General features: G+C 37.4%; 14 protein-coding genes, 4 long non-coding RNA genes, 1 other non-coding gene and 1 pseudogene across 26 annotated transcripts; 12 read left to right on the top strand and 8 right to left on the bottom strand.

Moving 5' to 3' along the window:
- Positions 1-15,542: 15,542 nt before the first annotated feature.
- On the top strand, positions 15,543-19,107 carry LOC126589690 (beta-glucuronosyltransferase GlcAT14B-like). 2 transcript variants are annotated; one of them, XM_050255069.1, is made up of 5 exons: positions 15,543-15,977; positions 16,645-17,354; positions 17,442-17,517; positions 17,601-17,716; positions 18,312-19,107. In XM_050255069.1, exons 2-5 carry the CDS (start codon positions 16,784-16,786, stop codon positions 18,809-18,811), a joined length of 1,263 nt encoding a protein of 420 aa, XP_050111026.1. In that variant the 5' UTR covers positions 15,543-15,977; positions 16,645-16,783; the 3' UTR covers positions 18,812-19,107. The 2 variants fall into 2 exon arrangements, with proteins under 2 accessions (XP_050111026.1, XP_050111028.1); XM_050255071.1 differs by having other exon boundaries at positions 15,543-16,101.
- A 363-nt stretch (positions 19,108-19,470) lies between these two features.
- On the top strand, positions 19,471-20,451 carry LOC126589697 (uncharacterized). The gene is made up of 3 exons (XR_007611899.1): positions 19,471-19,598; positions 19,704-19,794; positions 19,868-20,451. It is a non-coding gene; the product is annotated as an uncharacterized LOC126589697 (long non-coding RNA).
- Positions 20,452-22,367: 1,916 nt separating this feature from the next.
- Positions 22,368-28,509, bottom strand: LOC126589684 (protein SPA1-RELATED 3-like). 2 transcript variants are annotated; one of them, XM_050255059.1, is made up of 8 exons: positions 28,006-28,501; positions 26,614-27,666; positions 26,300-26,457; positions 24,673-25,612; positions 24,452-24,598; positions 24,009-24,320; positions 23,413-23,472; positions 22,368-22,879 (listed from the first exon to the last, which is right to left on the bottom strand). In XM_050255059.1, the coding sequence occupies exons 2-8, from the start codon at positions 27,505-27,507 to the stop codon at positions 22,691-22,693; spliced, it is 2,700 nt and encodes an 899-aa protein (XP_050111016.1). In that variant the 5' UTR covers positions 27,508-27,666; positions 28,006-28,501; the 3' UTR covers positions 22,368-22,690. The 2 variants fall into 2 exon arrangements, with proteins under 2 accessions (XP_050111016.1, XP_050111017.1); XM_050255060.1 differs by lacking the exons at positions 22,368-22,879; positions 23,413-23,472 and having other exon boundaries at positions 24,154-24,320; positions 24,406-24,598; positions 28,006-28,509.
- Positions 28,510-33,841: 5,332 nt separating this feature from the next.
- Positions 33,842-35,405, bottom strand: LOC126589694 (L-type lectin-domain containing receptor kinase VII.1-like). Its single transcript, XM_050255075.1, has one exon. It carries the CDS (start codon positions 34,965-34,967, stop codon positions 34,179-34,181), a length of 789 nt encoding a protein of 262 aa, XP_050111032.1. The 5' UTR covers positions 34,968-35,405; the 3' UTR covers positions 33,842-34,178.
- A 319-nt stretch (positions 35,406-35,724) lies between these two features.
- LOC126589687 (probable serine/threonine-protein kinase At1g54610) lies at positions 35,725-43,308 on the bottom strand. The gene is made up of 8 exons (XM_050255066.1): positions 42,207-43,308; positions 40,918-41,202; positions 40,312-40,629; positions 39,397-39,624; positions 38,779-38,879; positions 37,848-37,959; positions 36,471-36,923; positions 35,725-36,264 (listed from the first exon to the last, which is right to left on the bottom strand). The coding sequence occupies exons 1-8, from the start codon at positions 42,612-42,614 to the stop codon at positions 36,058-36,060; spliced, it is 2,112 nt and encodes a 703-aa protein (XP_050111023.1). The 5' UTR covers positions 42,615-43,308; the 3' UTR covers positions 35,725-36,057.
- LOC126589696 (uncharacterized) lies at positions 37,126-41,855 on the top strand. The gene is made up of 2 exons (XR_007611898.1): positions 37,126-37,372; positions 41,822-41,855. It is a non-coding gene; the product is annotated as an uncharacterized LOC126589696 (long non-coding RNA).
- Positions 37,500-37,618, bottom strand: LOC126591641 (5S ribosomal RNA). The gene has a single exon (XR_007612457.1). It is a non-coding gene; the product is annotated as a 5S ribosomal RNA (ribosomal RNA).
- Positions 43,309-53,573: 10,265 nt separating the features above from the next.
- Positions 53,574-55,885, top strand: LOC126590426 (uncharacterized). The gene is made up of 3 exons (XM_050255890.1): positions 53,574-53,648; positions 54,492-54,776; positions 55,784-55,885. The coding sequence occupies exons 1-3, from the start codon at positions 53,574-53,576 to the stop codon at positions 55,883-55,885; spliced, it is 462 nt and encodes a 153-aa protein (XP_050111847.1).
- A 3,741-nt stretch (positions 55,886-59,626) lies between these two features.
- LOC126590725 (uncharacterized) lies at positions 59,627-61,100 on the top strand. The gene has a single exon (XM_050256222.1). It carries the CDS (start codon positions 60,334-60,336, stop codon positions 60,766-60,768), a length of 435 nt encoding a protein of 144 aa, XP_050112179.1. The 5' UTR covers positions 59,627-60,333; the 3' UTR covers positions 60,769-61,100.
- Positions 61,101-61,604: 504 nt separating this feature from the next.
- LOC126589784 (cytochrome c oxidase copper chaperone 2-like) lies at positions 61,605-63,037 on the top strand. Of its 2 annotated transcripts, none has more exons than XM_050255181.1 (2): positions 61,605-61,755; positions 62,640-63,037. In XM_050255181.1, the coding sequence occupies exon 2, from the start codon at positions 62,660-62,662 to the stop codon at positions 62,900-62,902; it is 243 nt and encodes an 80-aa protein (XP_050111138.1). In that variant the 5' UTR covers positions 61,605-61,755; positions 62,640-62,659; the 3' UTR covers positions 62,903-63,037. The 2 variants fall into 2 exon arrangements, with proteins under 2 accessions (XP_050111138.1, XP_050111139.1); XM_050255182.1 differs by having other exon boundaries at positions 61,629-61,755; positions 62,626-63,037.
- A 681-nt stretch (positions 63,038-63,718) lies between these two features.
- Positions 63,719-64,991, bottom strand: LOC126589785 (uncharacterized; annotated as a pseudogene).
- Positions 64,992-74,072: 9,081 nt separating this feature from the next.
- Positions 74,073-75,375, bottom strand: LOC126588749 (uncharacterized). Its single transcript, XR_007611594.1, has 2 exons — positions 75,173-75,375; positions 74,073-74,611 (listed from the first exon to the last, which is right to left on the bottom strand). It is a non-coding gene; the product is annotated as an uncharacterized LOC126588749 (long non-coding RNA).
- Positions 75,376-80,228: 4,853 nt separating this feature from the next.
- On the top strand, positions 80,229-81,123 carry LOC126588629 (uncharacterized). The gene has a single exon (XM_050253735.1). The coding sequence runs from the start codon at positions 80,468-80,470 to the stop codon at positions 80,996-80,998; it is 531 nt and encodes a 176-aa protein (XP_050109692.1). The 5' UTR covers positions 80,229-80,467; the 3' UTR covers positions 80,999-81,123.
- Positions 81,124-85,871: 4,748 nt separating this feature from the next.
- Positions 85,872-91,724, top strand: LOC126589460 (probable ubiquitin-conjugating enzyme E2 26). 3 transcript variants are annotated; one of them, XM_050254749.1, is made up of 8 exons: positions 85,872-86,112; positions 86,199-86,322; positions 87,294-87,434; positions 87,554-88,561; positions 88,652-88,715; positions 88,973-89,112; positions 89,191-89,502; positions 91,079-91,724. In XM_050254749.1, the coding sequence occupies exons 1-8, from the start codon at positions 86,069-86,071 to the stop codon at positions 91,385-91,387; spliced, it is 2,142 nt and encodes a 713-aa protein (XP_050110706.1). In that variant the 5' UTR covers positions 85,872-86,068; the 3' UTR covers positions 91,388-91,724. The 3 variants fall into 3 exon arrangements, with proteins under 3 accessions (XP_050110706.1, XP_050110705.1, XP_050110707.1); XM_050254748.1 differs by having other exon boundaries at positions 85,874-86,112; positions 87,545-88,561; XM_050254750.1 differs by lacking the exon at positions 85,872-86,112 and having other exon boundaries at positions 86,125-86,322; positions 87,545-88,561.
- Positions 91,725-98,983: 7,259 nt separating this feature from the next.
- Positions 98,984-101,649, bottom strand: LOC126589476 (uncharacterized). Of its 3 annotated transcripts, none has more exons than XR_007611840.1 (4): positions 101,465-101,649; positions 101,078-101,381; positions 100,174-100,232; positions 98,984-99,350 (listed from the first exon to the last, which is right to left on the bottom strand). It is a non-coding gene; the product is annotated as an uncharacterized LOC126589476 (long non-coding RNA). The 3 variants fall into 3 exon arrangements; XR_007611839.1 differs by lacking the exon at positions 100,174-100,232 and having other exon boundaries at positions 98,991-99,350; positions 101,078-101,229; positions 101,309-101,381; XR_007611838.1 differs by lacking the exon at positions 100,174-100,232 and having other exon boundaries at positions 98,989-99,350.
- A 2,612-nt stretch (positions 101,650-104,261) lies between these two features.
- Positions 104,262-107,332, top strand: LOC126589459 (uncharacterized). Its single transcript, XM_050254747.1, has one exon. The coding sequence runs from the start codon at positions 104,382-104,384 to the stop codon at positions 107,133-107,135; it is 2,754 nt and encodes a 917-aa protein (XP_050110704.1). The 5' UTR covers positions 104,262-104,381; the 3' UTR covers positions 107,136-107,332.
- Positions 107,333-119,475: 12,143 nt separating this feature from the next.
- On the top strand, positions 119,476-121,098 carry LOC126590425 (uncharacterized). The gene has a single exon (XM_050255889.1). It carries the CDS (start codon positions 119,476-119,478, stop codon positions 121,096-121,098), a length of 1,623 nt encoding a protein of 540 aa, XP_050111846.1.
- A 2,701-nt stretch (positions 121,099-123,799) lies between these two features.
- LOC126590424 (uncharacterized) lies at positions 123,800-126,631 on the top strand. The gene has a single exon (XM_050255888.1). The coding sequence runs from the start codon at positions 123,800-123,802 to the stop codon at positions 126,629-126,631; it is 2,832 nt and encodes a 943-aa protein (XP_050111845.1).
- A 1,679-nt stretch (positions 126,632-128,310) lies between these two features.
- Positions 128,311-131,085, top strand: LOC126590423 (uncharacterized). Its single transcript, XM_050255886.1, has one exon. It carries the CDS (start codon positions 128,311-128,313, stop codon positions 131,083-131,085), a length of 2,775 nt encoding a protein of 924 aa, XP_050111843.1.
- Positions 131,086-134,520: 3,435 nt separating this feature from the next.
- Positions 134,521-141,187, bottom strand: LOC126589461 (choline transporter protein 1-like). The gene is made up of 10 exons (XM_050254751.1): positions 140,817-141,187; positions 139,625-139,983; positions 139,264-139,409; positions 138,771-138,954; positions 138,154-138,227; positions 137,954-138,067; positions 136,727-137,083; positions 136,037-136,297; positions 135,188-135,415; positions 134,521-134,965 (listed from the first exon to the last, which is right to left on the bottom strand). Exons 1-10 carry the CDS (start codon positions 140,999-141,001, stop codon positions 134,753-134,755), a joined length of 2,121 nt encoding a protein of 706 aa, XP_050110708.1. The 5' UTR covers positions 141,002-141,187; the 3' UTR covers positions 134,521-134,752.
- Between the last annotated feature and the right edge of the window lie 884 nt (positions 141,188-142,071).

The raw sequence follows: 142,071 nt of genomic DNA, 5'->3' as shown, positions 1-142,071 counted from the left end.
GTTACACTTATTCAAAGCGTATGTAACCTAAGTGCAGTCCAGTAGGTCAAGTACTAATTATACAATACCAGAGATATGATCCTACATTGATTACAATCTGTCAGAACTGCCGTCAACTCCTTGTAAGCCACCAATAAGCAAGCCTACCTAGAACCTGGAGGGGCGCAAAACAAAGAGTGTGAGTGGGCAAAAATAAAGCTTTTCAAACTCATTTCTCTTTTCCAAAAATAATAATAACCCCTCGTCATAAAATCCGTATAATTTCCCAAAAAAATAAAATAAATACATATATCGAAACCATACTCAAAATACCAAAATCCACATGTATGCCATGTCAAATATCTCAGCATAATGAATATATAAATCAGGTGAAGTAAATCAATGAAAAGTGATATGTCAGCCGGATCCACCTATTGTGGCCTGTACGGCTGAACCTATAGCTCATCAAGTATGCCTGTACACGAGTCGGAACCACCTAATGTGGTATGTACGACAAGGCTAGGTGTAATAAGTACGCTCAAGTGCTACGATCACGTGAAGGCTGTACGATAAATTGTATGTCACCTACGAGTCGGAACCACCTATTGTGGTCTGTACAATAGGGATGTGCACCAAACTTGGATCTAAGGTGAGCATGCGGTGCGGGAGGTGAATATCACGTGAAGGATTGTGCCCTGACCACGGGCGGGAGCACTAACACCAGGGTGTAGGTTTATGAGCTCTAAATGCATCTATATATAACCATCATAATACAACTCACAATCAATAACACATATACTCATCTGGAACTTACTTGAGTGTATGTAGCGTCAAATACTAACATACATAACTACTAATGCATATTCTAAAATATAAAGCATTTGACATGGCATAAAAATGCAAAATCATTTAAATACATTTTTTTGGGAAAAACGCAATGCATATATACATATATTAAAAACCAAAAGCCCACTCACTGGTATGTGGCAGGGTCGTAACCTTCGAGTCTAGCCTGACTGCGTTCGTCCTCCAAAAATGTCACATCCCGACCCGGGGAGGACCACTTCCCGGGTCCGTTCCATCACCGTAGCACGATATTGTCCGCTTTGCGCTTACCATTCCCTCACGGTTTTGTTTTTGGGAACTCACGAGCAACTTCCTAGTGGGTCACCCATCCTGGGAGTGCTCTGGCCTCCTTCTCACTTAACTTCGGACTTCCTACGGAATCCGAAACTAGTGAGCTCCCAAAAGACCTCGTGATAGGTAAGGATGGGAATATACATTTAAGGATCACTCCCCTAGGCGATGTGGGATGTTACAATCCACCCCCCTTAGGGGCCCGACGTCCTCGTCGGCACACTTCCGGCCAGGGATTTTGTTCTCTTGAAAATTAGTCCTTGCAAGGGAGTTTCAAGATTTGGAAAGAGTGGAAAATTAGCTCCGAGATATATTGGTCCTTTCGAAATAGTAAAACGAGTTGGTGAAGTTGCCTACCAACTTGCCTTGCCTCCTTCTCTAGCACATGTGCACGATGTATTCCACATGTCAATGCTACGGAAGAGCCAACCTAATGCAACTCAAGTGATAGAATGGGATGAGGTACCACTTCAAGATGATGTTACATACGAAGAACAACCTATTCAAATATTGGATCGAAAAGAAAAGACCTTGAGAAATCGGGTAATTCCTTTAGTCAAAGTTCTTTGGAAGCATCATGGGACTGAAGAGGCCACTTGGGAAGTTGAGTCCGAGATGCTTGAGAAGCATCCACATCTATTCCAAAATTAAGGTACTTACTCTATGCAAATTTCAAGGACGAAATTTATTTTAAGGAGGGTGGATTGTAATATCCCGAAAATTTTAAGTGGGGATTAAGAGTGAATCACTTGAGGTCTTTGTTAGCAAAAATTGATTTGCCTTATTTGAGGTTAGATCAATTGGCCTTTGGCCATTAAAAAAAAAGGGGTAAAGTTGACGTTTGGGATATAAAAAAAGGGATGGGTTCTAGGAATCCCCATTTAGCTATTTTCCATTCCTGCCTTCCCTCCAGCCGAAAGTAATGAAAGGGGTTTACCCCTTTTAGCTCTTCACTTGTCAAAAAGGAAATCTAAGGAAGAGGAGTTTAGTTTTCTTTGCTTGTGAAGATTAGAACAAGTGAGGATCTTTCCTTTGTCTCCATTTAAGGTATCTATTTCTTACCTTTGGGATCTATTTGATTTTTATGGTTTGTTAACCCATGAATTAGTTTGGGTAGGAGTAAAAGAACATGAAGGTATCATAGTTCATGTTATAGTTTTAGAGTTGAGCACCAAGTGTCTGATTTAAGTCCCCAATTAACCTTGAATTAGGGTATGTTGTTAGATATTTGTATAAGTGGTGTGTAATGATTTTTCTTGTTTATAGATAAGGAAGAGAAGGACAAGGGGACGACACAAGTCGACGAACACCCTGAAAGTTGAATATCAAGAAATTGTGTTGAGGTAGGGGAGTTTTAATCAAAAATAAAATATTTTGGTTTTTCATTTTTACTTGATCAAGGATTGATGGCATTTGAACATTTTTTTTAAGCTTACTTAAAATGTTTTATTTTTCGATTATGTGAAAGAAGTGGAGAAAATATTTCACTATGGCTTGATCTTAATGATTCAAATTCCGTTACTACAACTTTGGTGAGTTTAAAGTGATTGAAATGATTTTTCAAGATTTTGTTTGGATGTGCAGGCCTCTTATTTTACTCAATACCACATACTGAAGCATCTCAATATGAATGTTCAAATTGTGAAAGTAGATGGAAAGTAGTGTAATACCTGTGCAGTTGAGAATGTTGAGAAATGTATGAATGGGCACAATGACCCGTGAAGTTGTTTGATTATGGGCACAATGACCCAAGGTTTCCCGGGGAAAGCTCCATGTGTGGGGGGCTGTGAGAATGAGTTACGAAAGTGATAAATACATGTGATATGTATATTGGCCAGGTATATTACGGTTCTTTCCAATCTGCTTGTCACTTGTTTGGGATAAAAGAAGATCTTTGTGATTTGGGTGTGCTAGTGATTCTTTCAATGATAATGGCTTTGTTATCCTTATGACAAAAGAAGTGATTTTTGAACTTGTGTGTTGTACGGTTGTTATCATGCTGCTAATGCTCCGAAACCTTTGGTTTTTCTATCATATGTTACTTTCCATAAATTTTTTAGCATATTTCAAATTGTTGGACTATGTGGTGGTGAGAATAAACGGTTTTGAATCACTTTTATAACTTTCGGCATGCACTAGAGATTTTAAATGACTACGGACTTACAGCTACTGGGCATTTTATGCTTACCCCATTTTTCTAAACATGTAAAATTGTAACATCCCACATCGCCCAGGGGAGTGATCCTTAAATGTATATTTTCATCATTACCTAGCATGAGGCTTTTTGGGAGCTCACTGGCTTCGGATTCCGTAGGAACTCCGAAGTTAAGCGAGAAGGGGGCCAGAGCACTCCCAGGATGGGTGACCCACTGGGAAGTTGCTCGTGAGTTCCCAAAAACAAAACTGTGAGGGAATGGTAAGCCCAAAGCGGACAATATCGTGCTACGGTGGTGGAACGGGCCCGGGCTGGGATGTGACAGAAAACATCTCACCTGACTTCGTTAGCATATTCCATCAAAATTGATGGAATATTCTCCTTCTCCCTCGTTGGTTCGCCGGAGTTTGGCACCGGCCACCGCTGCATTCGCCGGTTTCACTTTTACGTCCCAAAACCAATGGAAATTGGTCGAAAAAAGTCTCGATAGTTCTGTAAACACGAAATTTTCCTAAAACAAACGAGACAAGAACATGTGTACAAAATAATATTTTGTATTAATGATTTAGGGGTTACAATCTCTCTCAAATTTGATCCTTTGATTCGATCTCCGTAAGGTGTTGATTTGTGGATTGTGATGCTGATCCAAAGGCCATCGAGGCTTGATCTCGGACGAACAGTTGGAAGTTTCTTCAAGGGGCCTTTTGGGCTTGATCTTGAAGGTTGATGGATGAACGGATCTTCAAGGGCTTTTGGGCTTGATCTTGAAGAACTGTTGATGAACGAATCTTCAAGGGCCTTTGGGGCTTGATCTTGATGAACAGTTGATGGATGGATCTTCAAGGGCTTTTGGGCTTGATCTTGAAGAACGGTTGGATGTGTGGATTTGTTGATGTTGTTGATCCAAAAGGTCATTGGGGCTTGATCTTAGGATAAACAGATGATGAACGATGAACACTTTCTTCAAGGGCCGTCGGGGCTTGATCTTGAATTGGTGGAAGTTCATTCAAAGGGCCGTTGGGGCTTGATCTTGAAGGTTGAGTTGACGAAGAACGAATAGAGCTTTCTTGATCCTTCGGGATTTGCTTGGGAGCTTTGGAGTTTCAAAGCTTTAAGGTTTTGGTGTGAGGTGAATTGGTTATGAATTGGTTCCCAAATGAATGCATTGGCTTCCTATTTATAGAATTTTCCAAGGCCTAATTTTGAATATAATATGCAGATGAAATAAATCGTTTCTGTCAGGTGTTGACATGTGTCCTATTTGATGACTTTTCCGATTTATTTTGATTTTTCGTTTAGTCACACGCTACGTGTAAAATTTATGTGACATGTGAGCGTTGAAATTGTAACTATTGGTCAACATTTATTTCACCAAAATTTCGATGTCTACAAGTTCGGCCACACCTACAACTCGACGAACTCGAGTGTCCTAATGTCCAAAACCTTCCAAAATTCCTCTACAAGTTTCGTGAAGTAGTTTTAAGACCTCCTAGAACTTTAAAACTCCACGAAACACTCGTGATCACCACGGAGCAATTTGCACCCCCTGCCGGAGCTCGGGTATCTCGAGTTTCCGAAGTCCCCATGTCAAACTAAAGGTATGGCTCGACTCCTGAGCTTGCAAGGAGTCCAAAAACAACCTAGTCTAACTCGATCTACGACGTTTTGAGGGTGGTGGGGTGAATGACCGTACAAATTGTACAGATGATGAAGAATAGCGAGAGAGAGAGAGAGAGAGAGAGAGAGAGAGAGAGAGAGAGAGAGAGAGAGAGAGAGAGAGAGAGAGAGAGAGAGAGAGAGAGAGTGAAGTCAACGTGTGCACGTGTAAGTATGTGTGTGATGGTCCGAATTGGGCATACATATAAACCAACTTAAATTCCAATTGGGCTACCAAATTTAGTCCTAACAACCCTACAAATTTTTCATTGGGTCCAAAGAAATAGGGCATAAGATAATTGGTCCGTTTCTTAGCCCATTTATACATTCATAACCCAACTCTCAAGGGTAAACTCATCTTTTCCACTCTTTCGGGGATAAAATAAATATATATTCGAGACGGGTCGTCACAATTCCCTTGTTTGGATTCATAAACATAGAAATTTAAAATTTTCGTGTGAAAAAAAAACTTGGAATTTGGGACCTCCAATTCCCAAGTTTAAATTCTATGTAAATATGTGTCATTTCTCAATTTCTATGTTTGAGAGTTTAAAAATAACAAATTCTGTATTTAATTCCATTGTTCTTTTAGGTTAACCAAACAAGAAAATTCACAAATTCTAGAAAATAAAATCTCGTCATTTCAATTTCTATCATTTTAAAATTCCTTTAAACTTAAATTTCTTCATCCAAACATAGTGTTAGATTTTAATTCTAACCTTTTAAACACACCCTGGTTTCTTCCAGACTAGAGGGTTTTTTTTTTTTGTCAACTAACAAATGTTTTCTGAAGAATTGCTTGAATTTGTAGTTAAATGTTTGTCATGTGTATAGCAAAAATACTTATAATAAAATGGAAATACTTTCTACAAACGTAGCATAAACAGGTTTATTGATGCACAAAATCAGTGAGGACTTTGGTACAACAGAAAGTGTTAAGTTTGTGACCTTCGCTAGATTGCTCCGGTCACTAGTGTGGATAAGTATGTAAATGGATAAAGACAGGGAAGCAAACATAAGATGTACATGGTTTACCCAGATTGGCTACGTCCACGGAGTAGAGGAGTTCTCATTAATTGTGAAGGGTTTACACAATTACATAGGTTCAAGCTCTCATTTAGTGAGTACAAGTGAATGATTTAGTACAAATGACATTAGGAAATATTGTAAGAGAATGATCTCTATTTATAGAAGAGAGTTTCTAGTTTCATTCTGACATTGACACGTGTCGTGTTGTGATTGGCTTCTGATGTTGACACGTGTCGCGCTATGATTGGCTTCTAATGTCGACACGTATCGCGCTGTGATTGGCCTCCTGGTTAAAAGGAAACTCTTCTGGGTCCTTGACGGTATAACGTTGATCGGTGCTCAGTAGTTTCGGGATTGGCCAAGTATGGTACAAACAGTGCTTCCTTAAGTTCCCGAGTGAGGGAAACTCCTCGGTTGGAGACTTGCGAGATCCAAGCCATTGAGTAATCACGAAACTTCTAAGTACCGAAGTGTGGTATCATTTTCACTTGCCTTATCTGTCTCATATGTAGATGTGGCATCTTCTCTGGAAGTATTTTTCCTCCATCCAGGGGTGGTATTTTTAACCGATGAAGATGTACAAGGTAATGTATCAATTTCACTTGAAGCTTACTTGTAGTTTCGGGCTTGGTTAAGTGCGATACAAACCCTATAGTAGGAGTCCCCCAAGTCGTCGAGTTAGGAGATTTGCTGAATGAGGTAACATACAAGGTAAGCAATCAGACTTCCAAGCAAGCAACCTAGATCGGAAGTTCGACTTCGGCTTCCAGTTGATTGTTCTCCTTCTCCTTGTGTCGTAAACAGCAGCAAGGATAAGGAGAAGCAAATGGAGAAGAGATGATATGACATACTTTTGCTTTTGAAGAAGTAACTTTTTACAGGCTTTTCTTGAACTGGGCTGGAGGGTTTTCTGGTTTCCTCCAGAGTATAAGGCCGACTCAAGAATTTAAGGGTTAAAACAAGTCCATCAAATCTAGAGTACGTTCGACCCTGATGATATGGGATACTTTTGCTGTTGACAAAGTAGCAGATGTATCGGCACATGTTCTGTTATGCTTGTCTCCATATGCTTCCTTGTATCATTCTCACTTGCCCTAGCTGTTCCTCAGGCAGATGTGGTATCTTCTCTGGAAGCATAAAATGTTAAAGATGAGTACTCGAGAGCAATGCCAAGTAAGTAATCAGGCAAGGGGTTCCAGGCAGTCAGTTCCTGACTGGGTTTGATTCCAATTGCTGATTGATTGCGCTCTTTCTCTTTGTCTTGCAGGTAAGAACAAGGCCAAAGGAAAAGACAGGGAAAAAGCATGATATGGGATATTCTTGCTTTTAACCCTGATGATATGAGATACTTTTGCTCTGGTGTGGCTTGTTTGCAGAGGTATTATCGGGGGGAAAAGAAGCTGAGTATTTCGAGAGACTCTACTAAGAGTGCCCTCTCGGATGTGAAGAAAAGTTAAGCATTTTTATTTGTAGGTCTGCCTGGCTATGGAGGATGGAGGTCGACATATATAGGAGTTTCCCTAACAACAAGTAGTAGTGTTATTCATTTACCCTTCTTGGTCATAGCAATGTAATGGGAGCTGCAAGCTTCACGTGTTTTAACTTTGTCAGAGCATTTTGAAAAAGTGGTATGTGGTATCTAGAAAGCTGATGTTGTGTGTGAAGATTGCAGACAAGCTTTATCCAAGGAAATCTGGCTCTCGAAGTTCGGAGAGTGGTGCCTCTTCGATTTTCGAACAAGCAATCATGTCAGGGATCTGGCTCTCGAGATTCAGAGAACGGTGCCTCTTCGATTTTTGAGAAAGCAATCCTATTGGAATTCTGACCCTTGAGATTCGGATAGCAGTGTCTCTTTTATTTTTTAGAAAGTAATCATGTTGGGAGTCTGACTCTTGAGATTCGGAGAGCAGTGTCTCTTCGATTTTTGAGAAAGTAATCTTATTAGGAGTCTGGCTCTCGAGATTCGGAGGGCGGTGCCTTTTCGATTTTTGAGTACGTAATCCTGTTGGGAGTCTAGCTCTCGAGATTCGTGGTACCTCTTCGATTTTTGAGCAAGCAATCTTGTTGGGAGTGTTTTCTCGAATATGAGTAAAGGTTGAGCATTTTTGCTAGTCTGCCTTGCCACGGAGCACGGAGGTTGACACACATTGAGACTTTTTAGTTATCAAGCAGTGATGATGTTCCTTTACCCTTGTGGGTAATAGTAAGGTAACTGGACCTTCAAAATTTATGTGTCTAAACTTTGTCAGAGATTTTTGGCAAAGTTATCTGTGGTACCCGAGGAGCTGATGTTGCGTGTGGAAAGTGGTGCCTCTTCGAAATCCGGAGAGTGGTGCCTCTTCGATTTTTGAACCAACGGCCCTATTGCCCTTTCTTTTATAAAGGCACCAATTGTGTGCAAGAAGTACATTCAGAGAGTTAATGATTGTAGGAATTTTCCCCTTACTTCAGAGATTTATTGCACCTCATTTCTCCTTCATTATTTTTTAGAATGTCTGGTGCATCCGACCGTCGTTTTGACTTGAACTTTGGTGACGAGGCAGCCACAAGATAACATATGACGCCTATCCTTCTTATCCCCTACTGGTCCTTTTACCATTGGGGACTCTGTGATGAAGAATGATATGACCGCTGCGGTAGTGGCCAAGAACCTTCTCACTCCTAAAGATAACAGACTACTTTCCAAACGGTCTGATGAATTGGCTGTTAAGGATTCTCTGGCTCTCAGTGTTCAGTGTGCAGGTTTTGTGTCTAATATGGCCCAACGCCTATTTGCTCGAGCCCGCCAAGTTGAATCAATGGCGGCTGAAGTGATAAGTCTCAAACAGGAGATCAGAGAGCTCAAGCATGAGAATAAACAGTTACACAGGCTCGCACATGACTATGCTACAAACATGAAGAGGAAGCTCGACCAGCTGTAGGAATCTGATGGTTAGATTTTACTTGATCATCAGAAGTTTGTGGGTTTGTTCCAAAAGCATTTATTGCATTCATCTTCTGGGGCTGTACCGCATAATGAAACCCCAAATGATCAACCTTCGGTGCCTCTTCCTTCTGGGGTTCTACCTAGTATTGAGGCTCCCAATAATCACCCTCTGGTGCCTCATCTTTTTGGGGCTCTGCCGACTGCTGAGACTTCTCCTGAGCAACCTTTGTGAAGGCTCCTTCTTGTTTGTTTATTTTGATTCATGTATATGTACATATTTGTAACTTATCGAAGATATCAATAAACAAGTTTTGCTTCATTTCAACGTATTATGTTAATACACCAAGGCCTTCTTCACTAAGTCTTTTGAATTTTTCCTTTTGTTGAAGCTTGTATGTTAAAGCTTTGTGAGTGAAGCATGTAGGTTGAGGTAGTGCTCCCTTAATTTCCCGAGTGAGGAAAACTTCTCGGTTGGAGACTTGAAAAAATCCAAGTCACTGAGTGGTCGTGAGACTTCCGAGTATCAAGGTGCAGTAGCATATGGTAGGAGTCCCCTAAGTCTCCGATCGAGGGAGTTGACGAAGGAGGTGTCTTGCTAGTAGCCAAGTTTCCAAAGTAACAAATTCACCATTTTCCTTTCTAAGTGGTAGCCCAAAAATCCTCCTTCATATATATTTATTATGAAAGTTGTTAGGCCTAAAGAAAAGGAGGCCTAGGAAATTTATTTAATTTTTTTTTTTTTGAATTTTTGAATTTTTGAATAAAAAAAATTAATATATATATATATATATATATATATATATATATATTAAGCTTTATAAGTGAAGTTTTGTTGGGTACCATGAATTGATTTTGCTTCACACTATCTTGATCAAGATAGTGTGAAACTTTTGTAGGTGAAGCTTTTATGTTGAAACTTTGTAGGTTAAACTTTTGTAGGTGAAGCTTTTGTGGTGGGTGAAGCTTTTGTTGGTGAAGCTTTTATGGGTGAAGCTTTTGTGGTGGGGGAAGTTTTTGTGGTAGGGGAAGCTTTTGTGGGTGAAGCTTTTGTGGGTGAAGCTTTTGTTGGTGAAGCTTTTATGGGTGAAGCTTTTGTAGGTGAAGCTTTTATGGTGGGTGAAGCTTTTGTGGTGGATGAAACTTTTGTTGGTGAAGCTTTTGTGGTGGGGGAAGCTTTTGTGGGTGAAGCTTTTATGGTGGGGGAAGCTTTTGTGGGTGAAGCTTTTGTGGGTGAAGCTTTTGTTGATGAAGTTTTTGTAGGTGAAACTTTTGTGGTGGGTGAAACTTTTGTGGGTGGGTGAAACTTTTATGGGTGAAGCTTTTGTTGGTGAAGCTTTTATGGGTGAAGCTTTTGTAGGTGAAGTTATTGTGGGTGAAGCTTTTGTAGGTGAAGCTTTGGAGTTGAAGCTTTGTAGGTGAAGCTTTTGAGTTGAAGCTTTTGTTGGGTACCATGAATTGATTTTGATTCACACTATCTTGATCAAGATAGTGTGAAGCTTTTGAGAATTTGTAGTTATCCTCCATTGATAAAGCTTTTGTTGGTGAAGCTTTGTTGGGTACCACGAATTGATTTTGCTTCACACTATCTTGATCAAGATAGTATGAAACTTTTGAGAATTTGTAGTTGTCCTCCATTGATGAATTTGTGGTGAAGCTTTGTTGGGTACCACGAATTGATTTTGCTTCACACTATCTTGATCAAGATAGTGTGAAGCTTTTGAGAATTTGTATTTGTCCTCCATTGATGAAACTTTGTTGAATTTCCTTTTTTTTTTTTTTTTTAGGAAACTAGAAATTTGAAAATGTGGGAGAGACAACATATACAAATTTTGCTTCCATACTGTTGGGCAAGAGATTGTGATGCAAGTCGCACCTTGTAGTAATCGAAGGTTTGGATGAACCATATAAATTGAATTTGCTTCGAACAATCTTGAATTTGCTTCGAAGGTTTGAGAGTTGTGGTTGAACTCCTTTGATGAAGCTCTTATTGGCACCATAAATTGGTTTTGCTTCACACTGTCTTGATCAAGAGTGTGTGAATTTGAGAATTGTGGTTGCCCTCCATTGATGAAGCTCTTGTTGGCATCATAAATTGGTTTTGCTTCACACTGTCTTGATCAAAAGTGTGTGAAGCTTTCTACGAGTTGTAGTGTTTGCATTGTTACAAAGGAGAAATGTTTGAAGCAAACGTAAGAGGGCTGAATAGCTTGATCTTCGTATGCCATGCACTGAAGTTATTGTTGGCTTGCAATAAGACTTTGTTGGTGACTATAACTCTTGTTGGGCATAAGTGTTCCCCTAGTTAAGTTGTAAAACTTGAGGGTTTTTTATTATTTGTGAATGCTAGGAGTTCACATGTACAAGTTGTACCACTCGTTTTCTGGTTGGTAGAATAAATGGTGAGTTGCTTTCATCACTTGGTTGATGGTACGAAGGTGAGTTCATTCATCACATTTCATCACCTGGTTGGTGGCACGAAGATGAGTTCCTTCTTCACCTAGTTTGTGGCATGAGTGGTAAGTTGCCAAATGATATTAGAGTTGTACATTTCATCATCTGGTTGGTGGCATGAAGGAGAGTACGGATTGTACATTTCATCACCTGGTTTGTGGCATGAAGATGAGTTCCTTCTTCACCTAGTCAGTGGCATGAGTGGCAAGTTGCCAAATGATATTAGAGTACGGGTTGTACATTTCATCACCTGGTTGGTGGCATGAAGAAGAGTACGGGTTGTACATTTCATCACCTAGTTGGTGGCATGAAGATAAGTTCCTTCTTCACCTGATTGGTGGCATGAGTGGCAAGTTGCCAAATGATATTAGAGTACGGGTTGTACATTTCATCACCCGGTTGGTGGCATGAAGGAGAGTACAGGTTGTACATTTCATCACCTGGTTGATAGCACGAAGATGAGTTCATTCTTCACCTAGTTTGTGGCATGAGTGGCAAGTTGCCAAATGATATTAGAGTACGGGTTGTACATTTCATCACCTAGTTGGTGGCATGAAGATGAGTTCATTCTTCACCTGGTTGGTGGCATGAGTGGCAAGTTGCCGAATGATATTAGAGTATGGGTTGTACATTTCATCACCTGGTTTGTGGCATGAAGATGAGTTCCTTCTTCACATTTCATCACCAGGTTGGTGAGAATAATGGCAAGGTGTCGAGGCACATTGTAGCAAGTGTCGAAGATACAAAGTATGTTGAACCCTTTCGAAGCACAGTTGGCTTATGTATGGATGTGTTGGAATGTATGATGTTTATGTATGAATGTGTTGGAATGTATGATGTTTATGTTGATTGATATGAGTGATACTTATGAATGTTTTGTTATGCATGAAGGGATCCATGCTTTTGATATGTGAACCTTGTTGGTTGTAACACTTAGTATCACATACTTTGTGTCAAAGTGCGCATGTTGAAGCTCTGAGTTGAAGTATAAGGGTAGGTCAGTGTAAACCCAATGTTCCAATGCTAGGAACGCAAAAAACTCACAAGAAGTTGTCTGAATTCCCTATTCTTTAAATATTTACTGAATGGCTTGTGTGACAAAAAATCTCAAGCGGTTGAGAGTCAAAACGTTTGTAATGTGTATGCCTTCTTATAATAGCATTTCCTTCAGTACTTAGTCCTCCACTTTGAAAGAGTGAGGCTTGGCCACATAGTCATAATAGTCGACGGTACGTTCACCCATGGTTGTCTTGATACGAACTTTTATCCCTCTTGTTGTAATGGGCTTGCTGAGAGTAAAAATCTTTCCTCTTACCAAAAGACAGATACGTTTGGTGACTTAGCGTGTAGCTAAATGAGGTAGGAGATAATGCAATGGGTGTCTGAAGTGCTAATATCTCCTCACTTGGTAGAACTTGATTTCCACTTCCCACTTGTTGATAGGGGTTAGGGTTCCCTTGGTATGTCTTTGCTTCGGTGGAGAAATGGTTGTAAGCATGTGTCATCACCTTAGAGAAAGTCTTTCAAGTGTTGGCATTGATCATGTACTTGAAGAAAAAATCACGTAGGACTGCCGTGAAGGCCTTGAGGGCGGTCTTGTCATCTACCTCAGCGCAGCGAGAATACTCATGGCTAAAGCGACCAGCATACTCTCATAGTGACTCGTCCAGCTTCTAGCGAATAGTGTACAAGTCATCTGCAGAATGCAAGCGATCGGTCTAGAAGATGTGTTGAGAGACGAACAGTTTCCTCAGTTCCTCAAATGAGTCTATTGTCTCAGGTGAAAGACAGCAATATCAGTTTAAAGCTCCGCCAGAGAGGGTGGAGGGGAAAAAAAGACATCGCTCTTCGTCAGTGTGCATCTGATAAGCCATGGTGGACTTAAAGAGGTTAAAGTGTTCAATTGGATCATCCCTTCCAGTATAGTGTTGTAACCAAGCTTTTGTTTTGTCTTCACTTGAAGGGCGATGTCGATGATCCTTCTTATGAAAGGGCCAGGCCTGGGTTGGTTCCAGTCAGGTATCTTAGCCTGACGTTCGACCTTCAACTTGTTTACTTTCTCAATGAGCTGTAGGACAAAGAGGTCCTGAGTGGAGTCATGTACCACTGAAATTTTCTTTCGTAAGTCTCCATCGCCTATTGGAAGTAGGAAAGTTTGAGCAAGGGCATGTGGTTTTTTCTTGGACTCGCCGTACTGACTTCTAGGGCGAGTCTGTCGAAATACCTCAGAGTCCCATGTACCTTCATGTTCCTCTAGGACCTGTAGTTCCTTCCCTAGATTGGCAGCTGGCATCGGTCGTTGGAGGGGACCGAGTCTTTTAGAAACCCTTGGGTCATTGATCTTCTAGCATATGTGGAGGGGATTCTCTCGACGTTGCTTTAGGAAGTCTCGGCAGTCACAATAAACGGTTTTTGATCATTCCAACCCTTCTGCAATGAGGTGTCTTCCTCCACTTCTTCTGCTTCGGGTCAAAGCATCTGGGTTGAGAAAAGTCTCATATTGATCAATGTTTTGATGATTAGTTCGCTCCTCATCAGGGATACCCATCTCGAAAGGAGGTGACCCTCCTTGTTGGGGGGCACCCAGATGATGGTTGATGTCCACAAGGGCAATGAGCTCGCGTGTTTGAGTACGCCTAGTTTCGTGGAGCGTCTCAAAGAGTTTCTCATACTGCTCCTGGAGGACCTCATTCTTCATTGCTATCTTGTTGTTCTGAGCTTCTAGCTCATCGACTTTAGCTTGAAGAACAACCATTTTTCCTTCATTCTTTCGTTGTTTCGCACTAGGTGCAAGAGGGGTGTCATTCTGTGTGTTGTGGCTTCCTTTGCTCCCCATGTTGTCAAAAGAGAGTGTACGAAAGGTGGAAACCAACTTGGCAAAGCTGAAGAGAGTGGGAATAAGTGTCGTTCCCATAGACGGCGCCAAATATTGATGCACAAAATCAGTGAGGACTTTGGTACAACAAAAAGTGTTAAGTCTGTGACCTTCGCTAGATTGCTCCGGTCACTAGTGTGGATAAGTATGTAAATGGATAGAGACAGGGAAGCAAACACAAGATGTATGTGGTTCACCCAGATTAGCTATGTCCACAAAGTAAAGGAGTTCTCATTAATTGTGAATGGTTTACACAATTACATAGGTTCAAGCTCTCCTTTAATGAGTACAAGTGAATGATTTAGTACAAATGACATTAGGAAATATTGTGAGAGAATGATCTCTATTTATAGAAGAGAGTTTTTAGTTTCATTCTGACATTGACACGTGTCGTGTTGTGATTGGTTTCTGATGTTGACACGTGTCGCGCTATGATTGGCTTCTGATGTCGACACGTGTCGCGCTGTGATTGGCCTCCTGGTTGGAATGAAACTCTTCTGGGTCCTTGACGGTATAACATTAACCGGTGCTCAATAGTTTCGGGATTGGTCAAGTATGGTACAAATAAGGTTAATACGAGATTAAAGAATTTAATTTGACCAAACAACTTACCTTTTATTTTAGAAATTGTTATTAGCACTCCAAAAATCGCATTCTACACTCTTCATTAGTGTATTTTTCTTTCTAATTATAAAAAGTTTGGAGTGTCAATAACAATTTCCTTTATTTTATTTTTTTTTTAATTTATGAAACCTTTTTTTTTAGAACAAACGATATTAAATTCGCCTTTAACGAAAATTGAACATAAGATTTCTCACTCATAAGTGAAAATGAATATCATTAAATTGTAGTATTAAGTGGTTATTTATAAAACCTTTTATTCCCCTTAAACGGGTCATTATTTGTAAGTTTGTAAATGCTTTCTTTCACAATTAAATTTTTTTTTTGGTCAAAGTCACAATTAAATATTTTGGTTTGACCAGAAAACAATCACTTATTCTCCTTAATTTTACGATACGAAAGAGAGATGAAACTAATGCCAAAGATAACAATTCAATGAAATCCTACACTCAATAGGTGACAAACGACAGCCGTTGATCTGCATTACCTTGCCCCACATGGAATCCACCACATTAATTTGTAAGAATAGGATTTTTCTCGGTTCCAAATCTTCTTTTTCTATATTTAATCGTGATCGTGATCGTTTAAATAAAAAATAATTAAAGAAAAAGGGAATTTAGAGGAAAAAAAATCCTAATTCAATTAGTAATTACAGCTGAAAACTACATCGAGGAAAAATATAAAACAAAAACCGAATTTTGTTGATTTGAGGAAGCTCCAGATACTACCCGTCACGTTGCCAAGATTGAAATCGTTATCAGCAATCTAATAAAAACTTTACCGTTTCTCCTCCGAAAACAGAAAAAGTAGAGGAAAGTGAAACGCAGAGAGAATGTAACAGCAGATGAACAAAGATACGGAAAGCAGTTGAAATCAGTTGCCGTGTTGTGTTGGTGAATCCCAGATAGAAGAGACCCAACAAAACCAAAACGCCTGGGTCTCCGAGTCCAGGTGTGAGGCAAACAAACATTCACGTTCGTTCCCTTTTAAATACCATCAAGCTCCCCACTTCCCCCGCCCTGTCCCTCTCCTCTCTCTCTCTCCTCTCGCATGATTCTGTCTCTCTCCAAATCTCCTTTTTGTTTATTCCTCAACGTGCACAGAGGCTCTTGCTCTTCATCTTGTCCACCAGAAAAAGATATCAACAGGTTCTACTTCCTCTCACATCTCTCGCTCTCCCTCAATAAAGTTTACATCTTTGTATCGGAACGCTTCCAACTTTTCTGGGTTTTATTTATTTTGTATTTTCGAGCTCACGATTCAGCTGCCTTGGTATGTGACATCTGATTTCTGGTTTGTTCTTTTCTTGTTGGGTTTCACAAAACTGCGATTTTCTGATCTGGGTTTCCCCTTTGTTTTGCATAACTGAGTCAATATTTGATTTTTTTTATTACTCTCTGCAGATATTCCATATTGTTATTAGGGATACAAAATTTGGAATTTGCTTCTGCTTAGACATATAGTTTTTGCTACTAATTGTGTCACTGTCAGTGCAAATATCTGATATTTTATTTGTATTGACTAATTGGAAACAAGGTTGCAGTCCAGTCTTTTGGTATATATTTTAATTTGTTTTGTTTGAATTCCGTTGTTCCGTTGTCGATTTTCTCGATGCTCCAATTGTGTATCTTGTGCCATTACTTTTTGTTTGGTTGATGATAATTTTATAAAATAGTATTGTTTTGGCAGTTCTTAGCACCAATTTGTCAGCTAAATGTATACGGCAACGCTACAATATTCTTTGTTTTACCATAACTACGTAACAATTTATGAATCTAATGTATGTATTTTAATATTTGGTATTTGATTCAACAGCTGTTGCAAAAGTCTTGACTTTGGAATATTTACGAGAAAGTAGTCTTAATCTACATCTCATTCGGATGCGCTTGATCAGTTGAGGAACACGGTTATGTGGCAATAGATTGATTGGAAGAACCCATCATAAGGTTTGGTAATGGGGTCTGCAGTGGAGAAGAAATGGCTAGTCCCTCTTGTCATAAGCTCTGTCATCTGCATATTCCTTCTAGCTACTTCCTTGAACTCGGGTCTCGTCTCTTCACGAAACGCAATCAATTCGATCTTTTCCCTTTTACCATCTAGGGTAGTAACAAATCAATCTAGTCCAGCTTTTGCTGAGACAATAATTTCACAAAGTCCACCCCCTCCTCCGCTACCAGCGATTCCTCGCTTTGCTTATCTAATTTCCGGATCAAAAGGAGATTTGGAAAAGCTTTGGAGAACTCTCAAAGCGCTTTACCATCCGTTGAATCAATATGTTCTTCATTTAGACCTTGAGTCTCCGGTAGCAGAAAGATTGGAGCTTGCTTCGCGAGTGGACAACGAGACTCTCTTTAATACAGTTGGGAATGTGTTTGTGATCAAGAAAGCTAATATGGTAACTTACAGAGGGCCAACAATGGTTGCTAATACTCTTCATGCCTGCGCAATTCTTCTCAGGAGGAGTAAGGATTGGGATTGGTTTATCAATCTCAGCGCCTCGGATTATCCACTTGTTACTCAAGATGGTGAGTCCATATCAATTACGGTTGTAAACTTATCTTAAAATGTGAGTTTTTGTGCTAAAAGAAACTGTTCAAAATGTTTTCATGCAGATCTTATTCACACGTTTTCAACTTTAAACCGAAATCTGAATTTCATTGAGCACACAAGCCAACTTGGCTGGAAAGAGTGAGTTCTCTCTCTCTGGACATGTATAGAATGCTTACATATTTATTACTATCACTGATGCTATGTTTACTTTCATCTTTTAGGGAAAAACGAGCAATGCCCTTGATTTTAGACCCTGGTCTCTACTCATCTAAAAAACAGGATGTTTTTTGGGTTACACCGAGGCGAACATTGCCCACTGCATTTAAATTGTTTACTGGTGAGTATTTTACTTTTCTCTAGATCTCTGGCCGCTCACAATTTTTAACCTGACAAATCAAAACTTCATGTAGAGAAGACTAACTTATAAATCTTGACATAGAACATTCAGTGAAATATATGTTTTTATTAATGTTCTTGTATATGCTGTTGCCTAGTTTGTTCTTTCTTCTGCTGAGAAGAAATAGCCTGGTTACTGGAATTCTTAGTGAGCCGTATGGGGGATTTACATAAAAACATAACCGGTGTGATAATCTCATTTGTTATCTTGTTTGTAACATGTCTACTGCCTTTCCACAGAAAAGGTTTACTGGAAAGTTGAGGGGGTTATTTACAGGGATGAAATTTGGTTTCGATATTTCACATTGAATCAGTGAATCAATTTGAAAACTAGATTTATTTACTTCGAACAATTTGTGAGCAGACTACATTAACTGAATCAGTAGCTCTTCAATTAGTATAGAGTATGTTTTTTTCTCCCTATAAAACCGATAGTGTTGGCTATACTCTTAGGATATATTATTTTATCCTGCATGCAGCATTGCCAGTTTTGCTCTTTGTTTTGCACAATCAGTTAATATGCACCTCTGTTGCAGGTTCGGCATGGATGGTCTTATCACGCTGGTTCGTCGAGTATTGTGTTTGGGGTTGGGACAATCTTCCGAGGACCCTTCTCATGTATTACACAAACTTTGTTTCTTCACCGGAAGGCTACTTTCACACTGTTATATGCAATGAGCCGGAGTTTGCCAAAACTGCCGTCAACCATGATTTGCACTATATTTCTTGGGACATTCCTCCCAAGCAGCATCCCCACACCCTCAACATTAATGACACAAACAAGATGACTGCAAGCGGTGCTGCCTTTGCTCGGAAGTTCAGACACGATGACCCTGTCCTGGACAGGATCGATAAGGAATTACTTCACCGAAGAAAAGACAGCTTCACTCCCGGCGGCTGGTGTGCTGGCAAACCCAAATGCTCCAGGGTTGGGAACCCGAACAAGATCAAACCAGGTCCGGGCGCCGACAGGCTTCGCCACCTCGTGAGTAGGCTTGCCTTGACAGCTAAGTTTGGTCAAAACCAGTGTAAATAGATTGTGTGGAAATTCTTGAAAATTGAATCGGTGAAAGAAAAAGAAGAGAACTCGTATCAACAGGCTAAGACAACAGTTTGTTGGGAATTTAAGGGATATCATCGAGTTTTGATGCGAAGTTTGATAGAGTTAAGGTTGATGAGGAAGATTAAGATTAGTGTCCCTTTGAGCATATCCTTAAGTTGTCACATTCTGGAAACCAAACAGGTGTTTGGTCGGCATCATTGTTTCTGTAGGTTGATTATATATCTAGAACTTTTACAATCATACATTAATATACTGTTACTGTTCATCCACCTTGCGTTTTTTCTTCTTTTCGGAACTTTGGAACTAGAATTTTGGCCTTTGCTTGTAATCATAACGGGTACAAATGATTGGTAATTTAAAAAACTATACTTGTCGATTTGATAACTATTTTGTTTTCGCTTTTTTTTTTCCCTAGCGTTAGTGATAGTGGATAAATACATGGGATAGATTGAAAAGTGGAGAAGGGTGACGGGAGAGATGTAAATGACAAGGAAACGCACATAAAGTGAAAATTAAAAACCAAAATCTAAAAGTCATAAAGTTGTATGCACTTGTAAGATTTTGTTTTCATTCATTCTTCCTTCTTTTTCCTCCTCTTTTGAGCTGTTTTAGAGTCCTTTTGAGGTATCTCACCACACATCGATAGCGGAATAATTCTTCTCTTCATGCAGTCCCGATATCACGTGAGGCGGCAACATACTGGTTTTCGAGTTAAACAATACAGACCAAAACATAACCGGTGAACCCCATAATTGTTAAGGTTAGAAATTCCAAATCTTTGCTTGTTTTCTATTTAGACCAACCCCTTGAGTAGAGCTATAAAGTCTTTTAACGTAACTGAAATTTACCTAATTTTTGTTGGCAGCCAAAATTAGAAATTGACAAAAGCAATTTAAGCAATTGTACTGAATACTGATAAGGGATACTGACATAATGCTGGCTACACAATAAGCTGGGTGAGGATAATCTTCTATTGTTATACAAATCTTAAAATAATTACTACACCTTTAATTGTGGTGTTTGCAACAGATTGGGTGGCAGAAGATATCAACGATTTGACTCTTCGTGATTAGAGGAAGTCAAGAACAAATCAAAGGGTGGCCGGACTTCCATCACCGAGCCTCCTCCATTTAAAAAAAATGCAAATGCAGTAAGTGAATTAGGTTTGTTAATCGCTTCATGCGTTGAAGTTTGAATCTTCTTATCTCTTGATTTATAATCCTTTAAGAAAGGGAATTATTTTTTTTTTCGCTTTATGCACACTTATGTTTGCTCTTGTTTGTCAGTGATATGTTAAATCTAAAAGCATCTGCAATAGAAGTCCTTACACCAACTTTGAGGACTTATTTAGGGGCTTTAAAGAAATATTTGAATCCTTAAAAAGAATATTGTCTGCAATGCAATGAGAAATGCTTATAGTTTAATCTCTAAATGTAAGGACTAAAATATCAAAATGTATTGTTCATTTGTTGAAGTATTGTGACCACTGATAAAAAAAAAAAAAATTTAAAAATTAAAAAAAAATTAAAAATTAAAAATTAAAAAAAAAAAAACTTATCTCTACCATTGATTTTTCAAGAGTTAAAAAAACAAAACTATATGAGAAAATTAAATGAGAAGCTGTCACACGTGGGTTGTTTCAAAAAACAAGGAGAAAAAAACATAAAAAGCAGCAGCATTCTCACTCAAAATTAATATGGGTCATTTGAGTTCCTATATGTAGTCCTCATAATTGATAATTTCTTTGAGGTATCCAATGAGTCCCTATACATTGAAATACTTTGAAAACTTCAATTCCAACTCATTGGAAGCGTTTTGTCCTTAAATTTAGAGACTATACGGTTGTAGGGACTCTATTAGAGATGCTCTAATGACCAAGAACAAACAAATATTGTGCAAAAAATCATAAAAAATAAAACTTTCATTTGAATTTTTTTTAATCTTTTTTTTTTTTTAAATCAAAATTTTCAAACTCTTTTCATTAGTTTTCCTAAGTTTAAAAGGACAGAACTGGTAATAAGAACATAACATGCATGACCAAAACCTCATTAACCGAAAAGAAAAAAGAATTGGTCCATTTGGGTGAATCTATTAAGATGTGGTATTTGAATTTAATTTTTTAGAGTAAATTGGTTACTTCTTTAAAATGGTTAAGGAAATTTGCATTAATTTACACAATCAGTCAGCTACATCACAAGAATTTTTTTGAACAACGTACCTTAAAGAGTCGGGTATGTGAGTTAAGTCGCACAATATAAAGTAATTCGAATTTTTCCATTATCAAACATTAAACCTATAAAGGTGAAGAGGACTAGCACTAATTCACATTACCAAATAGGAAGAAACATAGGTTCATAAGTATTTGAAATTACATGACATGTGAATTTTATTAGCAATAAAATTAGTCCAATTAATCAATTCCTCTCAAGATAAACAGACAATGCTATACAACCCAACTTCTTAACCCGAACCAACATGACATTAGCACATTGGGTGGCACTATCTACACACTTTTCTAAATTTTCGGCCATTGAATTGAATTAATTGAAGATAATCAGATGATAAAAATTAACAGAAAATGTGCGTAGGGTAAAGAGGAGCATGTGAGTAGCACTACCCTAATCCCTATCACATTAAGTCTACAACATGATTGTGTGTTTTATCACTGTTCTAAAAATCCCCGCCTAGTGCCGCCTAGGCGCTAGGTGGTTGGTCACCATCCTGATTAATGCTTAGGTGTTTGAAAATTAAGAAAATGCGCCTAGACCTATTAAGGCGCCCATCTAGACCATCTAGTCCGCCCAGACCCGCCTAGGTTGCGACTCACTTAGACATAAAATAGATAACTTTCATTTTGCATTTGATTTTTTCAATAAATTGTAATAGACTTGTTGAATACTTAAATGAACACACATTATATGTTTGTTCCCATGTTTTTATTATGTCCAATAGCTCATAATAGATATATCATTCTATTTTATAATTTATGATGAAATCATATATATTTTAAGTATAAACATACACTTATTTACACAAAAAATAATAGATTTAATTAAATTCACCTAAGCTCTAGGCCCCAACCCACCGTCCGACTAGCGCCTAGCGTCTTTTAGAACTTTGTGTTTTATACAATGGTAGTGTGTCCCAGACATGTCGTATCATACCCAAAAAAAAGAGTAAATGAAAAGTTGAAAGCATTTTCCAAATCCATATATGATTTAGTTTGAGGAAGTGATTTCCACTCATCAAGGGACAAATATGGAAAATCAAGTAGTGAAATGGCCTCTCACCTTTAAACCAATTGAAACAATGGTCCTTCAACTTTAACTCAATTATAGCAGTACTCCTTCCAACACGGCTCATTTGACTAAATTCTGACAAAGTTAACAAAAATGACCATAATTGCATGTTTTAATAAGTTAAGGAACCAATGGTCATAAATTTTTAATTAAGAGACCATTGCTTCAATTTTTAAAATAGAGAGTAATACTACAATTTTCTCATTTAGAAGACAAAACATAGAAAGAGATGAATTCGAAAATTATAGATATATAAATTGATTTGAATTGTATTAAAAATTACACAGAAATACCAATTTTTGTACCCTTCTATTTCCTTTAAATTTCTATCTACACATAGCAATTGAACAAGAACATTCTCACTTTTCTCATTAACCACTTATCCCGCTAATCATCTAATACCAAAATTTGCAATGTTGCTTGGAAACATTGAGTTCCTATGACCTAAAGCCCATATGAGCTAACAAGCTTCTCTGGCATAAGATTCTTTTACCTCATTTTCTCCTCAACACCCCATATATCCTGCCAGATTCAAGAATCACCTTGGAGATCATCAAACCATCTCCAAAATTTTTATATTCCCCGTCGAATTTGCAGCAATTAAGGTGGAGGTTTGGCCTCGCCAACAAACGGAAGAGATAAACTGTGCAGCATCATCTGTGTCATGGCCGGAAAGTGAGTCTGTGTTCTGAAACTTGTATGACAATGCCGGCATTGGAAAAGCCTTGTGGTAGATGAAAACCTGATCAATCAAAGAACATAATTATCATTCATTAAATATGACCAAAACGAGATGCATTGTCTGTTCAAAATTCATTTGACAGTTTTCAATGAGACACATTTGATTAGTAAACGGATAGGTAAGATCCTTCTTAGGCTTGCATAAGTAACTTCTGCAATTTACCTTATCTTTTCAAACAGCACGTCACATTCTTTTCAAACGAGTCACTACAAAGTAAAACAGTTACACCGAAGAAAACTACGTAGCTAGCTGATATACTAATCTCAAAGCATGTTTCTTCCTTATTTTTAGAAGAGGTCATTTTTCTCAAACTTTTAGACGAAAGCTTTGGAAACCTTTAACTAAATACATATATCGTATCCCCACACCCACAATGAAAGTTCATCCTATCACATTAGCCCTCCTTTGAACCCTACAGAATTTTCCAGTGAACATAAGAAAATAGAAATTTGGGTTCACTGGTCGTAGCATGATAGAAGCCAGATACGAACAACCCGTGCATGGGGTAAATTGAAGATGTTTGTCTAAATTACCTCATTAGTCTCTGAGCCTGTAGCAATGTAACCATCAGAAACTGACAACCCCACAAAGTTCTGCAACAAGGGAAACACGCATAAGCTATAAATCATAGACCACTACGGCCATATTAAACTTGCATCTAATAGACGAAAATAACTATCAGGGCTCAAAATAACATTGTTTAGATGCAAATGACTAACTTTGAAAAACTGCATAAAAGATTTACTCGTTTACAAACTATGTTCTTTAGCGGTTTTCCTTCATAAATATCGATAACATTGAAGATTGCATTTGAATAAGAAGATTTTGCAGTTAAAGACTCATGGCGGAAAACTTTGGTCATCCGAAAGCGACAAAAAAAATTTAAATTAGTAAATTGGTCAATGAAGAACAATATTTCATTATCCACCACAAGTTTAGGTTATAGAATCAGCCTATATTGGAAGGTTCTGAAATATTTACAGGAAAACATTTGCATCAAATATTAAAAATATTCATCATGTATTTAAGCTTCTGAAATATATTTGCACCTAGTAGAACACAATTATTATATACCAATTTCAGATCAATCTCATAAAGCACCCCTAGAATTGCTTTAATAAAATAATACCTTCACATTCGTGTGGCCGGTGAATGATAGAACTGGAGTGTCAATGACCCGAGATGAGGACATTGACAAATCCCAAAGCTTCACCGTATTGTCAGTGGACGCAGAAACGAGATTTGTCCCATCCACAAATTTGACATAACTCACGGTTTTGTTGTGTCCGATCAATGTGCACAGAGGAACCTTTGAGTTACGAAGATCATAGTAGTAAATTTTATGATCCGCTGAACCAAAGGCAAGGGAACGACTAGAGTCCAATGGAAACTGTACGCAGCAGACATTCGCCTTTGTTTTAATTGTACCAATACTTACTCCCTGCAGAAGCGACCCACAAAGAGAATCAGCTTATCAGACATCCAGAATTAGACATACACGTCATGCATACAGATCAATGCAGTACGTTTAGTTTCAAAGCTGACATCCACCAAATGCAAAAGTAGAATTGCCTGATTGATACTCCATAGCTTTACAGAACCATCATCACTCCCGCTAGCCAACATTGTTGGGTCTGCTGATGAAAAATCAATGGACCATACACGCCTTTCATGTTCTCTCATCTCCGTAAACAATTGACTTCTTGTAACATCCCATACCTGAAAATGTTAAGCAATTTAGTTAAAACAAGCTAATAAGTCATAACTTGAATCACAAATAAGGCTTGACTTACCTGCACCACACCTTCAAAGTTACTTGAAGCAATCTGGCTTTTGATATAACTATTCCAACATATACTGCTTAGCTTTGACCTGCTAGCCATTTCAACCACGGGATAGTGGATATCACGATCCTCATTTGTTATTGTGTCACATTCAAATACTTTGATTTTCTTATTAACACCAGCTGTAGCAAAAAATTCTCCATCACGATCAAAACTAAGTGAGCATACTAGATTTGAAGTATTTAAAAGATCCCCTTGCTTCAAATCTGCCTTCACTTTTAATTTCGAGAAAGACAGATACTTGCACAATCCCTCAAGAAATGGATCTATCCAACCACTTCGTCTACCTCCACTATGTTGTTCTTTTGATTGCAAATTATTGACAGAACTTCTTTCAGTTACAACAGAACTACTTATTGGTGAATGTTTAGCCGGTTTAGCTGACTGCTTTACGGGCCTCCATCTCGTTAAAAAATATGCCGCCTCTAGCTTTTTAAAGTTCTTCATCAATCTAGAACTTCTCGAGAGAACACCTTGATTTTCAGTATCCGTCTTCTGACCATCCAAATTATCATCACTTTCCTCTACGTTGTGAACCCAGATGCCTGTTCTGGACCTTTTTCTGGACCCACTAGCAGAATCATCATCGTCAATAATATTCATAGACGGGAAACTTGAGGTCGAATCATCTTCCTTCACCAGTTGTGGGATTGAACTGCCCTTTTTCTTAGAAGTTATTTGGTGCTTCATAACTTCGTTAATATCACAACACAGAAACGAAAGAGTATTTTGCAACTTATCTGCAGATTCCTGTTTCCCTTGTTGTATGAGCAGCAGGAATTCCAGCAATAATTCCTGCTCCTCTATTTTCTCTCTAAGCTCTATTGCCGCTTCACGTTCTTCTAAATCAACTCTTGGTTCATTCAGGAATTCACTTTGTTGCAACTCACTGAAACAAAAGACAAAGTAGATTTAGATATTGTGACCCCGCTGGAGGTATAGTATGTATCACAAAAGAAACAGGAGAGAGTTATTTTACAAGTCAGTAGAAGAGGAAAAGATGCAGAACAAAGTGAAAGATACAAGGGGATTTATGAACTACAAGACCAAATTATAGAAAATGGCATAAAATGGAGTATTTCATGACGTAATGAATTACAGATATATGTAATGCAGTTTATATATACAGCAATTACTTCCATGAAACTCGGGGACCGAAATCCTATTACACAATACAAGATAAACCTGTATATGTAGGGCAGTTGCTAACCAGATACCCTATGTTACGAAGAAATTTTTTAACATCTAGTCAATCAGCCAACTTTTCAGTGCAATTGAAAAATCTACTTCCACTTATATAGCCATGTTAATCTAGTGGCTTCTTCTCCTAATGCTTCTAATCCTTTATTTGCCAACACCAATCGAATACATGAATTTCACTGGTTGGAAAATCTACGGAAACCTTCCTACTGACCTAACCTAAGTTTGACGTGCACGGACTTCTTTGAGAACGGAATTCCACTTCCAAGATATATTGGCACTTATGCACAGTATTATTTTAGGCTGAATATATAGTAGCTTTTGAAAAGAAAAATCAACGTCTGAGATGGAAGGCCATTTTGTGAGGAGTATTCACCACATTTTTGGCCGGCTATTTGGCTCAGGGTGCAGTAGCCATAAACAAAACGAAGCCTCTTTAGGCCATTTCAGCAGCAATTGAGGAGGAAGAACTCGATGTCTCAGACTAGACATTGTCCTGCTCTTTTCTTCTCTTGAGCTGAGTGGACAGAATAACTGGTCACAAGCACCACCGCGTTAGTCCACGAAAACAAAAACACAAGAACTCTGAACAAAAACAACTTTTACCATTACATAAAATGATAACTGAATGCTGAAGATCTTATTTAACTTATACTACAGATAAACAATTGAAAGCTTTTATTTACGAACCTCAAAAAGAAGAACCCCTAACCGATAAATGTCTGAAGCACATGAACTCGATCCAGCAGAAACCTCTTCTGGACTAGTATACCAACTGGTCTCCATAAGCAATATATGTTTCATTGGAAATGGTTGTCTCTTATCTTCTAGTTCAACATTTCGGTCTCTGATTCCATTTTCACTCTCTTGTACCAACGATTCGCGTGCTGCATAGATTGAACTTGACTGCATGCAACTCGTTTCCGACAAGGCATTTGGAGTTGTCATAGACTGAAATTTTTCTCTTCCTAAGTTCCTTCGTTGCTGACGCAAATTACGATGCAAGAGAGAGTGAAAATCCTTAATTTCTTCAGTTGGGCTGTTTAACTCATCCTCGGGAGAATCAGTGCCAGAATCTGAACAAGATGCAGACTCGATAAAGGAGATGTGGTTGAAAGATGACATGACGAAACATGAAGGTCGCACATTATGAACAACAATCCCTTGCGAATGTGCTACATTAACAATTTCCACTATTTGCCTAAATACATGCAAGCATTCAAATACATCAACAGATCGATCCGGTTTATCCAACCACTGCCTCAAGCTAACATCACCCCATTCAATAGCTCGGACAAAACGGTCAACCGCCACCTCATCCTCACAAACCCCGGACAATCCACCCTGGTTTGTAAGGTCATCAGTGTGTGCCACCACAACACTATCTCTCTCCTTTCTCAAATCCGAATCCTGAAATGCCTCAGCCGACGAGCCAAACCGTCCAGCCCGATGAACCCTTGGATTCCGGTTTGAGACTCTGGAAGTATTCAACCCTCTAGAGCTATCAGAATTCTGCCCAGCAGACTCGGATGAGCCTTCCATTGTTATCCGCCTATAGCAGCATGAATGCCAGAACACACACATCCAATACACGGAGGAGTTCTCCGACTTCTAATGCACTCTCTCACTTCCACCATCTTGAATCAGAAGCTCATTCTGCGGCGCAAATAGATACAGCGAAAATCGAGTCTCTCATCAAGCACAGCAAGTTCTTGACTTCACAAACAAATAACAGATTCCCAGCTGCCCACAATCACAAAACTAATTAATAAGCTTAACTATGCAAACTTTGAACCCAGAAAACAGGAAAAAGCATTCCACCAACACAATAACAATGATCTGACAAAAAGTAAGAACAGATTCACAAAACCCAATTCACAATTCAAATACACAGTCACATACATGAAATTTCCAACACAGTTTCTAAGAACAAACAATCTCAACCACCATCACCAACAAAAACCCACCAAGAAAAAGCTCTCTTGCTCAATACTCAAAACACAAAGACAAGTCTATATATAGCATGAAAGAGAGAGAGAGAGAGAGAGAGAGAGAGAGAGAGAGAGAGAGAGAGAGAACTACCAGTATCACCATGAAAATGGAGTTGTGTGTTCTGTGTTCTGCTAGGCCAACCAGAAGAGAAACAGCACAACTTTTTTGAAGCGGCACTACTCAGACGAAACCTCCACAGCCTTATAAATTCCCCAATATTTTCTCAACAAGAAAACAAACAAAATCTCCCCACAAAAAACACAGACCGTTTGTAAATTAAAAACCCAGAAAAATAAACAAAAAAAGATTATACATTTATTTTTTAATTTTCTCAAGTCCCGTATTATATTACTATTTTTTTGCCTCCCGAGAGCAAAGAGAGACCACTCTTTCTACTTTAGGCATTACCATCTTCTTTATCCTCCCGCTTTATTCCAAACTACCAACGTGGCTCAACAAACACCTCTTCCTCTCAAAAGCCCAGATCCAAAACAGTAGATTAGATAAACCTTGTGGGTCATCGGTGGAAGATACTATTTGATAAAGTGCAATCATGATTCATCTCCCTCCAAACTATGCTGCAAACTCGGTATCTTGTACATATCCTTTCAAGGATAGTACTTGCATCCTTATGTAGGGCTGCTCATGTTTTTTGATCTCGCGAATAGTGTATTTATAATCCGAATTATTTAATTTTTAAATTTATATTGTGATGATTATCTTTACAAAATGACATATAAATCAAATACAAATAAATAATATAAGTGACAAGTAATAAGAAATGAGTATTTAAGTCTAGCATTTTATAAATATTTTGAAAATTAATTTTATCTAGACTTTCGTTTGTTAATGATCTTAATGTGTTTTTGATATTCTAATTTTTATCAATGACCTTTGTGTTTGCATGCGATCCAATATTCTAATAGATATAGTATTAATTTTTCACACATGCGTTTGAAGTTTGAAACTCTCCTCTCACCTAAATTATTTTAATAATTTCAAACCTCCCCTAATAATAATAAATTTACAAGAAAATATATATATATATATATATATATATATATGTGTTTCCGTATTTGATGTGACAACATGATTTCAAATTCACTCAAATTATAAAATTTAAAAAAATCTTAACATGGTTCACAATAATTTTTAATCACTTAGTCATTAGTGGAGTTAATTTTTTGATTAATTTAATAAGAAACGGCGAATCGCTCATCGTTGTCCCAAAATCGGAAGAAGAACCTCTTCCCAAAGTAGAAATTGCTAAACTTCTAATCAGGGTTCAAAAGCAAAGCAATAAACAAATGATTAGTTTAATCTCATTGAACAAACATAAAACTAATCTAATCTAATTGGTGTGGAGAAGATAAGTGCCAGATGTATTAAAAAAGCCACATTATTTATAGGGAGTTGTTGGCCTCTTATGCCATCAGCAATCTGCATACCTAACCCTAATCCTCCACCATAAACCCTAATAATTAAAGATTAAAGTATAAATTAATTATAAAACAATCCCTCACCTCAAATCAAAAGTAACACATATCCCAACACCACCCCCACCAGCCAAAATCCCAGCAAACCCAAACAAGAGATATCACATGGGATGGTACATCATGTGTCATTACATAAATAGTGGGTTATGTATGTCAAAAAGTTAATAACTTAACAAATATAATTTTCCACTACTTACATAAAAATATGTAGTGTATCATCTATATTCACGTCACAATTAAAAGTTTCTTCCCAAACAGCCCTTCCATTTCTCACTTACCCATGCACAAAGTATAAATATAATTTGGATGTTGATGCATGTAAAGTTCATAATGTATCAACGTCGAATGCGATTTCATAGGTGTAGCATCCTTCAACAAATGTTAAGTTTGGTGTTCTAAAAATCGGTCTAGGTGCTAGGCGGTGACAGACCGATGCGATTTAAGCTGAAATGTTGAGAAAAATAAGGTAGGGGCTAGGAGGCTGCCTAGGCTGGTTAGATGGTTCCATTGTTTTAATTATTTTTTTAATTAAGTTAAAGGTTTTTCTAAATAACCTACTTAATTAGTGAATTTTCAAATTTTGTTTTTTATTTTTCTTATTTTTTGCTACATTTTTAAGTGATGATGGCAATATGACTTAAGTTTTAATTTTTAACTTTCTTAAAGTCTCAATACAAGTATATTTTTATTTTTTAAATATAAGTAGGCATTTATTTATATGTTATATAATAAATTTAATTAAATCTGTTTAGTCCGCCTAGTCGTCTAGACGCTAGGCCCCAATCCCCCGTCGACTAGCGCCTAGTGCTTTTTAGAACCTTGATCAAATTACATGTTCGTTCATTTAAATCTTTATGCGTAATCGATACTTTCGTTTGTTCTTCACTCTAGATATTTGTGTTTGCATATGTGGAAGATGAATTTGAATTTATGGGCCTTTTTTTTTTTTTTTTGTAATGAAGATATAAATTGTGTGGTGGTATCAAAGTAGCAAGTTACTTATCATCAGCAAGTTTGCTATGCTTTTTTTTTTCTTTTTTTTTTTCCATCTATGCTTTGTTAATTATCATTATTTGAAGCCCCTTCTCTTTAGATGTGTGAGATATTAATGCATATGCTTTTTTTGGACAGTAATGTTGTGACAAATTGTAAATGCACCTGAAGAAATACTTGTTTCTTGTAAGTAGGCTGAGATCGAGAGTTGTGGCCCTTTTTGCATCAGTAGTAATTGCATATTGTCATCTTCCCGTATTCATGTATTATTTGTTTAAACTACCATATGGCCACCTTTATCAAACATTGTAAACTCGGATCGATATTTTCTCCTCTTCTAGTCTCCTTTTATATAAACGTTCATAATTAAGTCACGTCAACATTTTGTGTTGACTTCCTTATAGAGAGAGAAAGACAAAAAGAAAAGTGAGAGAGGAGGAGAGGGAATTTGGAAGGAAGAAAATCTTATTCCTATAAATTGTCATTCTATTATATTTTCATACTCTTATTCTGAACCATTTATGATAATTATGTACAACACCTGGCTTAGACCATGGCCTAAGCTACTTTTCATTTAACGGCGACGTGACATTATTTTGTTGTACAAACATTATAATCATAACCATTCATTATCCTTATCATCATTTAAAGAACATCTCTAAAAAAATCATTCAATCTAGAGAGTATTTAATCATCTATCTATATGTATTTAATAAATTAACTGTTATACTAGCAAGTAACATTCTTAAAATGAACTGTTGATTATAAAGCACATGGAACCGTTCTTTATCTTTAACAAATCGAAAATTGTGCTAATAAGAAACATCAACCACTTTTACTTCTGTAATAGTATGTGTCAATTATAAAGCATGCATGTGTGTGATATATCTTTAGTAAAAATTATTAGACCTTAATAAAGTACGAGGTCAATCATTTGTCCCACCACATTCTATAGAAGTTATAGAGCGTCTCTTGAAAAGTACCCAACATTTAATGTATTTGGTGCACGTCCATGTTCTCAAATTCGAGTAAAAGAAATCTATAGATTTCAAGATTTTGTTTGGGCATAAGTGTTAGCATCTTTAATAAATAATTTGAGGTCAGTAATCCATCCATTTAAGTCTATGTTGTTTAAGCATCAAATTTCAACTTCTAAAAACATATCATGTTCTAACACAATATTAGAGATTAGTTATAACCGTTCAACTAATGTTGTTAAAATTTCAACATTCAAATGAGAAACATGATTCGTTTATTTATTTAGATAACCGTTAGATGACTAAACAATTCTGGATCTAGTTAAGTTTTGTAGAGATAATGTTTAAAGGATAAGAAAATAAATTCAGATCATTGTGCACCCTTGCAAGTTAGAAAGATAGAATGTGACAGTTACATGTGCATTCCATTATAAAAAAAAATGTTTAATCTTGAGACCTATAGTAACGTTTTGGATATAAGCATATAGTTAGCACAAAAAAAGAATTTGTTAGTGGTCATTTCCAGCATAATAATATTCATTCGCCTGTGTAAGTCCGTTTTGTTTGAGCCTCTTATTTGTTTTCTTTTTTAGTTTGTTATGTTGTTTGGTAGGGACTCTTGTGTGTGTTTTAAATTATTGATCAAATTGATGAATGAAATTTATGTGGGTGGTGGACATACATGTTTGTCCTACCAGACACATTTGAATTATATGTGGTGGACATGGTTGCCCCTATTGGACACATAACATTCAAATGTTTTGTTTAGTGGCCTTTGGGCCATATGCAACTGATAAGATTTTTAGGTACCTGCGCAATGAGGTTAAAATCATACAAAATACTTGCAAGAGAATAAGGTTATTGTAGTATAAACGGTGTTTTCCGCATGGATTATTTAAAACAATTTATGAAAACCATAATCCTAGTTAATTATCTGAAAGTAAAGATTGGAAAAGGTTGATTTTGAATTCAAAAGTAATAAAAAAACGAAATTTAATAAGAGTAATTTAGGGAAAGCAACTAAAAACCAATTAAAAAGGAAACAAATCAAAGAGAAAAGATTTTGAGAAACAAATTTGGAAAAGCACTAGAGTTCTGCCGTCACCTTAACAATCCTACGTAGTTTTTCTAATTTCTTATGAATTACACATGCATATTTTGAAGGTTAGGTTTTCATAAAGTATGTCTTACTTGAAACCCCCAACATAGAACGTATATCTAACATGCAACCCGTCCATGACGTTTAGATTGAATGTGAACATGCAAGACTCATTAAGTTTTGTTAAAACCTTTTGAAAAACCATGTAACTCTTAAGATGTGACGTCCATCCTAAGTAATTACACATGTTAACCACAAGAAGCCTTAGTCAATTTTAGGGATCCACCAAAATTGCCTTAAATTACTTTTCTAAATATCCTGATGGTCGCGAATTACTAAGGCAAATAGATAATTTAAAGCACAATGATTAACAATCCACTTGCATGCATAAATTCATAAGAAAATTAAAAAGAGACTACATACTCTTGCTAAGGATCATGGCCTCACCTAGCAAAGAGAATTAGTTACGCATATTCATAATTAAAATCAACATAATCGTATTGAACTAGAAAAAGAACGAAAACACCTGAAAGTATAAGTCTTGAAAATCTCTAAGCTTTAGCCAAATTCTTTTCTCAATCTTGCGTACGTAGAAGAAAAACCCTTGGTCTGCCAAAAGGCTTACTTATACTACTCTTAAATCAAATCCTCCTAGTAAAATGTCTTAGATTAAGACTAGAAAACTAAATAAATTGAAATAAAATAGGAAACAAAATCATAAATTGACTTGGTAAATTCGTCTAGAAATCTGCACATCCACATTTTGGACACAAATCAGCTCCAAAACTGGCCCAAAATAAATGGATTTAAAGCTTGGACTATTCTGAACACTTCTCCAGAATGCCACAAACCCATATGGGGTCATCTTGGACTCCAAAAATGCAATTTAAGCCCAGAAACGTCACTTTCCAGTAACGCGCACTGCTCTTGTATTAAATCGCCAGAGAATAACCGTTTGGTAGAAAAATCCCAAATTTTGACACGAACAAGCCAAGAGACAGGCAAACGTCCTCCAATTTGAATCACTCCAAAATTCGTCCGTTTTGCTCCAGAGGAAATCAAATGTCTTATATCGGAAATATAAAGCAAAGTATCAAAATTATACCAAAATAATTACCAAATTATACTAAGAATAGGGTAAAATATATAATATAATATTGACTCATCAGCAACAAATGCTACTTTGGAAATGGCAAACACAGCAAATGTGAAATGTTACATTTGGCTTACGTAGTATGCTCACATCTTCTTGCACCGAATTCAAATTTTTTTGTTTTGTAAATTAGAATAGTTTATAATAGAATATCGTTTGAATAAAAAAAATGTCAAATATAAAATCACAAAGATCATGCACGAATAAGGACCGAGAATTATAATCGTTTTACAATACCATCAACTTTTACATAATCAAAATCAAAACAAGAAACAAATATTTTCATGCCTCCATTAAGCCAGGTTAATGAGGCATGTCATGAACCTTACTTGTTTCTGAAGGTACAAATCTTCCAACTCACATATTCAAGATAAATACATTGGATGTAGCACTATATAGGAAATATGACGGCACGGAGGTAATTGGCTTTTTTTTTTTTAATAGTTTGAGTCCCATTTATTCTAAAAAAAACAAAGTGGAAAATTAAAAACGACCTACAAGTTCAGAGAGTACATCGACGAAATACTCTAAATATTATACTAGCTTCAATTATTGAAGCTCCAGTTCAGAATTTTATGATCTTCAATTGGTTGGCCAGTTGATGCAGTGAAACCAACATACATTTCATCAAGAAAAACTTGAGAGAGATCAAGAGGAACCCTAATCAAAGGCCTCTCAGGCTTCTTCACATTTTCAGGAGCCAATGTTATGCTGAGCTGGTAATTCCAGTACTCAATCCAAGCTTGATAGTTGTCTCCGCTACTCAGCTTTATTTCCTTGAAAGAAAAGTCAGTAATGCTACTGCCCTCACCAAGCCAGTATCCAGCGTCGTAAGAAGCCAGAGAAGTTAGAGAATTGACGTTAACGCCGACGTGATTATCGTTGATGTCACCGAATTCTTTGTCTTGGAACACATCAAATTCGACTCCAAAAGCGTGGTTGTTGGGGTTACCGTTATTGGTATTGTTCAAGAAGCCGAGATGTTGGGATGCAGAGGCGGATTGGATGCCTGGAGAGGGAACGAAAACAAGGACGAATCCGTGGCCAGGGAGAGAGTCCTTGTATGGGGCTATGGAAAAGGTGAAAGAGGTGGTGAAAGGCAAAAGGTTTATGGAATCTGGATACCTTGTGGGAACCTTGGCATTGTATAGAGCTCTGCCAATGGAAAATGTGGTGTTGGTTGTGAGAGAAAGAACACCAGAATCTGTGGTTGCATTTCCATAGAGCAAGATATCAGATGAGTTGAAACCAGTGAAGGAGAAATCAACTGCAAAACTTGATTGGAGGAGAAAGAGGGTTGTTAGGAATAGTACAAGTAATCGAAGGGACTCCATTGAATTCTATGGCACCTGCAGTAAGCTATGAGTCTTCTGCATCATCCTGCAGTCAAAATATATAGAACTTGCCTTGCCTTCCAGAAGCAACAAAATTGAATTAAACCCCAACTTTTCCAAGTCAACATTTGTGTGGTAAAAACCCAGACTGAACAAGCACGCCGACTTGGGAACTTATATCCGCATACTTCTTTACACACTTATTTATTTCTAACCTTTAGATTAAGTAAACCAAAGGAGAATCAAGGAATGAAAAAATAGGATGTGCATAAGGAGAAAAGGAGTGTGTAGACGTAGACTTTCGATGCCCACGACAAGAGCAGACTTAGACGTAGCTAAGTTGGCTAGAACAGTTTGAAACCTCCTTTCCGTATGTTGGTTTGATTAGAATAAAGTTCTAATAAAAAAATGCCTATGACAAGAAGTCAAACGCAGCCAGATACATTTTTCAACCTTATAGTGTCAATCTACCCAACAAAAATTTAGGCAAGTACAAGTCTTCATGTAATCATCTGGGTAGTCTCTATTTTCAAGATCATATATGACTCAAAAATCAAAGGATTAGGAAATTCTGCAGCATATGTTATTAGAATTCCAGTCAAGCTGTAAGAAAAAGGGGGCTAATCATGATTACAGTGAGAATTATAAATGTGAACTCAAAAGAGTAGACAGATTCACCCCTTCCCCATTTTTTATCCAAAAACTAAATAAAGTTGACAAAGGGGAAGGTGGTTAGAACAGCACAAGGAAATTACTCTTTTCCATCACAAAACACAATTTTCATATTTCCCACATACTCTACAGCTTATGGCTTATAACAAGCTCTACAAGAATGGGCCATATTTTTCAGTTGCAAAGGAGGGAAAACGATACAGGTGAGAGAGCGAGAGAGCAAGCGAGCGTGTGCTATAAACTTAGTTAAAAATGGGCACCGGCTATTCTTCCACGAGTGCCCCCCCCCCCCTATACAAAAAAATAAAAGCACCCCCCACCAATGAATAACTCACATTTCACAAGAGAAAACCAGCAATTTTATCTGCGGTGATTTTTCTGTTGCTGATGCTCTGCTTTCGGGTCTACTTATGCCAGCTCAACGACCAGAAACAAATAATGAATTGGTGGATATTTGGTTCGCCTCAGCGTGAAATTTTCTGACCTTTGCCTTGTCTAGGCGTGCTCGTCTAACAGCTTCCTGGACCTGGAGATCGTGGTCCTTCAGCATCTGATCCACGTTCCCAGAGGGGACTAGCAACGGACCTGAGTAGTGCATTTTGTGACCCTTTGATCCGTAACCAACCTGAAATAACCAGAAATAAAAAGTGATCTATTGGGCAACAAGAATAAACCAAAAAAAAAACGAAACATAAACCATAAAGAATAGCTTATGAACCACAAATCAAAATTAAAACAAAACGCACACCCTTGAGGTTATTTTACACAAGCGATTATAAATCAACAAGGAAACCCCATCATAGGGGAAAAGGCGTGAGTTCAGGTACTCACAATAATTGGATCTTTGTTGCTTCGAATATCTTTTTGATGAGAACCTTCAATGACCTGCTTTTGATCTTGTTGTAGGGGATCTGATGCCTCCTTGAAGGAACCCGGAAACCTGCCTATTGCTTTTGGAACTTCCATTTGTGAAGAACTAGACCTTTTTCTGCGTTCTTCAGATAACATACTCCTCCTTGCTACCACTAAACCTGACATTGCTGACAAGTCAGCTCCAGTTGAAACCTTTGGAGCATCATCTGGGTTCTTAGTAGACTTGGCCCATGCAGCCCGGTGAGCCAATGGCCCTGAATGGGAAGCTCGCTTATGATTATGTCCATGATGTTCTACACTTGCATCTACGGCTTGTGATGGCCTAGGTGGATCAATTGGAAAGCCAGAAGCTACTTCTTCTGGATGAGGGTTAAACTTCTCACTACGGCTCTTAGAACCATCTTGTCTTTTCTGTAACAAGAAAATCCCTTGTATTGAGATATATATCCCATATGAATGTAATATCATAAACAATACTGAATAATTTACAACAAAGGGTCTCCAAGAGAAATTTGAGTCCAACAATTTCTTGCATTGAATAATAACATGCAATTTGGATTACGCAAGATTATAAGTGAAAGAAATTATTTCACAGCTGAAAAATACATTATTTCGTAGTTTAAGAAAAGCAAGTCGGTAATTAACAAGACCATCAATGTTATGCGGAGTTAATCACATTGGTAGAAATCACAAGTTAAGCACGGGTATATAACTATATATAACTCAAGGGAAAATTTGGGTTGATCATAAAAGCCCCTTTTCATAGTAGAAAACTTGAAAAAAAGACATGATTTTTAAAGAAGAAATAAAAGGTCGTACCCAGTGCACAAGGTTCCCGCTTTACGCAGGGTCTGGGAGAGGTGAATGTCTGCTAACCTTACCCCCATTTATGGAGAGGCTACTCCCAAGTCTCGAACCCGAGACCTACCGCTCATGGGCGAAGGCACTTGCCATCGCACCAAGTGCGACCTCTAAAAGAGGTGGGGAGGGATGCAACACGAGGACTTCCCAGAAGGTCACCCATCCTAGTACTACTCTCGCCCAAACTCGCTTAACTTCGGAGTTCTGATTGGATCCGGTGCATGTGAGTTGGTATGATCGCATCCAACTCACATGCACCGGATAACATTGATGCAATAAGAGAAAATATATAAGATATTTTCTGGCAGATTCTATGCAATAAGAGTGCATTGAATATGTCAATTAAATACTGCAAGTTCATGTAAAAATCAGAAAAGAAAGGCAACACATAAATATCATCATATATAAAAGGTTAGAGCATAAATCAATGATGGAGCCAAGTGAGTGTTTTTAGTTAAAATAACATCAGGTTACCTTCATTGACATGACTAATTCAGCATTGGCATCAGGTGCTGGTATGGCTCGAGACTCTCTTGTTCCTCTCCTTTCGTGGTCAAACCTTTGGCCCTTCCCTGCTGCTCCTTGTCTACCAATGTGTGGAAAAAGATTGTTACTATATACACCACCCACATTAACAATGTTAAAAATAGAAGAGGAAAAAAATATACATATAGGACCAAACTTGATATCAGGTTCACAATACTCAAATTAAATCTTGAGAAATCAGTAGACAGAATTCAACCAAAAACCATCAGTGTGTAAGCATGTACTCAGAAATAATAAATGGTTTTACACTAATGCACTTCATAAATGAGACTAAATCACAACCATACACAGCCCCAACCAACGAAAAATTGTACTAACTAGGGTGCTTTAGGGAAACTCCAGTGTCCAGACTCTTATGAGATCAGTTATTAAATACCAAGGCCTACTCATTCCATTACGTTTAGATAGTTTCCCATTATTTGATGTTAAGAACCCAAGAACCCCTACATGGAAGCTTTGGTAAAATCACAAAAGAACAACTTCACCCATAGGTATCATGCATCAAGTCTGTCCGACTTGCTCAATTACCTCTCAGTGCTTGTATCATAGGCTTTTTCATTTTTTTTTTTTTTTGGGGGGCCAACGGAAGACTTGGAGCAAATCCGAGCACAATGGCATTCTAGGATTCATACAACCGACCCCACTTAGAGGGATAAGGCTTTGTTGTTGTTATTCTTGGGACTGAACCACTCATGCCACGAATGTAAGTACCTTAAAATGTGTGTAGAATCTAGTTATAATATATATAAACACACGCTAGTGGTGCAACTGTGCAAGTGCCTTGCAACTATAAATTGAGAAACGGTAAAATTCTACTTGTAGTTAAGTGTCAGTTACTAATTTATGTAACAACATTCACCTTCTAGCTTCCTCATCCCGTACTTTAGCATCAAACTCTTTGCTTGGAGGATACTTTGGCAAACTTGATGGATCACAAGGAAGAGGTTTTGTTGTAAAGAACTGTGAAAAATAAGGAAACAAAAAGATAACACATGAGAAACACAATCAAAGTTATGGTAAAATAACTCGTAAAGAGAATAGGATGATTCTAATATCTAAATAGTTATTAATGCAGAAGAGAGTTATCAAATGTTCCTGCCAATTAAAATACACATTGTAGCCTTTAAAAGCGCAGTCCAGAATAGGAAAAACCAAAAAAAATTGCTGCAATCTGGTGGTTTGCTTAACATGATCTCCAGAGCTACCATTACATGGCATAAAAGCAGAGAAGACGTTAAATAAGTGAACTCAATGAAAAGTGGACTTGAACATAGTAAAGTTGTACTTTCAAAAATACCACAGGCAAAAGACGGAAAGCACAACATATCTACAGCTCTACCGCAGATGTAAGCATGCACAAGTAGTGAGGCACACATAGAGAATGGTGTCAAAGAAGATATCGAGTTAAAAGAAAGACTGCAGAAAAAATAATGCCTGTTTAGAAAACATTAAATTGGAATTAAATTAAGATCCAAACCTCGCTCTTGAGAGCAGAAGCTGCAGATCCACGATCTGCAGGATCTATAGAAAGAAGGGTCTCCATAAGTGCTAAAGCTGGTGCAGGGAAATCCTTAAAAGTTTCTGCCACACAACGTCTATAAGGTTGTTGGGGTTTAAATATGGTTGCATGAGGCAACTTTGATTTTCTCCAATACTCTTCAGAAGGTGAGCCACAAAGCTTGAAAATCTTATGCAACTGCTCCACCTACAAGGTAAAAATCCACAAAATCCGGTTATTTAGTTGCACAACACTTACATCTGAGAGAAGCATATGAGATTCTGAATGTAAAAAACGGAGAGGGGACATATCCTAATAATTACAAAGTTGGCATGACTACAAGGACACAGAGAAATTGAGCAACTGGAATGCAAACAGAAACAGTACATAAACTATCCCTAACCTACCAGCTAAAACCACAAATCTTTCATGGTGGCATGGCCCAACGAGGTTACTTGCAAAGCCACCTCTAATGAGCAATCTCACATCTAACAAACCATTTCTAAGAAAGGGGAAGAATAATTTGAAATTTTACACTCAAACTACTTCGAAGTGTATAATGAACCTAACAGGAACAACAATTCAGAAAGCCACAAGACAGACATGCAAGATGCCACCACTAGGTTTATGTTGTAAAATCACAACAAACCAGATCAGGAATAAGGATGGAAGCAAGTTTACAGCACACATTTATGAAGATGATTCATTATGGTGGTTTCCACTAGATAAGAAAGGTTCTTAGCTGATTTCTTATTCTTCCACCAACTAGAAAGTATTCAATTTAAATGCAGAAACATGCGTGTGCGCATTTGTACTACCAAATAGTTGGAAGATAAAAATCAGTGAAGAGCATCAACTAAAAAAAAAAAAAAAAAAAAAAAACACTCTAAATACCTCAGTTCTTCCAGGCATAATAGGCTTTCCATAATACAGTTCAGCAACTATGCAACCTGTACTCCACAAATCCACAGCTGTCCCATAGTAAGTAGCACCAAGCAAAAGCTCAGGTGGACGATACCATAGAGTTACAACACGACTTGTCAAAGGTTGATTTTGACAAGGATCAAAAAAACTTGCCAGACCAAAGTCTGCGATTTTCAGCATGCCATTGTTGTCAATTAAAAGGTTGGAACCTTTAATATCACGATGCAGAACACCACGACTGTGACAATGATCAAGTCCACATAACAGTTGCTGCATGTAACATTTAACCTGCCAATAAATCAATTGAACCTCAATCATCCATCCAACTGAACAGTCTTGATACTAGCATAACATAAGTTGTGTAGCCTATATACATAAGTGAAATGAAACTGCAGGATAGCATTCACACAACTACACAAGTGTCAAAGTAAACAAAATACACCAGTAGCATCAATGGATGCTGATGAGAGAAAGTTCATAACACAAACATCATGCAGATACAGGAAGCAAGAACTGACAAAAAACCTACAGTAACTTGTTATTTTAGTATAAGAAGGAAAGAAGACGACCAAGTACCTGTGCTTCTGTAAACTTCAGACCAGGGTGTGAAGCAAGCCCTGCCAAATCATGCTCCATGTACTCAAACACAAGGTACAAGCTGCAAGACATCCTTGAAGTAACTAGACCTTCTAGTTTTATAACATTTGGATGATCAAGCCTTCGTAAAATGTGAATTTCCCTTGCCATAAAGCGAACACTCTCAGGCTCCAGGTTATCAAACCTCACTTTCTTCAAAGCAACAATTTTCTTTTGATCAAGATCACGGGCCCGATAAACATTACTGTAAGTTCCCTGACCAATCTGCAAAATATAAATATTAGGACACAACCAAAGCCAGCTAATATGGAAGTGTAAAGAGATAGCACCAAGGAAAATAACCAAAAATAGAGGTATCATATCACAGTGGAAAGAACCGAATAGAGCGATTTAGTATTTATTATATATCATAAACCTTTTTCTTTTCTCAATGTTATTGTGAAAATCAGATACATATATAAGCATAGCAACCAAATAGCATCCAATAGAGTACCCAAAACATAAAACTGTAAAACCAACCTACCTAAGTAAAATTAACAAAATCCTACAAGTGCAGATAATTCCATTCATAACTTGCAGAACCAACTACTACCTTAAAACTGTTATGCTTGAACAAGTCACCCATGTCAAATGATTTTTAATAAACAATGCTTTACGCTTCTGTGTACACTAGCCCTTAGCTCCAAGTTTTCCATTGCCTTTTACTTTTAAAAGTTTTTACAATTACCAAAGACATAGGAGAACTGAGAGTGAATTTTGCACCATATGAATTCCATGTGCCTATTCATAAGTATACCTTGACGCAACATTCTTAAACTTGTCAATACTAATAAAGGTCGTACCCAGTGCACAAGGCTCCCGCTTTACGCAGGGTCTGGGAGAGGTGAATGTCGGCTAGCCTTACCCCCATTTATGGAGAGGCTGCTCCCAAGTCTCGAACCCGAGACCTACCGCTCATGGGCGAAGGCATTTGCCATCGCACCAAGTGCGACCTCTTAAACTTGTCAATACTAATAAGTAATAATAATACTACTGCCCTCAACCCCAACTTTAAATTGGCTACTTAGTAAACCTTGTTCCTCAATTAGTTATGAACCACAAGGAAACAGATTTCAATGAAATAGAAAATACCAAATTCAATCTCAATAATAGAAAATACCAAATTCAATCTCAATAATGAAATAGAAAATACCAAATTCAAACTCAATAATGCAGATTTTTCTTGCACCATAAAGCTACTTGAGAACTAAACAAGAAAAGAAGCATACTTTATCTAGCTTCTCAAATGAATCTGCACGACGGGGTACCCATCCTTTGATGGCCTCTCCAGCCACTGCAGCTAGCCAGGAGGGCCACCCTGCTGCAACCTGCTCCCCTTCTGCAGCTTTTGGAATGATACCAATCCCAGGATGTTGAGCAACAACATACTCCATCTTTTCCCTTTTCCTTTCAAAATTCTCACCTTGCGATCGAACAGGCCCATTCACTTGCGTATCAGTCAACATTGCTCTCCCACCATTGCCATCATATCGATCTTTCGGCCGATAAGTTTCCTCCCTCCTTGAGGAAGCAACCCTCGTCGTCCGCGAGTCTGATGCCCCCTTGTTGGACAATCTCTCTCTGGGGCTCTCCTTGCTATCCTCAATTGCAGAGGGCTTACAATAAATGCAACCCATTATGCACCAAAACCACCCCCAACAATGCCCTCCTATAGAACCACTGTTCTCACCCTTAGAAATCTTGCATTTTGACCACACAATCCTAACCAAAACCCAGAATTCAACTCATCCAATATATATGATCCAACAAGCACGAAATGCATGAATCCACCCCCCTTCACAAACCCACCAAAGTCACACTTTTGCAAGAAGCAAAACCCACAATTTCAGAAACCCAAACCCTAGAATCTTGAAAATCTTCAATCTTTCACCATAGTAAGTTAAATTCAGCACATAAAACCTTCAAAATGCCAGTTCTTCCACATAGAATGCAAACTCTCAATGCTAATAAAAATACCCACAAATTCACAACAAACAAAACCCCAATTTCCAAGAAGTCCAAACCTTTTTGCACAACCTGCAGAATGTTGAGCACCTTCAAGACAAAGCACCCTCCTATTGGAAATGCCTCCTTTACTGGAAACCCTAGAAAATTATTCAGGGCATTTGGAGAAGGAAGGACATGGATCAATGGCTCCCAGGGGCTGGAGAGAGACACGTAGAGTTGCAGAGTTTAAGAGAATACAAAAATTAAACAAAAATTAACATCAAATCTCTCGAATAATATAAATAAATAAATAATTGAGTAAAAAGAAAAAGAAAAAATTGGTAGAGTGAGAAGGGGGAGTGTCCCGCAGCAGTAACAGCAGCTTTCAGTGCAAGAGAAAAGACCGACTCTGTAGTTTGTACAGGCCTAAGGCGTAAAAGACATTCTTATCTTTCACCATCTTTCCCACGCGCCGTCTCTACCTTAATCAACTTAAACTAATTAATCTTACCATTTTTAGAAAGGGAACTATTATTAACACTTCAAAAATCTCAATCTACACTTCTTATAAGTGTATTTTTCTTTCTAATTATAAAATGTTTGGAGTGCCAAATGAGATTTTTAGAATGCCAATAACAATTCATTTTAGAAATTTTTTTATTTTCTATAAGGGATGGATGATTCAAATTAGAGATATGTTTTGCCAAAAAACGAGAGAAAATATCACTAAATCCTAAATGTCTAGAAATTTTCTCTTTCTAGACAATTTCAAAAATTTTCTATCTCAATTCATGCGTCGTTTTCTTCAATGTTTTACCTGTCACAATATTGAAATAATTCATTTCCATCTTTGGCCAAATTGGCATTAATCGCCTTCTCCATTTGTAATATTATAGTTTCTATCATATTCGGTTTTTCTTTTTGCTTACAAAATTTTTTACTACATGATTATTTTATTAACAGAAAGGAGAAGATGAGAATTTGTGACATTTTTAATATTACTTTCGGTGATGAAAATAATTTGGAATCCTTGCATTTTTTTATGGAATTGAGTTTTTTTGTATACAACGATATATTTACACTAAAAAGTAAAAAGATAAATTGATATCGAATATCACTCACCTATAATACTAAGTGGCTTAGGAATTGAATTTATAACTTCTAGTTCATATGTGATTTCATTTACATAGAAAGAATTAATGTATTTTGTTAAAAAGTCGTGGATAATATTTGTGGATAGAACAATAATTTGTTGGAAGGTGGTGAATACTGAATAATAATTGTGGATAGAACACTTTTCTTCATCCCACTACGCATTGATTTCAAGCTTTCCTCCATTTCCCTCTCCCCATAATTTAAATTAATTTTGGGTAAATTATATTGCTCTTGTTAATAAAAAGTTTTATTAACATTTTAAGTGTAATGAAACCACGTCTAATTTTAGACCATGTTAACATAAAGAGAAATGCTAAGTAGACTCTCAAAGTGGGATTCTTCGTCACCTTTTTTTTTTTTTTAACAAACGGTATTATCTATACTAAAGGGAGGGGATGAGCTTAGTCTTACAATGGACTAACAACAATGTGGTTCATAAAGTATTCTTGGTATTTTTCTAACATAAATTAGGGAATAATTAAAAAAAACATAAACATAAAAAAAGAGGGTTGAACGAGGGAAGAAAAGCACTTTTGCCAAGACGTGAGTGCATCTCACGTGCTTGCAAAGAGAGTGAAACTATTACAAATATACTTGGTCTGCGTAGTCCGTAAAAAAGTTTAGGGTTGAGCTGTTAAATGTTTTATGCCGATTCAATGATTCAAGTCGTTGGCTTTTCCACCGCTTTCTCAGCGGCCTTCGTCAAACTGTCGTTTATTGTTGTTTATTTGGTTCGACCCAAATGACAAAATAAACAACTATTTATGAAGAAAAAAAAACATGAAGGTCCAAATCATTTTCCAAAAATACCTTCAAGTTTGTCAAATCATTTTGACCCATTATTTATTATATTGAGAGTAATTTTGTTATTTTAGTCCTTCTTTAACAGAAATTTTTCATCGAATAACCAAAATGGTTGATGGTGAACAAACTCAATGACCGCTCGATTTCAAATCTTATGAACCAAAGCAAGAAGTTATGTTAATCTCATGTACCATTTTGACTAAAAAGCCTTTTATGAATTTTACTACGTTATAGTAAGGAAAATACTTGTATCCTTCATGGAAGAATGCACATATCTCATATACCGGGAATAACATGTCTTTGTCGTATAAATATAACAATGGAATTCCCTCAATTTCTTATTCACCTCTAGGAAAAATCATTAGAATCAGAAATTATTTATGCACCAAATGTATGAAATAAATCTACAATATCAGTACTAAATAACATATTTATGATGATAGTTTATTTATTTGATACATTTAAAAGACCGAACAATCTCCAAGATTTTTCTAAAGATGATCTTCAATTGAAGATTGAGAAATTGAACGAATCCGATTAAAAACTAGTGTGATTGCGTAGCTAGAAATAGGAAATCAATAGGATCTAGAAGATCATTTCCATGTACAACTTGTATTACTTGTAAGCAACAAACTCATCATGATTAGTATAAATAAAGACACTAAACATGAGTAATTAGACACATAATTCCTCAAGTTCTTCTCTATCTTCTTTCTTCTCTAGCCGGCCCTTCCTCTACCTTCTCCCAAATGGTTAGTTTTACAACAAGTAACAATTTTTTTTCAAGTCTATTTTTGAGTAATACTTGTTGGATTTTAGCATAATATCAACAATTTTCTAAATATAAAACGAAAATGATGTTGTGCATTGTATTTGGTTAATAAGGATTTGGATCTGGTTAATAAGGATTTGGATCCTCTCTGGATCCAAAGGATCTGAGCCCACGGATCTACTGATCATGGCCGTTCAAATTTGATTCAACGGCAACAATTATTATACTTTAGAGGGCCCCTATTTGTAGCTGTTTGATCAAATTTCGACGGCCTAGATCATTTTGACATTTACCCATGTAGTTTTAAGTAAGTTTTTATCAAAGGAAAATTAATGAAAAATGCTTGAAAACTTTGAGTTTTAACGATAAGGACAAAATAAAGGGTAAAGTGAATAGTACCATAATTGACTTTTTAATGTAAAAATATGGTTTTTCGTTAAAGTGAACAATACTGAGAGCTTTTCGTTAAAGTTCTCTTTTATCAAACGGCTAAAGTAACATGTATTTAAAACTCTTCTAAAAAATAACAACTTTTATAGAACTCTTCAATAATAGCTAAAGAAAACTAACCTAGAACATTACCATCTGATGTCACTTAACACATAAGAGGTAAGATTTCTTAGGAAAAGTACCTAGTTTGTAGGAGCATTGTAAGCTTGGCAATGTTTTTTGGTTCCATAAATTGTAGCACTAAGTAGTGTTGTTTGAGTGAGTAAAGATGTTGGATTTCCACCATAAAACCAATTGGCAATACGGAGAGTAATTCAACTTGCTTATAAGCATATGCAAGATTCATCCTCTCATCAATGTAAGATTCATTTTCAACAGCGAGGTTTTCTTGTTGATGGTTTTAGACTAGGTGTTGAGACAAACTTTGGCAATGGCATGATGCATATGTTATGTTGAACCGGGGGTTGCACAAGGCTAATATTTTTTCATCAATTCAAGGGTCCATTAATTACGATGAATATTTGTGTGAGACAATAACATCTCGTGACGAGAAAAAGATGACATGTTAATGTAGTGTAACAAATTCAGTTGAATTATAGTTATGTATATTGCAATCATTGATATACAAACCTTAAACCCAAAATGTGAATACATTACAAATTCATTCAAACTATACGATTATGTTGCAGTCATACATACAAACCCTAAATCTGATAATGTGAATATATCATCCTATGGGGAATTTGTAATGTTACATATTCATGTAGCATTTTGTTACCGACACGTACAACAATTCCACGTTATGGCCTTTTTATTTTTTTTATTTTTATCATAACTGATATTTCCAGTACTGTTAAACAAACAGAGTACAAGAATTTTGGGGGAGCAAGGGAAGCCTCATTAAAATCCTACAAAGAAGAGGGAAAAGTAATGCTTCACCAACTTGCTCACCACTTACAATAAGTTGTCATTATCAAACTAAAGGAAGGGGGATAGCCAAAGTGGTTCCCCCTCCATCCATATATTAAAACCTCCATTGTAGAGTCCATGTTTAACCAATTCATGAGCCACCATGTTACCTTCGAAAAATAACTGAACCTCTTCTTCAAGATGTTGATATCCTATAATATGGCGTTTAGACTTATGATTATACATGTTGCAATGCTACTGATATGAAATAATTACAATAACAAATCATCACCTTCTATGTCTAAATGTTTGGGGGTTAATGATAATTGGATGAGAAATGCTAGTGAAACTCTTTTAAAGTATGACTCTTTATGAACTCTTTGGCACCTCATAATTTAACAACAATTTTCGTGTCAACATTATAAAAACATTGTGTCAAAAACATAAGACGACAAAAAATTCATAGAGAGTACCACTTTTAAAAGACCCTCTTTAGAGCATCTCCAAAGAAGATGTCAAATTTAAAACATCAAATATAAATTTGATGACTGACTTCGTAATTTAACATATTGCCAATATTTTCTTTCCACTTGGTATGCCAAAAGTTTATTTTTTTTATTTATGTTTTTTTAAACAAAAATAATTAAAGTTGGGTTGTTATTGGTTTAAAAATAATAAAATAATACTTAAATGTACTAACATTTAAGGTAAGACAATTGGAATGCCTTTAGAAATAACAAAAATAAAATTTGAAGGCAGCTTCAAATTTAACATCGTCCATGTCATCTTAGCCATGTCATCATTGACATCTTGGTTGGAGTAAATAGTACATAATTTGTTATCATTATATGAGCTCGTTTGGATGTGCTTGTAAAATGACTGAAAGTGTTTTTAGAGAAAATTGTTTTAGGTTCCAAAAGCACTTAAAGTGCTTTCTGCAAGAAGCACCAGTTATGTGCTTCTTCCAGGAAGCACTTTAAGTGTTTTTACTAAAGATTTGTTCTAAAAACATTTTCACCAAAAACACTTTTAGTCATTTTAAAAACACATTCAAACGAGTTTTATGTCTATGTGGCATTTTTGACATATCTTTTATAAATGATCTTAGCATTTCTCTAATCAGGTCCATACAATACGAAATCGGATCCCCTCTTGAGCATAGGGTGGGGATCCTCTGACTGGGTCATCTGGACCATTGAAATTTAATCTAACGGCTATAAACAGGGGATATTTTAAAAGTTATAATTATTGTAATCGTTGGATCAAATTTCAATAATCGAGATGATCCGATCAGAAGAATCCTCATCCTATGCTCAAGAGAGAATCTGGTTCCATACAATACGAGACGTGGAAAAGTTAGTGCGAGTAAACAAACAATAAATAAGTTAATAATGTGACCGCTATTAATCATGGGTCGGTCCACCCAATGGTGCATATAGATTATGAAAACAATGAATGACCTAACTAGAGCAGTCTGTGTCTTATTTAATTTACCAACAGTTACCCACGCAATCATGCTTTGATGAAATTTATGGCTGTCTTCTCCCACTCGGACAAATAAACGAGCCCCTGGGACCGACCCACCTCAAGTTTTAGAATCCGGATCATCGTTAGATTCTCTTTGTAAAAATTATGGAGATCCGTAAATTATATCTGTTTATCGTACATTGTACGATAAGAAATTATTTAAAATTAAAAATAAATAGTACTAGACAAAAACTGATCGCACGATATACGATAAACGGACACAATTTACAGATCCTCAGATCCTTACCAAAAGATCTTAAGAGGATCCTGTCGGCAAGTTTTAGGCTTTTAGCTTGTGGGCCCACTCTCTTGGCCTCCCTATTTTGATGAGTCTTCACGAAATTGGATCCCCTTTGAACTTTAGTGTCTGTAGCTAAGAGATTAAAAATTTGGATCACATAAATTGAATTCAACTATTCACATTCATTTATTATGTTGGCTCATCTACCACAAATCAACAATTTTGATTTCTGTTCTACACAAATCAAAACCTCAATTTTTTTTATCTTTAAACTCCAGACACTAAAATTCAGAGTGGATTCAACTCCGGCTCTCATAAGTGAAACAAACTCGGATTATACCTTGCTTCTACTAAATAGAGTAGTCAAAGTGAATTGATCTCGCTTTTTGCGTACACATACATAGTTCCAAAATAAAGAGAGTTCTAGGATAATTATTCTTCTGTTGTGTGAGTGAGTTTATACACAATTCGGTTTTTGTGAACTGCAATGCTTTTCCCGCAAAGAGAGTTGTTGTACCTTGTAAGAGATTATAGCGCGGATAACTATAAAAACCGTAATACGTAATTCTTTTTCAAGTTAGTGTCGAACACTTGCCTTAACTCCAACTCAAGTTCATCTAGTATTCATATTTGTTTAGCACTGTCTATGCTTGTAGATTTACATTAAATTATTATGATTGGTTAAAATTTATCTATGTGGCAATTTAGTATTTTGTCTAGTGGTATTCTTCTTCACTTGTAAGTGAGAGGTATTAAGTTTGATTCTTGTCAAATGCGATTTTGGACTACATTATTGCTAGCCCATTGTGATGCGAAGGTCATCTCCTCCTCTTTCTTAGTATATATAATATCGTTTGTAAAAAAAAAAAAAATTCCTATGTGATTTTATTACACTTAAAACCTTATTATTTCAACAATTGTTGCTCATGGTTTTGAATTGGTTTTGCAAATATATGCAAGAAGAAAAAGGTCATATAACCTATTTTCATGAAAATTTTGTCATACAATAAGTTTTTTGAAATTCATACATCATGATCTAACTGACAAAACTCCGGTATGTTAACGTGTTAGGGCTCACAACTATTTCTTATTAATTTTTTTGCTTATGTGACTCATCAAATGATATGACCACTTTCCAAAGACTCATATTTTTCTCTTACCTTACACACAAAAATTCTTGTAAAATTTCAACAATCACACTTTTTACTCAAAAAAAAAAAAAAAAAACTATTACTCACATTTTTAATAAGCTTGTGGAATGAAACAATAAAAGTCATAAATTGAATCATGCAAAACAAGAAAAAATAATTGTCATATTTTAGATTGTTCAAATGTTCTATGATTTTGATTAAATCGTTATCAAGGATTATTCGCCAAGCTGATGGTAGTGACTAATACCAACAAGGGTGGATTCGTCTAATGGGAACTTTATAAGTCAATTTCACGGTAAAGTTGAAAGTGAGTTTGAAATGACTTTAAAAATAATCAACTTTTTAATAATCAAACGGGTGTTTAAAGCAATTGGATCCCATTTAGATTCACTGTGGATCCTAAGGATCCTTACATATTAGCCGTTCATCTTGTATCGTACGGTAAGAAATCATTTAACTTAACTTTGTTATTTAAAATTAAACACAAATAGTATTTGACGAAAACTGGCTGCACAATGTACGATGAACGACTAGGATATGGGGATCTTTAGGATCTCCACAAAGTGGATTCGGAGAGGATCTTTTTTCGTGTTTAAACTTGTGCGCAAGTGGAAGAGCATAAAATCTTGACCAACTAGTTCAATTCGCAATTAGTTAAAAACTTTTTTTCTTTCAATATAACTACATAAGCAATATTAGCCACTTAGTATTACGTTTTAGTGGTAATCATTTTCACTTGTAAGTGAGAGATCTTAGGTTCGATTCTTGTAAAAGACGAATTTGAACTAGATTATTATGGCTAGACCATTGTGAGGCTTAACTCACTCTCTCACCTCCTTAGTGTAGATAATATCATTTGTTAAAAAAAGAAAAGAAACTACATAAGTGTCTCACCTCCTTAATGTAGATAATATCGTTTGTTAAAAAAAAAAAGTATGTGAATAACACCTACTCTACATTAAATATAAAAGAACGCCGTGCCATGTTTATTAGTCCCATCCCATGATACCAATAGTAAGGAAATGCAGATAGGAGGGTAGCTAGCATTGCTTATATTAAGATTAGTTTATATGATTCATGGGAATTAATAGAACCATTGCAAAGAAACAAGCATAGACATGCATGTATGAGGAAAGTGATATAAAATCATACATACACAGAATGGTATAATACTCTAATTTGAGCATAATACCTACACCAAACTGGCCTGGCCCTTTTACCACCTAACCGAAAGTTGAAGAAGTTTGCATCGTCGTATGTACCATAAGTTTTGACCGATCTGGCTACAACATCTAGCTCACATTCAACTTCTGGTCCAGGTTCTGTTCAAAGTGCTGCTTGGTAAGTTGTTGTTGAACCTTTATCCTGTAGACGTTGGGCTTTGCAACTGGAGTTTGGCCTGTCTTGGTTAAATTGGCACTCCTAACATTGGTTTTGGTGTTACCTTTTGCTGTGTATGGATGCTAGGAAAAGTCAATAGCCTCGTTTGGGACGCCATATAAAACAATAGAAGTTGTTTGGTGCTCATCTGTACTAATTAAGCACCGGATAAATTAAACCGGTCCCACCATTTTAATACCCCTCACACCCTCTAATTTATCCTTCCCAGAACCTTCGTATAATTAGTCAGGCAAATCACAATCGCACTCTCAACCTCTCTGCTCGCATCGCGAAATGCTCATACAAATATTCCTTCTCTCTCCCTCCCCACCTCTGATCAACATCAACCATATACAAACAGAAAATCAGAAGTGGCAAATTAAACCCAGGCCATGACGTCTCTATTCAAACATCCATGGTGGGGGATAGAACTAGAATCGGAGAGCTGTGCCGTCTAGAGTCATCTTCGTCGTCTGAATCAACTCGTTCTGGGAACTCGTATCGTCACTGTCCATGACCCACTGCTTCTCTGTAACTGCTCACACCACCATCTTGCACTCGAGTCTGCCATTGTTGTTGTATCTTGAAACGAGATCCCGTGGTTGCGAATTGTTGCCGCCTTGAACCACTGCACGAGCCCAAACCTAGAAAGCACAAAATCCATCGCATCGCCCCCACATCGCAAAAGATCCGATTGCTTTGAACCACTGCAGACCACTGAGGGACGAAAGCTGCCAAAGAAAAATCCTTAATTTACCCTTTTTTTCAAGGAAACTTTAACGAAAAACTCTCGGTACTGTTTACTTTAACGAAAAATCATATTTTTACACTAAAAAGTCAATTATGGTACTATTCATTTTATCCTTTATTTTGTCATCGTTAAAACTCAAAATTTTCAAGCCATTTTCAGTAGTTTTTTTTTTTTTTTTTTTTCAAATTAGGTTTTGCTATAATTTGGGGGCTTTTCATTTGCTTCCTATCGTGAAGATAGGATTTGCTCCCTGTCAATTTTTTTTTTCTTTTTTTTTTATTTGGTTGCCAAACATAGTAAAAATAAGGATTTGGATACTCTCATGAGCAAAGGAGATGGAGCCTCCTGAGTCAAATACACAGATCATTAGATTTTGAATCAATGGTTACAATTATTATAACTTTTAGAAGGGCCCCCTATTGTAACCGTTGGATCAAAATCCAAAGGCTCGTGTGTTTGGGTCAGGAGGATCCGTGATTCAACGGCTCGTGTGTTTGGGTCAGGACGATCTGTCTCCCTTGCTCAGGAGAGGATCCAAATCCTAAAAATAATACAGTCATTAGTCCCATACTGCACGAAACGCCCGACTAATTTAGTCAGTATTATCCGGTGACTATTTATTCTATTCGATTGAAATAGTCAGAACAGTTTGAGTTGCTAAACAATGCCAATGTCATCTATTTTATCAGGTGGTGCTTTTAATTTAATTTAATAGAATAAAAATATTAAGGAAACTCTTTTAAAAGTGGGGCTCTCTATGGACTCCATCTTATTTTTTTTGCACAATATTTTATAATGTTGATTCGAAAATTGACGTTGAAATGTAAGCTTGCAGGAATTTTAAAAGGACGAAAGTTAAAGTGACGAAATTTTATTTTTTAGAATTTGTGAATTTTCTTATTTAGTTAACCTAAAAGAATAATAGAATTTGAATACAAAATTTGTTATTTTTAAACTCTTACTCTTAGAAATTTAGAAATGATACCTATTCACAAGAAATTTAGAGGTTCCAAATTCAAAGTTTTTTTCCACCCATAAATTCAAAATTTCCATGTTTATGAATTCAAACAAGGAAATTGGTGCATGTAAATTTATAAACTGACTTTTGTCAAAATTCTAAGTTTATTTGTCTCATCCAAACATAGTATTAGCATTTTTCTTAAGTCTTAATAGAAATAGTGGGGCGCTGTCCAGAGTTTGCTCCAAATATCCGGATTAAAAGGCATTGGGGAAATTTTTAGATGTTAATGTATTTGTGGCAGATTCCGAAGCTTCTATTGCATAGATTTTCCCCAATGTTAGATACTCTATATGGATTGATGGAAAGCTTTGGCTTGTGGTGGATCCGTTTCACCAACAGGATCCTCTCCGGATTCTTTTGGTGATGTGTTGGGAATTCGTAAATCGTGCTCGTTTATCGTATATCGTGCAGTTAGTTTTTGTCAAGTACTGTTTGTATTTAATTTTAAATAAAAATATTTAAAATAATTTATAACCGCATGATGTACGATGAACGGATATAATTCACGGATCCCCGGAATCCTCACCGGTGAGGATCCGGATTCCGTTTCAAGTCTTAGAGAGGTACACTTCTGTTCTGACTAATGCTATGTGCACGCTTGTAGTAGCATGGTTGGGAATTTGAAATTACTACCCTGCCTCATACAGCAACTTGGTGTTTGCTTAACTATCAGTAATCTACTACAAAATGGCCTTATTGTATCAGTGGTTGGTGTCGCTTTTATAAAACATAGTGGCGCTTAAGACATTCCGACACCTAGTTTACAAGGTGTCGTAATTATTGTCGTTTATAACCGACATAAAATGTTAATGTCGCTTATAATCGACATAGATTTTAATATTTTTTAACAGTGGTGTCGCTTTTAACCAACATAATGTTAGCGTTGGTTAAAAGAAGACTAATGTCGCTTTTTTCTGACACTAATGATAGTTTTTAAATATTTTTATAGCCAGTGTCAGTTGTAGCTGACATAAATTTTAATTTTTATTAAATAGTCACTTGGGAAGAGAAATTCAATCAGTCACTTGGGAAGGGGGCCGTCAGCCCGCAGTTAGTATGTCAGATGTACTGTCGTTTTTAACTGACACTGAATCCATTTAAACCGACGCTGCATGTATTTAATAAAGTGTGTCAGAATATGGTGTCGGTTATAACCGACGCAAATTTTCATTAAACCGAAATTACAAAATTTTAAACCCCTCCTCCAAAATGTTCACACGAAATCACAAAATTTCAAACTTCCCGCGATTCCTCTGCTCTCCAAATCGTAATTAAATACCACTCAAACCCTCAGCCATTTTCCATCCAATCCAAATCAAAATCTCTCCAATTTTCCCGAGAAACAAACACTTCCCAAACCCTTCAGTCTTCCACTTTCATCTTCCCAAATGGCTCGTACCTAGCAGATTGCTCGCAAGTCCACCGGAGGTAAGGCACCAAGGAAGCAGCTGGCAGCTAAGGCTGCTCGGAAATCTGCTCCCCCGACCGGAGGAGTGAAGAAGCCTTATCGATTCAGGCCGGGAACTGTTGCCCTAAGGGAGATCAGGAAGTACCAGAAGAGCACTGAGCTCTTGATTCGCAAGCTGCCGTTCCAGAGCCTGGCGCGGGAGACCGCACAGGACTTTAAGACCGATCTGAGGTTCCAGAGCAGCGCGGTGTCTACGCTCCAGGAGGCGGCAGAGGCGTACGTGGTATGTAGGGGCGAGAGGGCTTAAGAAATCCCCAAATCTTAGGGTTTCGAATTTCAGCAGAATGTAATGGGGTTTTTATGATTTGTAATGGGTTTTGGAAATTGATATGTAAAGTTGAGATCTTGGCAATGGCAGATGAGTTTTTGTATGTTACTTGTGATATAAAATGTTTATTATTATTAATTAATTTAGATTTTTTTTATTATTTTAACTGTTGATGTTGGTTAGGACCGACAGTAGGTTTGATATTTTAATTCTTTAATTGTTGCTTGACGTTGCTTTTAAGCAACGTTGTTGTTCTTTTTTATTTTATATTACTTTGGTTCTTGGTGGCGGGTTAAAGGGAGATAAGTGACGCCAATACCCTTTTGTAACAGTAGTATTGGCGTCGGTTCCATTATGCGACATTGTACGATTTAATGTCGGATTTTTACAAAAAATCCGACAATAAGTGGTGTTTTTTGTCGGTTTTATAGCGCCATTGATATCCCCATCACAAATTTATTTAGCTGCAATTGGTTCAACGAAGTTGATCGTTTTACCTCCAGGGATCAGTTAAGTTTTTCCACAGTGAGAGCTAAAATAATGGGAAAAGTTGATTGGAGCATGAATATATTTCTGGATTGTGAAAGGCACGATTTTGTACTTCTGGTATAAATTTTTTTGAGTAATACCTATGGGGTTTGAAAATATATTACTGCATTTCAATCAACGTGTTTCGCTTGTTTATTTGGAATATTTTTGGGCTTGTCAGGGTGTTGTAGAGTCGCGCGGTTCAGTGGAGCCGCTAGGTCTTCCCGTTTAGTACCCTAGAAGGTTGCATCTGTGTATTGAAATCTTGGAGATTTGGATGCATTATTGTGGTAACGGTGCTATGTTGACGTGACTAAGTATATAATATGCCGAACTATGTTTTAAGGTCCTGTCTCTTTTTATTTTCTCTTCTTTTGAATGCATAAGCTTTACATATTATATGTTCATATGGATTGCAAATTTGCAATGTACAGGTATACCACAGAGAGTTACTGGAGCACATGCCTCCTCCCCCGCCTCCAAGGGTTATTATTCGCCGTCCACCTTCTTTGCCACAGGGTACCACATTTTTGTAAAGACTCCAATCAGGAAGACGATTTCTCAAAAGCGTGGACGAGGAGATAAGAAGCGCCATCCTAAGGTTGCTGGTGGTGTAGTAGAGACAGCAAGACATTCTAATTTTTCTTTTCTTTTCATTTTTCCTTTGAGAACTCTTTGACTAGGAAAATGTAATCTCCCTCTCCCTTTGTCACAATTTATATGTCACGGGGTAGGAAGATTTGGTTACATATGTGCAGGAGGAAGTAAATACGAAGTTTAATCTTTGGTGGGAAGTGTGAGAATCTAAAGATCTTCGCTTAAGTAGATCAAAGGCAAAATATATGGAGTGCAAGTTTAGTGGGAATGGAGGTTCAAATGAGTTTAGAGTGTGGATGTTCAAATGAGTTAGGCGTGAGGATTGGAGATCAAAAAGTACCAAAGAGCGAATTAACGCTTTCACTATCTTGGATCTATCTTGCAAAAGAACAGAGAATTGGATGGAGCCCTTAATCATAGAATACAAGCTGAATATATGAAGTGGAAGAGTGCATCGTATGTGTTGTACGACTATCGTATGCCATTAAAGCTCAAGGACAATTTTTATAGGACGATAATAAGGCTAGCAATGATTTATGGCATGAAATGCTAGGCGATGAAGCATTCACTTACACAAAATGAGTGTAGCGGAGATGAAAATGCTTCCTTGGATGTATGGGTACACGAAAAATGACAAGATTATGAACGAAGATATCCAAGATAAATTAAGAGTAGCCACAATTGAAGATAAGAGTAGTCACAATTGGACATATAAAACGAAGACCTACAAAACACCCCAGTTAGAATATGAGATTACGAGACAGAGACTCATGTCCAAAGGGGTAGAGGAAGACTTGGAAGAGACTTTAAGAAGAGACTTGGATTACTTGAATCTAGCGGAAGATATGACAAAAAACTGAGCACAGTGACGTTCTAAGATTCATATAGCTGACCTGGATAAAATTTTGTTGTCAGCAAAGCTATTAACATACAAGCACTAGAGATTCAGAAATTGATTAGAGAAAATGGAGGTTTTAGAAGGGGGGAGAGGAAAGGCGAGGGTAGAGGAGAGGAGGTTTGCTTTTGCAAGAAGCAGGGATTGATGCTTTGATTAGAGCATTGGTTCGTAAAGAGGCTGTAATCATGTGATCCCATACTATGGCCATTAGTTGGCTATGCATTGGTAAGTGTGCGTGATGAATTTGAGGGATTGAGCAACACGAGATTATCTAGTGGTACATCACGTTTTATTATACAAGTGAAGAGATATTTATGTTAAAAAATTAACAACTTGAAAAATAAAATTTCCCTTATTTATATAATGACACGTGATGTACCACTCATTTTCCGAGCATAATAAAAATTTTCTCTTGAGCAACATACCAAGAATGACAATTTCCAAACAAGACATGTTACATGATTTGAAATTAACATGAAAATAAAAACTCCGCGGAAACAATTAAACAATAATTTTTCTCAAATGTTTGAAGAATAACGCAGGCTATTGTATCATTAAATTATTATTTTAAAGTCATTTTGTATGTTAATCAACCTGTAGATTGACAGGGCCACAACACAAATATAAATAGGTTAAACTCGACCGCTAATAATATGGATAAAAGAATGGGCACTTCCACAGCTGTAGCCTGCAAGTGAGGTGGTGGTCACATATGAATCATATGATGATGATTACTTCTAATGTTATGTGAATCTCAATGTATAAGATATAGTAAAGTTGTCATTGGGTTGGTGCAGGAGAGAACAAAGCAATACAGCTTACTTTGTACATGGACATTTACAACCAACCATCCATCAAACCCTTGGCATTCATTTTCTTGTGCATCCACTTTAGATAATTTTTATATGCAGATGCACAAGATTCTGACAGCACCAGCTCACATTGTGAAAAAGAACAAGTTTAGTTTGAAGGGTTTCTTAGCATGGCGATGTAATCTTTCATTTACGCACAAGAAGTTATCATTCTTTTTTTAGAAAAATCATGATTTGACGAGCAAAAACTTTCTCTTATGTGGGTTTAATGAGATGTTTTTGTATAATTATTAAAAAAATAACTACTTGCGTTTGCAATGAGCTAAACAATGAGAGATTTTTCAATATGACGGTAACATGCTGTGGTTCATCGCGTGTCATTATATAAATGATGTGATATGTGTGTTAAAAAGTTAATAATTAAAAAAATAAAATTTCCCACTACTTATATAAAAACACATGGTGTATCATCCGTGTTCCGGTTACAAGGAAATTTTTTTCCTAAACAAGACTCAATATTTTAGAAAATTTAAGGGACCCTCCTCCAATGAATCCATAGACATCTGCAAGACGTGAGCTTCCTAATTAAAAAAACATTGAGTCATGGTAAGACAGCTTAAGACGTGAAGTGAACGCACTTCTCTTTGGGCTAATTATTTAGAAATGATTTTTGTTGGGAAGTATTATTGACACTCTAAAAATCTCATTCTGTACTCCTCACAAATGTAGTTTTCTTTCTAAATATAAAAAGTTTGGAGTGTAGAATGAGAATTTTAGAATGCTAATAACAATTCATTTTTTTTTTCAAATATTTTTTTCGAGAGTTTGAATTTTTTCACCGCTTTTAGAACATCTCTGATAGAAAATTGTAAATTTTGTGACGTAAATATCACATTTACATCTTATTTTACATTAAAAATAAATCTAAATATGAGTTGTACTCCAACAAAAAAAATGTAAATTTGGATCTCATTTATTTTTCTCTCTTCGACTAACGAAACCCACATCCAAAGATGGATAACTTACATTTCTCCATTACAAGGCTTTCCGATAAAATAAAAATATAATATGTCAATCTCGAAGCAACTTGTATCTCCCATTAAAGATGCGTTTTTTTTTAAGATAAAACTGTAGGCGTTACTAGTATCTTAAAATAGCTCACGTAATGATGCTCTTTCTTTCAAATTTAAAAGGGATCTTTTGATATGAGTTCAAAGTAAGGTATAAAATATCGATAATATCGGAAATATCGGTAGTCTAAAAATACGGAAATTTCGATGGAAATATCGGGATATTATCGATATCGATAGAAATTGAATAAAAACCACGAAAATTGTAAGAAAAACTTGGAAATTTTTATTGAAACTTTGCAGAATGTTTATTTAGTCAATTATCTATTAGTTTATCACAAAAAATTGGAAGGAAATGAATTGCATGATAGATATAACTGATTTAAGTTGATTATATAGCGAGCTGTCAAACATTGTGAGTGTAGAAAATATGTAGTAATTAATGAAAAAAGTTTAAACACACCATAATTATTTATATATAATAAATTAATACAATATTTTGCACTTTATACATTGCATGGTAAGATACATGAGTGACTTAGTAAGGTCTAAAATATCGATGAAATCGGAAATATCGGTAGTCCAAAAAAATATCGGTAGTCCAAAAACACGGAAATTTTGATAAAAATATCGGGATATTATGGATATTTTAGACCATGGTCCAAAGTAACTAAAAATTGGACCTATTTCAAAAGTATGCCTATAAAATTGGACGTATTTCAAATTTTCCCAACTTAAAAAAGACAAAATATAGAATCTTCAAAAGAGGGACAAAAGTCTTTATGAGCCTCCTAAAAAATACATTTTTTTCTTAATTTTCTTCTGAAAAAGGATGTGAGGAAATATTTTCTAGATATGGTGTATTCTATGTTTTTTTGGTCAATTTAGTAATAATACAACCTAAAGAAAATTAGAAAAATAATGTAGACCCCCACAAATGTTCCAATTGATTTGCAGAACAAGGAAGAAACCAGAAAATGTTCATGAGCTGTGGGGTTTTGTAGACAGAAGCAAAGTTTAAATCTGTATAATCCTTTCCATTTATAGCATCTTTAAATTTCTGCAGCTAATAAAATCAGATAAAATAATTCACCACAAATAGAAAAATCCCTCCCCTGCCAATCGGCATGTTGTAGTTGCTGAAATTTCTCAACCAAGCTCCATTCCTCTTTCCTCTCTTCACTCTGCCAAAAATGCAAAACCCCCTTGTTTTTTTAAATCATGTGGAAAACATTGATAAATAAGATTAGGGTTTTCCTTGTTTGAGGTTTGATTCTTTATTTCAAATCTTAAAAATCTTGAAATCTTGGTCTGTGGGTCAATCTAGCATCTGGGTTTTTTGAGTTTTAGAGTGGAAGCTAAGTAAGGTTGGCTTCTGATCAATTTACTTGCTCCGGTTTCTGGGATTTGTGAAGTGAGAGTTCAGGGTTTAGGGTTTTTGATATATATGTGATCCTTTTTGCGATATTGTAAACTGCGGAGGAGAAGGGGATTCAAACTCGGTGCACAGGGGAGCACGTCTTTTCTGGCTAATGTGACTACGCCCACGTCTCGAAGTTTATTTGTGAAGAGAAGAAAGATTAGTGTTTTACTTGGGATTTTGAGCAATGGGGTTATCTGGGTTTTTTCTAATATGCATGCTCCACTCTGTGATTGCTCTGATTTGTGGAGCTTTCATGATGTTCTACTCCTACGAATTCTCTGTGTTCAGCCATGGCCATGAGACAGCAAGCAAGCTCCAAGGGTCGACGCCTCACGACCGGCTTTTGATCCGAACAGCGGATTCCTTCTCCGGATTCCTTCTGTTTGCCATTGGATTCCTTCTGTTCATGGTTGCTTTTGTCAAAGACCATAAGTTCCAGAGCTTCTTTGCCAAGGGTTGCGTGTTGCTCCACATTTCCATGGCCATTTGGAGAGTTTACTTCGAGAGGAACCTCGAAGAGCTCGCCGGAGACTGGCCAAAACATGTCGCCGGTGACGTCACATTGGCGCTTTCATGGGTGTTACTTCTTGTGTACTCATGGAGGGAGAAGTATGATTAGTAGAGAATTGCATTTGCTCTGCTGCGAAACTTCTAAGGTGCTCGGGAGTATCTTATATTTCGAGTTGTTCAACTTCTTGATCATGTTGGAAATTGGAATGATTTTGTCTAACAAAACAAATGACGTTGAATTCTGGTAACTACAAGAATTGCAGATAGAGAAAAACAAAGATAAGATTTCACTTCTGGTTAGTTTATAGGTTGTTTGGATCTTGTTAATCTTGAACATGTTCTACAAACTCTCTTGTTTATTTGCAATTTTGCACATTCGCTTGTGTCCCTGTTGTAAATTTTCACATTAAGGAATGAATAAAATGACAACAAATGCATTTATTCGTGTCTTTTACTTGGTTTCGTGACAATGTGTGACCAATTGAGGTAACTCACATTTGCATTTTTTGGAATTCATGATAATAGTTGGCTGTGCAATCATGAGATCACTCTCAACATAGTGTTGATTAATCTATATCTTACTAGAGAAGTCTGAGTAAACTTGTCAATCTAACGGCTATAATCACGTTACATTAAAGGAGATTTGTATTGTCAAAAAGTCCCCTGGTTTCCTAACAATTTACATATTGCTTTGTGTTCGTCCAAATGTTTATTTTATCACTAACAAAATTAAAAAAAAAAAAAAAAGCCACTTAGTACTATTGTCTAGTAGTATTCATTTCTCATCGACACTTGATAAATATTAATTTGAACTATTGCTAACCTATTATGAGATTAAATCCTTACTCTCTCATTTCGTGTAAATAATATCGTTTATTAAAAAAAAAAATTAAAAAATGAAACTTTTCAGCATATTTTGTGTAGGCCCACTGAGCCCAACACATGGTTGACCTTTCGACTCATACGCGGCCCAGTTTAAGCCTTGAAATTTTGAGCGGCCACTTTCGTCTCCAGAGAAACACCTTTTCGCTGCTCCCAATTTCTGCAGAAGACGCAAAGCTTCTTCGTTTCAGCTTCTCCACCTTCCGTATCATTGGTAAGTAATTCCATCCTTTTCGCATACATTTCTGTTGCAAATTTCGTTACCCTTCTGAGATCCAATAAATTAGATGTAAGGTTCCAAAATCTCTGTGGTTATGGCTGTCTTCGTGTTTGATTAGATGGGTTGCTTTAATTTTCTTCTGGGTTTTCTGTTTTTCCCTTTGTATTGGTAGTTTCTGCTAGTTCTGGTAAATGTATAGCATGTATGATGGAGTTGATTGTAGTAACAAAGTGCCCACCATGTGCTTGAAGGAATGCCAGAGTGGGTATTGGATAAAGGGTGTGTCTTGAATCTTGATTGAAATCCGGAATCAGTGTGAAAAAAGTTTATTACTTCATTTGGGTTTTTAGTTTTGAGTTCCTTCTGTAGATTAGTGCCCGTTTGGAGAATTTTGAATTCAAGTAAAATAGTAGGAAAACGGATTTTCGGTTTGAAGCTGAAAGAAGCTGGTAAATAGGCTCTTACCAGTACTTTGGGAGATTGGTTGAATTGCTTCAGTATTGAAATTGGTTCACCTTTGCTATGATATGAAAGGGTTGGTCTCAATTGATTGATTTCTGTATTTAATGGAATTTAGAGGCGTGGTTTAGTTGATCTGAACTCGTTGCATGCTTAAATAAACGGGCTTTTCCTTTACGGTGATTTCCTTCGTTTTACATGAGCTAGTGTCTAGTGATTAGGCTAATGCGCGATCAATGAATTTTAGGATGTGTTCTAGTAAAGTAAGACGCCGTATCTCTTTTTTCCATTCTCTCTGTTTAGGTAAGATATGGTGTATACCGCCCTTAATGAATACATGTTTAACATCAAGGCTGCTCTGAGTCGAAGCTGATGTTCTTTGTATTTTTTTTCGGTTTTTAATAGTGTATTTCTAATAGGTCTTCAAGAAATTTGAGAAATGGGTGGACTGCCAGCGGAATATACTTCCTCTGCCTTGGTTTTGAAAGGGTCGCAGCCAAATCAAGGGTCAGCAGTCACTACTCCTGCCCTGGACACAAAGCCGAAGAAGAAGATATGCTGTGCTTGCCCGGATACTAAGAAGCTGCGAGATGAATGCATTGTGGAGCATGGTCAAGACGCTTGCACAAAATGGATCGATGCTCATCTCAAGTGCCTACGTGCAGAAGGCTTCAATGTTTGAAGTTGCCGGAGATGGTTAAGATAATAAGTTGAAGGCTACATGAACAGTTTTGAAAGGAAACCATTTATTTTAGGTTTAGACATACAACATAATAATATTTGAACGTTGAAGAATAATACAAGGAGAGCTTCTTTATTTGACTTGTATTTTACGTAATTTTGTTGAGATTTACAGTTACGCCCATCAAAATTTATAAAGTTACAATATGTCATCTCAATATCTCAGATAAACTAATCCCTTTCTAACCTCTTATTCATGAGGAATTAAATGAAATATAGACGCCTAGTTGGCGCTATCTCAAACGAATCAAGCGAGACCATGTGAGAAAAAATTAAGACACCCTCTCCCTATTCACACCACCAATACAGTGAAATGGGATTTCTAATTCTTCGTTTTTGTGCCATTCGTTTTGGTTGCTCAAAGGAAGAGCAAACGGAATCAAAACATCTTGAAGTGCTAAATAAAGATGATCGAGCATACTAGCTAGCAATCCCTAGATCCAAAAGGGTTTCAAATAGAGAACATAATGGACATATCCGTCATATTTGTCTTCATTTTGTTTCTTAATACCAACGGTGTTAACAGAGGAGAAATCGAACATCAAACCTTAGATCAGATTGAAAGGTATATTAAACTACTTGAACTATAAGTCCATCAATATCCATAGTATTTTATGTAGGGGTACGTATATTACGTTCTCTTCAACTTCATGATTAACTGGAGCTGCATCAATTTTCATGATTAATTGGAGCTATGATGCGAAACAAAATTATGGGTGATGAAAAATAAGATGGTAATTAACAGAGCCATAGCATGTATTCTAATATTTGCATATAAATCAAAGGGCCATGAACATGGCCATTACATGACACAATCACAGAAACACAAACATATGAGTGACATGTTTTCACAGACGTACAACATGTCACTCAACAGACTCAAATACTATAAGCAAACGAAAGACAAAGCCACAAAGTTATTTTTTCCCACAAACACTTTTCATTAATTAAGGGTCTATAATCCCTTAATTAATATGACACTTTTATTAATCACATCTTAATTTGGTTCTCTGGGCTTACTGACCACAGGTGCAGTTCACACATGGGCAGGTTGTGCCACACTTGCACTTTCCGTCGTTCTCGGCTGCAGGAGCGTCCACGACGACGGTGTCCATGGAGCTGCAAATTAAATCAAGATATATTAATTCTCCATAATTAGTCTTTAACATATAGTCGAAAGGAAACAAAGGGAAGAAAATTTTAGACTTGAATGTATTGAAGCTTTTTGAGAAAAGTACCGGTTCTCAGTCTCCACGATCACCAAGTCGTAGCCGTTTCCCTTCTTCCTGCAATTTCAAAGAATTGGCATGTTAATACTTGGATGGAATGTATACACCAACTAGATCGAAAAAGGTGAATCCAAAATGGAACACGTTAAATGCTAAAAGAAAAATATCATTAAACTGTAAACTAAAATGTTTGGTTAAAATCCTCCATCAATTCTTTTGCATTTAAGCAAGTAAACTACCTTATATAATCTTGTTATTAAGTGAGTAAAATATTAATGAATAGTCCTTGTAGAAAACAATTATGAGGATCCCTTATATTGGAGAAAGATTCAGGTGTCACCAAGGACACATTTCACCATATTCTTATAGCACTCGTAACATGACATGATTTGACTAGCGCTATAGCTAGGGTTTAGTCTCTGGTGATACATCTCTGGTGTCATACCCTCAAGGATATCCAAGATCTCCCCATTTGTATGGTCTATATACATGAGAAAAACTTTCACAAGACAAGTACACCATCACCATAGCGTCAAGTGCTAATTATTTGTTGTGCATGAGAGAAATTTATACTTAACCTTGTATGCAAGAATCAAACATCCATAAATAAACTGATAAAGAAGCACTACTTACACGCACTGGGAGCTGTCAGCACAATCGCAGTTGCCGCACTTGCCCGACATGTTGAAGATAAACTTAAGAACTTGGAGCTGAAGATGTGTTTAAATTAGGGTTTTCGCTTGAATGGTATTTTGCTTGCTGTATCTCCAAGCTCTGCACCATCGACCTGAATTTATAGATGCATGGGATAGGAGGTGAAATTTTTCAATGTGATTGGAACACAGGTGGTACATTACGTGTCACTATATAAATTATGGAATATGTGTGTTAAAAAGTTTATAACTTGAAAAATACAAATTATCATAACTTATATAAAAATACGTGATGTATCATCCGTGTTCCGGTTACAAATAAAAATTTGCCGGATTGGAGAGGGAAGCAGCAGGGTGCTAGTTTCCGAGGTGGGCCCTACAGGGTAAGGTGTAGGTGGGGCCCCCGAGGCTTGAGGGAAGCACACGTCTCTGGAGAAACGTCCGAAGGAATCTTGATAATGGAGGCCTTGGCCTGCTTTCCTCCTCTCGTGTCAACTTCAGTTCCCTTTCTTAGAAGACGACCAAATCACTTCGTACACACGCATATTGAGATATCTCTCTCTCCTCTCTCTCAAGTTCTTAACTCATGAATTGGGGAAAGATAATAGATTAAATGTTGTCACTATTAAAGCTCTTTAGTTTGAAGTAACAGATATGAGCGTGCACTTTGGCCATTGTGAAAGATTGATAGGAGAAACTTGCATGTAATCAATAATATATATGTATTTTTGTAAATTTCTCGTATCGTGATTAAGGATATTTTTAAACTTGAGTTTTTAAGATTATTTTTGAAAGAGTAAACTGTTTTCTAACAACCAACATACTTGTAATTGTTTTTAACAATGTTTATGGATCGTAAAAGCACATGACATTGGCTTCTGAAGAAAATATTTTCTAGTGTTTTTTAATAAATACTAGCAATTGAACACATGCTATGCATGTGCTTATTAAAATTATAAAAATAAAATTTATAAAAAAAGGCGAGGTCGGATATGCTATGGAGTGATAGGAGGACGGGGATAGGGTTATTATGTGAATGCTCTCACTCATGTTCTTGTATAACTACCATGAAAGCAGAGATAGTCTCCTAGGTTGCAGAGCAAACGAAGAAGAAAGAGAACCTTTTTTTTTTTTTATGAACTGAACAATATGATCTTACTTACATTCGGTAAGAAACGTTCAAATACTTATACTATACAATAATCTTCTGTAATTAAGATTAACATAACAACTCAACTAATCATCTAATTAAACTAACTAAATAACTTCGATGGCTAAAATCATATGTAATTGAGTGCATACTAATACCTTGTCCTTTTAAACCCTTTATTTGAATAAAAATTGTAACAATGTTATCCAAAACGATCGGTTCTCCTCCACTTTATGACAAGCTTAGGATCAAAACTCACAAGTTTTTATTGTAGGACCAAAGATTCAATTGGACGCAAATCCTAGGACTAATGTTTCAAGTTGACAACTTCGGATTGAATAGCTTTGCGTTTTGGAGTCTTGTAATTTTATTATAATTCGCAAGCAAATGTGAAGGACTTTTATGGAGGCCAAAATTCTGCTACAAGCCATTTTTTTTTTCTTCAAATTAAAGAACTTAAAAGGAGGGACAAAATAACAAGTCAGATATATGACGGTGATTTAGTGCCACAATATTAATTCTTTTACACAATAAAGAGATCGATCAGAAGAAAGGGTACTTGATTCCGTGAATATATTAGTAAAGGAAACAACTTAAATCTTGAATAACTTAAAATTTAAACAATCAAATATCAGCTTTTTTGTGTTTTCTTACAATTTGGTTTGAGGTGATTTCACATTAATGAAGAAAACAAAAATGTACTAATAATTTTCAAGGCAATTGCTTCTCCGAGTAGCTAGCTTTGCTTTCAAACAATTTTCAAAGGAAGTACAGCCTTACATTCCCATGTACATTATTTTTCCATGTCTTTATCCACAAGTAGGGAAGAAAGAAATATATCATTGCACCTGTCCTCCTCATTGCTACTCCACTTTCTGTATAAACTTTAAACCCTTTCTAAATCAAAGTTTGTATGAATACCGTCACATTCTGGCTTGGGTCCACCACATTCCGGGCCCGCTCTACCACCATAGCACCATATTGTCCGTTTTGAGCTTACCATTCCCTCACGGTTTTGTTTTTGGGAACTCACGAGCAACTTCCCAGTGGGTCACTCATCCTGGAAGTGCTCTGGCCTTCTTCTCGTTTAACTTTGGAGTTCCTCCGGAACCAGAAGCCAGTGAGTTCCTAAAGGGCCTCGTGCTAGGTAGAGATGTGAATATACATTTAAGGATCACTCTCCTGGACGATGTGGGATGTTACAAATACTTTGTGAATTTAAAGGAAAACCAAAAAGATAAAAAGAAAAGGCTCAAAATTCTTAATTTTAAAATTTGATTCTTGATTGTTCGGATTATTAAAATCTCCGGCAATTTTTTTTTAATTTCTTTTTCAATGTTTTTTAATTTTAATTTTTTTTAATTTTTTATCAAGGCCTATTAAAGCACCATATTATCTTGGTACGAACTCTTACTATCATCATGGACAGAGCCACCTTAGGCCCAGAGGGAACAAATGGCCCCACTCAGTTTTTTTGGTACACAAAAAAATGTACATGTTTATGACATTAGCAAGATGTATAATTCTTGGTTAATGGAAGGAGCAAAGAAATTTGACCACTAGAGGAGAAAAGAGTGGGGTTTGCGCGTGGCTTAGAAAGCTATATATGGAATCAGAGTTTGGATTCTTCAATGTGACTGGTCCTAGCCAATGGAAAACGAAAATTGACATGAGCAACCAAACCCACAAATTCTCATATGAGATTGAGGCCATGAATCCCTCGATTTCATTAACCGTTCATAAATAATGTATTTTTGCCTGGTTCAGTGTTTAGAATTGATTAGAATATAAACCTACTATTATATATATTTTGAGTGCACCAATCATGAGACAAACTAAATTTCTTTGAGCTGCAGAATGCTTATAATCTTAAAAAGGAAAAATTTCTTACATGTAAGAAACAATTCTTTATGGTAGAAATTTCAGTTTGATGTCCCCTCGGGGACACAATATGGGTGGAAATAAATAACTCATTAATTTACGAAGGTATTCCTTATTTTCTTAAATATTGTACATCATATTTAATTTTTCTTTTTACGACATACAATTCAATGTATATGTTTAATCAAGTTAAAATTCCTGAATCTACTAATTTTTCTCAAAAATAGATTGTACATTGTTCTAATGTACTACATTATTCTATTTTATGAACATTTAACCGAGCAAAAAACTCTATTTAGATAAACCAAAGCCATTATAACATAGCACATCATACATACAACAATGACTTCTCATCTGAAAGATGTAAATAAATAAATAATGAAAGAAGATAATCGAGGTAGCACTAAAAAATATAAGCAATATGTATTATAGTCGAATAATAAACATTATGTATCAACAAACTATTAATTTATATATTATTGTGGACCTATATGAATTTTTTTATAATATATATCTTATAAATTTAGCGAATCATTAATTTAGCACGTTGTCCCCAAGTCGGGACTGGTCAAAAATATTATTTAACTGAAGTTATTAATTTATTGGGTATCATATTATCGAAGTTCTACTATATTTTCTTTTCGATAAATATGAAAATTTCCTTCAACCTCAAGACATTGCAGCCGAATCATTGTGGTAAAATCAAGCCATATTTTAAACCAATAACTTCATCTTCCACTACAAAGGTATATTTGTTGGAGTCTAATAAGTAATAACAAATCCAGCTATTGATTTTTCAGAATAACGAATTGAACCATCAAAGTTTAAATTCTAACTATTTGTTCATTGTGATTTTCGCATGATATTCCTACTTAACATTTTCTATATTTCCAAAGTAGCAATGTTAATTGTCTTCACTATATTATAGGTTTCTTCTCGACAGATGATATAAAAAATACTACCAATCAGCTTTAACATTTGGTTGACACCATGTCGAAATATTACTATTGATAATGCTAGTTGGACACACAAGTAGACATTACCCAAATACCATGATAAAGCTCATATGTATGAAAAAAGTGTGTCAACAAGTATGTTAATTTTGTGTGTTAGAATGGTTTATTGTACTTGCGACACCCTACACTTGCATTTTAATTATTTAACTAAATTGTACGATGAATAGGGTTTAAACCTTGTAATTCAATTTATGATCAAAGTGATCAAATTTAATCTTCGTAGTTGAAAGATTTACCAAAGTTCCATTTTATTTAAAGCTATAGTGAATTTCTTGATACTCATTGTGGTGGGACCAAAATACATAATAAACAAAGCAAAAATTAGAGGAGAGAGCTAGGATGCTCTAGAATAGATGGAATGGGAAAAAGCTGGAGGAAAAAGAAAAGAGAGGAAGGAGGAAAGAGGGGAAAAAGGGAAATACCCAAAAAATGGGATAGGTTCTTAATCTTGAGATTGAAATAGGACAAATTGCACATTATGCACAAAACTGAAATTATTAAAATACCCACATATAAATGGGTTATTCCTCACTTTCTCTCACCCATTTTCTTATTTGTCTCTCTCTACTCTCTCTCTTCCTCAAATATGTGAGCTCCGATTTTGAAGAGACGGAAGTCCAAAGAGAGGCGAGAAGAGTGAGCTGGGTTTTGGATTCACCTCATGCCTCTGATTTCAAACAAAGGGATATGAGAGAGAGGTGAGAAGATTGAGTTGGGTTTTGTACCATATTTTCTGTTTTGGCTGGAAAGTTTCACTTTTCGGGCGACTGTCAGACATAGTAAGGTAGGGTGTTTAGTTGCAAGTTCCTTCATCAATGATTTATGGAATAAATGGGTTGTTCCTTCATCAATGATTTATGGAATAAATGGGTTGTTTGTAAGATAAATTAATACTTAGAAGTTAAATTAGGGTTTGTGTTTCATGTTGGGGCATATGGGTCGTGGAATAAAGTTCAAGTTTTGACATGCTACAAGACTGGGATGGAACAATTTCTGGTTAAGTGTCCAATTTCAAAAATTTGTGAAATTTTTTTCCGTAATATGCATGTGGTGTGCATGGCTACATCTTAATATGAGAAGTAGGGATGTTCACTAGTTATGATGCACGTATGTTGTGCCTCAGAATTTAGCGAGTATGACCACAACCTAGTTGGCCTCGGTGAAAAACAAAATTAAGAAAAAACTTAGAGGACGTTAAGGGTCATGCGTGTCCATGAAATAACAACAACGAGTATCATGTTTTCCACGTGCACGGTTAAGCGGTGGTTGATATACGTAACAAGACTTTTCAAACTATCATTGTAACCTTATATACCTAACAATTATGTTTTAATTGTATCCACTATACCAATATGTTGCCGTTAAAGTTTCTCTCATTCTGTGCATATCATGTGCATATACTGTACATATTATGTGCATGTGGTGTGCATATACTGTATTTTGTGTAGATGGTGCGTATTTACATCTTTGATACTCTTCGCATTGACATAGTTTACTACTTTTTACTTTGATTCAGAGGCAGGCCCTGCAAATACGAAAAAAGTGAACGAGTTCGTGAAACAATTTCCTTTAATTCAGTTGGGTTCTTTCGTGCCCATTCAAACTGCAAATTTTTCAAATCCTTGAAATATTTGAACCCAATCAAATTTGATACCAAATTCAAATTAATGAATCTTCGATTCTTCATATAAAGTTTAGGATCATTTATCTAATTGCGTCATTTTTCTGATTTCGAAGAAAGAGCTGTGAGCTGTAGGTTTTTGGGTTGAGCGCAGATCTGTGAGCATAACATGTGCATGTCGTGTACATACAATGTATGAGTGAGCTTAATACGAAGAGAGCGAACGACTACGCAAAACAATTTCATCCATATCCTTCTCTCTTCCTTCTTTCCACTCTGATTTCTCTCTTTTCCCTCAAAATTATCTCTTCTCCAAAAGGTAACTGACCTTTAATACGTTTTTTTTCATTTAATTGTAGCAAAAGCCAAACCCTATTTTAGTGCTTGTAAATTTGGATGGAGAGAGGGAGCAGAAGGAAGGAGAAGGCAGAAGAAATGAAAATCCAAATATAAATCAGAGATATGATAAAAAAAAGGATTTGGGTCTCCTCCAAGAAACACCAAACCAATCAACTTTAACTCCAAAATTTCATCAATCAAAAAGCAAATTTAAGCAAACCCAGTTCACAAAACCTATGAATGAAAAGGTAAAAATTGAGGAAGATGAGTGGGTTAGAGAGAGAGCTCTTGTGCATATTCAAAATGTAGAGAGGGGAGAGAGAGAGCGCTTGGATGAAGAAGATGGGTGGGTTAGAGAGAGCTCTTGTGCATATTCAATACGTCTAAGAGAAATTTCCTTTTAAGATTGATTTCTTCCATTCCCAACTACCCAACAAGCCATGGAAAGCTAGTGGAGCTCCTCCACATTCAAGGCATAAAGTTCCCCACAATCATATAAAAGCAATGATGGATGGTAATTAAACAAAAATGATATAATGCAAGAGAATAAGAAGATGAAGAGGAAGCCACGAGCTATTTTTTAACTTAAATATTGCTTACTGCAACAGGTCTGCATTATATATGAGCAAAAAGTGAAGACCTCAATTGATAAAGATGGGGCCAAATTGAGAAAATTGGCAAACAACCATGACTGCACATTAATGTACATTTTTTCAAACTCATCAACACGTTAAAGAGAGATTTCCAAACCCTGCAATACACCTGTAGACATGTAAATTTCATTGCATACAAATGATGCATCACAAAGCTCCATATGACATCTGACTCATTACAAATGGACAAGTCATCAATGACATGTGGCACAAATCAAGCAAAGGAAACTTAAAACTTCCCAGAATTCGGCCAAAGAGAGAAAACCTCTCTTAAAAAAAGGGCAAGGGTTGAAAGTGTTCTCAAGACCGGAAAGAAAGTTAAGGCATCTTCACAAAACAAGCAAGAATTGAAGATTGCTCACAAAATAGGAAACAAAGACCTTATAATTCAGCCAACGGAGTAAAGATGGTTGAAATTAAGACACAAAACATCCCTAAATTCTCCCATGGACAAATTAGGATATAAATCAAAGTCAAATCAACCCAAAGACAAGCCTTGAGAGACCTATAAATACAAGGTCCTCCCATAAGCATAAGGGTCGAAAATTCTACATTCAGAAGAACCTCTGCCAAATCTTTGAAGACTAATACGCTACCAAAGCTCTCTTCTAAGAATATTCAACTAAAGCTGAAACTTTATGTCGACCAAAGTTGAAGCACTCACTTGAAGAATCAACAAGCACTCGTGCTGATTCCTTCAAGGCTTTGTTGCAAGCTCAAAACTTGTAGCAAACGTTCGTTTCAAGATCAAGTCAACAAAATTCTACATCAACATCATCTTTGTTGCACCTAGAGGTGGAGACCATCCACACATTGTTTCAAGCTCAAAACTTGACGCAATCGTTCAATCGTTTGTCCAAGATCAAGTCATAGCGATCCTTGGATCAACAATCAACCATTTACATCAAATTTGAAGATTGAATTAGAGAAAAAGTTGTAAAAAGAGATTGTAACCTACAAATTCAAATCAATACCAATCTACTTTGTACACGTGTTCTTGTTTCATTCGATACAGAATTTTCGTGTTTACAACACAAAAAGAAATTTTAGAAACCTTCCATACTTCAAAGAGATATTTCAGAACCTTTCAATGACTAAACAACTTTAATTTTAATTGATTTTTTAAGAGACAATCTTTATAAGGTGATTTATAATATGAACGGTTTTGATCATAAAAACAAAGTTATATAAATCGGCAACGGATATTTTGAGTAGGAATTCCTACTCATCATTTGAGTAGCCAAGTATTGTTCTTTTTATTATGAGAATGATAACATTAGTGGATTAGATACTTAGTTGCTAGGAGGAAGGAGAATTGGTCAAGAAATCCAAACCAATGTGTAAAGGCATGATTACTTTCTGTCAATGTAGTTAAGCACTGGATAAAGGATTGTTATTATACATAAAGATTTCCCATTATTGTTCTAAATAAAGGAATGCAAAGAGGTAAAACAGAGAGTGTAAAAATCAATCACTCCCCAAAATGAAATAGTTATCCAATGGTCCCAAAGAATTGCAGATGACATTAAAACTCATAATTGCTTGAAAAATAACAGAACCAGGATATTCTTTAAGATAACATCCGTGAAAAAGGGATAAATTTTGAAATTTGAAATGACATAAAGAAAACCAAATGTGTGTTTCTTCTTCTCCATTGAAAGAGAGTTTGGACTACCACAGTGGCGGATATACAGAGGGACCTGGGAGGTCCCAGGACCCCTCGACGACCCTAAATTGCTGCTAGAAATTTTTCGGGGACCCCTCGTACTCGTACATGAGGTGTGTTATGTAATTTTTGGGTTTGGTGGTTCTGTTCTTGGGAAGACGAAAGGAGGAAAGATGATTAAATGAGTCTCTCTCATCCTTTCCCACATGACCACCCTCAAACTTTCCCATTTAATGTATTTTTTAATTGGTCCAATCACGTTTGGACAGCTAGCATCAAGTTGATCTTTCCAAAAAAGAAAATGGGTTGTCAGTCCCTAGGTGTATTTTTGTTAATTGGTGTGGCTGCCCTTTTTATGCGTCCAATGCCTCATTTTGCTTTCTACACCCACATATTTAACACACTTATTTGTCTTAAAATTCAATATAAATCAATATGATCTCTAAAAGTATTATGTAAATTACTATGAACTTGTAATTATTTAAACTTTTATCTTATACCTTAAATTCACCAAAATACTAAAGGTATATAATAAATTTACTTAAATCCGCCTAGACCGCAAGCGGATAAGAAAGAAAATAGGACCTTTTTAACAATTGGTATATGTTTTGTGTTTTTTTTTTGTTAAATGTGTAGTTTAGAAATAAAAAATATGGAGAGATTTTTCAAGCCAAAGCCAATAGCATCATCTATTTGTTCATTGAGAAAGATGGTTGAGTGACAACTTAGTTATTTATATTGAGAAATATGTTTTTTTTATGTATTGGTAATGAAGCTATCATAGAACATTTTCAGACTATGAAACCTCATCGTGGACGCTCAAATTAAGATTTTATAGTTTGTAATGCTGTTTTGCGTATGATTTTTGAATGAAATGTATTATATTTAACTTTTCAATGTTAATTTTGTCTATAATTTTTTTTTTACCTTTATTAATAGGACCTTCCGAATTTAAAATCCTGGATTGGCCACTGAACTACCACCAACAATATGAATTTTGAGTCCATCCACAGAAGGATGTAATGAACAGAAATAACTTAGTTTAACTAAACAGATAGACCTAGTCGTTATCGGACGCCTATCATGCAGAAAATTGTAGTTCTCGACCCTTCTCTACCTCGGTCGGTTCCATCTTACCTTCCTCAAAGAACATAGTAGTAACCCAGCACTAGAAACAACACAACACACACAGCAGCAGAAGCAGCCCATAGCTAATAGTTGGTACTCGAATTTTTCCTCTTCAGGATGTCCTTTGGTAGTGCGTCTGAACCTCTTGCTCGACCTCTGTTCTTCAGAAATTATCCTTTTGTGCCTTCGCCTTTGCCGGAACAGAAGCTTCAACCTTTTTCAATTACCTTTCCTGGTTCTGCAACCGCAGCAATAGGTTCTATTGGTTCCTTGGAATTGGGCTTGGTTGCAGATGATGACTTCTTCTTTGCCTTCTTCTCACGCTCCTGAAGCAAGTCAAATTGGTAACTCGTGACAGTTTCTAACACCAACCAGATTAACTTAGATAGAGTAATAACAATAATTAAATTGAAATGAATAAATAGATAGCTTGAAACGATGCGGCAAGTGCGATAAGAAATGCTCCCACGGAGTGAAATGTGTTTGTTCAACTTGTGGATATGGCTGAATATTCAAAGGTTTCATGCCATAGAGTTTAAAGATAATTGAAACGAATAAATAGATGGCTAGTTTCTGTACTCACAAGAGCAAAAAGATCGTTTCATTTGTTTTGTGTTGCTTTGTTAGTTGAAAAGTCTGTAAATTGTCTCTAGATTAAGATTTTGTACTAATAAGGTCCTGCATTTGGTGTAAATTTCTCAGAATATATTACCTTTGCCCATTATTTTCGTACTTTTTTCTCAGGACCCTTGGGATTTCACAGTTGATAGTCGACAAAGAGGATCTCTTAATAATTGTATAGATAATACAACAAAGAATGTACAATTCTAATTTCAAACAACGTAAGGAAAATGAAAACTTGTACACCGTTGAACTTACAAAAGTGAGCCAAACTTCGAAGCAACGTATGCTTGCTTTTTAGAAGAAAGTCTCTGGCTTTTGGGCTACAAAAATGCCACCTCAAAAATCGTTTGGATCCCATGAGCAGTAATGTTAAATTGTTCCCCATTTCAAAACTTAGAGATAAAGAATGAGCTCAGCTTCAAACCTCCGCTTCTTCGTAGGGTTAATTTCTTCTACCTGAACCAATGTAAATTTGAACATAAAAAATGTTAGGCTAAAGACATATTAAGAGTTAAGTATGAACATAAACACGAGATGATTATTATGCTGATACTCAAACTCCTTAATAGATTGGGGCACATTTCGTGATGATAATATTGATAATAGTCATACAACTATGAAACATCTCCAATCAAACGGTGTTTCCTAAAATTTATCCAACATTTTCAGTTATCCATTAGCCTTATACCATCACCAGTGAAGTGATATCAGTATGCCAGTGAAGAGTCTATATGGTTCAGGTTATAAGGCATCTGACACAGGCCAATAAAAATCGATACAGTTCCACAAAAGGTTTTTTTTTTTTTTAATTTTATTTTTCGGTCAAGATAATTTAATTACATAAAACTACCTCAATTATGGGTCGAATGATAATATCATACCTCATTTTTAAAAAATGACAATGTCATACCTTATTTTATGAATTTGTTCCAATGTCAGACTTCCGTCAGTTTTTCTGTTAATTTCTTTGTTAAATGTTGACGTAGCTAGAGACGGACCCACTCATTAATCCAACTGGATTAAAAAATAATTAAATATTACAAAATTAAAATTATATTTTTATATGAAATTGTGGGATCCACCTCTCTCTCTCTCTCTCGCCTTCCTGGGCCCCCCTCCCCCCCCCCCCCCCAAAAAAAATCCCAAAACCCAGAAACACTTCAAACCATGCATCTCTCTGGGACTTCTTGGTATTGCAGTCATGACAAGAAACAAAATGCACCCGAAACAGCAACACAGGCAATCCACGCAAAAAGAGCCATGTTCATTGGGTTTCTAATCCATTATTTGCCCATTTTCATGAATGAAACCTAATCAATTTTCTTAGAAAAACCCCATGGATTCGTTCTTTAAAGCCATGGCCGCTTGAGGCCACAGATCGTGACATTTCATCTCTCTCCTCAGCCAACCGCTTAAACTTGGCAGATGTAGAACCAAATTTGAAGAAACTAACTCTTTATGGCCACCCTTTCTCATCTCTCTCTTGCCACTCTCTTTTGTTTCTTTGGGCACCTGCATCCCCAAAATCCCAAAACCTAGAAACCCTTCCCATCCGTCCCCCCCAACCTTCATCCACCATCCTATCTCTCTCCTCTCTCTCATGTGCAGCGTCTGTTGAGCAAAAATTGTACATAATATGTAAACAAATAATTCACTCGACACAATTTCACCCTCGTTCATTTTTCCGAAGAGGGTTTTATTAATTCGAGTTCGACCCATTCTAGGCTACGCGCCTATTAATTACAGCCCTTCTTTTGGGAAAGGAATACCCTTTGATTCCAATTCGAATAAAAATGTAACTTGAGGACTTTGGTGTTTGTTTGATTTTGTGACTGTACCTAGGTTGAATCCTAGATTGCCTACGTACCCTCTTGAGGGATCAAGTCACTCGTAGTTCATGTATTTGTTGAGATTTGATGCCTTGTGCAGTTTCAGCTCGTGCAGGCAAGGAGCGTAATGTGGCTTCGTGCTATTTAAGTCTTGTTACGGCTTCGTGCCCTTTTGATACTTGATACGGCTTCATGCCATTGAAATTTGTTGCGGCTTCGTGCCTTTTGATACTTGACTCTTCGACTTTACTCTTTGTAGAATTTGTAATTCCTTGGGTAGAGTAGTAGAAGTGAATTTAGTTTATATAAACTAGGGATTCGTCTTGCTTTCACGGTTGCGTCTAAAATTTTGATATCAGACTGCCTACGTATCCTTAACGGAATCAAACCGGCGTAGTTCATTAACTTGATTTCATGGTTGCGTCTGAAAAATTGATATCAGACTGCCTACGTATCCTTAACGGAATCAAACCAGCGTAGTTCATAAACTTGATTTCATGGTTGCGTCTGAAAAATTGATATCAGACTGCCTACGTATCCTTAACGGAATCAAACCAGCGTAGTTCATAATTTTGTTGAGATTTGATGGGGCTTTGTGCCATTTGAGATTTGATGCGGCTTTGTGCCATTTAAAGTGGCTTTGTGCCATTTGATATTTGATTTTTCATTTGACATTTTTCGTGGCTTCGTGCCATTTGACTACTTCAAGAATTTTAACAGTAGCTTGATTCATTTTTAACGTAATGCAAATCCACTAATTTGAGGTGATACGCCCATCGAGTTTTGCATTTTGAGAAGGCTTGTGTCCACGAATTTTGAAGCGATCGACGTCTTCTCTTCATCCATTTGTATTTGTACTTGACAACGGGTTAGTTTGGATTTGTCTTATCATGGTGCCTTTGCCATTTTGTTGTCATGCTTCTTGATTTATGCACAACATTTTGATAGAAAGGGATCATGTTCGTAGTGCCCATGTGATTGGCACATCAAGTTTGTTTTCTTCTTTTGCTGTACCTTTTTTCCTTTCTCCATTTCTTTGTTTGGGATCCGAGACTTTTGAGAAGTCTAATTACGAATTAAATACCGACACTTGTTTCTTTTTTGAGGCAAAGTCTTTGAAATGACTTATTTCCTTCCTTTTGGTTTCCACATAAGCATCAATTCCTAATTAATTTATGAACATTGCAGGCTTTCCATTTCTTTTCCTTGTAGTCCCATTTCTTTTCCTTGTAGATTTGGATTTCTAAGTCCAAGTAGAACTTCACGTGGCATTTAGAAAAAACCAAGTCATACTCAGCTTTGTAAAGGTATCTGGAACACTTTTCTTCCTTTAGAGTTTTTTTAAACTCATTGTATATACTTTTCCTTCCTTGTGTAGAGAAACATACTTGAAATTGGAATAAAAGCAGTCACCCATCTTGCTTTTTTTTTTCACATTTCTCAAGCAGAAGACTTCTTCGATTTTTCAGAAGCAGAGCTCTTAAATGACTTGGGTTGTTTGGGTTTTGCTGCGATACATCTCTCTTTCTGAGAGGTAGGAGTAGGTGGAATAAGAAAGATGAACTATTAAAGTTGCGAAGCCGGCACTTCAAAGTGTTATAGTATCGTCGTCTCGAGTACTGCACAAAACTTTTCTTGATGAAAACTTACTTATTTCCTTTACTTTTGACTTGGAGCTTCTATCAATCCATTTCCATCTCACATTTTCTTTGTGTTTGTGTCAAATTTCCCAGCAACTTTGAAGACAACTTCCTTTTTTTATTCCCTGTCGTAGCTTTCTTTTCGCATACTTTACAATCTCCATTTTTTCCTTCTCCTTCGAATTCTTAGCTCAAAAAGACTTTGGTGGAACTCTTGAACAATACGTTATCTTTCTTTTCCCTTTTGTCTTGCAGAATCTGTTAATTTTACTTACTTTTCCTTTACAAACCATCTTTTCCTTTGCAAACTTTCTAGCTGCCTGAGCAGCCCTTTGTGTTCTATCCTCCGTTACTCTCCTTGCTCTCTAAGAGCTTTTTGCCGAGGAACGGAGCATCACCACTGGGCAGAGAGGGAGACGGAATTGTTGCAGTCGTGGCTGCTGGAGATTGGCGGTTTGGGGTGCGAGTTTTAACGACTTTGAGGTGTCTGATAAGGTGTAGGCAATATGACAGCGGTGGTTGTTGATCCATTCCTCCATTGACGTGCATTCCTTCGGGTTCTTCTGGCTTTATGCAACACGGCATCACCAAACCCGTCTCTTTCAAGCCGCATAATGCATGAACTCCATATGGAAAACCACCGGGAACAACGGTTAGAGACATGGCACGATTGCTACTTCCGTTTAGGCTTCCGTCTGACGTCGGCGGTTGCTGCAACGTTATGCAAAGAAGGAAAGGCTGTTGCGGGAGCGAACTCGCGGATCAGAGATCGGTTACGGGAATGGCATGGATGCTGCAATGTTGTCGTCGGTATTGTGGATGTGTTGGTGTTCGACGACTGTTGCAGCGTGTGGCGAGGAAGGAAGGTCGGTTCTATTCTCAGAACTTCTCTCGACTATTTGTTGTTGCTGCTATGGTGAGCCGGTAGGCTTAGTCTCCATTTTTGGCTTTGGTGAAAGATGAAGAAGCAAGCAAATTTGCTTCTTTCTCTCCTGCAAAAGTCGAGAGGAAAGAAAACAACAAAGAACAATTTAAAATAAATTTATACCTTGCTGCTCTTTGCTGTTTCTTTTTCTTTATGTTTCTCCCTTGTTTTTTTTTATTGCTATGTTCTTCTTTGCCGTCCGTTCTTATGCGTGTTCTTCTCAATTTCTGCAGAGCCTCCCCTCTTGTTTCCGTCTCTTTGTTTGTCTTCTAATGCATGGATGAACATGTCTTCTTTTCTTTTGAATTTTAAACTCTTTCCTTTACTTTTGGCTTGTAGCTTTTGTCTACATGCTTTTGATTAACGTTCCAAGTTTACAAAACCCATAATTTAGATAAGGAGCCGTGACTTTTGTTTGTTCTCCACGTGGGCAGCATTTCCACTTAACTTGGAGAGATTTTGTTTTGCAGCAAGCTTCTTTCTTCTTCTATTTGAAGACTTCCCATTTTCTAAGTCCCAAATAGAGCTTCAGGTGGTGGTGTTTGAAAAGGAAAACCATATTTTAGCTTTCCATTTATTTTGAATTGCATGGAAGACAACTGCCCATTTTTAAGTGACCACGTGCATGGTTTAGAAGACCAATTTCTTTCTCTTCTTCTCTACCGTAGCTTTCTTTTGCAGACTTTGCAATCTCCATTTTTCCCTTATCTTTCAAATTCCTGGCACAAAAAGCTTTGGGTGGAACTCTTTTATCCCATGTCTTTTCCTTTAATAATCAAAGCCTAGTGCATTTAGGGTGAGTCCTAGACTCCCACGTGATGAACAACTTTTCTTTCTTTTATTTGCCTTCCTTTACTTTGTATTGAAACCCATCTCATTTTGTCTTCATGCCCGTCACTTTGTTGTCAACTTTTCTCTTTGCACAACAGCACAGCAAGTCTTTGCTTCCATATGGAAATAAGTCTTTACTTTTCCTTTGCAAACCTTCTAGATTCCTGAGGAACCCTTTGTGTTCTCTCTTCCGTTAATGACCTGAGAGCAATCTTCATTCCCGCTGGTGCTTGAAGTCGGCGTCATTCTGACACCCTTTGTAACGCAGGAAGACTTCGGCTGATTTCGTTGCCGTTGGTCCATGCTTTTTGTTGCTTTTCCATGTCTGTGTTTGTTGCTGCAGTGTTCGACATCTTCAACTTTGAGAAGACAGAGCATGGCGTTGGGACTCTCACGGAGCTTTCAGGTTTGATTGGAACTTCATGGGGTGGTTTAGACCACCCCGAAGAAATTCATGGGACTAACTGCCGCGGCACGGAGCACTTAGATTTGATTGGAACTTCACAGGATGGTTTAAACCACCCCGAAGAAATTCATGGGATTGACGGCAGCGGCACAGACGAACTTGCTGGGCATAGAAGTCACTGCATGACCGCTGTTTGTGACAGAGACGATGGTTTCTTTGCTGCTATTGGCGAAAAAGACGGCAAATGTCTCCGTTGGTGGAGAAGAAGAAGAAGCAAGCCCAATGACAGGTTTGGGGGGGTCGGTGTGAATTGTTGGTGGTGCATGTTTCCACCAACATCTTCTTTGCTTCGGTCAAACAAGAAGAAAAGGAAACCTCCCCCATTTTTTTCTGCAAAAGACTATAACAACCTCCTAATAAAAATCATGAATCCATTAAGAGAATGAAAATACATTTTTAAGCTTTCTTCTCTATATTTGGCTTCTTGTTGCTGTTCCTTTTCGCTTTCTTTTGCTGCCTGTCTTTTTTTTGTCGATTTCCTTCCTCTTGTGCTTCTCAATTTCTGCAACGTTTTCTTGTCACTCTACCCTTCCTTTTCTTTCGTCCTCCGTGTGCTTCAATTTCTGCAAAGTCTCTCTTCTTCTTTCTGTGTCTTCTGTCCTCTTTGCTTTGGTTCGATGCCTTTTTATAGGCGAACAGTGGACATGGTAGTTGAAGTTAGTGGGATGCAACTTTCCTGGGGTGTGGAGATGCTGAGAGAAAACCATCTCTTGAGTGGAGAACGTGGGAGTTTTAGAGGGTTCTAGATACACACGTTCTCTATACTTGGTTGCCATGTAGATGACGAACTCCTTCATACTTGGTGTACGCTGTGGTCCACGTGTGCGGGTGTAGAGTTGTTTTTCCCTCTCTTTATTTCTTATATATAAAATATAGTATATATAAGAATATATGCACATACACACATAAAGTGAGCCTTATTTCTTGTCAGTCCATATTTTGGACTCTATTATTATTACTATTATTATTTTGAAGTCTCCCCATTTTTATTAAGACTTGCTAATATATTTTGTTTGTGAAAATATATAGCTCAACAACGTCGTCAGCCATGGCGGCGTTGTTGGTGGCGCATAACCCATTGTGGGTGACGGAGGAGGCACCGAGGATGACACTGCAGTCGAAATCGGCCCTCGATCTGAGCAGAAAAGTCATAAAAAAAAAGTTTGTCTTCCCCACTCCCTTCTCCCCACCCGAGCCCGCCAGAGCCATTCATTTCTCCCCACCCCTTTTGTGAGCTTTGGGAGGTTTGATGAGATTTTGGGTTTTGAGATTTGTAATGGGATTCTAGGTTTTAGGGATGTAGGTTGCCCAGAAAGAGAGGAGAGAGAGAGAGAGAGAGAGAGAGAGAGAGAGAGAGAGAGAGAGAGATAGGGAAAGAGAGAGGGTGGTGGAGGAAGGTTGGGGGGGGGATGACGGGGAAGGGTTTTTGGGTTTTGAGATTTTGGGGATGCAGGTGCCCAGAGAGAGAGGGTGGATCCCACTATTTTATATATTTTTTTCATTTTTTATTTTTGAATATTTAATTATTAAAATATATGTAATTATTTTTTAATCTAGTTAGATTAGTGAATAGGTCCCGTCTCTAGCTACGTCAGCACTTAACAGAAAAATTAACAGAAAAATTGACGAAGGTTTGACATTGGAACAAATTCGTAAGATGAGGTATGACATTGTCATTTTTAAAAGATGAGGTATGATAGTGTCGTTCGACCCATAATTGAGGTAGTTTTGTGTAATTTACCCTAAAATCTATTACAAGGTCCAAAAAGAACCAGATAAAGTAAATGGTCCAAGCAAAATGAGAGCTGCAACCAAAGATACAAAAGGAGGCCCACACAAACTTAGACCTGATGGTTGCAAAAACAAACAACAAAAAACCTTAATCTCCAGCAGCGTAAACCACACCACTGATGCCGTCACATCCTCGGAGGAAGCCAAACTCCAACCAAGAGAGTAGACACCAGAACCAAATACCCTTCACGAACCCTTACAAATATATACGAACAAGGTATCTTATGGGTAGAGAGTGAGGCTAAGGGGTATGTAAAATATCCAACACTTGGCCTCGATTGGGATCTGGCATGCCGGTTGGGGGAGGGGAAGTTAGGGAAGAACGAGAATGAAAATGAAGGAACGAGACTAGAAAGGGGGAAGGAAGATGAGGTGGATGTAGGGAGAGGGAAGGGGCTCAGGAGATGAGAGGGGAGGAAAAGAAGGAAAGGGTAAAGAAGAGAGGAGGGAAGGAGGAGGAAAAAAAAGGAGTAGTGGGCTATCGCCTGCCTCGAGCAAGAGATGGCGACTGAAGCTTGAAACTGGTGGGATGATTCTGAATCTGGTATTGGAGTTCCCAAAGAGAAATAGGAGAAAAGTGCCAAACTACTTATTCAATCCAAATTAATTAGGATAGTATGCCCTCTTCCATACTCAAAAGTTAGACTTACAAAATATTGGAAAAGTATCAGAAACTGTATCCACATCCAATACAATATCAATGAGCATGGCGCTATATAGCTGACAAGTAATTTGATCAAAAAGTAGTTTTCTTGAATATGGAAGCTTACCTTTAGTTTCTTGAATATGAGTTGATGTTGTGTAGATGGACTTCAGAAATTCTAAGTAATATTCTTACTAACCATAAAAATCTAAATGTGATATTAATAATCCGAACCATTCATCTTTCGGCATCCCTTAAAAGTTCATGTTTTCAAAAAACAAAATTTGAAAAATAAAATTTGGTGAGAAGAATGGAGCGCAAACGTAAACAACATTAAATTTAAATCTATGGTTTATAGGACTATGGTGGCGAATTTCAGAGTTGACCTCTTCACAAAAGTTGTAGACCTTGTTTTTACGAGCATTTGAATATTTTCTTTTAATTTTTCACACTTCTCCATTAATTAACAAACTATCAAAAAAAAAAAAAAAAACCTTACTACAACAATAACATAGGAATAATCTCACTTATGTAATATTTTTTAATTAGACTATTATTTTGGAATATATAATACTTGAAAGACAAATATGTTTTTATGTTTAAAGTAAAATTTATGTGACAATGTAGTATGCAAATACTAATTTAGTATTACATTTTCATTTGATTATTTATCGATGTAAAATATATTTTTTTTAACGAGTATAATGGATAAGCCAAATGGTGGCATAGAAGGTACTTTTGAATTTTCACTATTCTCTACATTTTCACTCCTTCTCCTCTAGAGCCAGTTCCCACATCTCCTTCCTCCGGAATTTCGGACGAAAAAAAAATATCATCGTTTAGCGTTGGTCGATAAGCGTTTGCCTTTGGTCTTTAATGACGAAAGGTCAGTCTTCCATTATTGAGTTTCTTTTTTTTTTTTATGATATTTCAGTGATTAGATTGGATTTGATGCATGTTTATGTTTAGGTATCAAATATGTTTTATAAGTAAAAATTTATTTGTCGTTGTTGAAAATTTATGCTTTTTTTGCTCAAATTATCTGAATCTTGGTATATTTTTGTGGTAGAATTCGATAGTAAATGTTATAATGGAAAAACCATATCATGGCGTAAAATATACTTTGAATTTGAAACCTACAGAAAATATGGAGTTTGAAATTAAACAAACAACATGTGATTTCTAGAACAAGTATGGTTGAATTATGAGGTTTAGTATTCGAAGAGAAAATAGCAGCAATAATAAAAAGATTGGTGAATTCACTTCAAGAATCTTTTCTTGTGCTAAAGAAGGGTTTCAATCCGTAGATAAGCGAAATGATACGATTAAAAGAACAAGAGGAGAGATGAGGATTGGATGTGGTGCTCATATAAGTGTTGGGTTGAATAGGTGTAGTGGGAATTTTATGAACAACATAATCATCCCTTAATAAAGAAAGAATATACTCGTATGTTACCATCCCAATGGAAAATGAAAACCTCACAAGATTTATTAAGCAAACAAACAGGTGGAAGAGTCTTTAGGATATATTAAGCAAGACCAAAAGATTATCCTCAAACTGTGAATGATGATGCGCTTGAGAAAGGAGGTGTGTTGTTTGCCCTCTCATTTCCATACTCTTCTCATTCCCTTCTGTTTTGTATGATCACAGTTAAGCCACGTCAACATTTTATATTCTTATTACTTTTTGTTTTATTATTTTTATAAAAATAATCAATATAAAATATTAACGTGACTTAACCGTGATCACACAAACAAAAATGAATGAGAAAAGTATAGAAATAGAAGGGTAGACAATCCACCTCCCTCCTTGAAAAAAGGGTTACCAATTGCAATAGCCAGATGACAGTTGCTTGGAGAATGGTGATGTTGTCATTCCAAAAGGGCTGAGAAGCCGCCACGTCAACACGTGAACCAGCCTCACTGTCAAATGTCAAATTCCCATTCGCAGTAGAAGAGACGTGCAGCCCAAGTTGATTTTTGTTTTTTTCCCACAATAGGTGATGTGACACAACAGGAAGAACAACCAGAAGGCGCACGAGCCAAATACCCTTTTTTCTTCTGTACCTGTGTACATTTGCGTATTTTTGGGCCTAAGATCAAATTAACCGATATCGATCGTCAATTTAAAATTATTGAGAACTTGTATGGAAGCGTACGAGTGAAAAATATTTTCAAAATCAATATTTGCTCAAAATGCAAAAAGATTTTCAAAAATTACTTGAAGCGTTTGCTGCAAAAAATACATAATTGTTACTTCTTATAGAAAACAATTCAAGTGTTTTTAGAACAAAAAAAAAACATTTTCTAAAAACATTTCAATAATTTTAAAGCTACTACCAAACGAGCCATAATCAAATTTAATGCCTTTGTACAACTGCAAATGGTGTTCTAGGTACTAAAGAAGAATTGGAAAGCTGAAGTCAAGAAAGCAATTTTTTAATACAATACGATATTAGCTACACTAACGAGTAAGAAAGTCAGCTAAACCTTACAATAGACTAGTCATAATAATTTGATTTAAATTTAAGATATCTTATTTACGAGTAAATAAAAAAAATTACTAGAACGTAGAATTAAGTGAGAAGTTATTAGATTGTTTTAAATGAATCGTATATACCATATGATGCATAAAATAATAAAATACGTTAACCTAATTCGCATGACATTATTTTATTGAATCAAACGCTGTCATTTTACTTCTCCAAAAACAGCCCAAAGGCTGTGGTTTGTGTGTGGAGGAAGCAGGGGTATAAATGGTAATTCGAGGCGCAAAACGTGTAATATGATAGGAAAGGGAACACTCCCACTCACGCACACACAAACACACTCTTTTGGTCGTCGTCGTCGTAATTTATGTTGATCTTCCTTGACAAGGCGCGAACCCATTCTGCCAAAACCCAGCCGCTGAGCCTCCGAGCCGCCGCCGGTTTTCTCAGCCGCTGAAACCCCTTTTATTTGGTTGCCCTTTTGCTTTTGCATCTAAAACAAAACCGACTTCAAGTCAGAACAGCCGCTCCCAATGGAGCCGCCGCCGTTACATATAAAAACACCTCGGAATTCCAAGTACTTACTCTCACTCAATTTTCAAAAGAACAAAACTCTCTCTCTCTCTCTCTCTATTTTCTCTAATTTTCTCTCGCTCCAAACAGGAAGAAGCGTTTGTCTTCCGATAGCGGTTCTGGGTGCATGGATTCCGAGGACGTCGTAGAGATTTCGCCTCCGGCTACTCCGATTACCCGGGCCCCGAAATTTCAGAAGCTCAAACTCAAAGAGGTACGATTTCTCTGTCGTTTGATCAATCGATAACTCAATCTTCGATGGTTCTTGTGATTTACCTGGTTCGATCATGCACTTGTGATGAGATTAGTATTTTTGGGAGCTGGTAATCTGCTTTGATTGATCAAGTTACCGTCTTGATCACTGATCACAATTCAATTTTGGATTTTTTGGTCCATTTGATTTCGGGCTAATACGAGTTGATTGGAACATTGGTATAAAATCTTGGCACTTAATTGCCCAATTTTTCAAATTTTTAGTTAATTTTGTTCTAGGGATTTTTAGCAATTTGTTTGGTTATGGTATTCATTTGTTCCTAATTTCCTGAAAGATTGAAGTTTTTTGGGGTATTGCTAAAGCATTGTCACAAGCTCATTCACTGCACCCGTTGTTGTTTACAATTTTGAACAATTTATTGGCAGTCCTGTGTATAATGAGGACATTGAGCTTCCGTTCCGCGTTATCAGTTTGCCTTTTGTTCAATTTCCTTCCCATGATCGCATGCATGGCGCCGGGTTTACTGTAACCATCATCTATGTTTTTCTGGGCCCGATGAAGGTGTGCCTTTGCAGGCATTGCCTTTTTCCGTTTTATTCGATGACTTTTACTGGTTATAATCGTATAAATATAGATTTATAAGAATTGAATACATCTGTTGCTATATAGTGTTCAAGCTTGGTGATGGTTACAGAATTAAAATCAAGCATTTCAGTTTTCAATTGAATGTGGTTCTCATACTTTGTGAAGAGGTTTTCATGTCCTACTTTTGTGCTTATAACCCCTATTCCATCCAAAGTTTTTGTTCCTCATTTGTATTTTGCAACTAATTGGTAACATTTTTGTAGGATGCCTTTGTTTGTTTGTTTGTTTGTTTGTTTTTTTTTTTTTTTTTTTGAATTGTTGTTTTCTGGCATTGGTTGGAATTCAGTCAGTCTGAACAGGTATGTGTTGTGGTTAATCCTTTTTAGGTTCTTCAGTATGATGTGATTGAAATTGACGAAGATGAAGATCCAGTCGCTGCAATGATTATCGATGATAGAGTTGATAGAAGTGGCAAAGGGAAGGCAATAAGAAGCTCTTCAGATGGCTACCATGATCATCAAGATAAGGTGTATTATTGACTTGAATGACACTCTATGGCTGTTGTCATTTTGTTGAATGATAAATATTCAATTGTAGCTTTAGCATTCTTAACATATTTGCATTATGATATTACTAGTATTTTCAGGAAGCTGAGGTCAATAGCTATTTTGGCCCTCCTGGTATGACAACCCCTGGGTCAGCGAATGGGATTGAAGCTGCTAAGAGTTTTGTCCCAGCTAACGTGATCAACTTAGATGGTCATACTTCTGATTTATCATATGAAGATGACGACTTTGCTGATTTTTTTCTTGATGAGTTTATGGACGTCGATGAGTATGCCCAATTGCAAGCCCATTTTGATAATGTGGATATCCCCCCTGGAATAGAGGCACCTATTCCTTGGTTGTCTGATCCTTCTAAAAGTAAAGTTAAATCAATTTCTGGAATTATTTCTGTCGATAAGACATTTCAAATGCAACCAGAGCCTGATCATTTCAGCAAGAAGCCACTTTTTAGGGGTAGTTCAAGCTTGAAGACCCAAATTGATAGTACTGCCCACCCACCTGAAGTGAATCTATCATCAGCATGGAAACTTCCAAAAACTGCCAGGGGTAAAAAGAAACAACCTGCTTTGCAACATCAAGGGAGTGCTCCTAATTTCCCAGTTGGTAAAGAGTCATCAAAGTCTCAATGGCTTTTAGGACTCCAGCCCAAAAAGAAGCTAGCTTCTTCAAATGGTTCAACGAATCACTTTGATGCAATGAAGCTTGGTTCCGAAGCTGACACATCTTCTGCATCGTATTTTCATAACATTCTAAAGAAAAAGGGTTCAAGTGCTTCTTTTAAACCCATGCCCGTTCCTGGGTGGCCTGGGCCCATTTCCAAATTTAATACCATGCCATTTAATTCAAGCTTCTACGATCCATTGGGTTCAGCATATCCTCCTGGGGAAGTAGCAGGTAGTCCTTGGATTCCTAATGCGCAAATTCAGAATAATCTTGTTCCAGGAGGCATTTCAACAAGCCCTGGGAGGAAAATTTCTGCCATGGAAATGGATGAAATTATACTTAAGTTTCAGGGTTTCAAACAATTTGATACAGTTGAAGATCATTCAGACCATCACTATATTAAGCGTGGTTATTCAACAAAGCAGGTAAATTTTGGATGATTTAGTTAATGCAATTATTTTGTTTTCTTTTGTAATTCCCTATCTTATTATGTTTTATTTTTACTCGTTCTGAAGCCACCAAAGAATTGGGCAAAGAGAATTCAGGAAGAGTGGAAGATCCTGGAGAAGGATTTGCCTGGTGAGTTGTTCTGTTTTTTTATTTGGAATTTTCTTTTAAATAACTGTTTTGAATTAATGGTAGTGAAGTTTTCCCATTCTTAGCCTATTCATTTTTATCAAATTTTTGCACCGGTTGTTTCATGATGCTGACTGCTGTAATTAATTGATTTTGCACTGAAAGTTGGAATTGAGAATATATGGGATATAGTTTTTGGATGGTTGTTTGTACTATAGAAACTTAGGTGCACTTACCCCTTTTTTTAATGACATCCACAGATACAATATTTGTTAGAGCTTATGAGACAAGAATGGATCTTTTGAGAGCTGTAATTATTGGGGCGGAGGGTACTCCTTACCATGATGGTCTCTTCTTCTTTGATGTTTGCTTCCCCAGTGGCTATCCCAATGTACCACCGGTGTGTGATAATTCGAACGCTTAGAATTGATTTATATCTGTTTGCATCTTTGGCCTAACTGGGAACTTGGTTATGCAGAATGTTTACTACCACTCTGGTGGCCTTCGATTAAATCCAAATTTGTACAATTGTGGAAAAGTATGCCTCAGCCTTCTTAATACCTGGTCTGGGAACAAGAATGAGAAGTGGCTCCCGGGTGTGTCAACCATGCTACAAGTTTTGGTCTCTATACAAGGGCTTATCTTGAACACAAAACCCTACTTTAATGAGCCTGGATGTGCAAGTATGAATGGTTCAGAAGCTGGTGAAAAGATGTCCGAGGAGTACAATGAGAATACATTCATCCTTTCGTTAAAGACAATGGTGTACACCATGAGGAAACCTCCAAAGGTAAATTTTTTTTTCTTTCTCCATTCTCCTGATACTCTGGACTATGTTCAGTCCTTTTGCAGTGTGAGATTGGTGTGAAGCATTTTAGATTATCTGCTTGGCATTTTGGTTATAGTTTTTGAATAATGATTCATGTGCATCAATACCTGAAACGGAGTAGAATGTTTTTGAAACGTTCAGAATAATCAGACTGAACATATCAATGAATGCTAAGTTCCCTGAAATGTTAAACAAAAATAATCTTGAATTTCTGAAAATGCAAAATTTTCCTTTCTTTTCTAAAACTGTTTCCTCACTGAAGTTTTTTTATTTCATTTCAAACTCATCATGTCGCTCCTTCTGGAATTTGCAGTGTATTAGGAACCTAGGATGATAGGATTGAACTAGGTGTTTAGGGGGAAGTCAGAGTTTCAGAAGTGACTATCTGTAATTTCTTGTTTGGCATCAAGGAAATTTTGAAATTCAAAATGTAAACAGATCTGGAATTAGGGTCATTAACACTGGCTTTAAATTTCCAGATAAATAGTTGTTATTTACTAAATTCCAAGACAGTTAGTGTTTAACAAAATTTCAACAGCAACCCCAACCACCACCACATCTCCACTGTTACCACCCAACCTCTACTGTTGCCGCCACAATTACTAAAACTACTCACTTCTCCACTTTTCTGCTGACGTTGCCACAACCCTCAACCCTGCCCCCACCGATTATCATCACCTCGTTCCCATCACCCTTGATGTCAGTTCCTCCATAACCGCTGCTGCTACCACCCACTGTCACTGCCACCAGCCACATGGCCACCGACACATATCTTTTACATTCCATCATGCTTGATGTCACTTCCTCCATAACAAGAAACTTAACTATTTCTGAGAATAAGCCCATCTTTTAAATATTGTCACTCACTTATCCAAATGCAGCATTGCAGTTTTTGTATTGAGCATATAGAAAGAAAGTGTCAGAGGCATCATTTTTGAGTAATTGGTAGGGAAATGATAAGCACACACCCATTTTAGCATCTCACATACCCCTATTTAAGCCTCTCACATACCCCTATTTAATTCTATCCATTGTTTCAGTTTGATTTATTCAATTCCGATGGCCAGAAATATAGAGGGTGTGTGAGAGAAGCTAAAAGGGTTGTGTGAAAATCACTTCCATTAGAATGATTTTCTATGCTAATGAATGATAAGAGTGAAAACTTCAAAGATCCTGTTTGCCAATTCATTATACAATCAGTTTATTGTAATTTCTGTCCAGAAATTAGAGAATTGCTTTTTTACAAACTAAGCAGTTGATGTTGTCGACTACACAAGCAAATAGCACCTATGAGCGGAAAATATTTGGTGTTATTGACAATTTTTTTTTCTAATGATCATTTTGTCATATTGCCCAGTTAGCAGCCAAAACTGCTGCTTTAGGCAAAATTGGCACACTTCCAGTTATCCTTTACTGTTGTTTTAATTTTAGTTTTCTGTATTTTTGCTTCTGCTAAACTATCTATATTCCGCTGCCCTACTCTGTCCTACGTCATGCAACATTTAAGGTCTCAGTTATAACTTATATCTGGATGCAGCATTTTGAGGATCTTGTCCTGGGCCATTTCTACAATCGTGCTCGTGACATTCTGGTGGCATGCAAAGCATATATGGATGGTGCTCAAGTGGGGTGTCTGGTCAAAGGTGGTGTTCAAGATGTTGATGAGGGTGACAAGAGCTGCTCACAGCGGTTCAAGGGTTCTGTTGCCGACCATCTGCCTATGCTCGTCGCGGAGTTCACAAGAATCGGGGTCAAGGATTGTGAGAGATTCATATCACCAGCAACATCTGAGAACAACCAAACTGCGAGTATGCCTCAGGCTGCAACATCAATGATTTCATGTTGAAAAAGTGATTTTTCAAGACCTCGACTCTTATGTCAAACATCTAAGAGGTGAGATTTTTTTGGTCAAAAAGTTTTAAACTTAATTATTAGAGCGTCTTTCATGGAATCTATCCGGTCGGCGTAAATATGTTTTGGGATAATGTATATAGCATGGATGGGATTGCTCTGAACTGAAACTTCCATTCTGCAATTGTCGGCCCGGAATATAGTTTTACTGAAATGGTCAAGCTGAAAATCCGGCCTGAATTTTCATCAAACTTTTCGGTAACTAATTGTAGAGGAGTAGAAATTCCAGATCTTTAGAATCTTATTATGAAATGAACCTATTTTTCGGTTTCTCTCCTCTCGTCTCTCTCGTCATTTGGCCTGCATGTCATTTGAATAGGGAAGGAAAAGAAGAAGAGAATATGATAGGTCGCTTAAGTTGCTGTGTATTCCGTAGTAAAGTGAGCCGGTACTGGCTCGACACTCCAAAATGGTCATCCCGCTCTTGAAGAAGAAAAAAAAAGAAAAGCGAGTGGAGTGTACGATGACTGACTGTTTTGGTGCCTCAATTCCAATATTTATCTATGTTGTCCCTAAAATTGACATCTCTCCTTACTTTGGTCCCTTTAAATGTACAGGGATGGCATTGCGGGTTTGATTATTATTATAATAATTAAATTGAATGGTAGTCAAAATTGCATGAACTATAGGGGTATTAAGCTAATGAGTCATACAATGAAGCTCTGGGAGAGAGTCATTGAGCATAGATTGAGGCAAGAGACACGGGTTTCGGACAACCAATTCGGGTTCATGCCAGGGCGCTCAACCATGGAGGCAATCTATCTCTTACGAAGATTGATGGAAAGATATAGAGATGGGAAAAAGGATTTACACATGATCTTTATAGATTTGGAAAAAACGTATGATAGGGTCCCAAGAGACATTCTTTGGAGGATTTTAGAGAAGAAAGGAGTACGAGTAGCATATATCCAAGCTATAAAGGATATGTATGAAGGAGCAAAGACCGCCGTAAGAACTCATGAAGGACAAACCGAAAGCTTTCCCATAACTGTAGGATTACATTAAGGCTCATCCTTAAGTCCTTACCTTTTTGCGTTGGTAATGGATGAGTTAACAGGACATATTCAAGATGATATTCCTTGGTGTATGCTTTTCGCAGACGATATAGTGTTGATAGATGAAACTCAGGAAGGGGTAAATGCAAAGCTTAACCTTTGGAGAGAAGTGTTGGAATCTAAAGGTCTTCGCCTCAGCCGATCAAAGACAGAATATATGGAGTGCAAGTTCAGTGCAAATGGAGGCCAAAACGAGTTAGGGGTGAGGATCGGAGATCAAGAAATACCAAAGAGCGACCGTTTTCGTTACCTAGGATCTATCTTGCAAAAGAACGGAGAATTAGATGGAGATCTCAACCATAGAATACAAGCTGGATGGATGAAGTGGAAGAGTGCATCCGGCGTGTTGTGTGACCGCCGTATGCCACTGAAGCTCAAGGGAAAATTTTATAGGACGGCAATAAGGCCGGCAATGCTGTATGGCACAGAATGTTGGGCGGTGAAACATCAACACGTACACAAAATGGGTGTAGCGGAGATGAGGATGCTTCGTTGGATGTGTGGGCACACGAGAAAGGATAAGATTAGGAATGAGGATATCCGGGGTAAAGTAGGAGTAGCCGAAATTGAAGGAAAGATGAGAGAAAATCGGTTACGGTGGTTTGGACATGTGCAAAGAAGGCCTACTGACGCTCCGATTAGAAGATGCGACTATGGGACAGAGGTTCAGGGCCGAAGGGGTAGAGGAAGACCTAGGAAAACTTTGGAAGAGACTCTAAGAAAAGACTTAGAGTACTTGGATCTAACGAAGGACATGACACAGGATCGAGCACAATGGCGTTCTAAGATTCATATAGCCGATCCCACTCAGTGACTTGGATTTTCCAAGTCTCCAACCAAGAAGTTTTCCTCACTCGGGAAATTAAGGGAACACTACCCCAACCTACATGCTCCACTCAGAAAGCTTCAACATACAAGCTTCAACAAAAGAAAATTCAAAGAACTTAGCGAAGAAGGCTTTGGTGTATTTAACACAATACGTTGAAATGAAGGAAAGCTTATTTATTGATATCCCCGATAAGCTACAAATATGTACATATACATGAGTCAAAATAAACACACAAGAGGGAGCCTTCACAAAGGTTGCTTAGGAGAAGTCTCAGCAGTCGGTAGAGCCCCAGAAAGAGAAGGCACCGGAGGGGGATCATTTGGAGCCTCAGTACTGGACAGAACCCTAGAAGGAGGAGGCATCAGAGGTTGATCATTTGGAGCTTCATTACGCGGTACAGCCCCAGAAGACGAAGGCAATAAATGCCTTTGGAACAAACCCACAAATCTCTGATGATCAAGTAAAACCTGACCATCAGTTTCCTTCATCTGGTCAAGCTTCCTTTTCATGTTTGTAGCATAGTCATGTGTGAGCCGGTGCAACTGTTTATTCTCATGCTTGAGCCCTCTAATCTCCTGTTTGAGACTCATCACTTCAGCCGCCAATGATTCAACTTGGCGGGTTCGAGCAAATAGGCGTTGTGCCATATTAGACACAGAACCTGCACACTGAACACTGAGAGCCAGCGAATCCTTAACAGCTAACTCATCAGACCGTTTGGAAAGTAGTCTGTTATCTTTGGGAGTGAGAAGGTTCCTGGCCACCACCGCAGCGGTCATATCATTCTTCATCACGGAATCCCCAACGGTAAGAGGACCAGTTGGGGAGACGAAGGATGGGCGCCATATGTTATCTGGAGAAGGCGGGGCTGCCTCTTCAACAAGGTTCAAGTCAAAACGACGGTCGGAGGGGCCAGACATTTTCAAAGGTGTTGAAGAGAGAAGAGGTCGGACAAATCAAGATCTTAGAAGTGCAAGAATGAAGCTTCTACTGGTGGAGATTCAAGTGTGCTTTGGAACTTAATGCCAGCCCCTATAAAAATCTGCACTCGACGGAGCTTCAGAAATCAAAGAGGCGCCTGCTCAGAAATCGAAGAGGCGTTTGCTTTCTCAAAAGCTGGGCTGCTTAGAGATCACGAGGGTTGATCTCAGAAATCGAAGAGCCGTTTGCTTTCTCAAAAGTTGGGTTGCTCAAAGACCACGAAGGCCGATCTCAGAAATCGAAGAGGCGCTCGCTTTCTCAAAAGCTGGGCTCCCTAGAGACCACGAGGGCCGATCTCAGAAATCGAAGAGGCACCTACTTTTCCAGCCTTGTCAGCACCTGTCACACGCACACTCAGCTTTGCGGAAATTATGGGCATTCTGTCAAAGACTTCTGGGGAAGTAGAAAACACATGAATCTTACTGTTCAATCACCCACTTCCCACACGCAACAATAGCTCATGGGTACCACAGATAACTTTGCCAAAGTTCTCTGCCAAAGTTGAGCACGTGAAGCTTGCAGCTCCCACTACATCGCTCTGACCAAGAAGGGTAAAAGAATAGCAAAGAAACAGCACTAACAAAGTTTAGACCCATAAATTTTGAAGGTCTAGCTACCATATTATTACCCACAAGGGTAAAGGAACAGTACCACTGCTGGATAATTGGAAAGTCCATGTATGTCAACCTCTGTGCTTCGTGGCAAGGTAGACTAGCAAACATGCCCAACCTTTACTCACATTCGAGAAAACACTCCCAATAAGATTGCTTGCTCCAAAATCGAAGAGGCACCGTCCTCCGAATCTAAAGAGCCAGACTCCCAACATGACTACTTTCTTAAAAATCGAAGAGAGGGTAAAGGAACAGTACCATTGCTGGATAATTGGAAAGTCCCTGTGTGTCAACCTCTGTGCTTCGTGGCAAGGTAGACTAGCAAACATGCCCAACCTTTACTCACATTCGAGAAAACACTCCCAACAAGATTGCTTGCTCCAAAATCGAAGAGGCACCGCCCTCCGAATCTCGAGAGCCACTCTCCCAACATGATTACTTTCTCAAAAATCGAAGAGACACTGCTCCCCGAATCTCGAGAGCCAGACCCCCAGCATGATTGCTTTCTCAAAAATCGGTGAGGCACCGTTCTCCGAATCAATCGAAGAGGCGCTCGCTTTCTCAAAAGCTGGGCTGCTCAGAGACCACGAGGGCCGATCTCAGAAATCAAAGAGGCACCTACTTTTCTAGCCTTGTCAGCACCTGTCACACGCACACTCAGCTTTGCAGAAATTATGGGCATTCTGTCGAAGACTTCTGGTGAAGTAGAAAGCACATGAATCTTACTGTTCAATCACCCACTTCCCACACGCAACAATAACTCATGGGTACCACAGATCACTTTGCCAAAGTTCTCTGCCAAAGTTGAGCACGTGAAGCTTGCAGCTCCCACTACATCGCTCTGACCAAGAAAGGTAAAAGAATAGCAAAGAAACAGCACTAACAAAGTTTAGACACATAAATTTTGAAGGTCTAGCTACCATATTATTACCCACAAGGGTAAAGGAACAGTACCACTGCTGGATAATTGGAAAGTCCCTGTGTGTCAACCTCTGTGCTTCGTGGCAAGGTAGACTAGCAAACATGCCCAACCTTTACTCACATTCGAGAAAACAGTCCCAACAAGATTGCTTGCTCCAAAATCGAAGAGGCACCGTCCTCCGAATCTCGAGAGCCAGACTCCCAACATGACTACTTTCTCAAAATCGAAGAGAGGGTAAAGGAACAGTACCATTGCTGGATAATTGGAAAGTCCCTATGTGTCAACCTTTGTGCTTCGTGGCAAGGTAGACTAGCAAACATGTCCAACCTTTACTCACATTCGAGACAACACTCCCAACAAGATTGCTTGCTCCAAAATCGAAGAGGCACCGCCCTCCGAATCTCGAGAGCCAGACTCCCAACATGATTACTTCCTCAAAAATCGAAGAGACACTGCTCTCCGAATCTCGAGAGTCAGACCCCCAACATGATTGCTTTCTCAAAAATTGAAGAGGCATCGTTCTCCGAATCTCGAGAGCCAGATACCACAGACCACTTTTTCAAAGTGCTCTGACAGAGTTAAAACATGTGAAACTGGCAGCTCCCACTACCGTGCTATGACCAAGCAGGGTAAAGGAATAGCATTACTACTTGTTGTTAGGGAGACTCCTATATATGTCGACCTCCATCCCCAACGGACAGGCAGACCTGCAAAAATGCTCAACCCTTCATCATATCTGAGAGGGCACTCCCAACAAAGCCTTTCGAAATATTCAGCTTTCTTTCCCCCTGATAATACCTCTGCAAACAAGCTATACTAGAGCAAGAATATCTCATATCATCAGGGTTAAAAGCAAGAGTATCCCATATCATGCTTTTTCCCTGTTTTTTCTTTTGACCTTGTTTTTACCTGCAAGACAAGGAGAAAGAGAGCAATCAGTCAGCACTTGGAATCAAGCTTCCAGCCAGGAACTGACTGCCTGGAACCCCTTACCTGATTACTTACCTGGCATTGCTCTCGAGTACTCATCTTCAACATCTTATGTTTCCAGGGAAGATTCCGCATCTGCTTGAGGAACAGATAGGGCAAGTGCGAAGGATACAAGGAAGCATGTGGAGACAAGCGTAACAGCACACGTGCCGATACATCCATTACTCTGTCAAAAGCAAAAGTATCCCATATCAGCAGGGTGGAACGTACTCTAGATTTGATGGACTTGTTTTGACCCTCAAATTCTTCAGTCGGCCTTATACTCTGGAGGAAACCAGAAAACCCTCCAGCTCAGTTCAAGAATAAGCCTGTGGAAAGTTACTTCTTCAAAAGCAAAAGTATCTCATATCATCTCTTCTCATTTTTCTTCTCTTTATCTTTCATGCTGCTGCAGGATGGGGAGAAGGTGAACAATCAGTCGGAGCTCTGATTGCTTACCTTGTCTGTCACCTCTTTCAGCAGACCCCCTAGCTCGGTGACTTGGGGGACTCCTACTACATGGTTTGTGTCGCGCTTGACCAAGCCTGAAACTACAAGTAAGCTTCAAGTGAAATTGATACATTACCTTGTGCATCTCCACCAGTTAAAGATACCACCCCTGGATGGAGGAAGAGTACTTCCAGAGAAGATGCCACATCTACCTATGAGACAGATAAGGCAAGTCAAGACGACACCACACTCCGATACTTAGAAGTTTCGTGATTACGAGATCATTCTCCCACAATATTTCCTAATGTCATTTGTACTAAATCATTCACTCGTACTCACTAAAGGAGAGCTTGAACCTATGTACTTGTGTAAACCCTTCACAATTAATGAGAACTCTTCTATTCCGTGGACGTAGCCAATCTGGGTGAACCACGTACATCTTGTGTTTGCTTTCCTATCTCTATCCATTTATATACTTATCCACACTAATGACCGGAGCAATCTAGCGAAGATCACAAAAAGCGACCGTTTTCGTTACCTATGATCTATCTTGCAAGAGAACGGAGAATTAGATGGAGATCTCAACCATAGAATACGAGCTGGATGGAAAGAGTGCATCCGGCGTGTTGTGTGACCGTCGTAGGCCACTGAAGCTCAAGGGAAAATTTTATAGGACGGCAATAAGGCCAGCGATGTTGTATGGCAGAGAATGTTGGGTGGTGAAGCATCAACACGTACACAAAATGGGTGTAGCGGAGATGAGGATGCTTCGTGGGATGTGTGGGCACACGAGAAAGGATAAGATTGGGAATGAGGATATCCGAGGTACAGTAGGAGTAGCCGAAATTGTAGGAAAGATGAGAGAAAATCGGCTCTGGTGATTTGGACATGTGCAAAGAAGGCCGACTGACGCTCCGGTTCGAAGATGTGACTACGGGACAGAGGTTCAGGGCCGAAGGGGTAGAGGAAGACCTAGGAAAACTTTGGAAGAGACTCTAAGAAAAGACTTAGAGTACTTGGATCTAACGGAGGACATGACACAAAACCGAGCGCAATGGCGTTCTAGGATTCATATAGCCGACCCCACTTAGTGGGAAAAGGCTTTGTTGTTGTTGTTGGTAGTCCAATATCGACTTATCCCAATGATAATTTTTAATCTAAAATATAAATATATTCCTAATTAATTTTAAATAGTAATAAATAATTGGTTCAATTGAATATTCCAGCATCCTAATTTAAGATTGGAAAAAATTCTCGAAAATTCCAAACCAAACCACAAAAATCTCGATCCTAAACTAAAAAAGTTCCAAACCAAAATTCCAGAAATTTTCGGGTTGAAATTCCGAACCAATCTCAATATTTCGGTACGGGATTCGGTATTGTGTACTCAATCTTTCGGTAATCCCATACCGAATTGAAAATAAATAATATATATTATTATGTATTTATATATATTATTATACATTTGAATTGTTGCTAACTACTAGTAGCAATATAATTGGTGTGGTCTAAGGTAGTAACCATAGTCCTTTATCGCCACATTTGTGGAACCTCCCACAAATGTGTCTATTTCTTCAATACGAAATAAAAAAAATTGTATTGCTAGTTTTCGAACATATTAGGTTTGTAAATTTATTTTTTTATTTTTTTTTAGTTTTGGGTTTGTTACTTATAAAAAATTGGTACATTTATACAAAAATGTGGGTACATTTTACATACCAAATTGATACATATAATACAAAAAAAGGAGAACATTTTATATAACAAAAAATGGGTACATTTTACATAAAAAATGGTACTTAAAAAAAAAGGATACATTTTTCATATAAGAAAGTGGTACATTTATAAAGAATAATGGGTACATTATAAATAAATTATGGATAGAAATAAAATGACACACCCCGTCCCGAAGGAGGGCATGCTGGCCGTCACGTGAGAGTGACGTAACCATTTACATAGTTCGGAAGCTTTAAAGAATACAATTACTAAGATATATCACCCGAGGGTGAATCCCCCTTTTGTGAATTCTGTTAGAACACCGTTGGATTCTTCGTGGCCACCAAAGCTCTGCTATCTAGAACCTGGAGGGGCGCAAAACAAAATTGAGTGGGTCAATAAACAAAGCTTTTCGAAAATATTTCATTTAAAACATTTCTAACCCCTCGCCGTAAAACCTGTATACTTTCCCAGAAAATAGTATATAAACATATATATACACATATCAACAAAACTCAGCTCACCCTCTATCAACATAACATCTCAGGAAGAATATACCATGCCATGCCAAAATATACTAAGAATGCATCAATATCAATCAGGTGAAATAATAAATCTACCGGAGACCCTACAATGGTCCTGTACGGTTGATTCTATAGCTCAACATCCCACTCAGCCGGAGTCACCACAGTGACCTATACGGCCCAACTCTGCACGTCACTCGGAACTACATATGGTAGTCTGTACGATGAAAGGTGTATAAATACGCTCTAGTGCTTCTCTCATCAATCATCAACGCGCATAACTAAGGTCACCCACTAGTCGGAATCACATCTAGTGATCTATACGACTAGCATGTCGGAACCCTCACATGGTCTGTACGACATCCACCTACTTGGATCCAAGACGAGCGTGCAGTGTGGTGAATAATAATATAAGCACTAACACCTGGGTGCAGGTTATGAGCTTTCAATGCAATTCATATAAAATAATTCATCTGAATAATAATAAAACTCACCTGTGCGTCCACCACGTCAATTGACATATATATGCATCAATTATCAAACTAAATATCTCAACAATTGCATGCATGACAATTTGACAATTTAAATCATATTTTCAAATAAACGCATTTTCTGGGAAAAACAGTAGTATATAGGTAATACGAAAACAAAATTGCCCACTCACTTGGAGTTTGCCCTACAACTCCCTAGCATAATACGTCAAGGCGTCATGACGATCGGCGCCTAAAACAATAATCAAATCCAACCTCAGAATTCATATCGATAGAATATAAAACTTATATAAAACACGTCACTATGCAGTTCGATCATGAAGATCTGCAACTCAGATATCAAATCCATAACTTCCAGAGGTCTACAATATATCCCTAGAACAACATCCTAAAATTTCCTTACTAACCAACGGTCGGATCTCCGTCAATTATCAAAACCAAGTGACGGTTAACATTCTATATTATGGACTTACAACTCCAATTCCGGAAGATCCGTAAATCGGATTCCCAATCCGTAAGTTCCTATAATCCTCAAATATTACGTATTACGACGTATCAAAGTTTGGTGACGATCCAACGGTCGGATCGTCAATTCACATTTTCACCTATATGCGAAATAATTATAAAACGTTATTTTAAGCACCTAACCAACAATTCTTAATAACTTCTCATACGGTGCTCAAATTGGGTATATGAATACACCACTGTAATCTACACAACCTCAGGATCATCCCCAAAATTTTAAAATAATTTTTGGGTTCCCCACGCGTCGTCACACGCACGGCCAGACGCGCCCCCACGCGCGGCCATGTGCTCTGCACATTGACAGTGTCAATTGACGCCGTCAGGTATATTTCGGGAATATTCCATCTAATCCTAACAGAAACAGTCAATTTTAACTAACGGCGTCAAAATTGACGGAATATTCATCGTCTTCAACCTCCAGCTCTGGTGACCGTCGCTGGAGCCGGAAACTGGGCATTTTTTTTTAAAACTCTTAATCTCGCTCATTTTTCAACCAAAATCTACGTAATTGGTACCAATTTGAAGCTTATGACATGCAGAATCACGATATACCTGTCTCGAGCTTTGAAATTTACGAAAATACTTCGGGGAGGTTGAAACTCCGACGACCTCTGCAAAATTTCGAAACTGGGCTTCCCGTGGACCAATTTTTACCAACGATGCACTCCGAGCATCGTGAGGACCTTCTTGAGCTCGATATGGTCCTAAAACATAAAAACTCAAGGGTTTAAGAGTATGTGAATAGTGACTAAATCGGGAATTGGAAAAACTAGGGTTCCTTACGTCCAATTCCTGCGATTCTTCATCTCCGAGCTTCGTAGGAGTGTCTTAAAGCTTTCTACAAGCTTGTAGCTTCCTGAAATGTTCATAATCACGTCCACATGAACAGTACAAAAAAATTGGGGTTCAGATTTCACAAGCTTTCGAAGGGTTCCTTACCTGAAAATGGTACTACTCGACTCGCAAGGACACAAGGAACACGATGGTGCCTTCAAAACTTTCGATCTGACACGTTCCAAAGGGTTTTGGTGTCTATCCGTACAATGAGAGAGAAGGGGGAGAGTGAGTTAGAGAGAGAGAAGCACGGGAGAGAAGAGAGAGAAAGGGAGATGTGTGGTCAAGGATTGGTCCACATCCATAATTTTAACCACACAAATACCACAATGAAATTCAACATCCAAGTGCAAAAATCGTCCTTTCACACCGTCCATAATTTATTTCCGGGACAGGCTGTCACATAAAAGGTTAAAAATATTGTGACTACAAATAAAAGTTAAAAAAATAAGGGACAAAAAGAAATTAATATATGGGTACAAATTAAAATTTAAAATAAAATTGGTACAATTTAAAAAAAAAAAAAGGTCGCAAACTAAAAATGGTAGGTTTTGGAAACTCTCTTAAACTCATTTCAAGTCATAAGTAGTAGGTTTTGGAAAATAGACCACCTCTTTTGTCTGCTTGTCCAATTAGTCTTTACGGGGGCTTTAATGAAAAAAATTTAGGCTAGGTTTATTTTAGAGAGCTTTATATATAGAGACAATAAAAATCAACTTTATTTAATGAGAAATGCTTAAACTTTAACGAAAGGGATTTTTTTTCTTTTTAAGGGACTTAAATTTTAATGAAGATTTCTTAAACTGAACACTGATATTTCTTAAACTGACTTTTTCTGAAACTGAGAGTATTACACTATTTCTTAAATTGAATACGGATGCTACACTATTTCTCAAACTGAACTATAACTATTTCTTAAAACTGAACATTGGTACGATCATTATTTCTTAAACTGAACACTCTATAACTATTTCTTGCACTGAATACTGATTATTTCTTAAACTGAACATGGGTACTACACTTTCTTAAACTAACTACTTTTTAAACTAAACACTGGCTATTTCTTAAGGATAATGCTAGAGAGATTAAATTTGCAAACCAAATGACGTGTCACCAATAAAAAATTAAACATATTAATTGATATTTAATTAATAATCCAATCATTTGTAACTTACATAATTTGGTTTGTGAATTTAGTTTAAAAAATTTAATCTTTCTAATATTATTTATTCTTAAATTGAACATTGGTACTACATTATCAGTTGAATATTTTAGCATCCTAATTAAGACCGTCTGATTCTTGATGACTGAATTTGTAACTTTATGGAATATGGATGACGTTTTGCAGTTGGAATTCAACGAAACGTAAATTATGGAGTCAAAAAACAAAGAGGAAACTTTCTCTTAAACTCATTACAAGTCAACAGTGGTCGGTTTTGGAAAATAGACCACCCCTTTTGTCTGCTTGTCCAATTAGTCTTTACACGAGCTTTAATGAAAAAGATTTTGGGCTAGGTTTATTTTAAAGGAAAACTAATGAAAAGGGCTTGAAAACTTTGAGTTTTAATGATAAGGACAAAATAAAGGGTAAAGTAAATAGTACCAGAATTGACTTTTCAGTGTAAAAATGTGGTTTTTCGTTAAAGTGAACAGTACCGGATGCTTTTCGTTAAAGTTCCCTTATTTTAAGGGACTTTATATATAGAGACAATAAAAATCAACTTTATTTAATGAGAAAGACTTAAACTTTAACGAAAGGGACTTTTTTTTTTTTTTAAGGGACTTAAGTTTTAATGAATCTTTCTTAAACTGAAAATTTATTAAACTGAACACTGATATTTCCTAAACTGAACACTAATTAAGAAAAAGTTTTTATTCTTTTTCACTTTTGTGGTAGGATACATGCACTTTGGATTGACGAAGACTCATTATATATAGTAAACCCACGAATCTATTAATATGAATTTTGGTAGGTCTTAGTCTTAATTGAGATTATTGCTGTTGTGAAATTATATGTTCTCAAATTGAAGTTCATCCTGACTACGATTATGATGACAAATGGGGTGTGCACAACACAACAAGTTTTCTTGTTCTCTCCTGGAAAATGAAATGCGAATTAAGAACCTGTTTTGTGATAAATAAGAGTATTAGTAGACTGATAGCTTGCAAGTAATTTTGTATCGGAAAAGGATCCGATCCTAAGGATTCTAGAGATTTCATGATTAAAACTATCTATCATATATCTTAAGGTTTATCGGATATCTTACGATCAACCATTTCCTTTTCTACATTTTCTTGCTTTATCGTGTTCTTTGGTTTGGTTCATTTTTCCAAGTGTAGGTTGACATTGACTTTGTGGAGTAACGACTTTGTCTCCTTACCAAGTCCTTCCTTTTAAAAGCTAAATGTCAACATCGTCTTATCGTCATGACTTATGAGACAGACTTGGAAGTCTTGCAATACTACATTTTCCAAGTCAATGAAGACTAACAACAATTGATTGGATAAAAAATGATAAACAAACCAAAACGTAAAATACAATTTTGATCGTAAATTGAAATAATTTGGTCATAATTTTGATTTATTTCTTCTTTCTTATGACAATTTTTTTTGTCCGTTAATATGTTACAACGAAGAACATGAGGAGGATACGAATCGAAAAGTTGAAGAACTTTGCAAAAATTTATAAAAAGTTGGGTCTTCATTGCTAAATGATTTCTTAGAATAAAGTGATACTTTGAACTTTCTTCCCGGTATTATTGTAGGAAAGATCACATCGAGAAGACTTTCGGGCAACTAAATTGACAGAAATTAAATAGCAAACTGACCCACACTAGCAAGAGGATCTGCGAGGAAATTAGCTTCCACCGCTAGAGAACTATCCCAATGCTAATGGTTGACCTGGTACACACTAGTCCTACGTAGAAATATCTTCACACGCTATTTCCACTTCATATACCAATCACATCCCCTTTCGTTCTTGTTCTTCATCGTCTTTCTCCAAATCCCACTGATTTAGTCCATGACCAAAGAATCCATGGCTGTCTTTCTCATGTTCTTCTTTCTTTTCTTCGCCACCTCTTCTGCAGCCTCTTCTAAATTCGATCTCCAAACAGCTTACCCTGACCACTGTGCTTCATTTGTTCCCCAGTCTACCCCGAAAGGAGACGCGCAAGGACCGCCCGACCAACACCGCCACACAGGTTACTACACCCGTGGCGGTGGCAGTGACGTTCTTAGTCTTAGCTCATTGTATTATCCTAACGAAAACTCTGTTCAATTCGTTATCAAGAGCATTAGAGAAACTGATGTTCAAGGCCTGATCAAGCTTCAAGGGAGTTTGATATTTCCGAGAGATGCGTTTTACTTTGTGGGAAGTACTTCCACCACAAGTAAGATGTCCTCATCTCGATCAGTTCTTCGTCCAAGAAGATCAATAAGTGTTACACTTGGTGGGTTCTGGTCACAATCTTCCGGGAAGCTTTGTATGGTTGGTTCGGGTTATGATTACTTGGAAGGACGCAGTTATTTGCATCACATTCATTCTGTTCTTAAGCTCTACAATTTCGCGAACTCCACTAAAGCCACTAGTTTGATTAGCGGAACCTTAGAGAGCATGAACACTTCCGAGAATGATGCAGATTATTTCGAACCAATCTCTATTTTGATGCTTCCTAGCATGAACTACCAGTACACTCTGATTTCAAATAAATCTGAGACCATCAGTACTTCCGGTGGAACTGATAGTTCCAATCCCACAAGTTCCTTGAATAGAAAGAGATTTTGTTCTGTACTCTCAAACGAAGTGCCATACCATGCATTTGATCTCAAATACTCAAGCCGTTGCGTATCTGCGAACAACTGCACTCCAGTTGCTGCGTCTAGTTTGCCTCGGTTTATGTTCTTGAAGCTTACTGAATGTTTGGAGGATACACGAAGGTTGAGAGTCCTGGTGGAATTTGAAGACAGCAGCAACTTCTGGTATCGAACGTTCGATCCCAATACAACACTGGTTGGGGAAGGCTCATGGGATGCAGAGAAAAATCAGCTATCTTTTGTTGCATGTCAATTCTTGGTTGCAGCAGGCTCTTGGAACAATACTAGCGTCGGTGATTGTTCAATAAGATTGAGCTTGCGATTTTCAGCTGTTTGGACAATCGGAAACAGTAGTAGCATGGTGGGGAAGATTTGGAGCAACAAAACTGTGACAGAGTCGGGTTACTTTGAAAAGATCACGTTCGAAAGTCTTGAGGATGACATGGGAAGGACTCTGATTCCAGGCGCGAAGTATGAGTACACGAAAATCAACACCGTAAACAAGTTGTGCCCGAAAAAGGAGACTGCTCGTGGCAAGACTAATGTGTACGCGGATCCGTTTTCTTATGAAATGAGATTTGATGTGTCAGCTAAGAATTCTGAAGGACAAGTTGCATGGGGCAGTTCTGTCCCGATTTCTGTTGGGGATCAATTTTATCAGGCGTATCAGTATTCGATTGCAAGCGCTGAAGATGAAGATGAATCTACAGCTCCTGAGAGATACAGCTTCAACCACAGCAAAGCGTACAATATTAGCTACAAAATAAGCATCAACCGGCTATCTGATGCAAAGTTTGGAAATCAATCAGTTTTAAACGAAATGCAAATCTTTGCCGAAGGGATCTATGATGAAACCGAAGGCAGCCTGTGCATGGTAGGCTGCAGAAAACTGGCCTCAAAGGGTCAGCAGCCAACAAATGACTCTGTAGATTGCGAGATTGCTGTCAACTTTCAGTTCCCTACAACAAACCCAACCAAGAGTTCGGGTCTCATCAAGGGCAGCGTAAAAAGCACACGAAAAAAGTCCGACCCTCTTCATTTTGAAACTTGGGATTTAACCTCAGCTTCCTTTACCCTCGGCGAAGAAAGGCTGTCCATTTGGAGGATGGATGTGGAGATCATATTGGTTCTTATATCCACCACGCTGGCGTGCTTCTTTGTGGCGCGACAACTCTTCCATGTGAAAAAGTATCCAGATGTTATTCCCTCCATTTCCATTTTCATGCTACTAATTCTAACTCTTGGCTACATGATACCCCTTATGCTAAACTTTGAAGCCATGTTCACAAATAGCACCAACCGCCAAAATGTGCTCCTTGGAACCGGAGGATGGCTTAAAGTTAATGAGGTAATTGTGAGGGTGATAACAATGGTAGCGCTCTTGCTGCAAATCCGTCTTCTGCAGCTAACTTGGTCAGCAAGATCAAAAAATGGAAATCGCAATGAGCTCTGGCTCATGGAGAAGAAGACTCTCTTTGTTGCCTTACTACTATATGTTGCAGGGGCTTTCGCCATTTTGCTTCTGCATAAACAGATTTGGAAGAAGAGCAACTACGCCGAGCACTCAATTTTCAGCATTGCCTTCAAATCTTACTCCGGTTTGGTTATGGACGGTTTTTTGATGCCTCAAATTGTGCTCAATATGTTCTGCAAGTCAAAAGAAAATGCTCTATCCATTTGGTTCTACGTAGGAACAACTTTTGTTCGAGCGCTGCCACATGCATACGATCTTTACAGAGCTCACAACTTTGCTCATCCCCAATTCAACGAGTTGTACCAATATGCAAGCCCTGCAGCAGATTTTTACTCCACTTCTTGGGATGTCATAATTCCTTTTGGGGGTTTAGTGTTTGCTGGTATCATTTTCTTGCAGCAGAAGTTTGGGGGTCGTTGCTTTCTCCCCAAAAAGTTGATAGAGTTGGGTGAATATGAGAAGGTCCCTACTATTACCGAAGGGTAATTTAATCTTCTCTTGTCTGTACTTTATGTATCATGTTTTAGCGTTTTTTTCCCTTTTTTTCTTTTATCTTTCTTTCTGTTTGTAATATGTTGAACTTGTAAGCTATAATGTGTGCATTTTCATTTTTCTATAAGATAAGAAAACAATATTTGCTTCGTCACAGGACTGGAAACGGTGTGTGACAGTGTTAATGCAAACATGTCTCGAGTATACAATGAAACCTAGGTTTTCGATCATGTTTGCGCACACATTCTAGAGATTTTCGATAAGAAAACAAAAACAAAACTAGCGAGAAAAACGTGAAAGACATGGAGAAAGAGAGAAGCGCAAGTTTAGAGGTGCTTAGAATAAATTTTGGATGTGAGATATCTGCAGAATAGTTGCAGGCAGAACCAGCAGCATTCCACAGAGTTCTTTGCATCCTTTCTAAATAGTGTTCATTTTTTGTCACTTTATTTTTCTTTTACAAAGCGGTATTCTAATATACTCTAGTTAACGGGGAAGAGATTCAAACCAACTGATCTAAAACCTACATATGCAGGTTTGATGCTGTTAGAGCAGTTATGTTTTTATTTAAATATTTTAAATATATTTATGATTTGTTTTATTACAAACATTGAACATAAAACGTAAATTGTTATTAACCTTATAAATTGTCATTAACTTTATTATCTGATCAGGATCATTAATTCACTAGAAACGTGAGAAGGCTTCTCACCTTAAAGATGAGATTCTTTCTCTGAATAGAAAAAAGATCAAATCTATTGTTACATAATTTTTTATTCCGTTGTGATTTGGACATTTTGATTTAGTTTTCTTCTGCATTGATTACTTGTAGCTTGCTTTCCCTTAAATCATTTTCATCCCCCAATGTCTCTTTTATTATATATATATATCATTTACATCCCCCAACGTCTCTTTTATATATATATATATATATATATATATATATATATATATATATATATATCATTTACATCCCCCAATGTCTCTTTTATTATATATATATATATATATATATATATATCATTTACATCCTCCAACGTCTCTTTTATCATAGATACATACATATATATAAGTCCAGAGAATCTAAAAAAAAGGATAATAAGAAAAAAGACAAGTTTTACAAATATTGAGTTAATAGCAACATATCGAAAGGGTGTGAGTTAGAAGGTTTTTCTGTTGTGCAAGGAAGAACCTTATCAGAAGAAGGTTCTGGCCTGTTTCATCATGGGGACGATGTAGTGTTTGTGAATTGCTTGCACACTTTGGGTAGAGCCGCGCAACGTCTTAAAGAGAGCAACTTAGTCCGTGACTCATCCCAAGAATCATTCACCACTTAAGACTTCTACATTTTTTGGGTAACTTCGTTTCTTTCTGTTTTAGATTCAACAATTTTAAGACGTATTCAATCTGCCATGCATTATAAGGCAAATCTTGTTGAAAAGCAATTGATTGCAATGCTATCAGAAATCAACGTAGTTGATGGATCCGAGGGGTGGTGAGTGGACACTGGCGCTTCTCGCCATGTTTGTTATGATCGTTCCCTTTTTCAATACCTATTTTGTGGCTGAGGGAAGGAAGGTGTTGTTGGGTGATTCACACTCAACTGATGTTGCTGGTACTGGATAGATGGAGCTGAGGTTCACCTCTGGAAAAATCATGATACTAAAAGAAGTGATGCACGCTTCAGCGATAAGGAAGAATCTGGTCTAAGGCTTTCTTCTTAACAAGGCTGGATTCACTCAAAGCATTGGAGCAGATACGTATTCTCTCACTAAAAATGGGGTTTTTGTGGGAAAGGGACATGCTACTGATGGGATGTTTAAATTGAATGTTGATGAAATGTCTACTTCTACTTACATGTTGTCTTCTTTTAATACTTGGCATGCTAGACTTTGTCATGTTAACAAACGCTTGGTTAAGAACATGAGTAACTTAGGTTTTTTACCTAACTTATCATCGAATGATTTTGAAAAATATGAATATTGTAGTCAAGCTAAAATCACTAGAACTTCACATAAATCTGTCAATAGAGAATCTAAACCACTTGATTTAATTCGTTCTGATATATGCGAATTTGATAAAGTGCTAACTAGAAATGGAAAACGTTATTTTATTACCTTATTTGATGATTGTTCGAATTACTGTTTTGTCTATCTTATGAAAAATAAAAGTGAAGCTATTGACATGTTCAAAACTTTCTTGACTGAAGTTGAAAATCAATTTAATCGTAAGATTAAAAGATTTCGTAATGATAGAGGACAAGAATATGAATCTACTGAATTTGTTAATTTGTTTAAGTCTCATGAAATTATTCATGAAACTACTACTCCTTATTCTCCTAAAATGAATGGTAAAGCGGAAAGAAAAAATTAAACTCTTTGTGAATTGACTGTTGCTACTTTGCTTAGTTCTGGAGCTGATTTTTATTGGTGGGGTGAAATTGTGTTGACTGTATGTTATGTGTTAAATAGAATCCCTAACTAAAAAACAAATATTTCTCCTTATGAAATTTGGAAAAATAAGAAACCAAATGTGTTGCATTTCAAAACTTGGGGTTGTTTAGCTTATGTTCGTAAACCTGATCCAAAAAGATCGAAATTGGCTAGTAGAGCATATGAATGTGTTTTTATTGGTTATGCATGTAATAGCAAATCATATAGATTTTATGATTTGAAAAACCATGTCATAATTAAGTCACTTGATGCTGATTTTTATGATAATAAATTTCCTTTTAATCTTCGAAATAGTGGGGGTTCTAATTCTTCTAAAACTTATGAACCTACTATTGTAGAACATAGTCAATCTACATTAGAACCTAGGAAAAGTAAAAGAGCTCGAATAGCTAAAGATTTTGGGCCTGATTTTCACGTATATAACTTATAAGAAGATCCTAATACAATTCAAGAAGCTTTAACTTCTTTAGATGCAAATTTGTTGCAAGAAGCTATAAATGATGAAATGGACCCCTTGAGTCAAATCAAACTTGGCATTTGGTGGATCTTCCACTTGGTTGCAAAACAATAGGTTGCAAATGGATTCTTAAAAGAAAATTAAAACCTGACGGTTCAGTTGAAAAATTCAAAGCCCGACTTGTTGCCAAAGGCTATAGACAAGGGGAAAATATTGATTTCTTTGATACTTATTCACCTGTGACTAGAATGACTTCTATTCGTGTATTGTTTGCTTTAGCTTCTATTCATGATCTTGTTGTGCACCAAATGGATGTTAAAACAGCTTTCTTAAATGGTGAATTAGAGGAAGAAATATATATGGATCAACCATAGGGTTTTATTATTCCACGACAAGAAAATAAAGTTTACAAGTTAGATAAGTCACTTTATGGATTGAAACAGGCTCCTAAACAATGGCATGCGAGATTTGATAGTTTGGTTACTTCGAATGGTTTTAAAATAAATGAAAGTGATAAATGCATCTATTATAAGTCTGAAAATAATATATGCACTATAATATGCCTATATGTGGATGGTCTGCTTATTTTTGGTTCGAATATTTATGTTGTAAATAATGTCAAAACTTTGTTATGTGCTAATTTTGATATGAAAGACTTGGGTGAAGCTAGTGTAATACTTGGTTTGAAAATAACTAGGTCCGAACATGGTTCTCTTTAGATCAATCTCACTACATAGAAATTTTTTTTAAGAAAGCATAATTATTTTGATTATAAACCAGTATGTACTCCTTATGATCCTAGTGTAAAATTGTTCAAGAACACTGGTGACAGTGTTACACAATCTGAGTGTGCGAGCATTATTGGTAGTCTTCGTTATGCTACTAATTGCACTAGGCCTGATATATCTTATGCCGTAGGCGTTTTATGTAGGTTTACTAGCAGGCCCAATTTGGAGCATTGGCATGCTATAGAGAAGCTTATGAGATACCTTAAAAGGACGATGAATTTAAGATTACACTATGAGAAGTTTCCCGCTGTCCTAGAAGGTTATCTTAACTACAAGGAAGTGCTTCATAGAAATCAAGAAATATGCAGACTAAGAAAGCTTAAAGAAGAAGGAAATCGAAGAATTTCTCAATATATTTTTGTAACTGTTTTTGTTATACACCGACATTCCCAAATACAAGAGGAAAGTAACTATTTATACTACTCTATATGTGCACATGTTCTGCACATGTACAATGATGACCTGGCATATTATTTACTTATCCAATACCCCCCCTCAATCTTAGCTTGGATAACCAAGCTTAAGATTGAAACAGTGACGAAGAAAATCTGGACCATGAAGACCTTTGGTGAGCACATCGGAAATCTGAGCTTTAGTACACACATATTCAACAGATAAGTCACCTTTTTGAACTCGTTCACGGACAAAGTGAAAATCCGTTTCCAAGTGCTTGATTCGAGAGTGTTGAACTGGATTTAAACTCAAAGAAATTGCAGATTGATTATCGCAATACACCACTGGAGGAGTGGATAAAACCTCATGTAAATCCTTGAGAATGAGACGGATCCAGGCAATATCAGCTGTGGTATGTGCTAAGGCACGATATTCAGCCTCAGTCGAACTCCGAGACACAGAGGACTGCTTTTTTTATTGCCAAGAAACAGGATTAGAGCCAAGATACACAACATAACCAGTGATAGATCTCCGAGTGTTCAAATCTGCAGCCCAATCCGAATCACTATATGCAGTTACAGACACAGAACTCCCAGAAGTATAAGTCAAGCCACACTGAATAGTCCTTTGCAAATATCGAAGTATTCTTTTGACCATAGCAAAGTGTACATCAGTAGGAGCATTCATATATTGACATACAGTATTCACAGCAAAGGTAATGTCTAGACGTCTAAATGTAAGGTACTGTAGAGCCCCAACCAAACTTCGATATAGAGTAGGATCAGTGAGTAAGGTACCTTCAGTAGAAAGAACCTGATTATGAGGCTTACAGGGTGTGGAGCACGGCTTACAATCATCCATGCCAGCCTTGTGAATCAGATCAAGCACATATTTGGCTTGATTGATAAACATATCCCCATTTGTCTTATAAGTAACCTAGAGGCCAAGGAAATAGGCTAACTTGCCTATATCTGTAAGATCAAATACTTCACTGAGAGCTGTGATCACAGATTGTATCAACTGGGAATTAGAACCTGTAATTATGATGTCATCTACGTAGAGAATTAAAATGATCACATGAGCTCATTCGAGTTTAACAAATAGACTAGAATCTGACAGAAAAGCTTCAAATCCAATAGCCTGCAAATAGTTAGTAAATTTGGCATTCCAAGCTCGGGGAGCTTGTTTTAAACCATAAAGAGAATTAACTAATTTGCAAACGTGAATAGGAAACTGAGGATTGACAAAACCTTGGGGTTGCTTCATATAAATTTCTTCCTGCAATTCCTCGTGAAGAAAAGCGTTCTTCACATCAAGTTGTCGAAGATCCCAATGATGTGTAGCGGCTAGTGCTAAGATTATACGAACCATAGTATGTCGAACCACAAGACTGAATGTTTCTGTATAATCCAGCCCCTTTTCCTGATTAAATCCCTTGGTAACCAAGCGTGCTTTATATCGGGAAACAGAGCCATCACTATTCCTTTTTATTTTATACACCTACTTGCTACCAATGACATTCTTATCACATGAATTAGGAACAAGTGACCAGGTACCTTGTGCTTGAAGAGCATCAAACTCATCCTGCATTGCCCTTTGCCACTGGGGAATATGAGATGTTTGTTTGAAAGTAGACGGTTCTGAAGCATCCAGAATATCAGCAACAAAGGTGAAACCCCCTGAGAAGTGATCATCATCCTCAAGAGTCAAAGACTGCATTTCTGGAAATATAGCTGTTAAGGCCGAGTAGTATTTTCTGGTTATGGTACCAGTTCTTAACCGTGTTTGAATTCCTTGTGAAATAGATGTATTACCTGTGCGAGGAGAACTAGAAGAACTGAGAGGAGGTAACTCAACTTGGACAAGCAACATAAGGCTGGAAAGAGTAGCATGCGTAGTAGGGTCCTGTGCATTTTCCAAAGAGCTCGAAGAAACATGATGCTGGGATGTAGAACCAAGTGATGGAGTGACTGAAACTCGTGGAGAAGCATTGCTGGAATCAAGACTAGAAGAATGATCCATTAAAGAAGGTAACTGTACAATAATAGGACTTGCAGTACTACTTTGACCTGAAGACATGGAAGAAGTAACATATGTAGCAATTGAACCAACATGTCTATAAGGAAATATAGTTTCATCATGAATGACATGACGAGAAATAAGAACTTTCCCAGTGGATATACTGTAGCAGATAACACCTTTATAACCTGGTGAATATCCCAAAAACACACATTAGGTTGATCGAGGCTGCAACTTATTAGTATTGTAGGGCCGAAGATAAGGATAAATGGTAGAACCAAAAACTTTGAGATTAGCTATGTCTGGTTTCTTGCCAAACAACTTCCCGAAAGGTGAAATCATATTAAGACCCTTACATGGCATCCTATTAATAAAAAAGGCAGCATGATTGACTGCATAAGACCAAAACTTGTGAGGTAACTTGGCCACAGATAGCAATGTAATAGCTGTTTCAATAAGATGTCGATGCTTCCGCTTAGCTAATCCATTCTGCTGAGGTGTGTAAGGACAAGAGATAAAATGTAATATAACATATGTTGCCAAAAATTCTTTGAAAGCATGACTAAGAAATTCTCCACCACCATCAGATTGTAACACTTTAACTCTAGTATGAAATTGATTCTCAATATATGCACAGAATTTGACAAAGGAACCAAAAACTTCTGATTTATTCATAATAGGAAAAATCCATACAAATCGAGTAGCTTCATCTATAAAAGACAAATAATATCGAAACCCTTCAACTGAAACAACTGGAGAAGGGCCCCATACATCACTGTGTACTTTGTAAAAGGGAATATCTACTCTATCAATCCTATCAGAAAAAGGAAGTCTACTCATTTTCCCATCAAGACAATGAGAACAAAGTTTGACATTTTCATCAGAAGTAACAACTATATTTGATTCTCTGAGCATAGTTTTCAATGTCATTAGAAGGATGACCACAACGCTGATGCCACAAGGAAGATGTCACAGACTGTCCCAAATAAGCAGAACCCGCACCTTGATCCAGTAAAGTGGGAAAAATATGCATAGGGACTCGAAACAGCTCATGATTGCTACTCTTTCCGTGGTGGAGGATCGCCCCAGTTGCCTTGTCTTGCACAAAAAACTGAATATCACCACAGATAAACCAACTATGATTGTCTTTGCACAACTTTTTAACAGACAACAGATTCACAGTCAACATTGGCACATGTAAAATGTTCTTAAGATGTAAAACATGAGAAGGAGTTTGCACAGTGCCATGACCAATATTTTGAACTTTCAAACCTTCACCATTGCCCACTATTATCTTCTCGGATCCTGCATAAGGTGTAGATTGAGCAAGGACTGTCAAATCGGGTGTCATGTGGTGAGAAGCACCAGTATCAAGAATCCAAGAATCTCCATTTGCAATCACAGCAGAAGATTGTGCATTCATAGCTGGAAAACCAGGTGGAGATGACATAGAGGGAGAGGTAAACTGTGTAGACTGATTGTAGTGCACAAACTGAGGAGACTGACTGTTATGCACATACTGAGGAGGTTGATTGTTATTCAAAAACTGAGATTGAGAAGAGACCAATCCCATATTAGCTTGAGAAGACACAGGAAAACCTTGATATGCATAGTTAGCAGATAAGGAATGAGGAGGTTGAGCGCCTTGATAAGCATAATTGCCTCTATGTCGACAGTTTAATGCAATATGACCACGCTTGCCACAAATTTGACACTCTTGTACAGACTGTCCACCATCATTTCTATAAAGACAGGTAACAGCAACATGACCTTTGCGAGAGCATATTTGACACTCAGGGACAAGATCAAACCTGTTAGAAGTATTGCCCGACCATGATTGCCAATTTGGACCAGATCTGGAATTATTGAACCTTGGTTTATAACCTCCATTACCTCGAGGTCTATAGGTATTCATACCAAACATTCTGCCATTCTGATTCAAGCCTGAAAAACTATTCGACTGAAATTGATTACCAGAAGGATAACTTGGCTGAGAAGAAGAACTACCAGAGGAGCTATACCCAATATTTGGAGAAAATTGAGGTGGTGAAGGATTAGTCGAAGAACCTGAAGATCCCCCAGTATGATTATTAGAAGAATTAGAATTCACAAACATAGCAGACATCCCCTGAACCAAAGAATTCATTCTGGCTTCAATACTCTTCTCTACACCGATTAATTGAGCGCGAAATTCCTTAAGAGTAATGGGTGACTCTCTGGCAAAAATAACAGTTCTAATTGTATCATAATCAGAAGGTAGACCTGTGAGTGCAGCAATAATAAGATCATTATTGGACACTTTCTCTCCAGCAGCCTGTAATTGATCTTTTAGTGCTTTCAACCTTAGCAGATACTTATCAATAGTATCCCCCCCTTTTTACATAGTATGTAGTTCAACTTTTAGATGATTGACACTAGCTTTAGAAATAGACATATATCGATCATGTAAGGCAATCCAGGCCTCATGAGACGTCTTACAGCCGACCACATGCTCAATTGCATCATCACTAAGGGTAGCAATCAACAAGCTTAACAATGCCATATCCATCTTAACCCAGTCCTTATACTCAGCATTAACCTTAGTAGTAACTCCTAATTCAGGAGTGAGAACAAACTTGGGAAGACATACAGAATCACCTGTGAAATGATCAAGAAGATCATATTCACACAAAACAGAGCTAAACTGAAAACTCCATTTAAGAAAATTATCATCATTCAGTTTGATCGTAAGCATACCCAGCAAACCTTCAATTTTCACTTGATTAACCATGATTGGAAGAACAAATTCACTGTAATATCAACAAATGTAACAAACACCAAAAGATAATGGAAGAACCCAGAAAAACCCAGATGAAATTTGAGTCGGTGGAAAGAACCTAGATGAAAGATGTACAAAATTAACTTCGAACACAGAATCAAGAGCAACCAATCACTATACAATTTCAAGAATCACAAACAAACTTCATCACTCGGCATCGGCCTTCAATCAATTCACTTATAGCAAGAAAACCCAAAATTCACAACAAATTGGCATCGACCTTTCATGAACACAGCATATAAATCGTCAATTCAACAGAAACTATGGCATCGACCTTCAATTAAAAAAAAAAAACTCCAGATCTAAGCAAAATTCTTGAGAATTTGTGAAACAATATCACCTTATCACCAACCGAAGGAACGAAAAAAAAAAAAGAAACCACCTTATTACCAACCGAAGCAGCGAAACCCAGAAACCAGACCCATTGCGCAAGCAAGACCGGCTCTGATACCATCTTAACTACAAGGAAGTGCTTCATAGAAATCAAGAAATATGTAGACTAAGAAAGCTTAAAGAAGAAGGAAACCGAAGAATTTCTCAATATATTTTTGTAATTGTTTTTGTTATACACCGACATTCCCAAATACAAGAGGAAAGTAACTATTTATACTACTCTATATGTGCACATGTTCTGCACATGTACAATGATAACCTGGCATATTATTTACTTATCCAATAGGTTATAGCGACGCTGATTGGAATACCCTTTCAGATGACTCTAGAGCCACTGGTGGATATATTTTTAGTATTGGTGGCAGGGCTGTGTCATGGAAGTCGAAGAAACAGACTCTCTTGGCTCAGTTTACTATGGAATCAGAATTAATAGCGCTAGCTACGGCAAGCGAAGAAGCAGGATGGTTGAGAAACCTACTATCAGATACCCCTTTATGGGAGAAACCGATTCCAGCAGTTTTGATCCATTGTGATAGCACAATGGCAATAGCTAAAGTGCAAAACCGTTATTATAACGGGAAAAGACGACAAATACGCCGTAAGCACAACACTGTAAGAGATTACCTCTCAAAATGAGTTGTAAGAGTGGATCATATACGGTTTGAAGAAAACTTGGCTGATCCTTTGACGAAAGGACTAGCACGAGAAAAGGTTTGGAAAACCTCAAAAGGGATGAGACTAAAGCCCTTAGAAAATTGAGTCATTTGTGATAGCAACCCAATCTATAGACTGGAGATCCCAAGAAACAGGTTCAAAGTGTAATAATAAGTCACAAGTGATATGAGTGAAGTCTTGCTAATTTTAATTTGGAAATTATTCCATGTCCAATCCCTAAGAAGCATGACATCCTGAAGTGTTTTTAGGTTGAGATTTTTTCTCTCAGTAAGATCTATACTCTATGTTGAGTGGGATATCTAGCTACAGGAATATCCTTGATAGTCTTACCTATGTGAATGTGGAAGTGAGGCCGCTTCCTATGAAATATTGGGCAAGTTTCTAGAACGTTCATTATACTGGGATACAAGCACATGACCGTAATGTGTTGGCTTTCTGAACTTCACTTTAATAAAGTTATGTGTGTGGTGTTGTCAGAGATAGAGTTCAAAACTATAAGTTACTCTAGTATAATCTGGATCACGAACACTATGTACAGGTTCAAATTGAGAAACACCTTTACTTATGCATAGCTTTATGATATGTTGCTTGATATATATTTTAAATAAAAACAAGTGGGGAATTGTTAGAGCAGTTATGTTTTTATTTAAATATTTTAAATATATTTATGATTTGTTTTATTACAAACATTGAATATAAAACATAAATTGTTATTAACCTTATAAATTGTCATTAACTTTATTATCTGATCAGGATCATTAATTCACTAGAAACGTGAGAACCCTCCGAGCATGGCCAACGGCTCTAGTTTCATTGACATGGGCACACGTCCTCACCCCTCAGATTGCTTCCTACAAAGTTCAATTCACTTAGGCCTAATAATTGGTATCTAAACTTTTTTGACAAAGCAATATTCTAAGGGCTCACTTGATAACCACTTCATTTTTCGTTTATAGTTTTCAATATAAGAAAACGTAGAAAAGTATAAGGAGAAAACAAGAGTTTGATGTGAGAGAAGGAAATAAATAAAAATGAATGAATGTAAATAAAATCTTGAAAGTGAAAACAACTTAAAATAGTTTTCGGCTTTTTTGTTGCCATTTGGTGTCCCTTATTTGTTCCTTCTACATCTATCCTATTATCATTCCGTCATCGTTGTATATCCCTTCTCCTGTGTATTTCCCCTCCACCTCTAACATTAAATTGAATTGAAAGTTAAAAATTAAAAACAAAATGGTTATCAAACATGCCTAACGTAGTCTAATATACTGGAATGGGGGTTCGAACTCGGAAGGAGGCGGGAACGCTGCTCAGCTGGCCAAACGTCCTCCTTTTTCAAACTCCAATTGGCACATAGATGCTTCTAATTTTGGTTGCATTCTGTATGGTGTGTAATTTCATGATTCAAACCGCTAATCTTTTAAACCATAGATATCAGAAACTGTTATTTCCACTCTAAAACTAGTTTGATTCAAATATTTCATGTGTGAAAGTATGAGTTTAAGAACTAAGAAGCTTGTTTTGGAGCGCAATTAGCATTTCCGATATTTTCCTTTTCCTTTGTCCCCATATTTTTGTTCTTTTATCATTCATAAAAAACCACTGTTCTAAAAATCCCCGCCTAGCGCCGCCTAGGCCCCGCCTAGGCGCTAGGCCCCAGCCCACCGCCCCGATTAATGCCTAGGCCCCAGCCCACCGCCTAGACCACCTAGGCACCCGCCTAGCCCGCCTAGGCACCCGCCTAGACCCACCTAGGTTGCAACTCACTTAGACAGAAAATACATAACTTTCATTTTGCATTTTGTTTTTTTCCAATAAATTGTAAAAGACTTGTTGCATACTTGAATGAACAAACATTATATCCTTATTTCACATGTTTTCATTATGTTCCAATACTTCATGATATATATGCATTCTATTTTGTAGTTTATGATGAAATTATATATATTTCAAATAGAAGCAGACACTTATTTACCTGAAATATGATAGATTTACTTAAATCCGCCTAGTCCGCCTAGGCTCCCGCCTAGCCGCCTAGGCGCTAGGCTCCAGCCCGCCGCTCGACTAGCGCCTAGCGACTTTTAGAACCTTGTAAAAAACAAAATGCAGCTTGGGTTTCACAGTCTTGAGTTTTGTTTGTTCTTGTCTTTGAAAATTGTCATAAACTCCTCATTCTCTTTGAATCTGTCACCAAAGCGACTTTGATGTGTTAAGCACGTAAAACAATTGAAACATTGCAGTAACTTTACATTGAATTTCTCTGTGGTCTTCTTCTTGTTCATCTTCCTCCCAAGTGTACAGAAAGAACCACTAGTCTTATGCTAACACCTCTTTGAAGATGTGTTACGCATTGCCAAAGCTTCTCATGTTCTTCTTTGTTTTCGCCGCCTTTTCTTTGGCCTCTATTTCATCATCTTCTCCTCCACCTTCTGATCACTTCTATTATTCAGTTTCGTTGCCTTCCCCACCTTCTGATCACGTCTTTTATTCTGATCATTGTGATTCAATCGTTCCCCAGTCAATGCAAAGTAGATATGTAGGCTCTCGAATTCTCAAGCGCCATACAGGTTACTACACTGGTGGAAGTGGCATTCTTAGTCAAAACTCATCATTTCAGCCTTATCACGAGTCCGAATACTGGATTGAGTTCACCCCCTGGAGTGTTCAAAGAACCTACGTACCAGGCTTGTTCAAGATTGATGGAAGTCTTCGATTTCAAAGAGGCAGTGCGTTTTGCTATGTGGGAAATGTCACAACTCACCGTCGACCAAGTTCGGTAAGCTTTAAACTAAGTGGGTTCTGGTCCGAATCTTCTGGGAAGATTTGCATGGTTGGATCAAGTTCTAATTACTTGGGACATGGTCGTTGTCTTTATTATCCTGCTGTTCTTAAGCTCTATAATGTCACTAGTGTTACTAGTTTAATTACTGGAACCTTAGAGAGCTCGATGAGTTCTGAGAGTGATCCAAGGTACTTCAGAACAGTCTCTATTTTGATGACACCTCGTATAAATTACGAGTACCCTTTGGTTTCAAATAAATGCAATAACAGTTGTTCTGCAGGAAGTGATTTTCCCTCAAGTTCATTTCCATTGGCCACATTTTGTTCAGTACTTTCAACTATAAAGGGGCATGAGTTTGATCTCAAATATTCAAGCCATTGCCTTTCTACAAAGAACTGCACTCCATTTGCAGCTTCTGAGTTGCCTCACGTTGTGTCGTTGAAGGCTATTGAGTGTTCAGAGAACACACAAAGGTTGAAAGTTGAAGTGGAATATGCACAAAGTAAAAATTCCTGGTATCGGAGGTCTTTTTATCCCGATAGAATATTGCTTGGGGAAGGGTCATGGGATGCAAAGAACAATCAGCTATATGTTGTTGCTTGTCGAGTCTTAAACGCAACAAATTCTATTAGTAATAGTACTCATGTGGGTGATTGTTCAATAAGGTTGAGCTTGAGATTTCCTGAAATATGGACAATCGGAAAGACTAGTAGCATCGTGGGGCAAATTTGGAGCAGCAAAAACGTGACAGCGTCGGGTTACTTTGAAAGCATCACTTTTGAAAGCCCTCAGAATTATATGGTAAGGTTTCCACATCCAGATTTGAAATATGAATATACTAAAATTGACAAGCTAATCAAGTTATGCCCGAGAAACAAGGCTGCTCATCGCAATACCTACAAACATCTCAAAGCATTTTCTCCCGAAATGAGATTTGGCATGCAAGTAAAAAATTCTAAAAGGGAAGTAGCATGGGGCACCGCTGTCCCTCTCTTCGGTGCGGACAGCTTCTACCACTATCGTTATCTGTACTTACAGGCTGCAAGCAGTGGAGACTTTGCACCTCCTGTGAGCTACAGCTACCACAGCATCCCTGTCAATATCAGCTACCAAATAACCATCAATTTCAATCAGTTGGGAAAGATATTTCAAACTGCAAAAATCTTCGAACTCAAATGAAGTGAAAATTTATGCTGAAGGGATTTACGATGCTACAGAAGGAAGCCTGTGCATGGTTGGCTGCCGAAATCTGGGCCCAAACAGTCAGCAACAAACAAATGATTCCATAGATTGCGAGATTCTTGTCAATTTTCAGTTGCCTCCAACAAACTAAAAGAATGTAGGTGTTAGGTGTTATCAAGGGCAGCATTAAAAGTACACGGAAAAATTCCGATCCTCTTCATTTTGAAAGCTGGGATTTGTCTTCAGATTCTATTCCCGTAGTTGCACCAAGGCGATCCATTTGGAGAATGAATGTGGAGATCACCTTGGTTCTGATATCCACCGCTCTCGCATGTGGTTTTGTGGTGTTACAACTCTTCTATCTGAAGAAACATCTTCTGTCCAGAGGCGGATCCAATTATGAGCCCGGTTGGTTCAGGGACCACCTGAAAGTCTGAAGGTCTGGGTAGGTTTCCAATTCCCGCGTGACCAACTCCTTTTTTTTCTTTTCAAATTATTGTCCAATAAGGTTGTGTCACTTAGCATTTTAATTAATAAGAGGACAGTGTATTATTCACTCAGTACCTTTTATACCATATGTTTGTCACCTTATTTCTTTTTAAAATTCATTATAAATTCATACGACCTCCAAGAACCACCCAAGTTGAGAATCTTGGTCCGCCACTCCTGCCTTCCACTTCCATTTTCATGGTACTAATTCTAACTTCCGGATACAGGATACCTGTTCACGAACACCACCAGCCGCCAACATGTGTTCCTTGGTATCGATGGATGGCTTGAAGTTAACGAGGTAATTGTAAGAGTAATAACAATGGTAGCCTTCTTGCTGCAAATCCATCTTCTGCAGCTAACCTGTTCAGAAAGATTTGGAACTCAGAAACAGCATTCACACTTGTACCCAATGTCCCGAGTTCGATTTTCCTCTCCCATTTCCGCTTGTACGAACCCAATATATGGAGAGCGCAATTCAAACTTGGGCACAAGGGGGCTGGTGGGCAAATTGTTGTAGTAAACTGGCCTAAACCATAGTTGCTACCATTGTCATACTTCAGTTGTCACAAGGATCTTGTAATTTAGGTTACACTAGAAAATTTGCCTGCACTTTGCTGCGGGTTTTCAAACCATTATCCACAATAGGCATGAATAATTTCCATTGAAAGTAACTAAAAAGACGGTCTAGTACCTAAGAACTAATAAAGTGAAACTTTGCTTGCTATATATGGATATGCATGCTATAAGAACATGCACAATCAAAGGGGCGGATTATGATCATTGTCTCAGTAATTACCTAAAACTCAAAAGGTTACATTCAAGTATGTTGATTCTCTTTGCGCTGATCACCATGGAAAAGAGGATTTGTTGCTTTCAAATGAAGACCACGTCAAACTTCTCACCCAAACAAAATAATATACCAAAAATGAAGTCAAAATGATAGCATATGTAAAAGAGAAAACATTGAAATAAAAGCAGATGAACGAAGACATATAGAGTTGTTTGAAACTAAGATATATAAAACTCAAAACAAAAGCCTCATTAAGCAAGAAAACACATAGTTCTGATTAGGTAATGCACACAACAGAGGGGAGAGAGAGAGAGAGAGAGAGAGAGTAGTGAAATGATCTGTGCTTCTCTTCCTTATGATCCTCTTAAATGTAGTTCTACACATTTCTAAACCAAAACTACAAAGTAGAATTCAAAGAAATTAAAAGAAACCTAGTAAAGATTTAAACTTTTTGATTATCCGAAAGATAAACATAACCCCATTTAACAAAAACAAATTTATGACACAAAAGACATGATTTTAGCCACAAAAAGCGAGAGAGAGTCAGAGAGAGAGATTTTACTTTTTGAACTATGCAGAATGTGCATCATAAACAAAATGATATTTTAGGCAAAAAAGCATCACCTTTAGACCCCAAATGAAAGAATTTGAGAGAGAGAGGGCATACGTGGTTGCCAAGAAGTGGCAGAGAGCATTTCCATTTCCTCTAAAAACGAAGAAACAGAGCATTAACAAACACACACGCACAAATCTCAAAGGAAATTGGTAAGAAATAATCCAGTTAAATAATCAGAAAACCAAAGAGGGAAGTTCTGAAACTCAATAAAGACTCGGAACAAAAGCTTGAGTGCATGCATTGTTTTTTTTATCTGTTTCAACCGAATCTTGAAACGAAAGAGAAAAGCACAGAACCCAGTTGAGGAAAAGCATTAAGAGAATCATGTGGTAGATGTTGGAGCCCACCAGGCCAAAATGTGGGTTCTAACCCCTAAGCCCTAAGCCCTAAGCCCATAAGCCCTAGATGTCGGAAGCTGCTATTTGCACATCAAAACTAGTTCCATGTCGTCTTTCATTTCATGGTGGAAACTATTCGGAGCATAAGAATCTTGTTTTGGCGTGCATTTATCATTTCCTCAATTTTCAACTTCTTTGTCCTTTTTGTCCTCTTAGGTATTCACAAAAGCAAAATGTAGCTTTGATTTCACAGTCCTGGGTTTGGTTTGTTCTGGTTGTCTGTTAAAACAAAGTCATCAGCTCCTCTCTTCGAAATTGTCACGACAACGAATTTGATATATAATCCGTACCTTGCAGTAGAAAATAGACTATGGAAAGTGCATAAAACAATCGAAACATTGCAGTACTTTCACATTGAATTTCTTTTCGTTCTTCTTCTTGTTCATCTTTCTCCCAATGTTCATGAAGAAACACCTGTCTTCTGCTACCACCTCTTTGAAGATGTGGTACTCATTGCCAAAGCTTCTCATGTTCTTCTTTGTTTTTGCTGCCTTTTCTTTTCCCTCCATTTCATCGCCTTATCCACCACCTTCTAATCACTTCTCTTATCCAGTTTCATCGCCTTCTCCACCTTATGATCAAAGCTCTTATTCTGATCACTGTGATTCAATTGTTCGCTGGTCAAAACCAAGAACATATGTAGCTTCTCAAATCCTCAACCGCCATACAGGTTACTACACTGGTGGAAGTGGAATTCTTGGTCAAAAATCATCATTTCCGCCTTTTCACGAGCCTGAAGATTCAATTCAGTTCAACTTCTGGAGTGTTCAAAAAACTTATGTACCAGGCTTGTTCATGATTGAAGGAAGTCTTCTATTTCCAAGAAGCAGTGTGTCTTACTATGTGGGAAATGTCTCAAAAAGTCATCGACCAAGTTCGGTAAGCTTTAAACTAAGTGGATTCTGGTCAGAATCTTCTGGGAAGATTTGCATGGTTGGATCAAGTTCTAATTACTTGGGACATGGTCGTTGGCTTTATTATTCTGCTGTTCTTAAGCTTTATAATGTCATGAATTCCACTAATGTTACTAGTTTGATTAGTGGAACCTTAGAGAGCCCGATGAAATCTAAGAGCAATCCACAGTATTTTGAACCAGTCTCGATTTTGATAATTCCTCGTATAAATTACGAGTACTCTTTGGTGTCAAATAAATCTGATAACAGTTGTTCTGGTGGAAGAAATATTCACCCAAGTTCTTTGCCGATAGAGACAGTTTGTCCAGTGCTTTCAAGAGTAAGAAGACATGAGTTTGAGCTCAAATACTCAAGTCATTGCCGTTCTGCAAAGAACTGCTCTCCGGTTGCTGCTTCTGATTTACCTCACATTTTGTCGTTGAAGGCTATTGAGTGCTCGGAGAACACAAAAAGGATGAGAGTTCAAGTTGAATTTGGAGACAGTAGCAATCCCTGGTACCGGAGGCCCTTTTATCCCAATACAACATTGGTTGGGGAAGCATCATGGGATGCAAAGAACAATCAGCTATGTGTTGTTGCTTGTCGAATCTTGAATGCAACAGATTCTATCACTAATAGTACTCATGTGGATGATTGTTCAACAAGATTGAGCTTGAGGTTTCCTGCAATATGGACGATCGGAAAGACAAGTAGCACTGTGGGCCATATTTGGAGCAACAAAAATGCGACAGAGTTGGGTTACTTTGAAAGCATCACATTTGAAAGTCCTCAGAATTATATTGGAAGGTTTCTACCTCCAGGCTTGAAATATGAGTATACTAAACTTGACAAAGTAACCAAGATGTGCCCGAGAAAGAAGGGTGCTCATCGCAAGACCTACAAATATCCAAAACCGCTTTCTTATGACATGCGATTTGGCATGCAAGTCAAATACAAAGGGGAGGTTGCATGGGGCAGTGCTGCTCCTGTCTCCATCGGAAACAGGTTTTACCATCGTTATGGATATTTAAATGGTGCAAGCAGGGAACGCTTTGTACCTCCTGTGAGCTACAGCTACAACGACATCCCTGTCAACATCAGCTACCAAATAAGCATCAATTTCAATCAGTTGGGAAATGTAATTTCTAAACTGAAAAGATCTTCAAATTCAAGTGAAGTGAAAATTTATGCTGAAGGGATCTACGATCCTACTGATGGATGCCTGTGTATGGTAGGATGCAGAAATCTGGGCCCAGACAGTCAACAAGAAGCAGATGATTCTGTAGATTGTGAGATTCTTGTCAAATTTCAGTTCCCTCCAACAAACAAAAAGAATGCAGATGTTATCAAGGGCAGCATTGAAAGCACACGGAAAGAGTCCGATCCTCTTCATTTTGGAAGTTGGGGTTTGTCTTCAGATTCTATTACTGTAGTTGTAGCAGAGCGATCCATTTGGAGGATGGATGCAGAGATTACCTTGGTTTTGATATCTACCACACTTGCATGTGTATTTGTGGCATTACAACTCTTCCATGTGAAAAAACATCCCGACGTGCTTCCCTCCATTTCCACTTTCATGCTACTAATTCTAAGTCTGGGCTACATGATACCTCTAATGCTAAACTTGAAAGCCATGTTCGTGAATAACACCAACGTTCAACATGTGCTCCTTGGAGGCGGTGGATGGCTTGAAGTTAACGGGGAAATTGTAAGAGCAGTAACAATGGTAGCTTTTTTGTTGCAAATCCGTCTTCTGCAGCTAACATTGGCAGAAAGATCACAAAATGAAACCCGAAAGGAGCTCTGGCTAAAGGAAAGGAAGTCTCTCTTTGTGGTTTTACCTGTATATGCTGCAGGGGCTTTAGCTGCTTTCCTTCTGCATAGACAGAAATGGACCAAAAGCCACAAAATTGGCGCCGCAACTTCCTATCCAGACCATTCAATTTTGGGTGCTGCCTTGAAGTCTTATGCCGGTTTAGTGATGGATGGTTTTCTGCTACCTCAGATACTGCTCAACATGTTCTGTGAATCGAAGGAAAAGGTTCTGTCTGTTTGGTTCTACATCGGAACAACTTTTGTTCGAGGTCTGCCGCATGCATATGATCTGTACAGGGCTCACAACTCCGCTCTTCGCCAATGGAATCATTCGCACATTTATGCAAGTTCTGCTGTAGACTTTTACTCCACTGCTTGGGATGTCCTTATTCCGTTCGGAGGTCTGCTGTTTGCTGGCATCATTTTCTTGCAGCAGAAGTTTGGGGGTCTTTGCGTTCTTCCTCCAAAGTTGAGAGATTTTATTGCATATGAGAAGGTTCCGACTGTCGCCGAAACTGAAGGGTAATGAGCAAAGGGACCTGGTGTAGCCCTCCGTTATCGGAGGAGGATTCTGTTACAGTGAATGCAAACTTTAGAGAGGATTGGACATTCAACTATCAGCTGCAATGTTCTTTGTTTTGGATTTTTAAGCATGTAGGAGGAGTTCAGAAAAGAAAGAAAAGTTGTATGGTTTTGCTTTTTATTTCTTTATTTCTTTTTTCGATTTGTCGAATACCTGAGTTTTAATGCTTGGAATAAATTTTGAATGTTAGATATCTGCAGAATAGTTGCTGTAGTTACTATTCGAGGGTTGGGGGAAATTGAACCTAGGATCTCGGGTGTAGAATCAATGTTCTTAACTCTTTGAACTACACGCCCTCGAGCCGAGAATATTGTTTTTAATCATTTGAGCTACACTACAAGCCATCTAGTGAAGGATAAATGCTTTTTAACTCTCGAGCCCCTTGCAGTGTTTTATCAGTTTATAAAAATAAAAATAAAAACATGATGTGTATAAAATTAACAAGGGTTAACTCCATTTTACACTTTACGTTTTAGGTAATTTTTTAAAATGGGCCGTAGGGTTAATTTTTACAAATTGCATCATGGATTTTTGGAATCAAATCAATCTGTCTTTAATCTGTTTTTCATTTTTGTTTTTATCTTAATGTCTTTCATCTTCTTGACAGTATAATACTCCGTCAAATTGATGATGTAGTTGCTTTATGACAATTTTTTCGTCTACTAGTATGTTTACAACCAATTGCATGAGGCGGATACGAGTCGGAACGTTATGGGTACGTATAGATGAAAAAATTTTAAATTCCAAAGCGATTTTGAGATAATTAATGGTGAATAAAATAGATCACAAAAAATTAAATAAGAGGAATTAGCAATGCACCACATGAGCGTACAAAGATATGCGAAAAGAATTTGTAAATGACACCTTCCAAATAATCATATGTAAATTCCTTTCATATGCCATTACAATGGTCATATGTAGATTTATTTTTATTCAGTCTTAGATACTTTTTGTTACTCATTTCTTCATCACTTTGTTTAAGTTTTTTCGGATTAGGGTTTTTTTTTCTAAATGGTTTTCGGGATTAAGGTGATACCTCAACTTTCTTCTTGACATTTTTGTAGAAAAAAATTACAAAGAGAAGACCTTTGGGCAACTGAAATTACATAAATCCATAAGCCAGTTAATCTTGCCTCAGTAGGAAAAGTTTCTCACCAACCATACTTAAAAAAAAGAAAACTGACCCACACTAGCAAACGCGTCTGTGACAACATTTTTTAATATCATAAAACGATATATCTGAAGCTCGCAATTCAACTTTTGAATATTATACACCAAGTGGAGATGTGCAAGGGTGGAAATGGTCAAGTTTACAGCATCAACAATATCTTTTATTTCTTCTAATTCCAAATTTTTTCCATTAAAAATTGATTATATTGTTTATTTTTTCAACTTAACTATCAAACTATTTGAACTGTTCAATAAGAAAATGGGACATTCAACTAAAGCCAACTCCAATGCAGATTGCAGGCTTCAGTGTCCTTCCTTACATAGCAGTAGGACCGCTTGAGGACTATCCCAATGCTAATGGTTGACCTGGTACTACTAGTACTGCATAAAAATATCCTCTCCTTGTTCATCTTTCTCCAAATCCACTTATCTAGTCCATGACCAAAGAATCCATGGCCATCTCCATGATCATCTTTTTACCCAATCTTCTTATGTTCGTCTTTCTTTTCTTCACCATCTCTTCTGCAGCTTCCTCTAAATACGATTTCCAAACCACTTACGCTGATCACTGTGCTTCATTTGTTCCCCAGTCTTTACCGAAAGGTTTTGCGCTAGGACCGCCCTACCAACACCTCCTCACGGGTTACTACACCGGTGGCGGTGGCCTTCTTAGTCCTATCTCATCGTCTAATCATAGTGAAAAATCTGTTCAATTCTTTATCTTGAAGACTAGAGAAACGGATGTTCCAGGCCTGATCAAGATTCGAGGGACTTTATTGTTTCCAGGTGATACACATTACTTTGTGGGGAATTCTTCCACCACAAGTAACAGTTTCTCATCTGGATCAGTTCCTCGTCCAAGAAGATTAATACTTAAACTTGAAGGGTTCTGGTTACAATCTTCCGGGAAGATTTGTATGGTTGGTTCCGGTTATGGTTACTCAAAAGGACGAAGTTATTCGCTCAACATTCATCCTATTTTTAAGCTCTACAACTTCATGAATTCCACTAGTGTCACGAGTTTGAGTAGCGGAACTTTGGAGAACATGATCAGTTCCAAGAATGATCCAGATTATTTTGAACCTATCTCTATTTTGATGCTTCCCGGTATGAACTACCAGTACACTCTGATTTCAAATAGTTCTGAAAACAGAAATACTTCCGGTGGAAGTGATAATTCCAATCCCACAAGTTCCTTGAATATAAAGAGATTTTGTTCTGTACTCTCAAGAGAAGTGCGAAATCATGGATTTGATCTCAAATACTCAAGCTTTTGCTCTTCTGCCAAGAACTGCACTCCTTTGGCCACGTCTGATTTGGCTCGTGTTGTTTCGTTGAAGCTTATCGGGTGTCGGAATGATGCGAAAAGGTTGAGAGTTCTGGTCGAATTTGTAGACAGCAGCAACATCTGGTATCGAAGGCTATTCGATCCCAATACAACATTGATTGGAGAAGGCTCATGGGATGCAGAAAAAAATCAGCTGTCTTGTGTTGCGTGTCGATTCTTGGATGCAGCAGGTTCTTGGAACAATACTCGTGTCGGTGATTGTTCAACAAGAATTAACTTGCGGTTTTCTGCAGTATGGACAATCGGAAACACAAGTAGCATTGTGGGGGAGATTTGGAGCAACAAAAATGTGACAGAGTCGGGTTACTTTGAAAAGATCACGTTCCAAAGTCCTCAGGATGACATTGGAAGGGTTCTGATTCCTGGTGTGAAGTATGAGTACACCAAAACCAAACAAGTAAGTAATTTGTGCCCAAAAAAGAAGACTTCTCATCCCAAGATCAACGTGTACCCGAATCCGTTTTCTTATGACATGAGATTTGATGTGTCAGCTAAGAATTCTAAAAGACAAGCTGTGTGGGGAAGTTCTGTTCCGATTTCTGTTGGGAATCAATTTTATCAGGCGTATTGGTATTCGATGCAAGGTGTGATTGCAACCACCGAATCTGAATCTACAGCTCCTGAGAGCTCTCCTGTGAGATACAGCTTCAACCACAGCAATCCGTACAATATTAGCTACAAAATAAGCATCCACCTGCTATCTCATGCAAAGTTTCAAAATGCATCAGTTTTAAACGAAATGCAGATCTTTGCTGAAGGGATCTATGATGAAACCGAAGGCAGCCTGTGCATGGTAGGCTGCAGAAACCTGGCCTCAAAGGGTCAGCAGCCAACAAATGATTCTGTAGATTGCGGGATTGCTGTCAATTTTGAGTTCCCCCCAACAAATCCAACCAACAATTCGGGTTTCATCAAGGGCAGCATAAAAAGCACGCGAAAAAAGTCTGACCCTCTTTATTTTGAAACTTGGGATTTAACCTCAGCTTCCTTTACCCTCGCTGAAGAAAGGCGGTCCATTTGGAGGATGGATGTGGAGATCATATTGGTTCTTATATCCACCACGCTGGCATGCTTCTTTGTGGTGCGACAACTCTTCCATGTGAAAAAGTATCCAGATGTTCTTCCCTCCATTTCCATTTTCATGCTACTAATTCTAACTCTTGGCTACATGATACCCCTTATGTTAAACTTCAAAGCCATGTTCACGAGTAGCACCAACCACCAAAACGTGTTCCTTGGAACCGGAGGATGGCTTGAAGTTAATGAGGTAGTTGTGAGGGTGATAACAATGGTAGCTTTCTTGCTGCAAATCCGTCTTCTGCAGCTAACTTGGTCAGCAAGATCAGCACATGGAAATCGCGACGAACTCTGGCTCATGGAGAAGAAGACTCTCTTTGTGGCCTTACTACTATATGTTGCAGGGGCTTTCGCTGCTTGGCTTCTGCATGAACAGATTTGGAAAAAGAGCTACTACGCTGATCACTCAATTTTCAGCATTGGCTTCAAATCTTATGCCGGTTTGGTATTGGATGGTTTTTTGCTGCCTCAAGTTGTGCTCAACATGTTTTGCAAATCAAAAGAAAATGCTCTATCCATTTCGTTCTATGTTGGAACAACTTTTGTTCGAGTGGTGCCACATGCATACGATCTTTACAGGGCTCACAAATTTGCTCACCGTCAATTCAACGAGTCGTACCTGTATGCAAGCCCTGCAGCAGATTTTTACTCCACTTCTTGGGATGTCATAATTCCTTTTGGGGGTTTAGTGTTTGCTGGCGTCGTTTTCTTGCAGCAGAAGTTTGGGGGTCGTTGCATTCTCCCTCAAAAGTTGATAGAGTTGGGTGAATATGAGAAGGTCCCTACTGTTACTGAAGGGTAATTTAATCTTCTCTCCTTTGTACTTGAGGAGGTATCAAGTTTTAGCTTTTTTATTTTTATCTTTCTTTTCGTTTGTAATGTGTTGAACTTGTTAGCTATAATGTGCGCACTTCCATTTTTCTTTTCTATAAGATAACAAACAATATTTGCTTCTGTCACGAGAATGAGGTCGGTCTGTCACAAGGTTAATGCACATAGGTCTCGAGGATACCATGAAACTTAGTACTCATGTCTTGTTCAACTGTGTTTCTGCACACATTCTAGAGATTTCGATAAGAAAACAAAAACAAAACTAAGCGAGAAAAATGTGAAAGACATGGAGAAAGAGAGAAGCGCAAGTTTAGAGGTTCTTAGAATAAATTTTGGATGTGAGACATCTGCAGAATAGTTGCAGAACCAGCAGCATTCCAGAGTTTTTGGCATCCTTTCTAAATAATGTTCATTTTTTGTCACTTTATTTTTCTTTTACAAAGCGGTATTCTAATATACTCTAGTTAATGGGGAAGAGATTCAAACCAACTGATCTAAAACCTACATATGCAGATTTGATGCAATTTTAGACTACACAAAAGTTCCTCTAAATAATCATCAAAACTGTCCGTAACCAGAGAGATTGACTAAAGGAGCTTGTAACTTCACTGGCTGAGAACTTTCTTCCTGCACCGAGCTCTTTGTGTTCGTCTCCGCCTCAGTGCAACCCTTTTTACTCAGAACCCTCCGAGCATTGCCAAAGGCTCTAGTTTCATTGACATGGGCACGCGTCCTCACCCCTCAGATTGCTTCCTACAAAGTTCAATTCGCTTAGGCCTAATATAATTGGTATCTAGCCTTTTTTGACAAAGCAATATTCTAAAGGCTGATTTGATAACCATTTTCATTTTTCGTTTATAGTTTTCAATATAAGAAAACGTAGAGAAGTATACGGAGAAAACGAGACGGTGGTGCGAGAGAAGGAAATAAATAAAAATGAATGAATAAAAATAAAATCTTGAAAGTGAAAACAACTTAAAATAGTTTTCGCCTTTTTTATTTCCACTTTGTGTGTCTTTTCTTATTCGTTTTTCTACATCTATCCTATTATCATTCTGTCATCGTTCTATATCCCTTGTCCCATGTATTTCCCCTCCACCTCTAACATTAAATTGAAAGTTAAAAATTAAAAACAAAATGGTTATCAAACAGGCCCTAGAACAAACTTGGTTTTCCATTCCTTTGTTCCAGTTTTTTTTGTCCTCTTAGGTATTTAGTATTTACGAACAATAAAATGCAGCTTTGGTTTCACAGTCCTGGGTTTTGTTTGTTCTAGCTGTCTATGAAAACAAAGTCATAAGCTCCTTTTTCTCTTTGAAATTGTCACGACAATGTACGAATTTGATATATCCTTTTTTGTCACAATTAGACGGATGGTTCACTTTTCAAACACGTGACAATTATTACAGACGAGTGACATTACTGAGGTTGAGCACTACTGTGAAGTAATATTTTTTCTACTTGTACATAGACAGACATGTTGAATTCGATACCTAAATATTAAAGTCGTTATATAATCCGTATTTTGCAGACTATGGAAAGTACACAAAACAATCGAAACATTGCAGTACTTTCACATTGAATTTCATTTCGTTGTTCTTGTTTATCTTTGTCCCAATGGTCATGAGGAAAACACCTGTCTTCTGCTACCACCTCTTTAAAGATGTGGTACTCATTGCCAAAGCTTCTCATGTTTTTGTTTATTTTTGGCGCCTTTTCTTTATATCCACCACTTCTAATCACTTCTCTTATCCAGTTTCATCGCGTTCTCCACCTTATGATCACATCTCGTATTCTGATCATTGCGATTCAATTGTTCCCCGGTCAATGAGAAGAAGGCGTTTGTTGTGGTTTTACTTGTATATACACTGCAGGGGCTTTAGCTGCTTCACTACTGATGGATTGGAGCACTTTTGGCACTGTGCCACTGAAAACGATGTTGTCAATACTTTCAGATCATCAAAATCTTGCCTGCCTTGAAATCATATGCTTGTTTGGTTTCGGATGGTGTTTTGCTGCCTCAAATTCCTCTCAACACTTTCTGCAATTCCAACCAAAAGGCTCTGTCAGTTTCATGCTACATTGGAACAACTTCCATTCGAGTGCTGCCGCATGCGTACGATCTTTACAGGGCTCGAAGTCACCGCCATTCTCGCCAGCAATTGAATGAGTCTTACATTTATGCAAGTCCCACAACAGATTGCTTCCTACAAAGTTCAATTCACTTAGGCCTAATATACTTTGCTTGGGATGTCATTGTACCTTTTGGAGGTCTACTGCTTGCCGGCAACATGGGTTAGTTGATGGATCTTTGGGCTTTGATTACCAGGGAATAGAAACTTTACAAATAAAACCCGAGGTTTGGCATTCGATTGCTGTCATTTTATATGTACATGGTTACACTTATCTACGTTCCTAATGTGCTTATGATGTAGCACTAAGCGGACTGTTAGCTAGTGTCTATCATCTTGCGAGAATAGAGTATGGTATAGATCAACTGGAAGGGGTATGCATAAAAGTATTTGCCCTGAGGAATCCTAGAATTCCGTCTGTTTTCTAGGTTTGGAAAAGTGCGAATTTTCAAGAAAGGGAATCCTAATATATGCTGGGAATCCTTTATGATAATCATCCAAGTATCTTAATGCCTGAAAGTTGGATAGGATGGCCTTTAAGTAAGGATTATATTGCCCTTGCAGCAGAAGTTCGGCGGCCGTTTCATTCTTCCTCAAAAATTGAGATCGTTGTCTGAATATGTGAAGGTCCCTACAGTTACTGAAGTGTAATTGCCCAAGTGATGTACCTTCAATCCGGGGAGGTTTTTCGAAGGAGTTTTGAAGGCAACAAAGAACAATTTATGTACTTAGAGTAAATTGTAGCATTGGAGCAATGGTCCCTCAACTAAAAATTCATTACCATTGGTTCCTTAATACATCAAAACGTGCAGCTATGATCATTTTCGTCAACTTCAATAGAACTTCCATCAAAATGAGTTACGTGTCATGCACGTAAGACTAAATCAAGAGGCAAATATGAAAAATCAAATAAAAACAATTGTATCAATGGTCTTCGACTTTCATTAATTGTAAAAATGGTCTCTCAACATTAACCCAATTGGAGCAATGATCCCTCAACTTTAACCCATTTTGACAGAATTATGATAGAGTTAACGAAAAACACCATAGCTACACGTTTTGATAAGTTGAAGAACTAATGGTAGTGAATTTTTAGTTGAGAGACCATTACTCAAATTTGATAAAAGTTAATGAACCATTCCTACAATTTACTCTTATGTATTTCCCTCTCGAGGAGGTCCTGGATTTGCGGTGGACAAAACTTCGCAATGGTGGAAGAAAAACTTCGCAAGGATGCAAGACAGTTTCAATAATTTCATGCGAGATTTGTAGCATTGCATAATTACTCTGATTACTCTAATTTCTTTCAAATGTATCTCAATTACAGCGACGGATATTCTAAACTTGTATAGAGGCACCCGTTTTCCCCCTCGGTTTCGCCTAACACTTGAATATATACAGACGGAACACAAAAATTCAAGGACTAGGATAAGTACTGGGTGGCAGGCTTTATCACCTTACAAGGGGATTCTCAAATTCCATCAAGCAAAGATTGCGAAAGTAAAATTATACGTCTAAGCTATCTGATTGGGGTCCTTGGGTGAGTCTCTGCATCTCGTTTTGGTCGTCTAGAGTTTGGATCAGAAGTGGTGGAGCATACTGGGCAGTCCCTTGGTGCTCTTCGGAATCCTGGCAGAATGAAAGAATGATGGTATCGATTGACATCTCCACCACAGCAAAGAAAAGAGTGGCAACCACATAGCCGAGAGCCCAGCAAACCTGCACAAACATATAAGAGCAGATTAATGACGGAACATACTCTACCCGACCATAGTGAGTTCATGCCATTCAACATAGACTATGGGAATAATACAAGGAAAGCTTCATCGGCGAAAGAGGTTTGTTTATCCACTTCCCTGCTCTAGCCAATTTTCATTTCAGTAGTTTCATCAGATAATGAAAAATTGTCACAAAACGCACTATCTTAGATCATAAACATACCAACACAGGAAACAGTGGAGAAGTGATCTTGTTGTGGCCAGATTTGTATTTGTGGGTATCCAACATAAGGAAAGCAAAAAGGGCAGTTGAGAGGCTGACACATAATTTTCCAAGGAATAGGATGACATCACCAATCACATTCACCTTCCCTATCCGAAGAATGTTACTAATGATCAAATCTGTTGCGATTGCAGAAGCCTTGCAGAAGCTTTTACCCGTTATAGCAATCTGCAACAGTAACAAGCATATTTTCAAGAAACAAATCAGATGAGCAAACCATATAGAATAAAAGGTGTTCAAACTCAGCCACCGGGATTTGAGAACCAAAAACTAATAAATAAACACATAAAAAGAGGAAAGTAAAGGACTACATTAGTGTTTAGCACTAATGTAGCACTATAGCCTGTAGGTTACAATAAAATGAGTGAAGTCTACTTGGTAGCTTTCATGTGCCTTCTCGCTACTTTATTCTTTCAAGCTGCTCAGATTTTTTACTTCATTTTTTACCCTTTCTGACTACGTGTTGCCAAGACTCAGTTATGTTAAACAACACACTACAACCCGGACATTGTGTACTCAAAACAAGCTTCAGACTTGAGAACAATGTTGGGGATACATTATCCAATCATGAAAAAAATCTTCAGGACTAAATGTCCCAAGTAGTTACATAGGCACCGCTTCTAGCATCTTGGTCAAACAGGAAACCGGTCGAGGAATTTGACAATCTCCTCGAGCCAACAAATAAGCTCCTCTTCCATGCAGTCGCCATATTAGAATGAATGAATATGAACAAAAACATGATTAACTCTATATATGAAAATATGAAGGATACTAGTTATGTCAAATTACCATAATGTAGGCATTGCGATTGACTGATTTGATTGTCCACTCAATACACCTCAGGAAAAATCTAGAAGCATGGTACACAGTCTTTCCAAACCAGTTATCGGATGTGGTTCCAGCCACTTTTAGTCTGCGACGAATTGACTCAAGCATAAAGCGGATTGATTCCACAAATGACACAATCAGGGAGCCGAGAGCAACCGACCCAAGGTTATAGCGTGCAAGGCGTTTCATGGAGGCAAAGACTGGAAGAAATGGAATTTCTGGCTGCATTGAAGAAGATAATGAGAAATTGAAGATAAAAAAACTAGCACACTGTGAAATAAAAAACTAGTCCTCAGAAAGAAAATCTTGGGTAACTTGATTTGGAAGTTACTAAACAAGACCCAAAATATTCACTCCAGCAGATATTACCTATGTTTGGGGCGACAGTTCCCGAACATAAATTCAATGTATAGGCACATGCAGACATAGACACGCATGTCGCCTAACGACGGAACCTTATGTTTCATGAAATAAGAATATTACTAAACTATTTGATGCTATAATATCAACCTAGCCTTCAACACCAAGTCTCATGTTTATATACCTATATTGTTCATTCTTGCAATCCAAATACAATGATGAAATCCAGACCTATAACAGAGATCTACAAGCAACTTTGTGGTAACCTATGCATACAGCTTAGTAACTTACTGAAGTTTCACCACGAGCCCAATAATAAGAAGCAACAGCACCCGCAATAACTGTGGAAGAGCATGCTATGAAAAACTGGGTAGCCCAATAACCCCCAAATAGGTGGAAAAGGATGGCAACTCCAATATGAGGAGTGTAATGAATGCTATAACCGCAACAACGATCACAGTTCACTCGTTTTGACACAAGATCATAAGCACAGCAGTTCAAATTGCAGTCATTCTGGACAACCTGACCAGAACTGAACAGATGGAAAGCAGCTGAAAACCAGAACATGTAGAAAATTGCAAGGATGGTATATGGAATGACTGGGAATATTATGAGCGCCTGAGCTTCTCCTATGACCTTTGCAGCAACCTGCATACAGATTAATGTGTAAAGCCATTAAAGTTAAGTAAAAACTTCTGATGAAGAAGACTATTCGGTATTATGTTAAACAAAGTTGTGAGTGCTGGTATTCCCAGATGTGGAAGGGTGCACATGTTGGGTGTGCTCCTGGCGACACCAGCACTTGCTTCGGTGAAAGTTTGGTAATAATATATGCACAAATGATACGTAATTACTTCACTTTCTTAAATAATCAGCATTCTTCCAGAAATTAATAAAGTATTTTTGTAATATGGGAAACAAGGCTCAACAGAACCTCTGATGCATACTAGCTATTCTTAGTCCTGCTTTATACAAATTCCTGACCGTCATAACTTTTCTTTATTTGACAACTTGAACAAGTTAAGACATCAAAAGATAAATATGGATTTGTGGAAAATTCTTTGGGCTTCCAGTTTTAGTACCTTTATGCAACTCCAAGTGTGGATTTGCAGCACAACCCATGAGAAAAATCTTATGCCTAATCAATGTCTAAATGTATATATAGGTTGCTGATTATTCATTGTATAATGTTGCTTTCATTTTGTATGTTTCTTCTTAACATAAAACTATTCTTAACATAAAACTAAAAATTCAGAGGGAAACAGCAGTCTAAACTAATTTAAGGGCTAATACCCATAATATCCTGCGTAAAGCGGGAGCCTTGTGCACTGGGTACGACCTTTTTTATATGACCTACAACGTCTTGGAGCAGCTCCACCCAATTGGAGTATTTAGTTTTCAAATCAGAGAAACCATAACAGTTTTCAAATGAAAAGGCCTCTACGACTTTGAGTATCATCAACTTTTCACCATATATATGTTCATATGATTTCAAATGATTAATTGGACATGACTTGCCTTGAGGACAGACGTTGCCATAAGGATGCGGCGGACTATAGCAATTGATGTAAGGATAGAAACAACCATAATAGAGGTCATAATAACAGCAACAGCATGGAGATGATGTAATTCCTGAAAGATTGAAACCATTGAGTTAGTTGAAGATACATAAAGACAGCTTCCAGGTTTAGGAGTGCTCAGTTAATGAAGGTACACACCCTTCCAATTATGTGAATGTATGGATCGTGCTCACCAATGATTGGGGTGATGCTATCATTTCCTATCCATCCAGCTAAAACCAAGCAAGAAAAATAAAATTCATCATTGTATTTTGTTGAATATTATCCACGCATACAAGCATAAAACTCAACTAAACAAGTAGACAACTAGAATATGTGAAGCAATATGCTTGAGTTCGAACAAGTATCAGTGTAAATGATGAAACAGAAGGACCCAACAATGCTGAGTAAGAGGAAACAAAAAGATGCACTTGTACGAAAACTCGGAAAAGACTTTTTAGATACCAAATTATGGAGAACAAAGTTATTAACACTGACAAAACACAGTCCTAGACATTCTTTCCCATGTTCACAACAAAATCTGTTTGATGACCATAGCTATACTAATTTCCCTTCCCCTCTACCTTTTTCGTAAATAAGAACCGTCAAAATCTGTAATAACAAACTAACAACATGAATATGGATAGCTAATCATGAATAAGATCTAACTGGGAGAAGGGGTGAGGAAGGCAGGACTCAAGGTCACTGCGACTTTAAACCCTACAGCATGGTTTACCAAATAAGAGGATAAAGCACAGTGAGAGATAGCTCTCGACCTTTTAAGTAAAAGAACATTGTGACTGCTATCATGAGAATGTTAAAGAGACCGACTGTAATCCAAGGCATTGCAGCAACAAAATGACGAATCAGAAGCAGCCAAATCACTGACAGAAAAAGTGGCAATATTCCTCCACAAACAATCAGCACCGGCCATGCCTTTCCAATATCAGCCATGTATCTCTGTCAACAATGAACTTTTAGAGCTATAGAATATGAAAACAGTAAATGTACTAGGTACTGTCAATGAAGATAGCTCTTTCGCGATAACTACCAAAAATAGCACTAATAGCCAAACTACTAAATTAATTTTATAAATGAAAATGCAACATGGTATATCAAAAACTAATTTTAGCCACGAATTATGTTTTTTTTTAATTTGGTATGCCAATTGCAAACAAAGTCGAATGCAGAAAACTTTATACATTTTCACAGAATTTAGGAACTATCCTCATTAGAAAGAAGTAAAAGTAGTAACAAATGTTGCCTGACCTTAAAGACAGATGACCGAGAATTGATGGCCTTGTGAATAGATTTGTCTATAATAATGTCCTCATTGATTTTCACTCCACCCATTTGCTGCCAATGCGTCAAAGATACGTTGGAGGGACGAGCAATAAATTGGCAAGTCCAATAAACTGTACACGGAAGAATTTGCAGTAATGTTACGATGAAAGAATAAAAGATACAGGTAATGAAATCATATAGGGACTCCAGGTCGTCATTGTATGTCAAAAGTTTTCTCCCACTGGTAAACACATGTACATTGTACACAACAAACATCACATATGCAAGCAATAAATACAATACATGATAAAGTTTAATAATTCCTAACGGAAGTGAGTTCATTTACCATTTATACTGGGAAATATGACAGGGTAACAAGGACCCTGAAGTTGAAGAGAGGTGTTTCTCAATTCTGGTGTAAGGAACTCATAATAATCATAATTCCTGTCGATCCAATCATCCATTGAGAGACGGATATCTCCATCAGGATAATCACACACCCAACTTAGTGAATCTTCATAAGGGATAGGGCAATCCAATAAGCATATACTCCGAGCATTGGCCAACTTGAATTGATTGTCTTTTAAACCACTAAGGTAAACCTGGTTAGGATTTAACCAATATTTGAGTTCCAGTTCCTTAAGACCAGGTTTTGCATGCTTGTCACCACAAACATTTCCTTTGTAGTCCAGTCCATAAGTGAGCCTGATAAACCACAACACTATTAATGACAATGATAAACCTTTATAACATGCCTTGTGTTGCTAGGAAATGGAAAACTAAAGAGAATTCAACTATGCAAAAATGAAAAGTAACCTCAGTGTAGCAAAAGGAGCAAACATATAGGAAACATACAATGTAGCCAAATATAAACGAAAATACTGCACTTAAACGAAATCCAACAAGAAAGACCAACCCAAGTAAGATGCGATAATGTTTATCTAAACATAAAGAAGGAAAACTGCCAGAAGAAAATGAACCAAAACTAAATTAGCATTTCCGCTTTCGAAAAAATGAATGACATTGACATCTAGTTTTTCTACAAACAAATCACAAATTACACAAACTCAATCTTTCATGTTCAGCTTCTTGCCAAAATTCCCTCCAGCAGCAAAAGTTCACTAGAAAAGGGAAAACAGAGGGAAACTGAAAACCCAACAAAGATGGTATTGCTAAGAACAAACCCAATTGAGAAAAATACCAATGTTGCTAAAAACTCACAACCACCAAACACCATCATATGTTTAAGGTAGTTCCTTGGTGCATTAAACATAAAAAAAAAAAAAAATAGACAATTGGGGACCAAACCCAAATAATAAAGCAATTTCTGGTCTCATTTTATTCCAACAGATAAGTAACAGTGTGTACATGGAGACAATCCCACAAAAATAAATACCCATTTTGCAATACCTCGTATTTCTGAGCTAAAAGAGGAACCCATTCGAGAGCCGATGATTCTTACCTTAAAAATCACAAAAACAAAAAAACAAAAAAATTTCCAAAAAAAAAAATGAAAAGGGTATGGCTAAGTTTCTTACCTTGAAGGGTTTCCTTGGTTGAATCCAAAGCTGGAGTTAACAATCATGGCAACCCAGAAGGCTATGAAGATTACGAGGAAGACAAGATCCCTGCATTTCCTATTGTGCCTAATGATTGAACTCATTTGGGCACTCCCATCACTTGGGGGGTACCTCCCTATCACTGCCCCCATAGGACCCCTCATTTTTCTCAGTGAAAACCACACTCGCAGACACAGAGAGATTGTTTCTTTCCCTGTCAAACTTCTTCAACAATGAGAGAGAGGGAGAGACAGAGATGAAAAGACAGCAGGAGGAGGGAGTGTCGCTGGGAGTGTGTGAAAGGTCCCTGAGGGTTTTTGAAGATTTGGAGTATTGTTTAATGAAGTCCTCTCTCTTTCTTTCTCTCTTTTTCCGACTTTAGGACAAAGATGTCACTTTCGTTCCATTTTTGTCAAGTGGCTCGGCTAATGTCTCTTTTATTTTTTTATTTTGTTCTTATGTTTATACTTATTGAGCACTGTTATAAAAATCTTCGTTTAGGCGCAAGATGGTTGGTCACCGTCCCGATTAATACATAGGCGTTTGAAAAGTAAGAAAATGCGTTTAGACCTACTGAGGCGCCCGCCTAGCCTGCCCAGACCCTTCTAGACACTCTCCTAGTTTGCGACTTACTTAGACAGAAAATATATAACTTTCATTTTACATTTTATTTTTTCAATAAATTGTAAGTGACTTGTTGAATACTTAAAGAAACAAACATTATATACTTGTTCTCCATATTTTCATTATGGTCCAATAGCTCATAATATATATGTCATTCTATTTTGTAGTTTATAATGAAATCATATATATTTTAAGTATATACAGACATTTATCTACACGAAATATAATAGATTTAATTAAATCATCCTAGTCCGACTAGTGCCTAGCGTCTTTTAGAACCTTGGTATTGAGTATCGATTGAAAGATAATTGAATTTAAAATTTCAGTGCAGAAATGAATGCTCTAAAAAACTAAGTTTGTGGTGTGATAATCTACACTGATAAGTTTCTAATTTATCATATATGATTTTAGTTTGGTAAGATAAAATTCTAGGAAAATGGATTTCGCACTCATTTTCTTTTTCTGTACATTTATGTTTATTTATGTTCATTAATTATCTTTTGATTCTTTAAATCTAATGACCAAACATAAATAAGACAGTATAAAGAGAGAAAAAAGTTGTGTGAATTTCACTTCCTTAATTCTTTTGTATCTTATCATATTCCTCACA

This window comes from Malus sylvestris, chromosome 11 (assembly GCF_916048215.2).
Source record: "Malus sylvestris chromosome 11, drMalSylv7.2, whole genome shotgun sequence".
In the NCBI taxonomy this organism is placed as follows: domain Eukaryota; kingdom Viridiplantae; phylum Streptophyta; class Magnoliopsida; order Rosales; family Rosaceae; genus Malus; species Malus sylvestris.
The sequence above is the reverse complement of the archived record's forward strand: the minus strand, read 5'-3'. Positions and strand labels throughout refer to the sequence as shown.

Coding starts and splice junctions, on each gene's coding strand:
- LOC126590424 (XM_050255888.1), top strand. CDS start 123,800: ATGAAGAAACACCTGTCTTCTGCTACCACCTCTTTGAAGATGTGGTAC.
- LOC126590725 (XM_050256222.1), top strand. CDS start 60,334: ATGGGGTTATCTGGGTTTTTTCTAATATGCATGCTCCACTCTGTGATT.
- LOC126589684 (XM_050255059.1), bottom strand. CDS start 27,507: ATGTGTGTGTTCTGGCATTCATGCTGCTATAGGCGGATAACAATGGAA. Junction 26,458..26,613: donor TAGGGGTTCTTCTTTTTGAG/GTTCGTAAATAA, acceptor GCTTGTGACCAG/TTATTCTGTCCACTCAGCTC. Junction 24,599..24,672: donor ACTTTGAAGGTGTGGTGCAG/GTAAGTCAAGCC, acceptor TAACATTTTCAG/GTATGGGATGTTACAAGAAG.
- LOC126590426 (XM_050255890.1), top strand. CDS start 53,574: ATGAACGGATATAATTCACGGATCCCCGGAATCCTCACCGGTGAGGAT. Junction 53,649..54,491: donor CCGTTTCAAGTCTTAGAGAG/GTACACTTCTGT, acceptor CGTACCTAGCAG/ATTGCTCGCAAGTCCACCGG. Junction 54,777..55,783: donor AGGCGGCAGAGGCGTACGTG/GTATGTAGGGGC, acceptor TGCAATGTACAG/GTATACCACAGAGAGTTACT.
- LOC126590425 (XM_050255889.1), top strand. CDS start 119,476: ATGTGTTACGCATTGCCAAAGCTTCTCATGTTCTTCTTTGTTTTCGCC.
- LOC126589784 (XM_050255181.1), top strand. CDS start 62,660: ATGGGTGGACTGCCAGCGGAATATACTTCCTCTGCCTTGGTTTTGAAA.
- LOC126589687 (XM_050255066.1), bottom strand. CDS start 42,614: ATGGGTTGCATTTATTGTAAGCCCTCTGCAATTGAGGATAGCAAGGAG. Junction 39,625..40,311: donor TTATGCCTGGAAGAACTGAG/GTATTTAGAGTG, acceptor TTTACCTTGTAG/GTGGAGCAGTTGCATAAGAT. Junction 37,960..38,778: donor CGGGATGAGGAAGCTAGAAG/GTGAATGTTGTT, acceptor ACACATTGGTAG/ACAAGGAGCAGCAGGGAAGG.
- LOC126589690 (XM_050255069.1), top strand. CDS start 16,784: ATGGGGTCTGCAGTGGAGAAGAAATGGCTAGTCCCTCTTGTCATAAGC. Junction 17,355..17,441: donor TCCACTTGTTACTCAAGATG/GTGAGTCCATAT, acceptor GTTTTCATGCAG/ATCTTATTCACACGTTTTCA. Junction 17,518..17,600: donor AGCCAACTTGGCTGGAAAGA/GTGAGTTCTCTC, acceptor TTCATCTTTTAG/GGAAAAACGAGCAATGCCCT.
- LOC126589459 (XM_050254747.1), top strand. CDS start 104,382: ATGACCAAAGAATCCATGGCTGTCTTTCTCATGTTCTTCTTTCTTTTC.
- LOC126588629 (XM_050253735.1), top strand. CDS start 80,468: ATGTCTGTGTTTGTTGCTGCAGTGTTCGACATCTTCAACTTTGAGAAG.
- LOC126589694 (XM_050255075.1), bottom strand. CDS start 34,967: ATGGAGTCCCTTCGATTACTTGTACTATTCCTAACAACCCTCTTTCTC.
- LOC126589461 (XM_050254751.1), bottom strand. CDS start 141,001: ATGAGGGGTCCTATGGGGGCAGTGATAGGGAGGTACCCCCCAAGTGAT. Junction 138,955..139,263: donor CTCGGTCATCTGTCTTTAAG/GTCAGGCAACAT, acceptor CATTGTTGACAG/AGATACATGGCTGATATTGG. Junction 137,084..137,953: donor TGGCAACGTCTGTCCTCAAG/GCAAGTCATGTC, acceptor ATCTGTATGCAG/GTTGCTGCAAAGGTCATAGG.
- LOC126590423 (XM_050255886.1), top strand. CDS start 128,311: ATGGCCATCTCCATGATCATCTTTTTACCCAATCTTCTTATGTTCGTC.
- LOC126589460 (XM_050254748.1), top strand. CDS start 86,069: ATGGAGCCGCCGCCGTTACATATAAAAACACCTCGGAATTCCAA. Junction 86,323..87,293: donor AGAAGCTCAAACTCAAAGAG/GTACGATTTCTC, acceptor AATCCTTTTTAG/GTTCTTCAGTATGATGTGAT. Junction 89,113..89,190: donor GCTATCCCAATGTACCACCG/GTGTGTGATAAT, acceptor TTGGTTATGCAG/AATGTTTACTACCACTCTGG.